The 121,896-nt window shown below is 46.2% G+C and overlaps 3 protein-coding genes across 3 annotated transcripts; 1 reads left to right on the forward strand and 2 right to left on the reverse strand.

Annotated features, from left to right (window-relative positions):
• Window positions 1-1,284: 1,284 nt before the first annotated feature.
• Window positions 1,285-8,776, reverse strand: SOST (sclerostin). The gene is made up of 2 exons (XM_006268589.3): window positions 8,432-8,776; window positions 1,285-3,334 (listed from the first exon to the last, which is right to left on the reverse strand). The coding sequence occupies exons 1-2, from the start codon at window positions 8,652-8,654 to the stop codon at window positions 2,913-2,915; spliced, it is 645 nt and encodes a 214-aa protein (XP_006268651.1). The 5' UTR covers window positions 8,655-8,776; the 3' UTR covers window positions 1,285-2,912.
• Window positions 8,777-44,586: 35,810 nt separating this feature from the next.
• On the reverse strand, window positions 44,587-66,318 carry DUSP3 (dual specificity phosphatase 3). Its single transcript, XM_006268590.4, has 3 exons — window positions 65,993-66,318; window positions 54,726-54,952; window positions 44,587-51,012 (listed from the first exon to the last, which is right to left on the reverse strand). The coding sequence occupies exons 1-3, from the start codon at window positions 66,112-66,114 to the stop codon at window positions 50,807-50,809; spliced, it is 555 nt and encodes a 184-aa protein (XP_006268652.1). The 5' UTR covers window positions 66,115-66,318; the 3' UTR covers window positions 44,587-50,806.
• A 5,371-nt stretch (window positions 66,319-71,689) lies between these two features.
• CFAP97D1 (CFAP97 domain containing 1) lies at window positions 71,690-100,749 on the forward strand. Its single transcript, XM_006268597.3, has 7 exons — window positions 71,690-72,945; window positions 77,742-77,886; window positions 78,607-78,674; window positions 79,407-79,525; window positions 90,992-91,115; window positions 91,715-91,774; window positions 100,431-100,749. Exons 2-6 carry the CDS (start codon window positions 77,781-77,783, stop codon window positions 91,772-91,774), a joined length of 477 nt encoding a protein of 158 aa, XP_006268659.1. The 5' UTR covers window positions 71,690-72,945; window positions 77,742-77,780; the 3' UTR covers window positions 100,431-100,749.
• The last annotated feature ends 21,147 nt before the right edge of the window (window positions 100,750-121,896 follow it).

Below are 121,896 nucleotides of genomic sequence, written 5' to 3' on the forward strand. Positions count from 1 at the left end.
TAGTTGCCACTAAACATTTACCATGTCCCTGTCCTTGTGTGTACTGTCTGCTGTTGGTGAGTACCAAAATTGTCTTGTAAAAGTGATAGAAGTGGATCTAGGGGTCAGTACCTTTGAGGCCTTGGAACATATCCCTATTTGTTACATTGTAAAGTGGGTTCCCTTTATGTGAATTCAAGTTATGTTTCATTTTCCAAGAACACATAAAGCGATGGAAACCTGTATCTGTTATTAGACCAACTAAAATAGTTGAAAAAATTCTTTGCAAGCTTTTGGGCACAAACATCCTTCTTCACCCTTCTTCTACAGTTGTTTTGTGCTCTCCTGGATAGGCTTTCTTTGGTGGCTTTGTCAGCTAGTGAATGGCTAAATCAGGAAGTACCATTCAGTGGGAGGAAGACTGAATTCTGCTGAACCTGTTTAGTTGTTTTTTTTCAGAGAAGAGCAAAAATAGATTGAAACATCAGTGAACTCCTTCACTGGTCAGACCATGCTTCTCCAGAGCGGGTGTGGTACACTAAATATGGTGGCTTAAACACTGGTTTCCTCTAGAGCCCTGTCCCAATTCAGGACCCAATGCCCTAGAGCAGAGAATAGTAGCTCATTAAGTGCATCTACATGTGATATTAAGGTACCTGAATAAACTCTGACACAATTTGTGCTGGAGTTTAGTGCTCCTGGGCGCACTGTCTTCATGTGCACCTGGGACCACAGCATGTTGAGCAGGGGTGGCGCAGCCCTGGCTGGCAGGGGTCTGGGGGTCAGCCTGCCAGTCCAGGGCTGCTCTGCCTGGCTCAGTGCTGGCTGGGACACAAGTGCTACAGTGCAGAGCTAGTTGGCAGGTATCCCCTGCACTATAGCACCTTCATGTTGCAACCTGCTTGGTCCCCATCTACACAAGCATTGTGGTGGAGTTAAGTACTCCGCCACAGGATAGTACTTATATTTGGCAGTACTATCCTACAGTGTCATTAATTAATTTACTCCAGCCTAATAGTTATGCACATGTAAACAATGATTTTTTACTGTGGAGCTAACTAGGCAACTCCACAGTAAACATCTCGCATAGATGCATCCATTGGGTAAAACCAGACCCAGGACTATGCTGTGATTCAGAGGAATGTTCAATAATAGGAACTGTTTTCAAGCCAATGGCATGCACAGTTTTAACTGAAGAATTTATTTCTTAGACTCAGATGTGCTGCAACTGTTTTTTTGTTTTTGCTTTTTTTATAACAAACTTCACACAGGGATTGGAACCAGTAGATGGTCTTGGTGACTTTGCAGCAGGCCAGCCTTGCACTGTCTTTTAAAAAACCAAATAAGTCTTTCTTGTAATTATTCATTGTCACTACTTTATTAACAATATATTTAAAATCTGAAATAACAGATTAATATTTAATAAGTAGTATTACTCATTCTCTACAAGAAAAACACATTTGCATAAATAATTTATGTGAGAAAATAAATATGTAATTTACTCTTCGAAATGATAGCTTTTCTTTTCAGATTCTGGTCCCATTTAGAATAATTGCAAAATCTACCAATGCTGCAAAATGTCACATCTTATATGATTTTAGTATAAATTCTACACAGAAAAGAAGAACGATGAGGACCTGTTTTCCACCCAGATTTTGAATTACGTAATACTATGGTCTGTAATTCTATAGCATATGTACAGCACATGAATATTACCTTTCCAATAATGCTCTGTAATGTAAAAACACAAACATGTATGAATGATGTGAAGCTATTTAAAGGAAAGACACTATCAAACTAAACTGAGTATACTATAGACTTCTCAGAAGGAATTCACTGGCTTTCAAATTAGTGAAAGATCACTCCAATGGGGAACCAGTACTTTATCCTTAGGCCCTGCCATACCCAGTCTCAGCATACAGAGTATATGTCTAGAGGATCAATACTTTTCAGAAAAAAGGGCATACATTGATATCTCAGCTTTGATGTTTCACTCCGGTTGCTGTGAAGGGGAGTAAGGAAAATTGTTTACAGTTTTCTTCCCTTTGGACCTCACTGTAACTTACTCAACTGTGGTAGAAGTAGTTTGAAAAAAAAACTGTACAAAAATATGCATCACTATATGTATCTGTTTAGAGGAGAAATACCATAGAATTATTTGGGTTGGCAGGAGTCTTTGCTGGGTTACCTCCACCACCCTGCTCTTTCCTAGCAGAATTGGTTTGATTGTTCCTAAAACATAGCTGATGATATCAGATCTCAACCTTGAATCAATTGACTCTGCTGTAGTCTAATAATAAAGGTATTAAATGGATTGCAGTCATGTTCCGTGGATTGGAGTTGGGATCACAAGTTTCATGTTCCATCTCTCAGGCTTAAAGAGATGATTGGAGACATAAAGAAATCTATCGGGACTTTCTCAAAGCTTGACTATTTCACTAAATATTTAATTTACTTAGCTTACTACTGCTACTTCCTAAAACTGTGTCAAGGAGTGTTGACTCTGCACCTTTTGCTTCCCTAGTCTTCTTGCCCTGCATGACAGTGCCTGAAATAGTTTAAATGTCTTTTGATGCTTTGTTCACATAAAGTGGAGATAATGACCTCTCACAAAGTGTAACACATGCTACAGACATCATGTTATCTTTGTTTTCCTCTGCCTTTCTCAATGAACAAACCACAACAACCCATGCAAATTCCAAGAGTAACTCTACTCTCAGACTGAATTTAGGTGCTGCTACGACCAGCTCAATTTATCTTAATTCTGTCATCAGACCATGGCTGTTAGAATCTAAGTGAGCCCTTGACCCAACGTTGTAGGAGGAACTGGATTCCACTGCAGTCAGTACCTCATTCTGGCCTGTCTGTCTGTGACATGTGGTGTCATGCAAACTATCCAGAGCTGCTGGGCTGTATATCTCAGAGAGGGCCTTCTAATATGCATTTTCTAGCTCAGGTTGGTTGGATTTGCTACTCCTGGCTCGGGAGAGACGAGGCTTCTTGTTCTTCTGAGGCCTGATGGTTTCCTTCCCAAAGTCCTTGAGCTCAGACTGGTTGTGGTAGCGAGTGTAGCGTTTACATTTGCATGCGGTGACAGCTCGGAATTTGTAAGTCCGAGTCTCCTCCCCGGGACAGGCCAGCTGTATGCGCTGAGTGCGAGTGTGTGCAGGAATGCAGCGGTAATCCAAAGCATTTTGGCGCCACCATTTTCCTCTACCAATGGAGTTAGGGAGGAGGTGGGAGGGGACACACTGGCCTGAGCAGACTAGCTCCTTGATGGGTTTGATGCTGCGGCAGGCCCCATCAGTGACATAATGGGTGGTGCGCAGCTCTCTGCAGCTAAAATCTGAGGCATCTGCAAAGAAGAAATAAACCAGTTATTAGGTTATTTTCTTTTCCATCCCTTCATACTTATCCTGACAAGGCAACTGCTCACTGTACCTGAGCCAGCACTTTTACATCTAGAATAGTAATAAAATACACCAGACAGTTAAAGTTGATAAGGGTCATGTGGAATGCTCCCCTCTACCCTAGTAAGCTACACAAGAAAGAGAACAGCTAGTAGGGAGCATCTACTCCTCTAAAAACTATATCAAAAGTGATGGCATCAGACAGAAACTGATCAAAATAGCTCTAAACCAAACTCTGAGTCCAAGTCCTTAGAATGATTTGAGATTTTGTAGTTCAGTTTCTGTATAAATGAGAGACTAAGACCTGCAGGGCAGCATAGGAAAAAGACACATCCATTACTACATGGAAAATTAGAGAGGCTAGAAAGAAACCATTGGAGGTAGCTTTCATAGACCCCTCTTGGAGTCAGTGGAGTTGCTCTGCTTGTTGCCTCCAGGTATTTTAAGTCAAATTTTCAGCTCTTCAATTTTCTGCAGTTTTTTATGAACTGTCATACGTTTCCACAGCAGTTCACTGCATGGCTGCTGCTTATGTAGATGTGCCTGAGCAGGCTAGAAACCTGCTTAGTAAGAATAGGGCTACAAAATTTCCACAGCATCAGAGAGCTGAGCACAGGCTACCTACTTGAGCACTTATGCTTGCTCAGGTGTGTTTTTCAGCCTGAGGTATGGCAACACTGTCATAAAAACTCAAACTAGTTAATTTAAAGATGCTATCATACAATATAGACATCCTCTGATTCTGAGGTATGCCTCCTGGGTGCATCTACTCAAGACGCTAAACCTGCAGTAGACGAATTCTACTGTGCATTAGCATGTCACAGCAAAAGCCATGCTAATGCACAGTAGAATTAATTTACTGTGCATTAGTGTCACTAAAAGACAGTGTGCTGGCACCACTGCTCAGTAGTGCCAGTTACAGCGTATTGATTTAGTACCTGTTATTACAGGTACTAAACTTAATGCATAGTAACAACGGTGCATTAATGCACATGTAGACATGCCCCCTGGCCACATTTACACAAGACACTGACTGTGCAGTAGTGTTGCATGGCAGAAGGCATGATGCGAAGCTACAGAACTGTAGTAATGAGCTACAGTGCAGTCAGGATCACCTAAAAGCCATTCGGCAACACTACTACACAGTAACTCCGGTTATACAAGACTGCACAGAAACAACTGCACAGTCAGCATCTCATGTAGATGCAGCCCCTGAGTAGTAGAGCTCAGGAGGGATAGCAAAACAGTGGGGTATCTAAAGCCAGCTTTGCACTGTCTGAATTTTAGGTCCTTTCAGAGGCTACTCTTAAGTATGCACTCTCGAATACTCATCTGCGTGCTGCTTCATTAGCCCAGATTAGCAGGAATCCAGAGCACCTGACAAGCTCCCTTCTGCTTCTTGGTATATCCCTGTGTCAGGGGCAGTGCAAAGGGACAGCAGAGGGTTGGTAGATGCCACAAACATCAGGGAAATTCCAGGAGATAGCAGCAGTTACTAAAGAGTTCCTACCTCTCATGGAACCTACTAACTCACCAATCATTTGGTATTTCAGGTTTCTTTTTTTCTGCACACCCACATCATTTTCTTCAGACACACAGCTGCATTTCCTTTCTAATTATAAATCTTACTGGATTTTTGCTTTTGCCTTAATGAAAAGCCAGAGCAAAATGAAATCGTAGATATCTTGAGATTTTAGTTCTAAATATTTAGGAAAGCTTTCCTTTCATGGGCCCATTGGCGATGCATAGGGGGTGCACGCAGGTGCATGTGCACCCCCTGTGAAAAGGTGCCACCAAAACTGCCAGCGGCGCCTGCGGGTGGTCACCGTTCGCCACCCCTCACCCTCGTTGCCGACACTGCCAGTGGCATCTGCAGGCAGTCTGCGATCACCAGTGGCTGCCACCACTGCTGCCAGCAGTGTCTGTAGGTGGTTGCCGACCACCAGTCAGTGCTCTCCATGTCCACCCCCCGCCCCCCACCACCGCTGTGGCCACCTGCGGGAGCTCCCCACTTGCTGCTGCCATGCTCCCGCCTCCGACAGCACTGCCGCCACCTGCAGGAGCTCACCTTGTCCCCCCAGCCTCCAAGTACACACGGCATTCATGAATGGGCCAGAGTACTTTCTAGTAAAATAAATGCATCCAAACATTAATTGTCATCAGAAGCTGGAAGAGCACAGCCTCCCAGAAGGGTTCTTTCTACATTTGCAAAGCAATGTGCTTAGCTAGTAGATATGTCTGAAATATATAGAAATTGATTTGAAAGACTAGTTAGCAAGTAAGACTTTGAGCTTCTTCTATATAAGCATATTTTATTCCTTTCTTTTAACCAAAAGAAATATAGCAAAATTTTTTTTTTTTTCATAAGAATGTAAATATGTTGGAAAGATACAAAACTGGACTTTTAGAGGGAGGTCAGCTTCTGTACTGTCCACATTTTCCATGCTTTGAGAAGGTACTTCCCTGGCAAGAACATCAAAGGAGAGCTTTAACTGACTGCCTGAAGTCTTAACTTGACAGGGTGCTAAATATTATTTAGGCATGTTTCTATCAATGAACTTAGAAGGATTTTCTGTCCAGCCAACATTTTTTTTACCCAAGAAGGATTGGGTTTTTGAATATATACCTATTCATCCAGATATGGGCCCTGGTCCTTTAAACACCCAGAGGAGTATTGCAGTTGGTTTTATATTCATGTAACTATGGACTTTGGCCTTCCTATTTTAGAAATTCTAAAGGCTGCATTAACCAGATTAAATAAGAATTGGTGTAGTCTTGGGGCTATCATGTGATATCAAGACTGTATGGATTTAGTCACACAGGTTAATCAGCCTTTTATACTCATGTACTTTCTGAGCAGTTAAGAAACTACATTTTGACTTTGTAAATGTTAATAGTTCTGACACTGGTCTCTTTTGCCATCACAGTGCCTGGGCACATACTGCTATATTCGAAATTCACAGAATATGCCTCACTGGCTGTGTCTACATTTGCACTAATGCACCTCTTCTAATGCACATTAAATTTAGTACCTCCAAGGTGAGATACTAAGTTAATGCACATTAGGTTGTGCTAATGTGCAGTAGTGTAGTTGCATGCTTTTTAGTGGCACAGTGTGCAGTAAACTTTTATTGCGCATTAGCATAATGTCATGGTTTTTTATGTGGTGCTTTAATGCACAGTAAAATAGTCTACTTCACATTAAAGCACATGTGTAGATGCATCCACTATGTGCTGTTTCTGTACAGATATGTGTTATTACATGCTGCCACAGATGGGTTTACATTCTTCAGGTGAGGGCAACATCTGTTAGACTTTAGTTTTGATTCTTCCAATTAAGGACACTGATACACTGGCATAAGAGCATGGCACACCTTGGCTGGACTCCAGATACTTCTTTGGGATCACTAGTGAGCTGAATAAATAGGGGTTTCCTACCCAAGGGCAGCAGGGCAGAAGATTGTAAAACTCCTGGATGCTTCCCAAAATTAATACCTTCCTCCCACCAGCAGAGTAGATTCCTCTTCCTCCTTTGAAGATGTTTGGCCTGTCAGAGGCTAGAAGACTGAAGGACCTCTTATTAGGAGAGCAACCAGTGCTACGTCTGTGTGCAAAAGTAGTAGGGAGGGGCTGGAGGGAAGGTGTGAAGTTTTGACCTCCTCAGAAATGTTGCTTGCATTTTTAAGAGGGTTGTTTTTTGGTCCCACATATGAAATGATTTGGGGGGAAATCTCAACCCAGTTCACCAACTAGTAAGTATTCCCATTTGCACATCTGGTACTGGCTGGTCTGTTCATTGGTGGCCACAGCAAAGAGACTAAATACCCTACCTGTCAAGTTAGGGTGTCAGGCATATTAGCTAGGGCAGTCTGTGGGTAGTCTGCCTTGGTGCTATTTCTCCTTTGGGATGAAATGCATTCCAGTCTGTAGGGGTCTATCCAATATCTTTTACCAGTATGGCATTTACTTTCAAACTGTTTTTTCCCTTGGTGCTGCTTGTGGTGACTCCCCAAACAACCCCCCAGCAACTCTAGGCATTGGTGTGTTGAGGCCCTGGTATTGTCAGATAACTAGTAGGATGTTACTGTGATTCTTCAGGGGTGTCTCTTGATGCTGTTAGTTGCATCTAAGGTGTAGCAGTGTCTTTAAAGTGACAACCCTACCAAACAACAATCTACCTTCAAAATAACCACTGATATATTTGGATATAGATTCTCTCCATGATACTGTAAAACCTGCTAAAAACCAGCTTCTGCTGGCCACTGAAGTCCAAGGGATATAAAGAGCAGCACATTCCTCCTCAGTGCAGTCTCCATTCATCAAATTAGCTCTGAGCTAACAAGCATCACTGTCATGTTTTTTGCTATGTAGTTAACAGCTCTTATTCACATCTATATTCCCTAACCAGTTCCCCCTTCTAATTTCAAAGGAAGAAGGATTACTCTAGATATATGTTCATGATCTTTGTAGCCTGACAAATATAGTAAATCATATCAATCAGTGACATCACTGGCTGGTGTTATCTAACAAAATATCACTTCTCCAGATCTTTTGTTTATACCAATTCAGTGTAGCATTACAGTAGCTCTAACTATAGAACCCAAATTATTTAGAGATACTTACTTCCGATCATTTTATAATTCTAAATTTCAACTAGAATTTTGAAAAAGCCACTATAACTTCTCTATCAGGGCAGATGTTCAGATGCTACCACGAAGAGGGCCACATAAGATGATAAGTATATATCACATATATACTTATCATATAGATAGTTAAGTAAACACAGATAGTTAAGTACATGTGAGACTGTTAGACAACCTCATTTCACCAATAGATAATTCGTGCTATCCGATTTTGATTGCCCATCCCATTGTCTGCTATGTCATTTCTTAAACACAAGATTGAATTCCCTACAACTACAATGTCAGCTCAATGCCCAGTAATACTTCATCAAAATACACACTCATGCTTGTTAACACAACTCCCCACACAAAGTATGTGTGTGAGGTTTTAATACAATAGTAGAACATCATTATTCTTACCATTAGGGTCCAGAGACTGCTGTGGGTGTCTTCCCCCATGTTTTGCCTGGTTCATTGTGTTGTTATTGTTGCTGTAAGCCTGCTCCATTGGTGTTTCCGTATTTTCAGTGAGTTCTGGGATGATTTCTGTAGCATCGTTCTTAAAAACTTGCCATCCTTCCACTAAGCGAAAGGCAATTTGGATCAGGACACAGACAGAGCAAGCAGCCCGAGAGATCTGCATTGTGGGCAGCCGAGAGATGAGCCTTTCAGCACTCTCACAGTCTCAAATCCCAGGCAAAGGCAAATTATTCTCCTTTTTAAAATCCCTTTTAGAACCAAGCCAGCCAATGAGTACACAAAGTGGGAAGGGCCAGACAACAACTCATTCATCCCAGCTTTGTCACTGAAGTCTAGGAATGAAATACCAGACGGGGGTGGTTGATCCAAAACATTCTGAAACTTTTCTTCACATATTTGGAAAACGTTACAGAGGTCCCAGTCCTGTGCCAGGCACTAGTGCTGAATGACAGGCCTGGGCTAAGTTGCACACACAATTCTCCCTGCAGAAACTTCTATCCAATACTTTCATGATTTAACCTGCTTCTTCTTCCACCTTTGATTCTTTTGTTCCTGGGATTTTTAAATATGTTAAGACTACTTTTCCTGGAAAAATGCAACTTTAAAAAAAATCGCAATATAAGCATAATTAGAAACTATAGCTCAAAATTCATGTTCCCAGTTTCTCAGGGCAAACATTTTTATGGCTTCAACCAGGAGTTTCAAGTTTTGTTTCACAAATGTGCTAAATAGCCAAGGAAGAATTTCTCTTTGGAAGGGGAAGAAGCTCTTTAAACAGTTTTCTTGTACACATTTAATTCGTTTCTGCCCCAAAGTTCATATGGTATGTTAGCAGAAATAGGCAGGCAGGCACTGGGGTGTTACATTTTCTACTGCCCAATAGGATGTTTCTCTCATCTTACCTTTACTCTCAGTTTGCTTACACCCTGTTGGACACACTACCATTACCACTAACATGTGATATATGTATCACTATGGTATACTTGCTTACTTTTCAGCACAAGAGGGTGATCAAGCTACTGTTTAAAACTAGGTCCTCAAAGAAAACAAAAGAAGGGGTAATATTGTGATTAAAATCCCATCGCTGCCACAGCTTTTTTTTTTTTGTGAGGATGTGGCAATTGCATCATCTCAGAACCCTAGGACTATAATACTTCTTTAGCATAAATGAGTGAAGAAAGAATAAACATGTTAATGTTTGTAAGATGCTTGCAAACAGTCGTGAAGAGATCACAGGTGGAAACAGATGTTTTAACCAAAAGTTGAAGTGTATGACAAGCTTCTGTGAGCTTTTGTTTGTTGAAGAAGTTGTTCCTGGACCAGCTCATCCTTGTGAAAATATTTATTTTAGAACAGATGCAAAGCGTGAAACTGAATTCCACTCTTTTAATGATTGTTCGCAGTGTCAACAGCAGCCTTCATTACCTGACTATTATCTTCCGACCTACCTGTCTAAACATCCCAAACAGGTGGGTTGTCTGGTTTTCCCTCCCTTGGCAGGACTCATCACTTAAGTTTTGAATTCCATTCTGACAATTCCCCTAGCCTAGCAAGGAAAACAGGTGTTGCCAAACTTAATACATTAAATATTTGGAGCAAATTCACCCTTGCTGTAACCCCACTAAAAATAATGGTGTTAGGACAATGGCAAGGATACTTAAGAAGTCCTTTTCTGCCACCTGCCTTCCCACCCCTTACAAAGAAGGTCATTTTACGTAATATCCAGTTCTGATTTAGTAGCATCTACCATATTGTGTCTGTCTCACTCTTTCACCCAAAGCTATACAGTTTGACATCTCAGGAGAGTCTTCTTTTCCCAGATATTCCTCTGAGAATTTAAAAACAGCAGTTTCTGATGCTGCATAGCAAACCATCTCCTTCTTTTCCCTTTCCACCCTACCCCCACACCCAGCCAATACCCTTCTGTTTTTACGGATGAATGCAGTTTGTAGTTTTTCTTATTTCCTTCATACATGAAGCTTTTGTGCAGAATTTATCAGAAAATCATTCACTGATAAGTACTGTCGCCAACCAATTCTTTCTAGAAGTTTAAATAAACATTCCAGCACTACTGTTTCCTTTCCCTCTATAAACAGAAGCCTCTGCTCTGATTCTCTTTCATTAATAACTTCCTCTAATACTCAAAGCAATTAATGCTGAACCCTAAGATTTACAGGAAGTCCAACTAGTGATCTGTTGTCACAAAGGGAGGTGCTTTTGCCTTGGAACTATGCCTGTTGTGCACTCACAGGTAGAATACGTATCGTGCATACAGTCACTTTCAACATTCCCATATTGCCTGTGCCCATATTGATTTCTGCAGGATCCCAAGTGCAGACCCACTACAGGACTGACAGGTAGAAGCTGGTGTTCTGGCAAGACATAATCTCCTTAGCACACTATGCACCCATAATGCCATGTCAGCAGAAAAGAATCCAAGGGTTATAGAGGATCACAAATGAAACATGAATCAACAATGTGCTGCAGTTGCAAAAAAGGCAAATATCATTTGGGGATATATTGGCCAGAGCATCTCATGTCAAACAAAGGAGGTAATGGTTCTGCTCTGGTAAGGATCCATGTGGAATACTGCATCCAGCTTTGGCCACTGCATTTCAAGAAAGAAGCAGGTGAATTGAAAAGAATACAGAAGAAAGTAGCAAGAATGATAGGAAACTTAGAAAACATGACATGTGAAAGCAAGGTAACATTTGTTTAGTCTAAAAGGAGAAGACTAAGGGGGATACATATTAAGTCTTCCAGGATACAAAGGGTGTTACAGAGAGGACAGTTGTCAAATGTTCTTCAGGGTCACTTGGTAAGGGACAAGAAGAAATCAGTTAAATTTGAAGCAAAGTACATTTAAGTTTGATGGCAGCAAAAGTTTCACTCCCTGTGCTGTCACAAGTTGGCTGGGGCAGAGAGGCATGCTGGGCAGGCAGTGGTGCCTGTCTGCCTGCCTACAAGACACACTGCACTGCTCCAGGTCCCAGCCAGACTGCACCCCATGCCCCTACATTTCCAGCATGCCCATTTATAATTCTCAACAGCCAGTTGGGACCAGCCTCTGAAATCTGGGACTGTCCCAGCTAAAATGGACATATGGTCACCCTATGCATGGAGTCTTGAGATATTTAAAAATAAGCTAGATATGCACTTGTCTGGGATGATCCTGCCATAAGCAAGTGACTGGAGTAGATAACCTGCTTAGGTCACTTCCAGCTGTACTTTTCCATGATTCTATGGGCATGTACACAAGTGCAGGCAGCTTGTCAGGGAGGTGCTCTAACTCATGGTGCTTTACAGAAAGCATCATGACAGCATCTACACAAGCAAGGACATGTATTTGCAGCAGCACAAATACTAGCAGCACAGATTTGTGCCACAATGCATGCCCTTGCCTGTGCACTTTGCAGTGGGACACATGGTCCTGCTCTTCCATGTGCTACAGGGCGGGGCTGGCTGCGGCATAAGGTTGGCTGGAGCCCCCACACTGAGACACATGGAGACAGGGGTGTAGGCAGCCTTGGGTTGGCTGCTAGCCCTTCTTGAGGCACACTGCACCTCAGCCAGCTGCTCTGTCCATCTCCACTTCTGTCCCGACTGACACCACTTTGGCGTGCTTTGTGCTGCTTTTTTATTCAGGATTTTTTTATTGCTAATGGGATGATTTCCTGCAAATTAGCAGCTCTGTGCATGGTTTAATATGCAACACATGCAGTTTGTGGTGCCACAAAACTGCACATGCCTGCACGTCTGGATCCAGCCCATGAGTCAGAGTGCCATTGATCCAAACAGGTGTTCACCTGTTGGGTGGGGGAGCTCAGAGCTTGCCTGCACTGGCCCTGGTCAGCAGATGTTGGTGCTCCAGCAGCTCCCAGGAAGTTGCCAAACTATCTTTCTCCTCAGCCCTCCCTGCCCCCCCCCAAACTATCAGAAGTGGCTGGAAGGGTAGAGATGGAGCACCCCACCCCCCGCCATATGTGTTTCTCCCCAGCTATCCCTGCTGGAGTCTTGTGGGGAACTGGGCCAGGTCCACAAGGCAGGGTGGGCTGCATTTCCCTCCCCACCACACCAACTCAAGGTATAGCAAGAGCCTCAGTTAGGAGAGGAACGGAGACCCTGTGTGGCATGTGCCCAGCTCAACTACTCCTCCTTGGAGCCTTGAGGGGAGCTGGACCAGGCCCATGAAGTGTGTGTGTGGGGGGACAGGGGAGCTCTGTCTCTTCCTCTGTCCCAGATCTGGGTGTGGCAGCCTCTGCTGCTGTCAGGATGTTCATATAGGGGGACAGGTCATGGGAGAAGGGAGGCCCACCCCTCCGGTGTGGAACCAAGCCAGCTCCCCCCAAGACGCAAGCAGGGGTAGCTAGGGGATGCACACGTGGCAGTGGGCACTCCCTTCCCCCACCCCCTGCTCCCCACCCCTCCCCAAGCATCTTGACAGTGGCAGAGGCTGCCACACTTGGAGCTGGGGGTGGAGGAATGGAGTCCTCCTGCCATGCAGGTCCAGCCTGGCTACCCCTGCTGGGGTCTTGGGGGAAGCCATCCCAGGCCTACAAGGTGTGGGGGGGGCCTCCATTTGCCCCCTCACCCCTGTTCTGGGCACACCAGCCTGTGCTGCTGTCAAGATGCTTGCACAGGAGGTCGGGGAAAGGAGCTGGATGGGCCCAACCTGGGTTCCCCCAAGACCCCAGCAGTAGTAGCTGGGGGACCTCCCTTCCCACACCCCCTGTCCTGCCCCCACTGCACAGGGAGGAGTTTCTCTCTCTTTTCTGAGACAGCCTCAGGGGTGGAGCTGGGGTGGTGCTCACTGCAGCAGCACCAACCCAGCCCAGCCCCATAAAGCTTCATGGAATGCAGACAGAATTACCCAAAATTAATCCCCACCCCACAAAGGTGTTCTGCCTTAGAGTGGCCCTGTCTGATACTTCATCAGACGAGGGTTACATTTCTGTATGACTGGACATTTAAAAAATGCAGCCTTGAATATTGTTACATTACAGCTATAGAACATTTCAGGGCCCTCATTGGCCAAAAAATGTAACTTCTATAAGTGCCCCATGACACTGCATACCTGGAACAGACTTCCTAGGGAAGCTGTGGAATCTCCTTTACTACAGGATTTTAACAAATTAGAAAGCATCTGTCAGGGATGGTCTAGGAATGCTATATCCTGGACTGGATCCATGATTTTCAACTGGCGAGTGCCAGGCAGTACTGTGGTCAGATGCTCTACAGGCCTGTGCGAAGCAGCAAGTATTCGCTTTCGATTTGGATTTGGCTGATTTGGAGGGACAGTGATTCGATTTTGAGATTTGAATTACTGTCCCGATTTGATTCGGCTGAATTGGATCCGAAGATTCGGCACCGCTTTGGAGATTTGGCCTTAGACTAAACAGGCAGCAGTCCTCACCACTCTGGAGACAGCTGGTCTGACATTTTATCTGAAAAAGGTACTTCCAGCAGTAGCGAACCATCTAGTACTAGACTGGGGCCTTAATCATTATTGAGTCACAGGAAAATGTGTGATAACATTTTGATTACTAGAACTATTTCAGTGCTTCCCAGAAGTTTCTTATGGAAATACTAACCCAGTCCAAAATTCTTTAGCTCAGAAGAGCTAATGTAATCACAATTCATTTATTTATTCATCACCTTCAGCAAAAGAAGCTCAGGGCAGCATACAATAAAAGCAAACAAATTATAAAACAGATTAAAAATATGTAAAAGAACAATCTCCCCTGACAGTGCCCTAAAATTTAGCTCCATCTGTTGAGGCCTGTCCATATAAAAAAGTCTTCCAGAACTTTTGGAAGATGCCTAGGCTTGGACTCTGATGGACCACAAGGGAAAGGGAGTTCAAGAGCTGCAGAGAGATTGCCAAAAATGACCTCCCTTCTGTTTTCACTAAAAAACACTTGGCCTACAGCTGCAGGAGGTCACTTTTTTGGCTGACCATAGGGACTGTGATAGAATGCAAGGGAGGAGACGATTCCTTAGATATATGGCCCTGACCAATAGACTAACCAGAAGTTGTGCAGAGAACCAGAGAGAGATCAATACTGCTAATCTCTAAGGAGTTTTTACCTACCCACTATCCTATTTACCAGTCACCAGAACTGCATGTTTCTATTTATGACACTTCCTTCTCATGTCCTTTCATGTAGTATGGCGAAGAGTCTGCACAGAGAACGTCTCCATAATGATGTTTTAACTGTCAATGCCAAGTCCTTATTACAAATATCACATTTTCAGGAGTCTGTTTGAAGAGATGCATAAAGCATACAGTTTTCATTTTTCATGTGAATGCATTTAAAGAAAGCAAGTAATGCTTAACTGTTTAATAGCTGCAGGTTGGCGTCACTCTGCACATACCTGGAAGGAACCATGGAAGAACAGGGTCATCCAAAAATCAAAGTCCACATTTAAAACATTTGGTTTAAATACCTTTCCCAATATCTCAGAGGGAGTCTGTTCCTGAGGAAAGCAAAAAAATCTAAATCCCATTAGATACACTAGTGTCTTAACTACAAGACTTCTTTCCTCTGTCTGCTGTCTGTAGTCCTTTGCCTCTTCCCACTCCTGCCATCTGCTTTCTGAGGTGAGCAAAGTAGGCATGCACTGGGCTGCATCCCCCACATGGCTCATCCTAGACACTAAGGAGAATGTCTTGGCCAAGGAGGGTGGGTGAGAAGGAAGGAGGGGTGCAGGAAAATCAGTGTTTATAATGTCAGGGACTGTATCATGTTGATTGTTCAGTACAGGGCAAAATTAAGTTTGTATGCCATGCAGGCAACAGAACTAAACACTTCTGTTCTGTAAGCTGAAAGGAAAGTCCTGCTAGCTCAGTCAGGAGGGGACCCAACATTGATGCGAGCTGGTTTAGGGAACAGACTCTCTAGCGCCAGCATCCCTGGGTACTGTTTCCTAGAACCACCAACACACTCTCATCCTGAAGTCCTACAGTTCTTGTCTAGGCCCAGCATTGCATTATGCAGGTACACACATGTAAAAGTAGCTTCTGAGAGCAAGCCTGTCATATATAACTTCTGGTGCTCAGTGGAACTTCTGGATAAGGTGCAATACCTGGGGGTAGGGCGGGCATCCGGACCCTGAGCCCTGAGTTGTATGTGCATAGTTTGAGCTCTGCAGTGAATTATGGCTCATAATTTACAAGCTGTCCAGGATTTCAATGCCACAGATGATCGAGGGGGATGATCACGGGGAGGAATTTCCCTGCCTTTCAGGCAGCGCATTCCCCTTCTTGGGATGCTGCTAAAGGAATGTTTAGACTCTTTTGCAGAGCAATGTATTATTTTTTTAATATACTGGGACATACTGAGTAATATAGACTAGATGAGAAGAATCCTTATTTCCTGTCAGGACATCTCTTCCTTCCTCCCTGCCACTTCAACTAGCATCTCAATTCAGTTATTTTCTCATATAACCACAGCACTAGAAAAACTCCAGATTTCAGAGAGTTGGTCCTGGGGATGCTGAGTGAAGGCGATACATTCTGAGTGAGATCAGGGCAGCCTTGAATTCCATGGGAAGTTTAGGGTGGTGAGTTTCCCAATCCATGTCATATTCAGAATGAAAGCAGGCTCAACACGTCAATACTAGTACAACCCTGGAAGCTAGATGAGTTTTAATTACAGGCATTTACGTTTCTTCATTAATAAGATCAGAGACATCAAAGGGAAGTCATTTCAAAGTGGCTTGACTTGCCCAACAGTAAGAAGATACATATACAACAGCAACGTCCAGTGAAAGGAGATGGAATTATGGCTCCATCTGACAAAGAATGATAGGCTTACAGTGCCATCTGGTGGGAGCTGAGGGCTGGCTCCCCCAGAATCATGACATTACAAGCAAACCCTTCATTCAAACGCTTAAAGAACAACCTGTAGTCGTAGAATTTATTTTCAAAGGAAACAAATGGGTGGGAGTAAAGAAAGTAAGGACTAGAGCCAGCTGTTGCACACTCAAAAACAGATAGATTTTAAAACTCTTGATTTATACACAGTAAAGAGATTAATTTAAAAGATGAACTGATCTATTAGTGTATCCACTGTGCTCTTGATGATAATCACTTCATTTTATCTTTGGGTTCTTAAGGGCACTGACAGAAGTGACGTTAGTCATGCAACTGGCCCCCTGAAAGTGCTCTACATCCATGCTGTGACACGTGCACAACTGCAGAGTACTTTAAAGGTGACCAATCACACAACAAATTAACTCTTGTCTAATGAGGGATCAGATAAAGGTTCTCCAAAGGGGAGCACCCTAGGGAACTTCTGGTCCCTAGGGCTAGTTTGTCAGCATGACCAGAGCTGGGATGATGCAGCCCAGCCCAACCCCTGGTGCTGTCTGCAGGAAGGAAAGGGGAAAAGGGGAGGGGGGAGGGAGCTGCCAGCTGGGGTTTACCTGTCCTGAACTGGAGTTGGGGGAGGGAAATGGGTCAGAGAGGAGGCACTCTAACTCATGGCACTTTTTTTGAAGCACCATGAATTAAAACAGGAACCTACATGTCTGTCAGTACCCTGAGACTATGGCTGCTACAGATAAATGTCTCCTTACAAGATAGCTGAATAGATTTCTGTACTGATTCAGGGTTTGGTCTTATACTTGCAAAAGACTTTAACCATGTATCCTGTATGTATTGTATTGTAGAACATAATTATTTCAAGAGGAGACTAGATAGTCACCTTGCTGGGGTCACCTGACCCCCAGTTATCTTTCCTGCTTGGTGCAGGGGGCTGGACTCGATGATCTTCCAAGGTCCGTTCCAGCCTTACAATCTATGAATCTATAAACATGTAAAATACTCAGGATGACAGAGGCTGCGACAAGTTAGGGTTGTTATAATATTTCTGTTTTAAACGTGTTCATATTACAGTAATGTTGCATGCCTCCATTCTCATAACCAGCTTGCACACAATGAAAGAAGGGGTTAAGTGTTTGGAAGAACCAGCAGAAGTGCTGTATTAGTGGAGAATGAGCCATCAAGAGATCATTGGGTTAATCTGCATGTGAAGACCCAGGATAACACCATGTTGAATCCAGCTTTTAGCACCTGAAGAGATTCCGTGCTGTTTTTGAACCAGAGGGACTTGATAACAGAGACCCTTTTGAAAAACAGACACCCAGAGACAAGGGAGAAAAAAGGATATAGGCCAGAGGAGAGAATGGGAACCTAAGGGTGTGGAAGGACATAATACTTGAACTGTTCCAAGAATGTCACGGATTGGGAACCAGTTCACAATTATCCCTGAACAGAAGTATCCACAGGTACACTACTAAGTAGAACTCACACTTTTTAGAGATTGCATTGCTGCCAAAACACCACCAAGCGGTGGCAGAGTACTCAGATCATCATGCCTTTCAGGGGCCAGTGCCCTGAATTTCCCCAGGATTCCTGTAGAGGGGGAGGAAGACCAGGATTGGGGCAGAGGGATTGGAGTGGAGGGGTTGTCAAGTACTGGGAAGCTTTGTGGCCCCATGCTCATGGTTTCCAGGGGTCTGGGTGCTCTGGACACTCCCTCCAAAAACTCCCCAGCTTTTCCAGCCCCACCGTGGAAAGCCACCTTGTCAACTTTACCTACATGCTACAGATCCTGGAGGTGGGGGTCAAGCTCAACTGAGAGGGGAGGAGTTGGTGGGGTTGCCAAGTGTTTCTTGCCCCCTGCTTCTCAGCTGCCACCACTGCTCTTCACCCAAGTTACAGCTCGTGCCTTGGTTTCTGTGTATGACTCATCTACACAGCCCATGTCTGTATTTAACTACACACTACCAAACTCTGTGGCAGTACCCAGACAGGGGGTAACTAAGTGTGTGCATGGAGGACTGTTGATTCTTCATTCCAGGAGCTGGTTACTTTAGGATTTCCTATAATCTCCACTTCACACTATAGCTTTAAAATAACTTTTCCTAGAAAGCCACTCAAGTACCTTGCAGTAGCAGCAATTGCTTAGAGATGTGTGTGCAGGGTGTAACCTGAAGGGCAGGGCAGGCTGAAAGATTGCTCCTTCTTCTTTAGTTATCCTTTGCAGTTGAGGATGATTGTTTCCCATGATTGTTTTATCTGTGTGTCTGAAGATGGCTGGTGAGACGTATCAAGGATCAACTCTACTGCAGCTTGGACATGTGTTTTCATGTGGGGTGGGTGGCACTGGATTCTTGATTTGGTCCACGACACAGTTTCTGCCACTCCTGCTTTTCTATCTCCTGTTGTTGTCATGGGGTTTCAAAGTACTGAGATACCTGACTCTTTTTCCATTTGGGGCAGTCCTGGGCAATAGTCTCCCACTGAGTTGACATAAATGTTGCGTTTTTTTAAGTTGGCCTTAAGGACATCCCTGAAATGCTTTCTTTGTCCTCCTCTTGAGTGTACACCTTGGTTGAGCTGGGAGAACAAAACTTGCTTCAGGAGTCTGGAGTCAGACATCTGGATGACATGGCTGGCCCAAGGAAGTTGATGCCAGATAGTCATCACCTCAATAGTCATGGTGTATGCTTGCAGGAGTACGCTAACGTTGCTGCATCTGTCTTCCCTCTGGATTTGGAGGATCTTCTGCAGGCAGCATTGATGGTGCTTCTCCAACAACTTTAGATGTCTCCTATACATTGTCCACATCTCAGCTCTGTACAGCAAGGTAGGGATCATGACTGCTTGTTAAATCATGAGCTTGGTTTTAGATTTGATATCATGATTTTAAAACCCTTTTTCTTCAGGCATCCAAAGATTGCACTTGTACATTTGAGGTGATGTTGGATTTCTTCTTCAATGTCAGCCTTCTGCGAGAGATGGCTTCTAAGGTATGGGAAATACTCAGCGTTATCCAGAGTCTCACCATGAATCTGGATTCCTGGAGCTGGGGACTGTTCATTAGGAGTTTGTTAATGGAGGATCTTAGTCTTCTACATGTTAAGCATCAGTCCCATTTTCTTGTATGCCTCGGTAAAGACATTGATTTTTGCCCAACGGTCTACTTCTGAGTGAGTGCATACTACAGCATCATCAGGATACTGGAGCTCTATAACTGAGGTCAGGGTGGTCTTGGTTTTGGCTCAGAGTTGGCTGAGGTAACATCACAGCAAGGAATATTGAGCAGAGTGTTGGAACGATGATGCAGCCTTGCTTAACTCTTATTTTAACCTCAAAGGGGTCTGGGATAGACCCATTACTGAGAACCACTGCTCACATACCATCATGGAGCAGGCAGAGAATGGTGACAAATTTCAGTGGGCATCCATACTTCAGAAGGATCCTCCACACCACTTCTCAGCTGACAGAACCGAAAACTTTCATGAGGTCAAAGAAGGCTATGTAGAGAGGCTTATGTTGCTCCCAACATTGCTGTCTGTGCTGAAAGATTGCAACACAGACAGCAAGAAACAATTAACAGTTAATGGACTAATTCACTTCACATTGAACATCAAATTGTTAGCCATTCTGTTCTATTAAGTAGCCAATGTACAATGACTCATTCCCCTCCCCAAACCCAGCATTTGACAAGTGTTTACTGTTACAGGCACAATCATCCACCCACCACAAGCAGAGGGCTGCAAAGCAGACTGTGATCTCTATAGGCAATAGGTCACTGGGCAGTAAAATCTTTGTTGCATCCCAGAGCAGCCACATTGCCCTGCATGGGTTTCGATGTGGAGTGGGGGAGCAGAGGGGAGAAGAAGCGCAGTTTGGGATGCCTGGGCACTTGTCCATGGTATCGGCTTTTTATAGCTAAAGATGTTCCTAGTTTTTTTTCACTGTTGTACTGTACCACGATGAATGACGTAACATGTATATTATGTAGTGTGTTTAAGTCTCACTATGGGTTAATAAGCTATTACTAGTAAAAGACGCTAGGGGGCACCTCATAACAATTTTACCTTCTTGACCTCCCAACTCTAAATTACAGTAGGAGGCAGTTTAGGAATGTATTTAGTGATTGGTTTATTTTTTTGAGTCAGGTCAGGTTGCTGTCATTGGGGTGATTGTCAGTGGCTTGGCTTGAGAGGCACGTGGTTTTTTGGGGGGGTTGGAGTTCAATAAGTAGTCTCCCTTTCAGCCACCTCTTCACTGCCAGGTGCTCTCTCCTGGTTCTCTCCCTGACAAATGTACATGGTATCCCCTTTTCCCCCTCCCATCATGGGGGTGAATCTCAGGGTTTGCAGTGGAGCCCCTAACTCACAGACCAGAAGATATGGTCAGGCACAGGCAGGTGGTTAGGCGCAGGCAGGCTGAGTATGATTGGGGAGGATTTAAACCCGCACCCTGGCCTGCAGGGACCCCAGCTGGGGTGTGCCTGGAAGGGGCAGGGGCAGGTTTCCCACTAGACAAAGCCACTTTGGGCCAGACAGCAACGTTGTGGGGGATGCTTTTTTTTGACAAGCACTCTCCCTGCACGGCTGGGCGGCATAGGCACTACACCCCAATTCCAGCACCCAAAGGGCGAACCTTCATTGTATGCTTTTAAAAAACCAACTTCAAGCATGCTTGCAATTCTGCCTCAGGCAACACATTTGTAAACCATGGAAACACAGCTTACCTCTTCTTGATCAGCCATTCATCATCACCCTACCCATACCCCACATGCCCCCTTCCCTGCTTTCCCTTCCTCCCGTCCCTTCCAATCACTGGTGTCACTCTTGTGGTTTCCAATAGAGCCCCTAATTCTCACATTAAAAGGAATTGTTGCCTGCTGTATGAAGCCTCTTGGATGCTTGCAGCCATCACCCTGGCCTAAGAAAAAAATGGGGTGCATGCTTGGGTGCCCTCAGGGCAGCAAGATGGGGTCCTATGTTTGGCAAACACCTCACATAAGCACAATTTTTTGGCAGGTCTTGGAAGCATTTTTGGCTCAGCCAGAGGCATTATCTTATCAGTTACCCTATTTGAATATCAATTCTGCCTTCCTCCATTGCTGAACACTATAGTCCAGGTGTGCCTAGGGTTAGTTGTCTCCTCTCATATTACAGCATTAACTCCCTTTTCTTTATTGATTTTTTTCTTTTTATTTTACATCTTTTACCTAATAATCTCTGCCTTCACACATTTTTCGTTTTTCAGGGGCTGCAGTCATGCACCTCCCCCTGCCCCCCAGTTTTCTGTAAAGACTACTTTTTTCTGAAGTCGCCTGCCTCACTCAACACCCCAACCCACCCCAGACCCATCCCCTGCACCCACAGCACCCCCTCCTTCCTGCATGGAGGATATCCTCTTCCCATCCCATACCTAGACCTCCCCCAGAGTCCGTTATCAACCAAATATCCAAAACTTTCTCTCGGAAAGACTTTATTAAATTACAAACTAATAGGAAATACAAAACAAAATATTATAACCATCCAGTTACACAATTACAGAGCATGTTCCCTAGCCTCAGCAGCCACAATGTGTACCGCCAGGCAATTTCTGATCCCAGCTCCCCTTCCGCTGTTTGCCTGAATCTGTAACCCCCATCCCCATTGTCCTACTGCTTTCTGTCTGTGTCTTGCAGCTTCTCTTGCTGCCCTTAAGTGTTCGTTCCAAGACTGACTGAATACCTCCCCCTTTGTCTCACAGATATTATGCAGCACACATGCTGCCACTATGAAAGGGGTGATGTTCTTTGGATCAACCTCTAGCCCGTAGCTCAATGGGCTTTCAAGCACCCAAACTCACACTCTGTGCTCATGCAGCACTTGCTTAGGTGGTGGTTGAACAATAATTTTTGTGGGTCAGTCACTCGCCCCCCACAGGGCTTCATGAGCTAGGGCAGGAGTGGGTAAGCCATGTCAGCAATTATTGGAGGGGGGCACCGAAACATCCTGGATGACAACCTCCTCCAGTCCTCGGGCATATGGTCGCTTCTCCATCATCCCAGGCAGTGGTGAGTTTCAAAATGCACATGCATCATGGTTGCTTCCTGCCCATAGTGTGTAAATGTTTGTAAATCTTTCTCAGTGATCCACTACAGCTTGGAGAACAACTGAAGGAAATCCCTTCCTGTTGATGAATGACCGGTTGTCCTGGGATGGCTTTAGGACAGGAATGTGTGTGCTGTCAAGTGCTTCCACGCAGTTTGGGAAGCCCATCACCCAGAATCCTTCCACCACCTCCCTGTGGTTACTCAGGCAGATGAATTTGTTTGCTGCCAGCTCCTGCAGCAGCTGGCATACCTCTCTGATTGCCCTCCCAGCAGTGCAGGGAACTATGCTGAACTGATTCACAACGTGGCACAGGCTTGTTGGAGCAGCCAGTTTCATCACGGCCATGGCAACATGCTTCTCTGGGCTGATGGACTTCCACATGACAGTTGTCTGGCACTCAGTGTGCAGTGACAGCATACTAAGTATGTGGAAGAAGGTTTTCTTACTCATTCTTAATGTTTCCAGCCAATGATCATCATTCCAGGTTGACATAACAATTCTTTCCCACCAATCCGAGCTGCTTTTGTGTACCCATATCTGGCAATCCTTGCCCTTAATGTATGGCCAGCAAGCCGCTATAGTCTTATGAACCCACAGTTTATCTTTTTCAGAACATGAGAGCACTTTGTACAGTTCAATGCAGAACCTTTTCTTGAAGGCAGAAATCTGAAGGTGTCTTTGCAGGAGTTTTACCAGACACTAGCACAGTTCCACAAATTTCATAATTTCCTCTTCTATAACCATACTTCTGCTATGTGAATCTTCTATGGCCATCAAGATTAACCTCTGCTTTTTGCTTAATCCAAGGGTTTTCAACCTTTTTTGGTTGGTGTACCCCCAGTGGCTGGTCAAAAAGCAGGTTGTCCACAAGGGTGGCTGATCGACGAGTGGGGGGGGAGGGGGGAAGGGGGGCGGGAGTGGTCCCCTGTGCGCAGCAGCGAAACCAGTAGCACTGGTGGTAAAACTGGAAGCACCAGCAGCAAAACCGGAAGTGCCTCCCTGCTTCTCCATGCCGCTACTGCATACACCCTGGGGCCTTCCCATGTACCCTGAGGGGTATACGAACCCCTGGCTTAGTCCATTAGGATGCAAGGAAGCCATGGTCTTTAGCAAGCAGGCCACACACCCAATTCTGCCTCCATGCCCTGGTCCCCAAAGCCTGCAACAGTCCTATATTAGCATGAAACCATTCACATCATTTACATGTCAATAGCTATCCAAACCAGGTCCTCCTCCAATTCCTCCCTGCCTCTTTCCTGGTTTGGGTGAAAACATCTGTTAAAATTGCCATCCCTACAAAATCCTCAATCCTTCCTTACCTTCCAGTATTTTACAGATGATGTGTGCCACCCCATCACCCCAAAGGTAGGCTATGCTTGTCTGTCTTTTCTGAAAATTGCCTGTCTGCTTGAACACTTTCAACCAAACCAAGCCTCCTCCCCCTCCTTCGGACACTACATGGGCTTCAGCCCCACAATTAACAACTACCTCACTGGACAATGCACTGGGGTCATCACACTGGTCGTCCAGCTAGGTTCCCCATTTCCAGGACTGTAGCCCCTGACACTGATCACACTAGCAGACCGTGGCACTGTCTCCTCACCTCTCCATTCATAAATGGATCGACTCACCACTGACCCTGCTCAGCCACACAGACACATACCAGACACAGACCAAGCTGCATTGCCCCCCCTGCCTCCACCACCAGGGTGCTAGAGCAAGTGTGCACTATGTTTTGGCAGGTAGTTGCTTTCCTAGCACTTTTTCCCTACCACCTCCCCTCCTTTCTGTACCCTGGATGCCTGCCATTAGACTGAACCCAGCGCTGCACACTCTGAAATGTTCTGTGAATTCAAGCTTCCCTGGTGTCCCCTGGAACCTGAAGGCCAGGGCTGGCCAAGTCAGCCTTTCAGCCTTCCCCAATGCATCACACCTATTTCCCACCGATCCCTGGCATCCCACTATCATCCACCCTGTCTTTCTCTGTACAAGTTCATTGCTGCAAGCATGAAAGGTCTATCTGCCCAGCAGCCAAAAATGTTTAATGGTGTTCAAATTATGGTCTCCCCAGGACATCTTGTCAGTTCCCCAAGTCATGAATGGCTCTTTTAGGCAACAGGAGGGGTGCAGCCTGCCTCATGGCTTGCCAGGAAAACACTGCCAGCAAACCATTCCAAAGCTGTGACTCACTGCCTGCCTGTACCCTGGCAGCCACCGCCCCCAGGGCACAGGCTGGGCTCCGCTTCCACAATTTACACTGAAGGACATGGGATATCCAACTTCTTCTATGCTCTGCACCCAAAACCAGCATTACCCATCCCATCCCCCACTGTAAAAACCCTGATTACCCTGAGGAAATTGCTCATACAGGGCTTGTATTGCTTGCATATCTAATGGAACTGTTTTCCCATCAAGGTCAATAAGAAACATGGTGGTATTTTCTCACCTACAGTGATTAGCCACCATTTTCACTAATCACCAGCACAATACTGTAGGGAGTATGTTTCTGAATGCTAGTGGCTAGACTCTCAAAGCCAAAAACTGCCACAAATGTCTGGAGGTTGCACAAATCACGCTGGTATTAGGCATCTCTTCATAAAAGGTTCACAGGTCTTAGGTCTTTGGACATACACAAGAACAGGTCTTAGCAGCTACTGCAAACATCACCGTCTGATCTCCTCTCACTTAGCACACTTTGTTGGCTATGGAGGGGACCAAGAAAAAGCAAAATTTGCAAGACATGCTGGATATTTCACAAGGCCAAGAACCAAACTGGACTTATGAAGAAGTTAAGGCACTGACTGATATTTGGGGTGAAAGGAAGGTGCTCATGCAGCTTGAAAACCAAAGAAATAAGCTGGTGTACACAACTATTGCAGACCTATTGAAGAAATGTGGCTATGATCAGGACTGGGAACAGTGTTGGAGTAAGATCGAGTCCTTAAAGTGTGCCCTCCATCATGTTAAGGACAATAACTCTTGTTCGGGGGCCTCACAGAGAATGATTCCATTCTATGACAAGCTGTCTACCATCCTTAAAAAAGACCCGCTCTTTCATTGTTACATACAGCCACAGAAAGTAATGCTTCAAGGGCCTTAGCACCCAGCTTCTTGCTCAGGAAACCACCCCACCCTAGCTGCCTCTTGCCCCAAGGCAATGCACGCACGCACGCACACACACACACACACACACACACTTGCAAAAATATAATAGCTTCTTGAGCTACAACAAAAAAGTGCCTCAAGCAAACTGTGCCTTGCAACGTGCTTCCTTGAGTCTGGAGTGCACAGAGAAATGGTCACTTTTTCCTTGTTATAGCCATGCTTCACTACTTGACTACCAATGGCATCCTACATTGCATGGTTTCATAGTTTCATAGTTGGTAGGGTCGAAGGGACCTGAGCAAATCATCAAGTCCAACCCCCTGTCATGGCAGGAAAGAGTACTGGGGTCAAACAACCCCGGCAAGGTATTCACCCAGCCTCCTTTTAAAGACCCCCAGGGTAGGAGCCAGCACCACTTCTCTTGGAAGTTGGTTCCAGATCCTAGCCGACCTGACTGTGAAGTAGCGCCTCCTGATATCTAGCCTGAATCTACCCTCTGCCAGCTTGTGACCGTTATTTCTTGTCACTCCTAGTGCTCGGGGGAACAGGGACTCCCCCAATGCCTGCTGGTCCCCCCTGACCAGTTTGTAAACAGCCACCAGATCCCCCCTCAGCCTTCTCTTGTGGAGGCTGAACAGGTTCAGGTCCTGCAGCCTCTCCTCATAGGGCCTGCCCTGCTGCCCCCTGATCATGCAAGTGGCCCTCCTCTGGACCCTCTCCATGTTGTCCACATCCCTCCTGAAGTGCAGCACCCAGGACTAGATGCAGTACTCCAACTGCGGCCTGACCAGTGCCGCATAGATGGGGAGGATCACCTCCTTGGACCTGCTCAAGATGCATCTGTGGATGCATGACAAGGTGTGGTAGGCCTTCCTGACCACGTCCCCACACTGTTGGCTCATGTTCATTTTGGGATCAATAATGACTCCAAGATCCTTTTCTGCCTCTGCACTGACGAGAAGGGAGTTCCCCAGCCTGTAGGTATGCTGCTGGTTCTATCTCCCCAGGTGCAGCACCTTGCACTTGTCAGTGTTGAAACCCATCCTGTTCTCATCCGCCCACCCCTGTAACCTGTCTAGGTCTGATTGCAGCCTATTCCTCCCTTCTAGCATGCCCACTTCTCCCCACATCTTAGTGTCATCTGCAGATTTGAACAGGGTGCTTTTTACCCCCTCGTCCAAGTTGCTGATGAAGATGTTGAACAAGGCAGATCTGAGGACCGAGCCCTGTAGGACCCCACTGCCCACTTCACTCCAGGTCAAATAAGACCCATCCACCACCACTCTCTGGATGCGGCCCTCCAGCCAGTTAGTGATGCAATTGACTGTGTAGGTGTCGACGCCACAGTCTCCTAGTTTTTTAATGAGAATGGGGTGAGAGACAGTGTCAAAGGCCTTCCTAAAGTCCACCACGACACCAGCATCTAAGGATTTTGTGACCTGGTCATAGAAGGCCACCAGGTTGGTCTGACAGGACCTGCCTTGAATGAACCCATGTTGGTTGCCCCTAACCATAACCTCCCCTGCTGGCTCCTCGTGGACATGTGCCAGGATAATTCTCTCAAAAAGCTTACCCAGGATTGAGGTAAGACTGACTGGCCTATAGTTTCCTGGGTCCTCCTTCCTCCCTTTTTTGAAAATGGGAACCACATTGGCCCTTTTCCAGTCCTCTGGCACCACACCAGAGCACCACAAGTGCTCGTAAAGCCATGCCAGGGGTCCTGCAATGACCTCTGCTAATTCCCTCAGCTCTCTGGGGTGGTGCTCTGGCATTGTGCCAGGGGACTGGTGGGCCTTTGAACCCTCACACACAACCCCCCCCCCCCACACACAATTACCTCCCTGTTGCCCCATGCCTTCCTGTGTGCTCTTCTTAGTATGTGGGTGGTGTTTTACCCTGGTTACTGGCCATGTGACAGCCTTCCAAACTGCTTCCTGGTTAGTAGCAATGTTAGCTAATGAACAAGCTAGCTCCCTGTTAGAAAGGGAGAAAAGTGGATCTGGCAAACTATAGGCCCATCAGCCTGACTTCTATCCCGGGGAAGGTCTCAGAAAAGTTTATTAAAGAGGCCATCCTTAATGGACTGCTGATGCCAACAACCTGAGAGATAGCCAGCATGGGTTTGTTGTGGCCTTGGGTCCACCATGATCCACTGGCTGGGGAATTGGCTCTGTGGTCAGACCCAGAGGGTGGTGGTTGATGGAAGTCAATTGTCATGGTGCCCTGTAACCAGTGGGGTCCCCCAAGGCTCTATCCTTGGACCCATATTTTCAACATCTTCATTAATGATATGGACCTTGGAGTCAGAAGCAGACTGGCCAAGTTCACTGATGACATGAAACTTTGGGGCAAAGCATCCACACTTGAAGACAGGAAGGCGATCCAGGCTGACCTGGACAGGCTCAGCAAATGGGCAGACGAGAACCTGATGGTGTTTAACACTAAAAAATGGAAGGCTCTCCACCTTGGGAAAAAAAACCCGCAGCATCCTTATAGGCTCGGCAGTGCTACGCTAGCTAGCACTATGGAAGAAAGAGACTTGGGGGTCATCATTGACCACAAGATGAACATGAGCATGCAATGTGATGCTGCGGCTAGTAAAGCAAACAAAACGCTGGCCTGCATCCATAGATGCTTCTCAAGCAAATCCCGGGACGTCATTCTCCTGTTGTACTTGGCCTTGGTGAGGCTGCAACTGGAGTACTACGTCCAGTTTTGGGCCCCACAATTCAAAAAGGATGCAGAGAAGCTTGAGAGAGTCCAGAGAAGAGCCATGTGCATGATCAGAGGTCAGGTAAATAGTCCTTATGCTGACAGGCTGAGAGCCATGGGACTCTTCAGCCTGGAAAAGCGCAGGCTCAGGGGCAATCTGATGGCCACCTATAAGTTTATCAGGGGTGACCAGCAGTATCTGGGGGAATGTTTGTTCACCAGAGTGCCCCAAGGGATGATGAGGTCGAACAGTTATAAACTACTGCAAGACCAATTCAGGCTGTACATAAGGAAGAATTTCTTTACTATCCGAGCCCCCAAGGTCTGGAATAGCCTGCCATTGGAGGTGGTTCAAGCACCTACGTTGAAGACCTTCAGGAGTAAATTGGATGCTTATCTTGCTCAGATTCTATGACCCTAGCTGACTTCCTGCCCTTCAGGTGGGGGGCTGGACTCGATGATCTTCCAAGGTCCCTTCCAGCCCTAATGTCTATGAAATCTATGAAATCATAGATTCATAGATTCATAGATGTTAGGGTCAGAAGGGACCTCAATAGATCATCGAGTCCGACCCCCTGCATAGGCAGGAGAGAGTGCTGGGTCTAGATGACCCCAGCTAGATGCATCTCCAACCTCCTCTTGAAGACCCCCAGGGTAGGGGAGAGCACCACCTCCCTTGGGAGCCCATTCCAGACCTTGGCCACTCTAACTGTGAAGAAGTTCTTCCTAATGTCCAATCTAAATCTGCTCTCTGCTAGCTTGTGGCCATTATTTCTTGTAACCCCCAGGGGCGCCTTGGTGAATAAAACCTTACCAATTCCCTTCTGTGCCCCTGTGATGAACTTACAGGCAGCCACAAGGTTGCCTCTCAACCTTCTCTTGCGGAGGCTGAAAAGGTCCAGGTTCTCTAGTCTCTCCTCGTAGGGCTTGGTCTGCAAGCCCTTAACCATACGAGTGGCCCTTCTCTGGACCCTCTCCAGGTTATCCGCATCCCTCTTGAAGTGCGGTGCCCAGAATTGCACTCAGTACTCCAACTGCGGTCTGACCAGCGCCCGGTAGAGGGGAAGTATCACCTCTTTGGATCTGTTCGTCATGCATCTGCTGATGCACGATAAAGTGCCATTGGCTTTTCTGATGGCTTCATCACACTGCCGACTCATGTTCATCTTGGAGTCCACTAGGACTCCAAGATCCCTTTCCACTTCCGTTCCACCAAGCAGGTCATTTCCTAGGCAGTAGGTATGCTGGACGTTTTTCCTCCCTAGGTGCAGCACTTTGCATTTCTCCTTGTTGAACTGCATTCTGTTGTTTTCTGCCCACTTGTCCAACCTATCCAGGTCTGCTTGCAGCTGTTCCCTGCCCTCCGGCGTGTCCACTTCTCCCCATAGCTTTGTGTCATCCACAAACTTAAACAAAGTACATTTCACTCCCTCGTCCAAGTCGCTGATGAAGACATTGAAGAGTATCGGTCCAAGGACCGAGCCCTGCGGGACCCCACCGCCCACACCCTTCCAGGTTGAAACCGACCCATCCACCACGACTCTCTGGGTGCAACCCTCTAGCCAATTCGCCACCCACAGGACTGTGTAGTCATCCAAGTCACAGCCTCTTAACTTGTTCACCAGTATGGGGTGGGATACTATATCGAAGGCCTTCCTGAAGTCTAAGTATACGACATCCATCCCTCCTCCTGTGTCCAGGTGTTTCGTAACCTGGTCATAAAAAGAGACTAGATTGGTCAGGCACGATCTGCCTGCCACAAACCCGTGCTGCTTTCCCCTCAGCATAATTTGTCCTGCCGGGCTCTCGCATATGTGAGCCTTGATAATTTTTTCAAAGACTTTGCCAAGGATGGAGGTGAGACTGACTGGCCTATAGTTACCCGGGTCCTCCTTCCTCCCCTTCTTGAAAATGGGGACCACATTGGCCCTTTTCCAGTCCTCCGGGACTTGGCCTGTGCGCCACGAGCGTTCAAATATTCCCGCCAGTGGCTGTGCAATGATGTCGGCCAGTGCCTTCAGCACCCTCAGATGGAGCTCATCCGGGCCTGCCGACTTAAAGGCATCCAGTTCTTCCAAGTGACTCTGCACCATCTCAGGGTCTATGCATGGTAGTCTGGCACCTTGCTGCTGCCTCTCTACAACCCCAGTGAGAGACTTGTTATGCCCCTCACTTAGGAACACTGAGGCAAAGTACTCGTTGAGGAGTTCAGCCTTGTCCTCCCGTCCATCACCATAGGGCAAATCTGTTGCCCTATGGCGGGGCCTTCCTGTAACTCTGCTGTCACCCTGCTTCTGGCTGGGTAAAAATATTCCTCCATAGGTGCCTCCCTGCTTCATGCTTGGGGAACCATTCCTCCCTAGCTGCCTCTTGCCCCGTGGCAATACACACACATACACACACACACACACACACACACACACACACACACACACTTGCAAAAATAGAATAGCATTTTGAGGTACAAAAGAGAGAGAAAATGGTCACTCCTTCCTTCTTACATCCATAGAAAGTAATGCTTTGATTTGTACTTGCAATTGTACTTGAAAAATTGCATTGATTTGTACTTGATCCCGTACCTAATCCCTCTTTCCCCCTGACTGTGGCCTTATCAGACTGCTTTTGGCTGGGGAAAATTTCCCTCCCTTTTGCACCCTGGGCTGGAGCAAAATTGTTATTGACTACCTATTAACGGCATGCTTAGGTGGGTAGGTTTTCCTACTTCGGCTTGGGTAGGTAGGTTTGTGTGTTTTGTCAGTGAATGCCTAGATTGATACAAATGTAACTGGCTCATGGTTTTGCTATTGAAAAGAAAACCAAAAGGGTCAATAAATAATGAATTGTTGAAAAACAGTGATTCCTATGAATGACTCCTTTCTTTTGTGAAACTACAAGCAAAAATTTGCATCATACTGCACCAAATACTTACTAAATCACTCTCTTGCAAATGTTAAGTAAACAGACTCTATATCCATGCCACTTTTTTGTGAGCAGTCCTCTTCTCTCCCCAGCCATCCTAGAACCACACAATGCATGCCAATCTCCCTATGAAGAAAGAAAACATAAAGAAAGAAAACATGCCACACATATATAGACAAAAAGTTACAAAACTTTATTTAAAAAAAGGCGGTGCATAAGTAAAAAATTATTTAAGAAATAAATAAAATAAAGACAATTTAAAATACATAGTAAAATATAAAAATAATATTAAAAAAGGTCGTTTTTTTCCCCCCCAGCACCTATACATAACTAAAGACATACTACTTAACTAACTTAACTAAATCTACATTTTCTACATAACAGACAACCAAAATGTTCCTTTTTAGTGGTCTTTTGCATTCTTTTTAGTGATCTTCTGCTAAACTTTTCTGCAGGAAGGGGGAAGAAAGAAGAAGAGGGGGTTTTGGGCAACAGTCCAAAAACCAACCTCTTGCTCCCCAAACTCTTGCCCCCCAAACCCACCAAGGTCAGTAAGAAATTACTTATATATCACCCAGGACGATGTGTACCCTGTATCATGGGTGGCGGATCTGGCAGGCAGCATCTGCCTCAACTATTCACCATGGTTCTTGAATGTGAATGTAAATTATATTATAAGAAATGTGAAGGAAGTTATTAGGGGGTAGGCAGGGTAGCACACTCCAAACTTTTATATTTGTAAACTTACCATTCTGGTAATGCAGTGGGCGCATTGGGCGGGGGGCGCAAGTGGAGGGTACAGAGGCAATGGTGCGGGGGTGGAGAATCATATACACAATAAGTGGCAGCGGCAGAGGTTGGGGGAAAAATTAACAGTGGGTAGCATATCACATAGGGAATGGTTGGCTCCTCCATTTCTCTTATTATACATGGAGACCACGCACCGCACCTTACCCTGGATGCCTACGGTCAGCTGTGGGAAAGCAGGGAGGAAGGTGGAGGGAAGAGGGAGCAAGGGTAACCCACCACCCCCCCAACACACACACAGAGAAAATAAAATCACAGTGGCACCTACTGGCTAAAAGCCTGAACTACAGACATAGTACAGCACCACAGCACCACCTGGTGCCAAAGAAAAGTAATTACAAATATTTGTGTTGCTGACTGTTTGCAGGACAAGAACACATAAATTGGAGCGAGGTAAGTGAACTTGATGCAAAATCAAACACGTCCCAGAAGTGTTACTTTAACATGCTGAAAAGAAAGACGTTTAAAGTAGCAGGAAATCCTGATGGTGGAAACACAAGTGCAGTTGCATCGGCATACGCGGGAAATCTTGTGTCACCTACAAACGCCCTATTAGGCTAAAAATAATCTTGTTGGAATAATTTCCCACGCTAAAAATAAAACATGTTGCAATTAAGCTAGTGAAATGGTGATTTTTGCCGCCATTTTGTGAGGTGTATTTAGGTAACGCGTTATGTGGACAAGCTCTCCCTGTCTCCAGAACTGGTTCAAGGAGGACTCAAAATAGTACTTGATTTTCCCACTGTTCTTTTGAAATGTTCCAGGAAGTTTAAACGGGTCTAAAGTGGCATGTGAAACTAGACTTGGGGTTAAAGTGTATTTAGCGTGTTCTGTCTACATCCTAAGAGTTTTAGGCAGAGAGAACGGCCTGGGTTGTTTTACCTTTCAGAGCAGGGGTGGGCAAAATGCAGCCCGGGGGCCGAATGCAGCCCACCAGGCCATTCTATCCGGCCCGCGGGGCCCCTAAAAATTTAGAAAATTAATATTTATCTGCCCTTGGCTGCCTATCATGCAGCCCTCGATGTCTTGCCAAAACTCAGTAAGCAGCCCACCACACGAAATAATTGCCCGCCCCTGTTTCAGAGACTTCTTGGGTTTCTTGGGCAGAAGGATTCTGTCTGCTGTATTGCTGTGGACCAATAATGGTTGTTTTTGCTTACTTAACTGAATATGTTGGTGGGTACATTCTACGTCTTCAGAGAGGTTAAGTCCTTCTCCAGGAGTTATGCCATAGAGTAGCTTTCTCAGAGGCCGCAGATAACCAAGGAGGTCAGGGTCTAAAAATATGGGTCTTGGAGTCTAAGGAGTCGGAGGTTCACCATCTGCAGATGCTATGTTTGAGCTGGCTTCAGGGTGAACTCCAAGAGACTGTGTAAGGTTAGGAGAGTCCACAAGTGCTTCCTGGGAAAACTGTGACAGATACCATAACATTTTGTTTATTAATTATGTTGGTTAAAAGTATCCATTTACCCTTCAGAGCATGCAGTCTTGCTTTCAGATCTGGCTGGTTGTTAATCCATTTCCCAGTTTGACTTATATATGAGTTTACCACATACATTTCCCTTTTTTTTTTTTGTATCTTGAAAATGAATAATTGATGCTAAACTCTTCAGAACAATGCTGTCATGATTCTCTAAAGTGATACTACACAGCTCTTATTCCTTTTGAAAAGATAAAAGTGCTAGATAATTAAAAGAATCTTTTTTCTTAAGCCAAACTAAATTGCAATGGGCAGCTGTATGTGGAATGAATTTAGATATATTTAGGAAGTCAGGTCTAAGAGCCAAAAATCTGCCCTCATTTACACACAAGCAATCCCACTCACTAAAGCAAGTACGTGGCCATAAGTGGTAAAGTAATGTGAGACAGGGCCAAAGATGCAGAGTACCACAGATAGTGAGTGTCAGAGATAGCAGATATTTACCATAAATCAGGAAAAAACTCATTGTGAGGAAATAGATAACCCTCACATTGGCTGCAAAATAATTTAATGCCATCAAATATCACTTTCAGTTATATTTAATTCCTCAATAATGTCAAAAGGATAATCCATAATTACTTAAGTCACTGATTCCACTGTCTGAGTAAACAATATTCTCCATGCCCTTCTGCCAGATAATTGGGATTTGTTGCACCATGGGATTTGGAAGAGTGGAGATCTTTAAAAGGAATCCAGTAAATGTTTCTTTTATAGGAACTGAGGAAAGCACAATTAGATTAGGATTTTCTTTTGTCTGGTTTATTCATGTCCTGTGCTACTATTATAGTGATTTGTTTTTGTTTGGGAATGCTACATACAGTGCTTGCAGATGTAAAAAAACACAACATGGCACTTTACTTTAAACTCAGTGCGTTCCAGCACTGAGCCCCGCACATGCCCAGAAGAGGCAGTGCATTACTTAAACCCAGCTCACCCAACATCTGTAAAGATCAGGCGCGTTAGTGGGGCTTTTTTGGCACTTCTATCTAATATCTGATTGAATCAGCTTGAGCTAAAAGCACCAAAAGGCCCCGCTAAAGTGTCTGATCTTTACAGATGCTGAATAGCTGGGTTGAAGTAATGCACTGTTTCTTTTGGGAAAGCATATTGGGGGAGGGGGGTTGTTGGGGGGTTTTTTTATGTCTGCAAGCAGCCATAATGAAAATCTAAGTCTAGGACTAAGAAATCTCAGTTACACCTGAATGCATCTATCTATCTATCTATCTATCTCCACCAAGACCCCACCAAAACCCCCAGATCTTTCTCTGCATATATAATGGGCAACAGGTGATAAGTGGCACCGCAGAGAAAGATCTGGAGTGGTGGATCAACATGAGTCCGCAGCGTGACGCAGCTGAAGTTTTGAGCTGCATCAACAGGATTAGGTATAAGGTAGAGAAAGCAATAGAGTCATTCTACCCAGTGCTGGTTAAACCTTACCTATTGTGTGAAATTCTGGGTTCTGCTTATTAAAAGGGTGTGCAGACGTTAGAGTAGGTCTAAAGGTGAGTGACAAAAATGATAAAGGTTTGGAAGGCAAGGCATATGAAGAGAGGCTAAGAGAAATCTTTATGTTGAGCTTGCAGAAAAGTGGAACATGATAGCAGTCTTCAAATAGTTAAAGGGTTGCCACAAAGAAAAGGGAGAATACCTCTTCTCCCTTACTACAGAGTAGGATGCATAGCAATGGCTTGAAATTGCAGCAAGTAGGTTTAGATAGGATACCAAGAAAAATTCCCCTCACAACCCCACCTCATCTCCCACATTGCCAGGATCGGGTAACAGGGGAGGGGTTGGGTAATGTGGAGAGAGGGGAAGTGGAGCAATTTGCATTTTTTGCAGCACAAACCAAATCCCAAAGGTAGTATGTGTAGAAATCTCTTGTTTTCCAAATAATTGAAAATGTCCTGGCAACAGTTTCTTGGCTGTAGTTCAAGTCACTATTGATCAGTGGATGTGAGGAGGTAAGAAGCTATCGTTCCTTTTGCCATTCAGCTGTGCAGGGCCTGAGTCAGTGGGATCAGGGAATGATGGTTTCTGGTTCAGCTCCTGTCTGCAAAACATGATGACATAAAAGAGGTTAATATCCCCACAGAAGAAGGCCTCTTGCAAAATTGGGGGGGGGGAGAATCCCCAGCCTGGGTCTTCACCAAGAAGCTGGGTATCATCCTCTCACATGCCCCAGTATCTAGGGAGAGACACTTGTGAGTTGACAAGGGACAATCCTGCTCAGAGTGCTCCTAGTGAAAGCCCTCCAACAATAAACTGCAAAACTACAAGGGCTCAAAAACTGCACCCTGAGTTGGGTTCTGGAGGAAGGTGGGAAGAGAAAACCCTGCATCTTATCCTGTCCCAGAGAAGATGGGCAGAGAATCTTCCCACCTTAGGAGCTGGGAACAAAAATGAAGAGGCTCCTGAAATGGGACATGGAGACATGTTAGTGAGTTCATCACTTTATTTTAACATTGCAGAAGTTTAACAAAGGGCTCTTGTTCTCTTGTTGTCCTCTCAGAGTCAATGCCTGCTCCAATGGAAATCCCATGACAGTAGGTGTGGATACAGAGACTACAGTGCAGTGAGTACCGTAAGAAGAGAAGACACAGCAAGGAGGAGGTACTAGCTGACCTGGTGACTTATCAGAAAAGAGGGCAGCAGTGGCTGCTGCTGTCAAATGAAGGGCCAGGATGGAGTTTTACCAGGATAAGTGCCTTGACTTAGTCAGGCACAGCATCTTGCAGATCAGGAGCACAGCTGAATTCCAAGCTAAGAGGAACCCTTGAAGCTAGGAGGAAGACCTTGACAGACTGGTTTTATGGGTGGAATGGCATCAGGTGAGGTTTAACAGGGAGAAATGTAGGGTTCTTCATCTGGGTAGGAAGAACCTTCACCATAACTACACGATGGGTGGTGGTCCACTGGCTGGCACAGCATCTGAATGAGAAGGATGTGAATAAGCTTGAGAGGGTACAAAGAAGGGCCACCCAGATGATTAGGGGCATGGAGGATAGGCCGTATGAGGAGAGACTCTGGGAACTGGGTCTTCAGTTTGAGTAAGAGAAGGCTGAGAGGTGACTTGATAGCCACCAACAAGCAGCGTTCCCTCTAAGCTGTGTGGTGTGTGCGGCCGTGCAGGCGTGCCCGGAACTGTGGCATGAGTGTGCCTGCACAGCCCCACTTGCCACACAGCTTAGAGGGAATGCTGCTTACAACTATGTCAGGGGTGAGCATCAAGATCTAGGGGAGCAACTCTTCAAGAAGGTACCTCAAGGGAAGATGAGGACCACTGGCCATAAGCTAATAGAGGATAAATTCAGGCTGGACATAAGAAAGAACTTTTTCTCTGTAAGGGTCACCAGAATCTGGAACGCACTCCCAGCTGAGGTGGTGCAGTCACCATCCTTGGAGGTGTTCAAGATGAGCCTGGACAACCACCCTGTTGAGCTCATCTGAGCCCAGTAACTTCCTGCTCATGGCATGTGACCGGACTTGACAATCTGTCAAGTCCCTTCCAGTCCTTTGACTCTATGACTCCAACCCATCAGAAAGGCAATGGATACGGCAAGGGAGACTATGCTCAGCGGGCAAATGAAGAACATTCAGGGAGCTCCGTCTTGCCCCTTCCCCTGCCTTCTGCAGTCTCATATGTACCTCATTGCCTTGCCATACTAGACCAGCAGTACCCTCACTATAGTCTGGGATACCTTCCTCAGCCTGCAGCAGGGCTTCACCAGGGTCAACTCTGCTCTGTGATGTAACAGGAAGGGAGCTACCCTCCCCAGACTATCACTGAACCCTACCTAGGCACTGACCTTCATTCCTTGGGGTTAGGCTCATGCCCCACTCAGTCAGTCTTTCTTTTCCCCAAGTTCCATACTCAGAGCTTCCCCTTGCCTTCATGACAGGCCTGAGATGAGGGCCCAGTCAACAAGTACAGGCAGAGGCACAGTCCCAACCACACCCCAGAAATACTTTTCTGCAGTTGTTCTGTGCCTTGCTTGGCCAGCTGGTAGTTGCATGTATAAAGCATCTTCAGTGGTCAACAATACCCTGCAGCATGATGGAGAAGAAGCCCTTCAGATTCATATACTCTCAGTTACAGTGGGCAGGACCCAAGATGAGTATGTGGGTGCTATCAATGGCCCTGATGCCATGATGCCAATTTGGCAAGACCATGAAGGCAAATCTCACAAGTACCTCCTGTGGTTTGGTGAGACAGGTGAACTATCATGCCAGTACCTTTTGGTTAGCATGGTACAATTTCTACGTAGTCAATTCTTCTGAAGACTAGGGCTGTACAAAATTTTGCCCAGTGTTTCATTTCGAAGCTGTTTCGATTCACTGTTTCAAGTTCAAAATGAAACAAAAGCCTTCGAAACAGCTTCAAAACAAAACAAGGGAACTCAAAACATTTCAAAACTTTTGAAACGTTTCAAGTTTCAAAGCCAGGCTTACTGGCTTCAGTGCAGGTCTCAGCCAGCAGCATCCGGCTCCTCTCTGACAGGCAGATTCAGGGCTTGCCCACACTCCCAGGAGAGCTGTGGGGGCTGTGCCAGTCTTCCTGGGAGTGTGAGTCCCCAATCTGCCTGCCAAATGACAGACCGGTGCTGGGCGCATCCTGCATCCAGCTCCAGGAAGATCACTGTTGCCGCTGGGCCCAGGCAGCAGCACATGGCTCTTGTCATCCTGCATGCAGATTGGGGGAGAGATGACAGGAGCCGGGTGCTGCTGCCTGGAACTGGCAGCAGCAGTGATCTTCCCAGCCCCGTGCCCAGCTGGCAGCACCCAGATCCTCTCATCCGGCAGGGAGATTGGGTTTGGCTCACCTGCACCCCCTGGAGGGCTGCGGGGGGCTGTGCCAGAGTCCTCCTGGGGGTACATGCCCCGTGATCTGCCTGCTGGATGACAGGAACTGGGTGCTGCTGCTTGAGGCCAGCGGCAGCACCCATCTTCCCAGCGCTGGTTCCAGGCAGCAGCACCCAGCTCCTGTCATCCGGCAGGCAGATCAGGGGGCACGCACCCCCGGGAGGACTCTGGCCACAGCCCTCCCAGGGGCACGGGTGAGCCCCCGATCTGCCTGCCTGCCACATTTTATGATTCCCCGTTATACCCTATGGGTGAAACAACAAAACAGTTTTGATGAAACGAAACAGAACAGTGATTTTGAAATGAAACAAAACGCAAAATGAAACATGGTTCTGTCAAAACGTCAAAACGGAAGTCGAAGTGGAACGATGCTATTTCACACAGCCCTACTGAAGACTTGCCCAGGGCCAAGTGGTTGGCCGTGGAATGGAAGGTCTCAGCAGTTGCTAGATTCCAAGTGGTATTGGTGGCTTGCTGCTGGTGTGATGAGGCCAGCTCGTTGCAGATCTCCATGAAAGTGGTATGGTTCATCCTAAACATCTGGCACCATTGCTCTTTATCCTACGTCTCCAGGACCATGCATTCCCACCAGTTGCTGCTTATCTTCATGGGCTAGAAGTACCAATGCATGATTTGCAGGTAGGCTGACAGAGGCCGTTCCCCATGGTGTGCTGTATGATATTGTCCTTGGGCATGTTGGTATCAAAAGCATAGAGCAGGTGACACATTTTGAGGATTTCCGTCCCGATGCCCTATGTCGCCATGTGGTTTGCAAGCCAGCTTGTAGATGAGCTGGTAAAAGACATGAAGCATGTCTGGATAGACCATCACCTGGCATTGCTTGGTGAGGATGATAGGCTTCCATTCCAGGCTCCCCAGGGTTACTGTGCTACTCCTGTAACTGATGGGCCCTCTTGAGGTGAAACTCCCTAGGCCTGTAGTAGCACAGAGCACCCAGCACAAGCTGGAGGTGCAGTCAGTAGGTGCTCTTTGCACTTGACAGTCCCAAGAGGCTCCAGGGTTTCAGACCCAAAAGGCCAGCTGACAGCTCTACTCTCCAATCTCCTAGCTGCAGAGATCCACCACAGCATGCCCCACAGCCATTGCAAAGCACTGGGAGAGGCCTGTACATTGGCAGGATACCAACTCACACCAATTTTGAAAGGCTTCATATTGGAGCAGGATTTGAAGTGCTTCAGAAGAATGTGTGTCCATGCCCTGGATATATATTGTTGGCAGTCACTTGCCAGCACTTGAGATTGAGGAAAAAGACTGGCTCATTGGAGAAATGGACAGTACCTTTCCCAGCTTGCACACATACCTCAGTTGTGCCTACATTCTTACTGTGTTTAATGAAGTAGAATATTGTTCAATATTCTAAAAAGATAATCTACAATTGGTGTAGCTTTAATAACTAATTTTCAAAGATTAATTCCATATGAGAGAGAGCAAAGAGAAATTCCACCCTAGGGATTTTTCAGACAGCAGCCCAAGGAAAGGTACCTTTAATAGGGAACTGCCACATCAGGGCAGCTTTAGCATCCCCCAAACCAAGGGTGCTCAACCCCTGGTCCGCAGGATAAGTCCAGCACATGGAGCCATGGCATCTGGCCCACTGGGCTCCCCAGAGGTTGGGAAATTAATTAATACTGCCACCCTTCCCTTGCTGCCAAATTTCCAAGCCCTATATGGCTGGGCTGGGGCCAGACCCAGGCCATGGCTGTGGCCCCTTTCCACCTGGGTAGCTGTACTGGGACTGGTCCATGTCCCTGCTTTCCCCAACCCCCACCATGTGCAGCTGGATCATGGGAGGACCGTGCCCCACTTCTACTGTGCACAGTTGGATTAGGGTCAGGCTGCCTCAACACACAGCCAGATCAGGCCTACCAGCTGGATCTGACCCATGGAGTGCACAGGCACCACTCATCCAGCCCCTAGAGCAAAAAAGCTGAGCACCCCTCCCCCCACAACAACCTATTTTTGCGTGTTCCTTTTCCATTTTATGTTCATGGCAAACCCTCTCCCTTTGCCCTTCTCTATTTACACATGAAATCCCATGTGTGGCAAGTAACTCATGGGAAGCGAGCCCAGATTGTGTGCTCTTTTTACCCAGGTGACTGTACAAGGTACACAAATATTCTTGGTAACATCCGCAGACACTATACATATCCTCTTGAGAAGTACTCTTCAGGTTTGCTGTGATTATGACCATCTGTGACTTCCCCATGAGAACTCTCTTGAAACTCTATGCAGATTAAACCTGGATGTTCATCATGCCAACTGTACTTCATAGATGTTAGTGCAAGGTGTTTGGGAACATTTGTTCTTCACCGAGAACTAGAGCACATTCAATGGAATGAACATTTATAACCCTGGTAATTTATTTTGTCACATCTGAAAATATGAGCATTACATTAGCTTTTTCTAACTGAAGTGATCCCTGCATAATAGGATAAAACTGTACATAACATCATGATCTCCAGCCGAATACAGGGAAAAAACAACTCTCTAGAAAACCTTTTAAGGCAGAAGGCAGGGTAGATTTGCACCTTGAAAGACAGAGTCTGAAATGTATAGCATAAGCTTTAATAAGCAAAGGGTTTACTTCATAAGATGCTGTGAACGGACTGCAGGCAGCAGACCTGCCATATTAAAAAAAGCTATTAAAATACACTGTTGATGAGGGGGCGCAGCTGGCAACAGACCACATCATCACTGAATCAGATAATGCAGAGTATAACATCCAAGGTTCAAATTCTTGTATCTCTATAAACATTATACATACCCTCGCTTGCTTACAGCAGCCCTCTGCTATCTGCAATGGACAGACAAGATGATCCCTGTGGGTGCAGACAGATGTTAGGGCTGGGGCTGTAACTCATGATGCTTTACATAAAGTGCCATGATTTAGAGCACGCACCCCCCAGCCCAACAGCTGCTCGCTTGCTGGGTTGGGGAGTGGGCTGAAGGTAGCCTGGATTGGCCCAGGCCAGCAAGTTGGTGTGCCCCAGCAGTCTCCCAGGAGGCTGCTGAACCATGCCCCCCCCGCCCCCTTCTGGGGCTGTCAATGAGGGAGCTCCCAGCTGCTAAATGGCCAGAGCTGAGAGCCCACTCACCTTACAGCCCCAGTCCAGTTACCCCGGCTGGAGTATTGGGGGGAGCTGGGTCAGGTCCCTGAGATGAGGGGGCTCCATTCCACCCCTCCAATCCCCCCCAGCTCTGACCATTTGACAGCTGGCAGCCCCATGCTGGCTACTCCTGGCTGCTGAGTGGCCAGAGCTGCGGGAGGGGAATGGAGCCCGGCCCAGATCCCCGCATTACCGCAGCTGGGGTAGCTAGGTGGGTGGCCCCATTTCCCCCCTCCCCTACAGATCTGGCCATTCAGCAGCCAGAAGTGCCCTTTCCTTTCCATTGACAGCCTGGGGGGAACGCAGCCCTGCCTCTGTGTGAAAAAAGAGAGACTCTGCCAGGCCTAAGGTCTGGGAGGACGGAGTTAGAGAATTTCTGGAAGGGCTGGACATGTTCAAATCAGCAGGTCCAGATGCTCTCCACCTCAGGGTGTTGAAGGAATTGGCAGGGGTTATCACAGGGCCCTTGGCATGGCTTTACGAGCACTTGTGGTGCTCTAGCCAGGTGCCGGACGACTGGAAGAGGGCCAATGTCCCCATCTTCAGAGAGGAGGGAGGACCTGGGCAACTATAGGCCCTTTAGTCTTACTTCGATCCTGGGGAAGCTCTTTGAGATTATCAAGGAGCACATCTGTGAAGGGCCAGCAGCGGGGATGATGCTCAGGGGCAACCAGCATGGTTTCATTAGGGGCAGGTCCTGTCAGACCAACCTGACTGCCTTCTACGATCAGGTCACAAAATCATTGGACGCAGGTGTTGCAGTGAATGTAATCTTTCTGGACTTCAGCAAGGCCTTTGACACTGTCTCCCACCCCATTCTCATTAAAAAGCTCAGCGACTGTGGCATTGATGCCTACAGTCAGATGGATAGCAAATTGGCTGAGGGGCTGCACTCAGTGGTGGTGGACGGGTCATATTTGACCTGGAGGGATGTGAGCGGTGGAGTCCCCCAGGGCTCGGTCCTTGGGTCTGCACTGTTCAATTTCTTTATTAGCGACTTGGATGAGGGGGTGAAAAGCACTCTGTTTAAATTCACAGATGACACTAAGATGTGGGAAGAAGTGGGCACACTAGAAGGGAGGGACAGGGTACAGCTGGACCTGGACAGGTTACAGGGGTGGGCAAATGAGAATAGGATGGGATTCAATACTTACAAGTACAGGGTGCTGCACTTAGGCAGTGAGAACCAGCAGCATACCTATAGGCTGGGGAACTCTCTTCTTGACAGCACAGTGGCAGAAAAGGATCTTGGAGTCATTATAGACTCCAAGATGAACACGGGCTGCCAATGTGGGGGGACAGTCAGGAAGGCTAACCACACCTTGTTGTGCATCCACAGATGCATCACAAGCAGGGCCAAGGAGGTGATCCTCCCCCTCTGTGCAACATTGGTCAGGCCGCAGCTGGAGTACTGCAACCAGTTCTGGGCACTGCACTTCAGGAGGGATTTGGACAACACGGAGAGGGTCCAAAGGAGGGCCACTCACATGATCCAGGGACAGGAGGGCAGACCCTGAGGAGAGGCTAAGGGACCTTAACCTGTTCAGCCTTCACAAGAGAAGATTGAGAGGGGATCTGGTAGCCATCAATAAACTTACTAGGGGGAAACCAGAGGGGAATGGGAGAAACCTTGTTCCCCCGAGCGCCTCCTGGAGTAACAAGGAATAATGGCCATAAGTTGTTAGACAGTAGGTTTAGACTAGACATCAGGAGGTGCTACTTCACAGCCAGGGTGGCTAGGATCTGGAACCGACTTCCAAGGGAAGTGGTGATGGCTCCTACCTTGGGGGTCTTTAAGAGGAGGCTTGACGATTACCTAGCTGGGGTCATTTGAGCCCAGTTTTCTCTCGAGCCCAGGGCAGGGGGTTGGACTAGAAGATATGCAAGGTCCCTTCGGACCTTACATCTATGAATCTATGAAAAATTAACCCCGGAGGGAACATATGTCCCCTAAGGTGCTCTACTTTTGAGCACCTTAATGGAATTCCTGATTTAACCAGGGTTAATTTTTGGCACAAACAGCCATTTTTAAAACCCTCTGTAGCCACGCATATGTATTTAGTCACAGCTGTTGAGCACCTTCAGGGGCCATATTGTTCAAAAACTGTCACTTGTTTGCATCCTACGTGTAAGAATGAACGAATGCTGATCTAACATCAGTACCAGAAAGGCACACAAGCCTGTGGCAGAATGCTTTACTCTTCCTAGACAGTTCACCTCTGCCCTCAGAGTGGCTATTCTTGGACAGCAAAACTTTAAAAATGAACTTGAATGAGAAATTGTGGGACAAGAGATCATCCACAGAATGGATTGTTTTAAACATGGTCTAAACTGAGTCTATGGATTCTTATCCTATTACCTAATTTAGTGTTTATAAATCCTATGTCCCTCAGTGTGTTAACTACTTTGTTTTTCTCTCTCCTACCCATCTTGCCTCTCTCAGAAGTGCCCCCTCCTTTTTCCTTCTCCCTTGCCTACATTTGTATTCTAATCACTGCTTTGTGTTTAGCAGCTCCTGCTTCCTGCACTTCCTTCACAGCATCTGACAAAGTAAATCCTCTGCTTATGCTATGCATCTTATGCTATAAGATACAAATGCTATACATCTCCAATGTAATGAGTCTATAAAGGTGCAACTACCCTGCCTTCTGCCTGACTTTAGACTAACATATTTAAATACCTCTCTCTGGGGGCGTATACATTTGCATTAATGCACCTTTTCTAATGTGCATTAAATTTAGTACTTTTGATGTGAGGTACTAAATGAATGTGCATTAGGCTGCGCTAATGTGCTGTAGCAGTTTTTTTAGTGTGCACACTTTTTTTGCACACATTTGACTATTTTACTGCGCATTAGTGTAATGTCACGGTTTTTACATGATGCTTTAATGTGCAGTAAAATAGTTTATTTGTCATTAAAGCACATGTGTAGATGAGCTCTCTGATAACCTTTTAACTAATCCAATTTTTTTCTGTAGTATCCAGTGTGGCGTACTTTACATTTAATGTCATTTTCAAACTCAAGTCATACCGAAGGGTGGAAGCATGCATGAAAAGTTAAAAATAAATAAATAAGAAAACTTCATGACTGCTGGTCTCAGTGAATGGAAATAGAAAGCTAGGATTTTAATCGGAGGCTATTGTAGTTGTGTTTATATACACTAGCTCCAGCAGGTTTAATTTTTTATTTGTTTGCTTTAAATTTGTAGAATGTATTGACAACTTCAGTTACATCTTAGACTTTTAAACAAAGATTACCATAACAAAAGGATAAAAGTTCCCCGTGTGTATCAGTCATTAACACATCAAAGAGTATGAAGTATGGGAACATGTAAGGTTAGCAATTTCCAATAATAAACCTATGGAAGTTACTTCCCAACCCTATACTATTTTCAGATTTACTCACTGGCAAAAACCACAAAATGAATGCACTGTAAAAGGGTTAATTTAGAATAGATCCTTTCCGCTATGCTACATGGAATTCCATTATCCTGACTGTCTGATAATAAAGCTTTTTCCCCTAGTAAAATAATTTTTCATAAAATTGAAGGGGAAAAAATTCTGCTGTTGGGTGCTGACTCCTGGCCAAGACCAATTAAATCCCTGATCTCAAAAGACAGCTCACTGCACAAATTTAAATGACTGAAATGCACGGTCACTATCACATCTACTGCAATAATTTCTTTTGGCTGGAGGGAAATAAATGTGACAGAAGATTTTCAAGTAAAAAATTACATAATACTGAGAATTTATACAGGGATTTTTTTCTTCAAAGCTCCTTACAGAGATTAACTAATCCTCAAGACAGCCCTGTTAGGGAAATATCAACATTTTACAGAAGAAAAAGTGACTTGTTCAGTGCCAACACACTGAATCAACATTCAAAAAGGGATTAGAGCTAGTGGCTACTGGTCCTGCATTCAGACCACACCTTTCCAATGCTGAAAGAGTTTTGCAAGTTGTCTTTTAATTTCAGGAAGCCATCTGATCACCCCAGTCAGTTGCAGTGACATGCTGTGAGGTACTGCAACGCCTCTGGTTTCAGAAGCAACATCTTTTCTCTCTCATGTCAGACACTGGTCAAAGCAAAAACTCACAAAATTAAGGACAGTGAGTAATTAAACAACAGCCTTTAGAAGAATCTCTTCTCTAAGCTATACATTCTGTCTGTGCTGTATGAAGTAGCTTGAGCATTTTTATTTCTATATGAAGCACAAGAATATTATTGTGAAACAGATCATTTCAGAGTGGCTATTAGCTAATGTTGCTCCTTTTGTCAAAGAAAAATAAAACCTCACACAGCCATGCAAAATAAAGTGCTTATTCACTGTACTGAATCTGCCACAGCAGATTTTTTTGTTCTGTGACAGATGTGTCTTCTGAAGGAACATCAGCCCTTCTGCAAAGTACTATCTCTATATCCTGACAAAAAAGCAGTCCTGTTAATTTGCGATAAACATATTAACACAAATCCAGATTAAACTGTCTTCACTGCAAGTAAAAATGCCTAATCATTAATACTGGAGTGTTATTTGCCTACTCTTCTGTTTTTTAAAGTCTCTTACCATTTATATTTATGACAGTAGGCAGCTCTACATGTTTCAGAAAAAAAGACACCCCCCCACTTTTTGGTAGTTTGTAAGTTTCCTATTATGATGAAGGAAATCTATTTTGATCCTTTCTATAAGATTTGGCACCAACAGTTATCTTTATGCTAAAAAGCATACAACATCAGATGACTGAACAGCACACTGGGTTAAAAACTATGGGCGCAGGCAAAAGTGACATTTTTCATGTGATCTGGCCCCTAAAAGCACTCTACAACCAGGTCATAACACACATTCACAGCTGCAGAGCACTTTAAAATGGCTGATTTTGCAAAAAAGTAACCCTCATTAAATCAGGTAGTAAATTTAGGCACACTAAATTAGAGTGCCTTAAGGAACTTGTATAGAGTTCCCTGAGAGGGTGACATGTCATGCCCCAGGTCTGCTGGAGGGAGGAGGCAGAGAGACTCTTCCCTGTGCAGGGAGGGGAAGAGTACATGTGCCCCCCACCCCATTGAAATGGCTGCCTTGGGAGTGCAGCAGGCAAGCTTGGGGTGGGGTGGGGTGGGGGGGGCATATGAGCCCCAAGACTGCACAGGCCCAGCCCAGCTACCCCTGCTAGGGTCTGGGAAGAATGCAACCCTGGGGCTCAAATCCCACTCTGCAGCCCACCTGCTGCTTTTTGACATTGAGCCAGCTGGGCTGGTGTGGACCACTGCCAAGCAGCAGCAGGCTGGCTGGGGTGCCATCTCCAAGGCTAGATGGGCCTGGCCCAACTACCCTTACTGGAGTCCAGAGGTTGCTGGACTGCGCCTGTGCAACCTTGGGGCTCAGATCCCATCCTGCAGCCCGCCTGCCACTTTTTGACAGCACACCAGCTACGATCTGCAGAAGAGCATGTAATATTAAAGGGCATAAACCAAAAAAACAGGGTGTGCCTGACACAGGATGATCATATTTCTTGAATCTCAAAATGGGACAGAATCCCAAAACAGTTCTAAAAATGGGATCACCTCTAGTGAGGAAATTTCTGAAAGCAGGACAGCAGCACTAATTTGAAGAAAATGAGCCTGGGACAAGTGTTTAAAATAGGACTGTCCCAGCAAATATAGGACAAATGGTCACTCTAGTCTGACAAGCTGGAGAGCTTACTGTTTGGTTAATTCACTTGCCACAGGTATCAGATGTACACCTTCAAGACTTGATTCTGCTATCATTTACACTGGGGTAAAGAAGCCACAGCGCTAAGGAGGATAGTGAGGTTGCACCATGGCAAGGAAAAGCAGGGTCCTATTATTAGAAAAGTATCTCCTGTTTGTTTGATCTTTCTTGATATCAGTGATATCATTTTAGTGATATGCTGACAGTTTCTGCAGCAATATTTCTTCCTGGTTGTAGGTGGTTCATCATGAAAGTACAGAATTGTACAAAGACAGACATAGATCCCAGGCATATGAACTTCATTTACACAAAACCTTCCAGATCCTTCCTGGATTTTTTGGGTCAGACTCCTATTAGTCATTCCTCAAAGAACAAAAGAAATCAATCAAGGCTATCTGTGAAATCAAAATATCTAAGGGATAATAATGATAAATAATAATAGTAGCAGCTTTTTCTTAGCTCATGTATTGGGTCAAAGCCCTGGCTTCATAAGTAATACATCAAACTGTGTATATATATTTTTTCTCTATAACATAGGATATCCATTTGCAATACACTGCTGTTGGTAGAGACAAAAGCTCTTTTTTTTCCAAAAGAAATAAGCAGCAGTGAATTCTCTGTAAAAAAGACTGCAGGATGCCAAACAGAAATTGAATAATACAGGAAAGATGAGTCTGGTACTCATCTCAGGATATTAGAAAAAGGGGCAATCAAGGAAAATAAAATCAATAATTAAAGAAATAGGTTCATAAATGCACCTGTGGAACTCAATGCTACAAGATATGACTGAATCCAGGAGTCATACCCCTAGACATTTATATACTGGTAGTGAAAAATATCTGCACGTCGTATATAGAATGAATCTATAAATGACATAACTCCTTCTGCCTCATGGCAAATAAAACCTAATAAAATGGCATTCTGTTCCCTTCCTGGTCTTTTAAGTGTCAAGATTTGATTGTTTATATGCCATTTTGGTTTGGTTTAAGGCATTTTCAGTTACCTAAGTTCCAAAAATGCCACTCAGGCACTGGTAGGAATTCTATTCCTGGTCACATGACCTATGCATATGTCATTGCCTGTGTACATAGATTGAGTGAGCATACACACTGGCAGCAAAATGGGGATTGCAGGGGAAGGGACAGGAGGGAGGAAGAGAAGTCCGATGGTTTTGTCCACCAAGCCACAGTCCCTTCTTCCAAACTCTTTCTGAAGCTGCCTCTCTGGGCAGCCGTGAGAGGGAAGTATGTGGGGAGAACTGAGGCCAGAAGGAAGACAGGGAACTAAAAAGCAGATATAAGTAAGTAAGGTAAGGTGGCTGCTGACCTAGGAGAGGGTCCTGGGTTCTAACCTGGGCCTTGCATCCAGTGAAGCAGAAGCTTTCCTTCTGAACTACTCTCCAGCAGTTTGTTTTCCAATGACTATATAAAATGCAACAGGCAGTGACTCAGATTCAAAAGAAATGTCAGAGGAGGGGCTGGATAATGCCTCATCAGTGGTGTGTTAAGAATGCTATTCTGGAATGTCAGAGAAACCAAGGTTTAAATCCTCTCTGGACAAGGGGAGGCCTAGAACTCAGGTCCTCCAGCTTCTCAGGCAAGCACCCCAGCCACTCAGTTACTGGGGGGAAAAAAAGACTAGAAATCTTGTGTACTTTCCTTTCTTTTAACATGGGAAGGTGCTCCCCACCCCTCAGGCTGAGTCCTGCTAATCATGGATTTTGGCTGACTATATTTTCAGGCTTTAGATTATACTTATGTCTACAAGGGGTATGTGTACATACCCCAGTTCTGTCCATGGCTAACATGTTGCTTACTGCACATGTCCAGTCTAAGCACAGGTTACGTGACCAGGAACAGAACTTCTATCTGTGTTTAAATGGCATTTTTGGCACTCAGATAACCAAGACTACAACGCAGGCAACCAAATCCAGACACTCAGGTGATCAAGAAAGAAACAATGCTACCACTAACTGCACAGAGTTCAGAAGAAACTTAACTAATGGGCAGATTGTTCTATTAATATTCATTCAAAGGTTATCCTTCTGCCAAGTCATCTGGAACTACCCATTGTTGGATGCAACCTATGGAATTACGATGGACTGTGGGTTTGATCTGGCAAAGGCTACCCTGGCTAGGAACACATCAGGAGTAAGATTCTTTCCAATCCTAAAAATGACCCAGTCTACATTTCCTTGAAATCCAACATGGTACTAAGAAAAAAGGATCATTTTATGACTCAACCATCTGAGTAAAGAAAAACAAATGATAAAGCCAGTGCTGGGTATGGTGTGCATAAATAATACAAGGGTTGTTATAGTGTTAGCCATTAAATTTACAAAAGCACAAAGCTGAACACGGTTGTACAAACATCTTAAGGTTCTATTAGGATTAACAACAGCTCTGGATTTGCTCTGGTGGGTCATCAGTACACATGGCACCACATTAGCTTTAAAACGATGTGCTCACACTTAGCTATGCACTTACCATAAATAAATTAAAAAAAAAAAAAGCTTCTCCAGATAGTGCAGTGACTCCTCAGCACAGCAGAACCTCAGACAGGCCTAACATATCACCTACTTTAAAGAAGAAATTAAAGTAAACATTTGCCAGGTTCACACGACGCATAACAATGCTTGTTTCCATTTAATAAAATCATGCAAGCAGACCTAGGAGAAGCATGTTTATGCTGTGCCTTGTAACGGACACCTCAGAATTCGGCCTGCTAGTACTTGTGAGTGCCCCTTCAATGTGTGTGCTTATTCAGGCTCAAACTTTCCAGGTTTAATATAGAGGTTAAAGAAGAGAGACTGGAATTCACTGAAGCCCTCCTGAGCAGTGAGCTTGTGTTCTTAATTTCTTCTGTTCAAAATCTTATCTCATACCAGCGTTCACATTCTTGCCTTCTCTTTTTCAAGACTTTCCTTAAGAGACCTGCTCTTTACATTTTGTTATGCCTATCTGAATTTTAAAGTTACAAGAGCACTTTGTTTCTACTTACTATCAAACATAAAACAGCAGATATACAAATTATATGTACAAAGGAACTCGTATTAACACCAGATTCCAGGTGGCTTTGCTGCCACACTTGAGGTCTGTGTATAGTGTATTATATATGGCCACACCAAACACAAAGCTATAAACATTTCATTATAGGAGAGAGTGCGTTTGTGCATTTGCATATATACTTTATCTCTGAAAAGTCCTACACTCAAGACTTCTAGGCACCTGTGTGCATGAGATACACATTTTAGAAAATACAGTATTTCAACCAACTGTAAGTGAAAGGAGGCATTACTGCTCTTGGACACTAGTAGAGCTGAGCAACATTGGTGAGACATGAAAAAATGACATTCAAAATGAATGCAAAGGACATATATCATGGGATACCATCTACTGGGGGTGGGGGGTCTGATGCAAAGATACATGATACATCATTGGAGTCATTCCTCTAACATTTCTTTATTGCAGCAGCTCCTAGGAGTGAGGAAATCTTGTGCCATCTTAAAAGACAGACTTAAAAGACTTTGTGGGGAGGTACTCTCACCAAAGGGAGAAAGGGGACTCTGTCTCCCTCACACAGAATGACCCAACGTGGCAGTTTGGATTTGTGTATCTAAAGCATCCAACATGCATTCCTTAGCAGTCCTGAGTGTCCTCTACAGAGACTGTGACTCTACATTCTAGGGCTTCAGCTTGCCTTCCTTTACCAGTCGTTCATTGAGCTGGCATAACTGTTTCAGAAAGCCATCATTAGGACCAATCTCCCGCTTCTGCCGGACAGTACTCAATGCACTCTTGACATCCATGTTTTGGCGAAGCATGAGGTAAGCAATGACCAGAGTTGGGGAGCGGCTGTATCCCTCACGGCAGTGTACAAAGACTCGACCTGCACAGGGAGAAGGCAGAAAAAATTTGGAATGTATTTAAGACTATGGTGGGAGGCACTACAGAAACCCTGGATGGATGGATGGATGGATGGATGGATGGATGGATGGATGGATGGATGGATGGATGGATGGATGGATGGACGGACACTGGTTCTTCAGCCATCTAAGGGCTTCAAATTTTGAATGGCCACATCTGAAAGAGGTACCAAGGAAACTGAAACTGTCACCAAGTAATTATATATAGCAGATGTCTCCACAAATTAGAGCAATAAATATAATTTGCTTCTACAGGAAGAGAAATTCAAATGTTTCTATTTGCTACTTTCAGATCTAGAGTAATGCTTACAGCCTGCAGGACTTCATAGTTACCTTTCTGCCCCTTCCCCCACAGGAGGACCAGAGTCATGGAGGAACACACAGAATTAATGAGTGGTAGGGCTTTTTTGTATTATCTTTTATTGGATGAATTGTACAATTAGGAGAGATGCTGGACAAGCTTTTGGACCCAAAGTGAAAAACTTGTCCAACATCTCTCAACTATACAATTGGTCTAATGAAAGATATTTCCAATCCTCCCCCACAAAAAAAACCGCCACAAAAACCCAAAACAATGTTTGCCTCTTGTACATTTTCTGGACCATCATGGCTATAACAATACTCCAAGCCTCCTACATGCAGTGTTAAGTGTACTGAACCACAGATGTATAGCATAAACAGAGGAGGCTGTTGGTGTGGAAATATTACACCTTTCACCAAATTAGACACACATCCTTATATTTCTTTCTTGTGTCTTTGTGACAAGGTATTTAACAGAATTCACAGATTCATGTTGTGACCTTAAACTTGTAACCTCTAGGCTGTCAGCCATGCACCTTAGCATCCATGTCACCCCAACCCACATCCTTTATGTTGAAATCCTGGCACTTCTTATTCCTACTTCATTGCTACACCTTAACCAGGCAGTGCTGTCCTGCATTTATGAGGTCACATTAGAACTTCAGCTCTTTTATTCTTAAGAGACTTCCCACAAGACATACATCCAGTGTACCAGATGCATATCAAAGCATTGAGTATGTATCTGTGAAGGCAAGCAACAACTAGCTCTGTTAGCCAAGGGCTAATAAAATGTGGTTAGATGACTGATGCATCTGACCACACTACTGTCCTCCTGCTCCTCGCCACTCACTCGTGCTCCTTATGAAGAATGTGCCAAAATAAATAACCAATAATAAAATGAAATGCCATCCACATCATCTCTCTCAGGAATTCTGCCCGAGTTGGGTCACTTCCAGCTGGCTTTTCACTGACCTACTTTGCAGAGACAAAATCTTTTTCTAGATGGGAGCAGGGGGGAATGCTAGCCCCAGCCAACTCTCCACAGCAAATCCCTTACTGAGAAAAAGGACAGATGAGTCCCTTGCACACATTTCATAAAATAATCCGGTTTGCTGCAAGTTCCAAAACGGAAAAATTATTCCTTTTGGGCCACTAAAATACTGAAAGGAAACTCCTAAGCCAGGTGAGGAGCCCCTTTCCCCTCCAGAACAAACAAATTCTTGCCTAATATTTTCCTAAGAACATACAGTTATACATTTAACAAGATCTAAAATGTTCCTGAATTTGCCCCTCATGTGTGTTCATCTCCATTTTCCAAGTGTTCCTTAGTCATAGACTTCACAGTTTTTTTCAAGAGTTCATCTATACTCTCCTGCAATTAAGAGTATGGGCTTCCTTCTGTAAGCCAACCCTGCCTATATTGAGCTCCTCACCAGAACACCTTGCAACCCTGGAGGAGAAAATAAAGTTGCAGAAAAAGATAATTTTGCACTTGCCACTTCACTGGTATGAGTAATTATTTTCTAGGACAAATTAGGAATAACAACTATGGCTCACCAAGGCCTTCCAGCAAAGCTGGGAAGAGTGTCAGGCTGTATAATTGATCTCCCTGGTTCATTCTAAAACATTTATTACTGGAATACAGTGCCACTATGGGTGCCATCCTAACTTTCCCCGAAATGCCAAAATGATGAGCAGTCACTATACGGAAAGAAGCAAAAAAAAGAGCAAAACAATTAAACTCCCTATCAAACCATGCAAATTGAGTTTTGAAATGTAGATTAAAAAGTGGGTCTGATCTTTAACCTAGCTGGAAGTCTACTATCTGTTTGCCATAATGATGAGAGGCATGGGTCAGGAATAGGGAAAAAAAGTCCAAGACTGGATTCCATTCCTGGTACTGGCAAGTAACTGCAAATTCTGAGTGATTCTGTGATTTATATGCATCTTTGGGTGCCTATACATGAGCATGGAGGCTGGAATTCCAGCACATTGGAGCAGACTCAATTAATCAAGTCTGCTGGAGTGTGGCAATTACTGTGCTCCAGCAGCCTCCTGCATCTCATGTATCAGCATCCCTGTGCTTAAAAATGGCAGTGGGGATGCTTGAACTGAAGCTCAAAGAAGTTATAGTTCAAGCGCCCCAGCTGCCATTTTAAAGTGCGGGGACACTAATACATGAGATGCTGTGGCACTTTAATTACAGTGGCTCTTGGAGCTGCTGTAATTAAAGAGCTGCTACACCTCACCCCCCAGAGCACATGTAAAAGTGCTCTTTGTGAGCAAAACTGTGCAGAAGAGGCAGGATTTCCGTGCTTCTGCTGTGGTTAATTCCATCAGCCTGGATCTAGTAGCCTACCCTCCCTGCCAGTGCAGAACTGGTTTTATGGCTCACAAAGCTATGATGAGTTAAGTTTTACTTTTGGAATGCACCAGATACAACAGGTTGTAGGCCCAATCCTTCCCTTTCTCCATTTTCAAAAAACCATGAGAGAAAAATATTCCCTAAGCAGATCTGCCTGAACTCTTGAGGCGCGTCCCCATGAGCACACATGTTCAGGGGCCCGCATTTCCCATGGGACAAATAGTGGTGGCATACATTTGTGCCACTATTTATCCCCAGACATGCCCCTGCATGCCTGTTGCGGCATGTGGCAAATAGACCCAAGTCGGGGAGGGCAGGTTGAGGCTGGCACCTGTGCTGGCCCCAGGCAGCCTTCACTGAGGTTATGGGGGAATCCCAGGACTACAGTGGCACTGAACCAGCTGCTTGGAGCCTGGCCAGTAGCCAGAACATGGCTTTGGCCAGCCAGGCTCCAGTTTCCTGCAGCACACAGTTTCCTGCTGCATGCACCATGCCACTTTTTCAGTGGCGCATTTTGACACCAGAATTTCCTGGTGTCAAAAAATCCTGCCATGCTGCTAATTTGCAGCACAGCAAACCAGTGCACATGTATCGCGTGCAGTTTGCAGTGCCTCAAACCGCTTTGAGGTGCCACAAACCACATGTACACACTTGTAAGGATGTACCCTTGGAGCTTTTCCTCTTCAAATGTCTAGATATGGGATGAGAAAGCAATTTTGAATCTGTGAAAAAATATGAAGTAAAAGAAATAATCAGGTAACAAGAAGCAAACAGGGCCCTATACACTCTGACCTTGTAGGATTGTCACCCTGAAGAGGTTCAGAGAGTAGTTTAAGATTATTCATTGCCTGCTCAAGGGCCCTCAACCTCTCACTAACATGTCTAAGCCCTGAATGCCTGGCTTTCTTTTTCCACTGAAATTCTGACCAAAATAAAAAATAAAAATTATTGTTCCAAACATTCATGTGCTGGCTAGAAAACAAGGCAGAGAAATCCTTAGAGATGTCTTACCATCCTTGTGGGACAGAGCTTTTTCAATAAAGTCAGCTGCCTCTTCAAAATACCGACTGAGGTTAAACTCTTGGGTGTCGTTAGCTTTAATACCATGGTAGGTAATGCCTGTGCCCTCGTAGAACTCTGCGTTAGTGTTCACATGCATAAAGGACTTTCCCTCTGCTGCATTCAGCACATGGGTTATGCCCAGGCGCTGCAACCTCATGATATTCTTGGCTATGAACCTGGAAGGTAAAAAGCACGAAGAGAACAATAAGGCTTTAAAAATCAGGCAATTGTAGGCCAAAATGTGCTACATTTACAGTGCTGTGGGGAAGTGACTGGTTAGCCCTCTGCTGCCCCTGAACCATATTACCTGGGGGAAACTAGTCAACATACTGCACTTGAGTGAATTTACTGTAGATCTTATCTCAGAAATCAATTATATTCTCAGCCTATTCAAATGGGCTATAATCAGAAAGGCTTTAAGAGCAGCTATGATCACCACTTCTGAGAGAACCCCATTGTCCTGTACCTCAAATGAGCAGAGAACACTTGGGACTTCAGAAACTATCAACACCTTCTGGAACAGGGGAATCCAACCACCACTAAGAATCAACTATGGATACTAAGAGAGCTTGCAAGCTGTTGTTTCATGTTTAACCTTCTTTTATACAAGCTAATATAGGAACCAGTCAAAAGTCTCCATTACCAGTTGTCAGAATCATGACTTCAGGCCAAGGTATAGTACAGCCACAACACTTGGGGTTGTAGTAGTGGCTGGCCAAAAAAACAAAGAAATTGTATCTATACTTATCCTACCAGCATTTTTGTAGGACTTTATGTGGATAGATATCCTTAGACTACTTGCAGAAGTGTACAGAAACATCTTGAAATAGTTTAAGTCAGTGGTACCCAACCTTTTCACTCTGCAGGCTGAATGGGCAGTGCCAGGTCCATCTGCAAGCCAGATCTGGCTCACATGGAGCTGGCACAGCAGGAGCATGCTCTGATTGTAAGGGGTAGGGATGGGGAGTGAGCAACTCAACCCCAATCTGGCCATCCAAGGGGACGGGGAGTGGCCTGACCCTACATTGATTTGGATGTGCAAGGGCAGCATAGGCCCAATCTGGGTGCAGGGAAATGGCGGAGTGGGAAGCAGCCTGGCCCTGATTGGGGGGCAGGGATGGCAGCACAGCTCAGTCCAATCCCGATGTGGTGAGAGGAGAGGAAGGGGGAGGGAAAGCGGTGCAGTCCCCATCCAGATGCACAGGGGAGGAGGTAGGGAATGACCCAGCTCCAATTCCCAAGCATGAGGTAGAGGTGGGGTTGGGGAGAATGGACAGGGATCAGGCCAGGCTGATCCAGATGGGTATGGTGTGGGCGTGGCTTTGATTCTGCTTTTTGGAAATGGCCCAGGCAGGACTTGATCTCACCATTTGGAGCTTCTACTGCTCTCTTGCTGCCAAAATTTCCTGACTTGTGGGAATCCTTGTGGGCTAGATGCTATGGCTCTGCAGGCCACATTTGGCCTGCGGGCTGGAGTTTGAGCACCCCTTTAGGTCATTTCTCTCAGACCAAATGAGGCTAAAAAGTTGTAGTGGATATTTTTCCTTGAGGTCTTGCCTGTAGAATCTACCAGGTTCAGCCCTCCTCATTGACCACAGGGTGGCAGAAGGGGAGCTGGGGAGCTATCTTCCTCTGAAGGACTGGGATGCTGGCCATGGCTAAGGTTGGGACTTGGACTGAGATGTACCCAATGATCCTGTGGATACTTAGAAAACGTAGAGGTTACTGGCTCGAGAGTCTTGCTCTTCTGCTTAGGATCATGTCAAATTTAGGGTCAGGAGGGAATTTTGACCCTAGGTCAAAGCTTAGCAAGGTTTTATGGTGGGTTTTGACTCCCTTTGTTCTATGGAACACTGTCCTGTTACTAGGCTTCCCTAAGTATATATTACCAATTACGTCTCTGTTATTTCAATTCCAGGGCATTTCAATAACAGGGCATTACCAATGCCCATCTCCCCCTTGCTTTTACTTGCTGCATGGTATACTGTGTTCTTATTGCTTTCAGTATTGTGCCTTGCAATTGTAAGGATCTAAAGAAGTAAATATAGAGATTCCCTTGGGTAAATGATTCCCTACAAATACAGAACTGAACTAGATGGCCCAGGAGTCTCCTTCCAGTCCTATGTTCTTCTAATTTCTGTTATTCAACACGTATGAAGTTGCCTGAAGCTCTTTTGAGACAGTATGCACTGAAATGCCAGCAGTACCTGGACATTGCTCAACTCTGCGTCTCCTTTATATCAAAAGTAAATAGTACCTTCACCCACCTAAACCAGCATCTGGGCTAAGATGAGCCCAAACAGAACAGAGGACGAGCTTTTAGGAAGACAAAGCATTTTAAAGAACTTACCTCACTGCCTTTATATTACTGAAGTCCTTTTAGACTCCTCAGCTCTACTGGATATTTAAATAGTCATAGCAGCAAAACAAAAACCTCCATGTATTTCCATCTCCAAGTGGCCAGAAGACCCCTGCCAAATACACACCATACTATACCTGTCAGGTACAGGCCTAGGCGTGATGATGTGTGCATCCCAGGCTTGATTACTGAAATGTATTATATCTAGGGTTGATGCCACATACTTCGAAAAATTTCCAAATGGTGCAAACAGCTTTGGAACCAAAGTGACCATGGGTATCACCTCAGTGCTTGGTTCTGTACACCAAAATAAAATCTTTACTAGGGACAGATAAATTAAGTCAGAGGAAAGTGGAGAGTACCACCACTACCCTCCAGATTAGACCTGTCCTTAGAACTAAACTTTTGAGATTCTGAAACTTCTCAGTAATTCCCCTACACATTTACCCCATTTGTATCCATTTGCTCTTCCAAAGTTTCAGCCAAAAGAGCAACTATAAAGACTGAACCAAGGGGGGGCAGGGGGAATCAAGGTCTAGACAGTTCCATCTGAGGTCTGCAAACAGAAACCTTTTGGGTAAACTGCTTATTTTAAGACCACCGGTCCTATTTAAAAAAAAAAAATGTATGATAGGCTTCCAAGTGATAACAAAGGGCCAAGAGTCCTTGGATGAATATTTTCTTGATATTTTAGAAATCAAATAAATAAAATATAAGTTTGTGATGTGTATCCAAACTGAATTGGCACAATGAATGCTGAAGTTCTTGCACACCAGCAGAGTTATCAGCTAATCAAAAGTTAAATGCACATCTATGCCATCTGTTTCCCCTGCAACCATTCACCTTTCAAACCTGAGCACATACAGCAGATGAATCCTCATGGATTAGTAAAGTTTTTAATATTTTCTGCAATGTGCTCCCAATAATCATGGCAACAAACCAAATAATTTTTAAAGGCTGTGCTCTTCCAGCCAAACAAAAGCTGGCAAATTCTCTGTCTGGCAGAATAACAGCTATGCTAGGGAACAAATGTTGACACCAGGGGAATTCTACTTGGAACAGAACAGCAAATGCTTTAAAACAATGCCTGAAAAAAATTAATTCTGTGAATGCCTTTTCTTTTATTATATTTTACACCTAACATTTGTTTTGACTGAAAACATTTGGTCATTGAAGGAATAAGAAAAAATTCTTGGCCAACATGATTTCCCATATTTAAGAATCGGCAGGCTTTCTGGAAACAGCCTAGCTCAACTAAAACTGTATGGAACTTGCTCACTGCTGAGTATCTTCAGCTAAAACACAGAGCAAAACTTAGCTTCTGCTCATTGCAGACCAGAATCTTCCATCATTTTCAACAGTCCCAGCAAACCTCTCACTGTCTCAGTGCCAGTTTGGTTACATCATGTTCAAACACTCTCTTCAGAGAAATTGAACAGGGGAGATGGTTGCTGGGAAAAAGAGCAGTATCAGCTTCTTCTTTTTCCCTTTGGAAATTCATGCAATCTTGTCTAGTCTGAATATGGAACTGCCCCTTTCCTGGCCCTGTAACATAAGTACAGATGTAACCAGAGACCATATACCTTCCAACCACAGATCAGTTTTACAACCCACAAAATTCTAGTCTTGAAGGTCAATGGTTAACAGCAGGTGAGTCTAAGCAAGATTGTCACGTGATATTACTCTTGCAGCTGGCCAGTCCAACAGATAACTGGGTTACAGACCTCACTAAGGAATGGAATTTATTAACAACCAATGAGGCTTTTCTGACTGCTGAGTATCTTCAGTAATACATCACATCTCAGTTCCTTTTGGGATTTTCATGTGTCCATTTTCTTCTCACCACTTCTACCCTACAGCTACTGAGTTTAATAATCATTTGAGCAGAAAACAAGCAAATGAACTCTGCCTTCTAATCAGTGGGTTAATAATTAGGGTGGGTAGGCTACCATCATGTACCCTTTGAGTGGGTCCTGGTCCTGAAGGCTGCTGCAGGTAGGCCAAGTGTCAACCCTGTCCCATTCCCTAACCCACAGTGGTACAGCACTCCCAGTTTTTAGCTCCCACTGCAATTCATTAAGCATTTTTCCTGAGTTCAGTTAAGTTTAAAAGTGCACAAGGACTTTATGAAGATCCTGTATGTGGGATTAAAAAATATATCAAATTACACATTATTACTAGATAATCAGAAATAATTATTTTCTGTAAAACACTTTCTTAGGATGCAATTCCAAATAGCTTTAAGAGAAAAATGTTGGCATTACCACAGTAGATTGATTACACACACACACACACACACACACACACACACACACACACACACACACATACATATATACACAAACACACTGTGGTAATGCCGACATATATAGATTTTGATATTGCACACAAACTATATATAAAGATTCATAGATGTTTGGGTCGGAAGGGACCTTAGTAGATCAAGTCCGACCCCCTGCCCTGGGCAGGAAAGAGCACTGGGGTCAAATGACCCCAGCCAGGTGTATGTCTAGCCTCCTCTTAAAGACCCCCAAGGCAGTGGAGAGCACCACCTCCCTTGGAAGTCATGCCACATTTTGGCAACCCTTACTGTAAAAGAAGTTCTTCCTGATATCTGACCTAAATCTGTTCTCCATCAGTTTGTGGCCGTTGTTCCTAGTTATTCCAAGGGGTGCCCTGGTAAACAGAGCATCTCCTATTCCTTGCTGTCACCCCCAATGAATTTGTAGGCGGCCACAAGATCACCTCTCAACCTTCTCTTGCGGAGGCTGAAGAGATCCAGGGCCCTCAATCTCTCCTCGTAGGGCTTTGCCTGCAGGCCCCTAACCGTACGAGTGGCCCTCCTCTGAACCATCTTGAGGTTGTCCATATCCCTCCTGAAGTGCAGCACCCAAAACTGGACGCAGTACTCCAACTGCAGCCTGACCAGTGCCACATAAAGGTGAAGTATCATCTCCTTGGACCTGTTTGTTATACACCTGCTAATGCATAATAAACTACGGTTAGCTTTACTGATCACTTTGTGACATAGACAACTCACGTTCATCTTGGAGTCAACTATGACTCCAAGATCCCTTTCTACTGCTGTACTGCTGAGAAGGTTCTCCCCCAGCCTGTAAGTGTGCTGGTGATTCCTTCTCCCTAGGTGCAACACCTTGCATTTCTCCTTATTGAACTGCATCCTATTCTGTTCTGCCCACTTCTCCAACCTGTCCAGATGCACCTGGATTTGTTCCCTACTGCCTGGTGTGTTAATTTTACCCCATAATTTGGTATCACCTGAGAATTTGGACAGAATGCTTTCTATGCCCTCATCCAAGTCACTGATGAAGACATTGAACAGCACCGGTCCAAGGACCGCGCCTTGTGGGACTCCATTGCCCACATCTTTCGAGGTTGATACTAACCCATCCACCACCACTCTCTGGGTGAGACCCCAAAGCCAATTTGCCAACCACCTGACCATGTAATCATCTATGTCACAGTCACGTAGGGTGTATACATATATAAGTGTGTGTGCACACATGCATGTGTGTGCACATGCAATATCATAATCTACTCAATGTTTAAGATTAATATATGTAGATGTTACCATCTGGGGAGACCAAATCCTAGCTATTTTTCCTCAATTAGTTGTCAAACTGCTCAGTCTAAAGCAACAGAGGCAGGTATGAAATAGTTCAAAGTATAAAATAGAATAAATAATCCCAAGGGGGAAAAGAGTCCTTAACTAACTGCCTCTGCACCCAAGTACTTATCAAAAGTAAAATTTGTCTGTCAGGAAAACCTGGCATCACCAATGGTTGATTGCTGCTACATTTGTGAATGGATTTTTCCTTGTTCCCCATTTCCTGTCCTAACATGGCAACTTCTATCTCCCCAGGCTCAACTTTTATCTTCCCTATCTTCAAAAAAACCCCCATGCCAGCAGATGAATTCCTGCTGACATGTTTGTTTTTTTTAAAAAACGGTTTTCAGCTTCCAACTCAACTGTTCTTTTTCAAATTCTTGATTTTCTTTTGCTCCCTTTCCTCTTGCCAGCTCAAGGCCTTTAGGAACTAGTAACAACTTGCTTTCCTTCTTTGACACTAAGAATTCTAATGTACCACAGTGTTTAGACCAACTTTAAAACAGGATGTCTCTGTTTGGTCTTTCATGCCTTTGATCTGCTTCTCCCTGTTCTGTAATTTGAAATTTTCCTGTTTATCAGTCTGCAAGTGAAAGGTTTTTGGTTCAGTTGGATTCTTCACCTTCTCTTCTGGTAGGCTGAACTAAGGCAGGGTTTGAATGTTGGTATCTGCTCCTCTTTCTGCAGCTCTTCTATTTTTTTCTCCCTTTGCATCAATTTTTCTGTCCAAAGGTCAAGAGAGAAAAAGATCCAGGTTGGAAGGACACTGACAGTCAGAAGGGTGCTTTCAAACCCTCTTGTGAAGCTCCACTACTTCCTGCTCCTCCACTTGCCAGAAAGATTCTCCCATTAGCATCAGTGGTACAGCAGGCACAGTTAGCTTGCTTTCGCATTTTGTAAAACATTCTATCTGCTGGGACCAGTCTCTGTTTACAGATACTTTAGTCAACTTTTCTCTGCTCTCATACATCACTAAATAGTGTTGCCCAGGTGATCTGGTTTTTCTGTTTTTTGTCAGTATAACCTTTTACATTTTGATAGAGATGACAATGCTTCCCTGGTTTGGGGCCAGATGTTTGCATTACTATGCCACAATCCTTATGGACGCCCTTTGGAAAGTCTCTGAAGAAGCAAAAGCTTTGTCTGATGTGCCATCAAAGAGTCAACAACATCCTGTGGTGCTGAGTTTACCTACATCGGGTCCATTTTTCTCTACCATCTGCATTATGTTTTTCATTGAATTTCAGCATTCATAAAACACGAGCTAGCTGAAAATTATCCTCTGAAAAAGCAGGCTGATGCTGCAAGATAGTTTCTACATTATCAGCACAAGCAACATAGGTTGAAAACCCATTTAGACAAACCAAGACCCTGCATTATGCAAGTCATCTCACAGAATCCCAAAGTTGTCAGGGGCATCATAAGAACAGGGAGATTCTAGATGAAGCATTTTTACTTCAGGTTCATAGGATAGTCTTATACAACCACAAATCATTCTCAGTGCTACAGCAACTTTGCATAGTCCCCACTCTGCTTTGGCTCATCTTAGATTCTGTAGTCACAGAAAATAATTTAAATTTCATTCTCTATTCTAATTTATTTTGTTGCACTAATAATCAAAAGATTATTATTGTAGAAGTCTGTAACCTCTGTAATAGTCCTTTCCTCACTATTATATTTGAGCCTTGTCTTGTGGAAGGTGTTACTATTCAAATGGCTTGCTATCATATACATGGATATTTTTTCCCCAAAAAATATTGTCCTCTCTTTTATCTTTGTAATCTCATTAGCTTTTTCCCCCCTCACATCTTACATAGAGGTATCATATACTTTGGCTTTGTCTGTATCATGAAGTCACACAGTGGCAGGATTTTTCATACTACACTGTCTGCATTGCAATTTAATATCACCCTCCTGAATCTGAGCGAAATGAGATCCTTAAATAACATCATCCTCATCTTTAGTTGAGCATGAATCACTCACAAGGAAAAAAAAAGGCCGTGCCAGAACGTAAAATATTTCTGCGCATTTCAAACAGAAATGTCTTTCAAATGGAGTTCAGATAGTCTCATTCTCATTTATTCATGTTCTTATTCATTTATTTTGTCTGACTCCAATTCCTCACATGCCAGGTAAATGAGATGTGAGTTTCCTTGCATCTGAAAGAACAGATGCATCTATTCTAGGAAATGTTACTTTTTTTTTTTAAGTTCTGCTATGGGCAATGGTCAGTCAGGCCTTCTTGTCCAAAAAAAGGAGTGATCCAACCAGGTCAGAATTGAAGCTTCGTGTCAAAGCAAATAATCATGTCACATTATTCTTCTTAGCAGGACACTTGCCATATATACTGTTCAGTATTCTTCTACTACCAAGTGCTTTTCAGAACAGTTCTGAGGGAATCACAGACAAGGATTATATGAGGACCAAAACCAAGATATGAACCCCTCAAACGTCTCAACTCTAACAGAATATGAACATAGTATTGCTTAAATTTCGGTTTTTTTCTTGTTCAGCAAGAAAGAAGACTTATATGATTCTATTAAGATGTAATAGCCATAATGAAATGCCATTAGCTTTCAGTCACTCCTAGAATTGGACTCCTCCCACACCTCTATTGGGAAGACATGTTTGAACAAAGGTTTGCCTGGCTATGCCTTCTGTTTGAACCTGCAGTGAAGTCATAATCCTGCAACATCAAAGGACATTTGTGACATCACAACATTGCTGTGGAAATTATGGAATCTTAAATGCCTCATTATTACTACACTACGGACTGTGAAGGAGGAACTGAAGAAGACTGAGGGGAAATTTGGATGGCTTTTCTCTCAGCTACAGCACCACACGTCCTGCTCAAAGTGCCTGCTGGGAAGGAGGAATAACACAAGCCTGTTAGATCCATCCAAAGGCTCCAAAGAAGGAGGATTCCATCTGTGCTAACCACAGTCAGAATATGAGGACTATCGGGAACAATGAAGCTGTTTAGCAATGTATTCATATGAATATATTGTGACTTTTAATGTTTTTCTTTGCAAGGTTTTCATTTGTTGTTCATTTGTTATTGTCATTCTTACAGTAAGAAGATAAATTTGGACTTCTTTTTTACTGCCATCTGCAAATTTTATCAGCAATAATTTTAGATCTTTCCCTGGATTGTTGGAAAATGCGAGAGAGACACAGGCAGCATGAGAGAGCGAGCAGGCCTGAAGAAGAATGCCTGGAAGCATCCTTGACCATTGAGATAAAACTCTTAGTGTTAATCTTGAAGCAGTATTACTTTCACTGGGTGCTTTACTTTCACTACAAGTGCACTTTAATGCACATTAGCCTATTTTAATCCACATTTAAGCGTCATGGAAAAAACTGCTCTGTAGCTAATGCACATTTTTCTAGTACCTCACAATAGAGGTACTAGATTTAATGCGCACTACCTAAAACACATTAATGAACCCGTAGATGTGCCCATTTTGAGTTGCAAAGCTTGGCAGTAGACACAAAGGCAGAGCTTGGTTTTTGTTTAAAAGAAAGGTGGAAACCCTAGGAGAAAGGTGGTTTAGGGTTTAGAAACCCTTGGTTTAGGTAAAAGGTAGAAAATGGGTGCATCTACATGATTTTTTATTATTTTTTGTTATATTTGAATGCCCCCAAATTAGATCAGTGCTATACACATACCATAAGACAGTCTTCCTGTTCTAAAGGATGTACAGTCTAAATAGCTTTAATAGTTGGGAAAGGAGACAGGTGCTGAGAGATTAAGTGACTGCCTAAGGTTATAGCAGGTGAGTGACAAAACAGGGAACTGAATCTACGAGCCGAGTGGCCTGAATAAATATGCTGCATCTGAGAAATAGCAAAGTGCACAAATAACATATTTTCTTAATTATTTGTTGACACTGATATCCTGGATTTGTGGCTGCTGCCTCCACTTTACCTAAACGTTCAAGCAGTCGAGCTTTACTGACCAGAACAGTCACAGAGAACCTGTCAGTCACTGGTCTGCCTGCCTGCATAGGGTGTCTTTTTGCTCTCAGCCAATAGCAGAACAGAATCAAAACCATGACACTTACTTGACCAATCACAAACAGGAAAAAAAAAAATAAGTTAAGGAAAGCAAAAGGTAGGCCCTATGAAAGCCTCCCTTACTATATTAAGAAGTTGTGCATGTTGTTAGATTAGGCAGCCTCACATGTTTGTCAGGACTGTCCCTGTCTCCGCTCCTTCTGCTTTAACGTTACATGAACTTGTTGTACCTGGTCAGTTTAGCCTCCATGCTGCAATCCGGTTTAAGTAGGGCTTTGCATGTCCACACTGGCACACTTAATTGTAGGCTAAAGACCACAAGCTGTAAACTCTTTGGGGCCAGGGCCATGCATCTGAGCAGCACTCAGCTCAAAGGGGCAGCCTGTCTCCACTAACTCTCCTTGGGTGCATCTACACATGCACTTTGCTGCAGAACAGACTAATTAGCTCTGCAGTAAAGAGTCAATGTCTACATGGGTGCTGGTATTAGGGTGCAGTGAACTTATTAACCCTGCGGGAAGATAGTGCTGTTACCAACAGTACTATTTTACTGCAGAGTATTTTACTGTGCCGAAATGCCCGTGTAGAGAGCGTGCAGGCGCCCAGCAGCCAGCTAGGGGCCTGCTCTGCCCTGGTTCAAACCGCTGCTCCCCTGGCTGCGTAGAGATGCTGCACCTGGGAGCAGCGGACAACCTGCTCTGCGGTTTATTCCTTTGCATTTATTTCTCGTGTAGACACACCCGCCGTCAAGTCCCCTCTTCCTGCTTGGCATGTCCTTTTTGACGGCAGGCCGTGCTAGGGGGCCCACACAGTCGCGCAAGCCGGCGACTTTGGCGGGAAAGCAACGTTTCCTCCCATTCGTAGCTCAGGCCTCGAGCGGTCTCCATCAGCTCCTGTTGCTGATGCTTCCCAGGTCCCTGCCTTACCGCCGTCCAGAAACGCGCCCCCTCACCCTGAATCCGGCAAGAAACTCCTCCCGCCCGCCCGCGCCCCAGAGCAAGGCAGTGCCGCTCCTCTACTCTACCTCTGCTCTCCTCCCGAGGCCCGGGGGCCCGCGCCCTACAGGCCTGCCCCCCGGCACCTCACGGCCCCACCGCCCCGACAGCAGCCCCCACCCCCAGGCCCCACGCCCCCCGGCCGGGCCGGGCCGGGCCGGGCCGGCCGCGCTCGGGGGCGGGGGCAGGGCCCGGGGCCCGGGCTCGGCGCACTCACGCGTTGCCCACGTGGACGCGGGGTGCCACCTCGTTGCTGTGAGCGCTGGGCAGGCTGTAGCAGCCGCTGCCGTTGGCCAGCAGGTCGTTCAGCTCCTCTACCGAGATGCGGTACTCGGACATGGCCCGCACCCGCACCGCACCGCACCGCAGCGCTGGGCAGGCCCCGCTCCCTCCGCCCCGAGCCTGATAGGAGGGGCCGGGATCAGCTGGTAGCGGCAGCCGGCGCGGGAGGCGGCAGCTGCTGCCCGGGCGCCCCCTCGCTCCCTGCCCGTCTCCCCCCGCCGGCCCGCGGGGGCGGCTCGGGCCCTGCTCGCGGGAAGGCGGCGGCGTAGGGCACGGCCAGACACCCGCTCTGCGGCCTCCCCGCCCCGTGCCACCAAACGTGAGCTCTTCAAGCGGGGAACGGCCGTGCTTCGCCAGTTAACACCCCCCCCCGGCGCTTCCCTGCTGAGGGGATCGCCTTTCTCAGCCGAGGGAGGCTGCTCTGCGAGGCGCTCTCGGCCGGGCGCGGCGGTGCCCCAGGCTCCTTTCAGAGGTGCCGCGCAAGAGTCGTACTGCCAGGGGGGCGTCCAGGCTGCAGCCGCCTTGCTCTAGAGGGACAGGCAGTCAGGACTTGTAGTAGAGATGATCTCTTTTTATTAGACCAACAAGATTTTGCAAAAAAAAAAAATAAATTTTTTTTTTTTTTGCAAAAGTCTTGTTGGTCTAATAAAAGAGATCGCCTCTACTACTAGTCCGTACTGCCAGGAGTGCATGAAACTGAAGTTGGTTCCTTATTCCCGGTTGCCTGTGCCTTATTCCCGGTTCCTTATTCCCAGGAACCAACTTCAGCCTCATCGGGAGCGCATGTGTCATTCCCAGGACGAAGCTGACAAAGGATTTTGCACGGGAAGCTGTAGTGTTACAAACATGCGGCGCCATTGTGGTCTTCCAAAGTTCCTCACCACAGAAGAATTGTATTATTTTTTTGTTGGCAAAACACAAAAGGGGGAAAAAAAACAACTAAGCTGGCACTTTCTAAAGGGTGCCTCAAGTCTAAAAAAAGTTCACAAATCACTGGCTTAAGCTGTAGCAGCTTCTTTGCCAGGCCTGAAGGAACACACTTTGCACCCCAAAGCTCGAGCACCTCTCCAAATGGGTAAGTTGGTCCAATGAGAGACTGCCTCATCTCAGAAATCCCTGCTTCTTGAGAAATCTCTCAGCGGTCAAGACGGTCTGCCGGCAATCTAGCCTGCACCATCGTGAGTCCTCCCACCCTTTTAGGGGTTCAGAGCAGTAAAGGCTAAAATGGAGACTGGACCGTCTCTGTTGCACCTGCAAAAAGAGTCTGAACACCAACCTCTTGGGACAAGAGAAGGCAGCAGAGCACTAACGAGGTATTGCTGCCAGAGGTGCTTCGACAACCCTAAATTCCACCACAGTCCCTCAAACCATAAGCAGGCAGACTGACTCATCTTGTAAGTATTGATATTGATTTGGGAACTATTTGTGCAGGTCCTAATGTTCAGCCCACTGGGCTACTGAGACCAGGCATTCTGAACTGCTGAACTTCAGAAGTTGGTCTATGAATTTTGAATTTCAAGAGATGCCTAAGGAATAGCTTGAATCAGGTGTCTGAGCTCTTGAGAAGAGTGGAAGATCACTACACGCCCTGAGGTTTTGTGGTGTTCATTGGGTACCTCTAAGCATCTCTGGCTGCTTTTTTTTTGGATTGCCCTTTGGAAGTGGTTAATATTTTTCATTCACTATGTACAGTATCAAGGCACATAAACCTGCATCACTTTTCAGCATCTATGAAACTCCCCACTGACGTTAAAAAAAAAAAAAAAAAAAAGGAAAAGAAAAAAGGTCAGTTTTAATTACCTTCTTGGGGCAGATGGTGAAAGGTATGTGGGAAATACCTGAATCAAGGAACCTGAAACTATTTGGATTCTGGTCTAAGGTTGCATCAATTGCTAGCAGATTTTCATTTTTATTAAAACTGGGGATGATGTCCAGAGCCATGTCTTTGTGCTAGTTGTACCAAAGTGAAGCAGGAGGGTTCTGTTGTATTCTAATGTGTGTGGAAACTCAACAATATCATTATGATCTGCTTAATAAGAACTGTATAGTCTTTTAAAGCAAATATGTTGTTGAACTTATGCTTAAATATTTTTGAAAAGTAGCAAAATTGTGCAATAGTGTGCTTGTTCAGCACGTCTACATATTGGATGCGTTTACACGTTCATTAGTGCGCTTTTGCTACTGGGCATTAAATGTACTATCACTACTAAATGTGCATTAGGCTGCCCTGATGCGCAGTAGTGAAAGCACATGCTTGCTTAGTGACACTTAATGCGTAGTAGCCTAATTTTACTGCGCATTAGCGTATTAGCACAGTTTTTGCTGTGACACTAATGCACGGTAAAATAGGCTACTCTGCATTACAGTGCACATGTAGACACGTCCATTGTGACCCAAACATATATTTTAATAAAAGGACTGTTTCAGAAGTGACAGTGAAAGAAGCCCCCTCCCAATGTGCCTGGGGCCAGGGGCCAGCTGCTGGTACAGCCAGCAGAGCTCTCCTGGCTTCATGCACATTGGGACCTACCCTATCCCCCTTGCCAACCCCAGGGCTAGCACACACACACTGTAGCTCCCCCTGGCTGCTGCAGGGGAACAGAGCTGGACAGAAGCAGCTTTTTACTGGGCTGCTCCCCTTGGGAGCAAATCTGCTCCCAACAGGGTACATGTGTAGACGTGCTTCTGGGGAAGGCTTACTGCACAATATTTTATTTAATGCAAATTAATAGCACATGTAGACTTATGTTGTATTCTCTGAATACTGGATAAGCCAATGGGAGGAAAATCAGACCCATTGTCTGCTTTCCTGCCTTGCCGTTTCTTGCTCCCAAATCTATTTCTTCACCCTTTGACTTTCAGCTCTACTTTTTGTCTAAAACCTGTTGTTTGGCTTGAAATATTAATCCCTTATTTATTTCTAAATTGCCTTCCTGACCTGAATACCATGTACTTGTTTTAACCTTTTACAGTTGATCAGACACTTGCAGTATCTTTTGCTTTATTTACCCTTCCATTACAGTCCTCCTCCCATCTACTCTGTTTTCCTCCTATTGCCTGCCTTAATACCTGGTGAGTGCATCTACATGTGTGGTTTACCATGGAGTAGACTAAGTAGCTGCACAGTAAAGTGTCACTGTCTACATGTGGAGCGGTATTAGGCCACAGTAAACTAATTAACTCTGCTGTAAGATAGTCTTATGGTGGTGTAATTTACTATGATTAAATGCATGTGTAGATGTTGATCACTGGCTTAAATTGCACCCAGCCAGCCAGGGGCCAGACTTCTGCCTGCTGCCAAGCCACACGACTCTGCACTTCAGGACTCTCGTGCCCTAGCCAGCCCCTCCACTGCCCAATGCTACCACCCAGAACCTGGGGCTGATGCTCTAAGCCCCTTGCCAGCCCAGGCCTGCTCTGCTCTGGCTAAAAGTTGCTGCTGTCCTAGGTGCATGTGTAGATGCTGCGCCTGGGAGTAGTTTACTTTGGATCAAATTGCTCCAGAGCATATTGCATCACATTAATTTCATTTGTAGACACACCGGCTGTTAACTACTCTGACTTTTCTCTTTCGTGCTTTGCATATCCTTTTTTAAGACTTCTGTATTTAAGGAACTGTTTTCTCCTTATGCCACATTGTCTAAATTGTTCTTTGACATTTGACATTTCTTCAGCTTTTCTTCTGTGGGTTACAGCAGGACAAGAATGGTTTACATCACTGACTCCTGGTTATTACTGAGGAGCTCAAGGTTTCATTTTAGGTACAAAGTATAAGTAGGAGGAATATGATGAGCAAAGCTGCCAAATCATTATAATTAAGTAGATATAAATGCCCCTTTCCAAAAAAACTGAGTGTCATTCATTAAAAATAGCGCCGAAAAACAATTACTATAACTCTAACAGTATTCCTGTATTGGACCTAATGTTGGCTCTTGGTCTTTATCGGCAGGAAGCAGTGGTTTCTTTAAAATGTTTTAAATTAAAAAGTTGCAGACTTCATATTTCAGGCAGTCTATCCCTTGAGCAGATGAATTCTTGGCTTTGTAGTGAATATTCTGTTTGGTGATTTTTGTTTAATCACCATACAAATTGGTTTCAGATCTGCTCCAAGACATTTTAATGTCTTTATGAAACTATCTCAGCCTGCTTCCTGAAAAGTTTGGTGTTTGGAGCACAAATAATTTATGGTAGATCTCATTTTGTGCAAAAGCATCAGTTGAAAAATTGATCCCTATTGTTAAGGGATTATGAGGATTGAATAATGTGCTGTACAGAATGTACCTTCCTTCTGCAACAGCGCCTGCAGCTTCAATTAGCAACAAGTAAGCACAGCTGTGGAATTACCAGTAATGAAAAGTCTCTTCTTAAAGGAGTTAGGAAGAAGCCATTTTTTTCTCTCTAATACACATATATGCATGCTTCACTGCCCCCTTCAAAGCATACCTTTCTATTTTAAAATGCCCTGGAACTGTTCTGTCAGCTCTTTAATTCAAGGGTAGTAACAGTCATGAGGTCCCAGCTGTCTGGTTGGGCTTAAATATTACAACCCCAGGGGTTCAGTTCCTTTTAGCATTAAGCTCACTTTGAGTCAATGGGTGTTAGAACAATAATATGTCAGTTTTCAGAGTGATCACATCAGGGGACGAGTCTTTCTATAAATTCTTCAGATTATTTTACTCTAAACTCAAAATAAAGCAATACGTCAGAAAACAGCGTAGTCCTAGTGCAGTCAAAATAACCCAAATATCTGAAGTTGGCAAGATCCCTTTCTTTTGTCACTAGTAATTACTAATGATGTCACTTATGGATTTGCAGTAATATTTTGATGTGTCTGGAAAGTTTTATAAATTATGCTCTCAGTTACAGTTTCCCTGGAGATTCCAATCTATGGCAGGTGTAGCAAGTGCATTTTAGGTTTGTTCTTTCCTTGAAGCCTGGTTGAAGGTAGACAGAAGAGAGAGACTTGTTTTACTAGGAAACACTCAATGCTCTTCACAGGGATGTGGTTCTTTGCCAATAAAGGTAGAAAAATAAGATAGTTATGTTGTTGCAACTGAACATGAATGAACAGAAAACAGCTTTCCCCCAAGCCTGGATTGCTACAGCTATGGAGGTTGAAGACAGTAGTGCACTATATATCCATTTATAGCTAATGCAGGCTTGTTTACACCCTTGGGTCTATAGGCATTTTCATACAGTTTGGTTCTCAGAAACATTGTGCACCTATTGTCATTGGAGCTGAGGGTGTTTAGTGTTCATGAAAGTCAAACCCACAATATGCATCCCCAAATTGGCATCAGTGCCTTCCAGGAGTAACTTGTGTTCTGCTGAAGTTATTGGTGCTGTTGGTTATAGATGACATTTCTCTATATATGGTTTTGAACTAAGATGCTTTTTAGCCTAGCCCCAAAGCCCAGATTCTCACTGCCCTCACAATGGAATTATTTTTGTCTAATTCCAAGGATCCTTATAAGTTTCCATTTGTCAGCTTTCAGTTTTGGTGAACACATACCTATGTGTAGAATACACTCTATAACAGGGAGCTGAAATCATGGTACAGATGAGGGAAGTTGCAGTCTAATGAGAGCCTAGAAGCATGAACCCCCTTGAAAAGTCTTATAGAATGGAGTGATGTTGTAGATATCATCCAAAATGGACTGATGATATAGATATCACATACAAAAATCCTTGCCTCTTAGCAAATGGAACAACACAGATGAGTCTAAGGGCGCTTCTGTTATATCTACGGAAGTCTATAGTGATACACATGTGGAGGTGTAACTACATAGCTGGGCACCTGGAACACATGGGGGCAGCCATGAATTCTGGCTGCTGCTGTGCTACCACCAGGACAGTTGTGCAACTGCAGCAGCAATAATTTTATCCCACTCCCTCCCTCCGCCAGGTCAGCACCAGGGTGATTGTCCCAATCACCCTGCCTTAGTTCTTTTTTAGCCTAGCCTACTCATGCAGCAAAACCACTTCAACTTGAACCCTTTTCCATTCAGGGCTGAAGTTAGGGCAAGTGATCTAATTTGTATCTCTACAGTATTATGCAAACACAATTGTACTGTAGCAGCTGATTGCTTTCCTTAACAGCATCTCCCCCTCCCCTTTTTAAAGCAGCTAAAATGTATGCTTCTCCGTACATTCTCCCACCTATATAGTTGTGCCCATAAAAGATATTGCCTCCCCTCAAAAATCCTGCTTCTTACATATTCCTAGGACCAGTTTAGCTATATCACCACCACTGCCTTAAGCTGTATATCAGAGAGCAAGCTGCCAGAGGATTTTTTTTAAATTGCAAAACGCAATCTTTCCCCATTTCTTATAACCATTTAGTGGGTTTCAATTGATTGACTGCTGCTTACTTTATTATTTCCCATTACACTGATTTTCTTGTCTTGCAGTTAGCATTTAGGTTATGAACACTGTTGTGTGCATAACTCTTGGGCATACTGGACCAAACTGACCCCAATTATAGTGCCTTTGGAATTACTAACTATTTGCATGGGCAAAGGAAAGAACTTGGCTGCTTGCTCTGAACACGGCAAAACATAAAGAGGAGCAGAAGTCCCAGTGGCAGCAATAAATACTATAACTCAGCAGTCTGTGCAGGAAGCCCCATATGGCTGGTTTTCATTGGACTGGTGGACTTTAGGAAATGTCATCTTAATGGATCTTTTTAGCTCAGCTTCAGATGAAAACCCATGGACTCCATGCTGTCTGTGGTGCTTAAATCCATCTGTCAAACATCTCTGTTCCAGCTCACACCAGGAAGCAAATAGAAGAGAGTGACCACTTTCATCTCCTGAGAAGCATAAAGGACCACAGCTGCTGTTAAATGGAAAGATGTGAAGACAAGGACATTGAAGGGAATGGAGAGAGGTAATATTTGTAGTACCCCAACTTTAAAGTACTCTAAAAAGTGAGGGACAAATCATAGTAAAAGGGCTGGAAGGGACCTTATGACGTCATCTAATTCCGTCCCCTGCTCAAGACAGGATCATCCTTGATTAAGCCATCCCAGACAAGTGTCTGTCTTAACCTGCTTTTGAAAATTTCCAGGGATAGAGATTCTACCCCGCTGATGATTACCAGGGCACCTGCATTATAACAGCATCACTAACTTCTTTATTGACCAAAAGGCTTAGAGCAGGGATCAGTAACTTATGGCCTGTGGTCTGGATCTGACCCCCAGAGCCATAGCTTCACAACATACAGCAGTGGGGTGTTCTCTTTGCACCATACCCATCAGGCTCCTGGCAGAGGAGGATGTCTTTCTGTGTCATGATGCAGTTGGGTGCCCAGGCTTCGGCAAAGGGGGAGCTCTCCTTGTGTAGGACCACAGCTTGATCCTTGCTCCTACATACCTCAGTCTTGATCTGAGTCATTCTGGTCCCCTGCTGGAACACATTGCCAACCAACCCGTGGCTTAGAGACACCTAGAGGCTAGGTTTGAGCAAGGCCTGGGTCATAGCTAGACCCAGAAGTGTTTATGCCAGGTTACTGGTATCTGGTAGGGCAATGCCTTGGAAATGGGTCCTTTGTACTGGTTCCAAAATAGGATAGGAGTGGGGCCTAAAAGGACCTGAAGGTGGAGTCATTAGAACACCTCAGTGCTAGCAAACCTACTATACTCCCTTGGGGAGAAGGGGTTCTGATTGTGGGTTGCAGGTTAACTGTGCAATTAGCATCCCTCCCAATTAGTACACTCACATGTGATTGCAGCTGAAAGTGAAGGCCATGGATCTTCTCTCCATTTAGGGGGAGGAGAGCACCCAGTGGAGGAAGAGCCATTGGAACCAAGCCGAGTGTCAGAGGATGGTGGCACAGGTAGGGCTGTGTGAAGCTTTGGCCCCTCATTCGATTCGGCGGTTTGGTGGCAAAATCTCCAAATCGAATCAGAGGACCCTTTAATCTCTCCAAATCAAATCGGAACCCTCCAAATCAATTTGGAGAGATTCGGAAAGATTCAGCAATTCAGACATAGACACAGCTTTAAATGTTTTTTCTACATACCTCTAGGTAGCAGTGGCTCATGAATGCTGCGATGCTGGGGCAGATGGAGCGTCCCACAGAAGCGCAGGGGGCTCCCCAGTGTGCTTGGCAGCAGACCCAAGCACTTCCGGTCCACTTCCAAGTCTGCTGGGGAGCATGTGGTAGGGCCTCCCTGTGTCTCCCCAGTTTAGCAACTGGTGCCTTCTGGGTCTGCGGGGGGCACCCAGGGTCCCCCTGTGGCCGATCGCCGAGCTGGCGGGCGAGAGTGCAGGGGCCCCCTTGGTGCACTCCCCAGTGGACCCGGAAGTGGACCCTGGAAGTACTTTTGGTCCATTTCCGGGTGCGCTGCCGAGCACATGGAGAGCCCCACCCCACACTCCTGTGGGACACTCCATGCAACCCAGCATCGCAGCAATCATGAGCAGTGCCTGCTGCATAAAAGTATGTTGAAAAACTTTTAAAGCTGTGTCTGTGTCTGAATTGCTGATTCTCCGAATCAGTCTCAAATCTTCAGATTCAGATTTGGCTGAATCGAATCGGGGACAGTGTTCTGAATCAACGAATTGAATCACTGTTCCTGATTCGGGCTGAATCCAAATCCAAATCGAATAGGGCCCATTTCTCACACCCCTAGTTAAAGGTACAAATGGGAGGCCCATAACTTCTGTGGCATGTCCTTTTAGGAGGAACATCAAGGAACGTTCTGGAAGCACCTTCTAAGCCATTAAGAAACTATTTTGTCTTTCCATGTAAGGAGCTAACATTGATGATTCCCCTCTTTCATTCCAGGCATTGAGACAGTTGAGTCTTGGTATTTCCTGCCCATACCCAGCCCACAGCTGGGATTAACTATCACATGCAATGGGTTCTGACCCCCACGGAGGAACAGTCAAACCCTCCCAGCCTCTCTAGCAGTGCTGCTTATCTTCAGAGGTATAGCATTTCAGCCATGGACAGACATCCAGCCCTGCTGCACCCCCTAGCTGAAGTACCTCAAAATCTCTAGCCAGAGAGTATGGCAGGGGGAACAGAACAGGCCATCAGTGAAGCTTTGCAGCCCCTGGTCTCCTGGGACTTTTGACTCTGCTCTACCCCAATTTGGGCAGCGTGGGGCCTTGAGCCTCTTGTTTCTGGAAGGGGGCACTTCAGGAAAGTGGAGATAGAGTTCATAAGAGAGCACTCACTGCTATGGTGCTCTGCTTACTCCTCCCCATGTGAGGTGGGGTGGAAAGCAGAACACTGGGGGATGCTAGAGGACCCAGGGGTCCTCTGTTACAGGCTATAGACTGTGTATGTGTAAGAAGTAGCACTTAGGATCATAGGACTATAGGAAAGTAGAGCTGAAAGGTGTAGCCATTACAACCATTAAAGACACAAGCTGAGAATACTGCTCAAAGAATAGCAAGACTGAGGAGAAGGAGAAAGAAGAGCAAGGAGAAAATGCTTTCATGCCTGGTAGCATTCTCACAGAAGACAGCTATAGTGGGCATGCATGGAACATTACCATGGATAGAAGAATTGACTGCTGACCTGGCCAAGAGTGGTATTTTCCAGGCCAGGAATGCTGTGATGTTTCAGGAATGACAGAATACTGAGCCTACCAGTGAGGCAGTTGGCATGGTGGGGCAGATTACACTGATACTAATGCAGAATCTCCATGCAGAGAGAAACACATGGCAATTCTCTTACAGATGCCCTCAGTCAGCAGATGGAGAGCATCTGAGCTCTGCCCTGTTTTGCTGTAGGCCACAAGTCTTCCTTCCACTGGCCCAGAGGCATCATATCCATCACAGACCCAGACCTCCCCATAACCAGTCCCATTGCACATTCCTGCAGAACAAACTTTGAACCCTGGACAGCTTCCCCTACCCATGCCTTCCAGTTACAGACCTTTCTCCTATGCTCAAACCTTCCCCTGCCATCTTCTTGCATATAATCAAAACAGGGAGTGCAGATACCAGCAAACTGAGATCAGTGGTAAGTCTACGAACTGGGGAAGTTTGGGAGCAGGTGAAACGTGGTTGTCCTTGTCATACTGGTGGAAGAAACAAGATTCAGGAAGAGAGTGTGCATGTAATAAATGTGCAGGTACATAGAACTATAGTACTGTTCTGCCACTGGCAGGGAGTATTTTCTTTGAAACAGCAAAGAGGGGCTGGGAGTAGAACATATAAATGCCCCTTTACAAAAAACTGAGTCTCATTCATTAAAAGTAGCGCCAAAGAGCAATTACCATAATTCTAACAATATTCCTGTATCAGACCTAATTTTGGTCTTTATCAGCAAGAAGCAATAGCTTCTTTATAATGTTTTAAAATCAAAAGTTGTAGACTTCGTATTTGAGACAGTCCATCCCTTGAGCAGATTAATTCTTGGCTTTGTAGTAAATATTCTGTTTGGTGATTTTTGTTTAATCACCAAGCAAATTGGTTTCAGGTCTGCTCCAAGACATTTTTATTTCCTTCTTATGAAACCATCTCAGTCTGCCAGCAGAGAGGCATGGAAAGGAGAGAGGAGGTACAGACAGTGTAATATCATAACCAAAGTGCACAGTGTAGTATAATTCCTGTGTCTGTTTTCCCAAATGAGGCTGACAGCAACCCTGGCTCAGTTCCAAGATGTACTCTTTGTTGTATGTGTTCAGTTCTGATGACAGGCATAAACCCTGTGCAATGACCTGTTTCCATTATTTGTACCCAAGAAAAGGAGGATAGAATTGAGGAGAGTTTTGTGCTTTGCTGCCATCCTACCACATGTCTGTCACTTACCTGGTTTCCCACAGATTGGTATCTGTAAAATCAGGATGCTATTTACTTTGCTCACATGGGTGCTCTGAAGTCTTACTGGTTATGCTCTGAAGTCTTACTGGTTATGCTTGACTTCAGACTAATATGGCTAACTATGTCTCTCTGTTTATAGATTGCACCATACCCAGCAGAATGAAATGGACTGACAAAGTGCTTTGTGCTTCTAGATCACTTTTAAGTCACAGACTTCAAAGTGGTGGTTTTAGATTTCTTGTTGCATATTTTCTTCCTACGAACACTCAGTTGTTTTAGCATCAGTAATAGAAATACAGAACAAAATTTTTTAAAAGTCAGAGTCAGGGTAAGCCTTCAAAGTCCATGGTTAGACACCTAAAAGATTAACTTTTTTTTTCAAGATTATTGAACAGCTAACAAATTCTTTGAAGAGAACTGTTTTTTATATATGCATTACATTTCCCTTTGATTCATTTCCTTTGATTCTCTTTCAATTAATGTACATATGTTTGAGAAACAACTTGGTTACTTATAGAAGCATTATGTTTTGCCTGAGTCCCTGCTTGAAAGATGTATTGAGGCGAAGTCAAGTCAAATAAACAAGGTTTACACGTATTTCCAAATATGTGGAGGCCTGGACTAAAAGAACAATGCAAGTATTTTGTTTGTATATTAGAAATTATAAGTAGTATTTTTAAATATACAGATTTAAAAGGCTTTTTGCACAATTGGGCATGAGTTACATATTAATATTAAGAAATATTTATGTACAATTAAAAGTTGCTTGCTGATTGGATAATTTCACTAAAATGGTTTCTGAAGCCTACAGTCTTCTACCTATGGCATGTGCTGGCATCTGATGTCATAACTGAAAGTATCTATGGCAACTTTCCATGGTACAAATAAATTATTTTACATTAGGATGCAACCTCCTTACTCGGCACCTGAGAAGAGGCACAGATGGGCAGTGTAGCTTATCCTGTGATTGTTGCCAATTACAGGCAAAGTCCTACCAGGAAGAAAAAGGTAGATACTGATCACAACTCAAGGAACAAACAATCACCTGGTAAGTGTTCCTAAAATTAAATGTTTTACCTATCAAGTTCAAATGTAATTATTAATGGGCTTTATAACCTTGTCTCTCTCAAGAAGCATCTCAGAAACTATCCATTAAATAAAAAAGAGAAATATGCATCAGAGAATCTTAGAAAAATAGGCTGGAAGGCCCAGGGGATCACCTAGTCCAATGTTTTGTTCAAGGCAAGAGCATCGCTGTCCAACCATTTCAACTAAATGTTTGTCTGACTTGCACTTCAAAACTTTCAGTGATGTACATTCCTCTAGGTAATCTTTTCCAGTGCTGAATCACCCTTATTGCTAACCTATATTTCCCTTGTGCAGAGTCATCATTAGCTAAGTTAGTCTGAAGTCAGGCTAGAGGTACACTTTATAGTCTGGCTGAATAACTGAATAACAGAATAGAGGTGCACCTTATAGACTAACTGAATCAGAAATACATAAGACTTTCACTTCTTGTCCCATCCCATATGGATGCTGAGAACACCCGATTACAGCCCTTTTTTTGTATTTTCATTTTTAACATAAGACTATATAAGTATCTCTTAAAACCTTAGGTCTATAAGTTGCAGGCCAGCAGACTTGTGAAATGATAAGGGTTTTGTATTAATCTGAGCAATAAATGGGTGTGGGAAAGCAATGGAGGATCTACAGCTGTTTGAGGCTCAGCGTAGCATAACTTTCATTTCCATTTTGCCTTTTACTACAGCACCTCATGTTGATAGCAAACCCCCTAAAGTACAGACACACCATCACTTTAAAGTGAGCAGGATTCAGGTACGTAGCCATTTCTGAATTGGTTCAGTTCTCTCCTGTATTAATCTAAGTCTATTCAGCATGGTTTACACAGTGCCAGGCAGGGCCAGCAGGGGGTGAATCAGGCCCCTAGCGGGGGGCGAATCAGGCGACCACCCCAGGCCCTGCGTTTTGGGGGGCCCCCCGGAGCCAGGTGGAGCGACACAGTAACTCTGCGCTGCTGTTGGCTTCATGTCTGGCCACTTGGCATCTGCCCTGCCACCCCCACCGCCAAATACACCACCAACTTCTTTGCGTCCAGGGGCAGGGCCCCGCACCCTGCTCAGGTTATCTCTGGTGCCAGGTATACCAAGTAATACTTTAGACGAGGGAGTTTTGGTTTCCTATAGGCTTGGTGCTTCAAAGATTCAATTAGAAAGGGATTGAAAGGAGTGAGAAGATGAAGATGATGACAGTAGAAGGATTCAGCATGCCCCTTAGTGTCTTTAGAATACATGTATAATTTGGATGAAGGATGGTTAGAAGGAGTGAAGGGAAGGGGGCAGTTGTGCTAAAATGTAGGACAGGACAGTGGCTTTGGATGTGATGGAAGGCACAGCGGAGTTTGGAAGGTGAGAATAACTGGTAATGAAAGAGATATGCATGGGGATGATGGACAGTGGCAAGGGAATATGACAGGAAACTAAGCCAGTAAAATGCCTCTTGAGGAAAGCTCTGAAGCAGGAAATTACAAAATTGGCATCTCTTGCACAGGAAGACCAGAAAAGAATTGCTAGCATTGAAAGAGAAAACAAGAAACTTTTGGAGAAGTTAGCTGAGATATACCGTGGAAAAGGGATAGTGGATTGCTGGAATGAATACCGCCAAAAGAGGTAGGTGGCAGTATTGCTTGTATTACAAACACACCCAGAAGGTTTCCTATTGTGCTGGACACTGAGCAGAGTTATGAGACACACTCCCATTGTGAAGAACCTGACAACAGAACAGTGTTAATTAGTGATCTGTAATTTCCATTCATGGTATTCCCTGAAGTTACACCTTTGTGACACGATACATTTTGAGGCTAAGGTATTTCTGTAGAAAAGACCCTCAGAAAGTTGGGAAAACATCCACATTTCAGCTTAAAAGGGGCCATTTTTGCCAGAGGAAGCTGGAGTCACTACCTAAGTGGAAGCAGCACCTACCAGTGCCAGTCTCCATGGAAATCACTTCTACTGTATCTTGAAAGATTGGCTGGCAAGAAAGAGAATAGGAAAATGAAGTTACTTGCCAGGAACTGATGTTCTTCAAGAGGTATTGTCTATATATACATTCTTGCTGGCAGTTAGGTCTCATGCCCATGCTCTTTAACCAGAGACTTTTTGCCTTAACTGTATTTATAGTGTGTGCTTCAGCCCTGGCTCTCACATTACACCCACACTGAAATTATAAAAGGCAGTGTGCACATTCTGCTCCTCAGTTCCTTCTCAACTGCAGGAGGGAACTTTGTATACTGTATATACTCCTATACTATAAGGAAGTCAGGATGCAAGTGTGATTGGACAATATATCTCAAAGAACTCAGTTACTGGAAAGCAACCTTGTTTTTTCCTTTGAGTAAGTGTCTATGTACACATTTTCACATTTGGGCAGCGGCAGATCCAGAGGGGGTGCAGTTGCATAGTCACACTCCTCCCCTGTTGGACCTTGCTGTGGGAGCAGCATCCAGTATCTGCTGCTGTTAGCCTTACTGTCTACAGCTGCCCCTCTCCAGCTTGGCTGTGTGGAAAGCTAGGTGCAGCTGGGTCCCACTAGATGTTCCTTGCCAGCCCAGAAGTGGGAGAAGGGACAGAGGAACCCCCCCTGCTGCCACGGCCACTGGCCAAGCCTGGCTCTATAGGTTCTCCACAGCCCTGGATGGAGTGGGGCAGAAGATGCCAAGACGATGGTGATGGCGGATGGGTCTCCTTGCATCCAGAAGCATAAGTAGAGAGGGCGAGGGAAGGAATGGGAGGGCAAGGGAAATGTTTCATGTGATCCTGTATGGGTAATCAAGGAACAGCTCCCTACTTAATATAAACGGAGTTTTTATTATAGCAGTTTCTTACAGAGCTGTTACAGGGCCTGCTGTTTTCCACCAGCCTGTCTAACTCTGTTGTTTTTCCTGTTTCCTCCCCCCTCATTTCCTGTTCCTCCTTCAGACTCCTCCTTTCTGCTGCTGCTGGTTTTGCCTCTCAGATCCATACATGTTGTTACATCTTTCCTTTCAACAGTTGAAAACAGATGCCTAACTTATTCCCCTGGTTGGGCCAGAGGTTGCTAGCATATAGCCCACCGTGGAGACCAAGCCTTTACCGCTGGTCTGCTGTGCTCTTTAGGGATCATAGTCATCCAGGTATGCTGGCCGTTGTACGAGCCTCCTGCTTCTTGTTTGTTTGATTTTTCTGGGTGTTACGCCTGCTTCTGTTCTGTCCATGTCTTTGTTTTGTGGGCTGGCCTCTGCTTGTGTATCTCTTTCCTTTGTGGAGTCCATGGTGTCTTTCTCCCCTATTTGGGGCTCACCAATGACTGACCAGTTGTCAAAGTTGTCTTGGTCCTGATCCTGGGATCTTTGCTCAGTTGTATTTCTGCTCTGCCAGCACTCCTCAGCTGCTTCCGGTTACGTCTCAGTCAATGTCCACTATCTGTGACAGCTTCATAGGATCCATCTCCCACTGCACCCTCAATGGTGGCCTTTTGCCGTTCTTTCACATGTGGACTTACTGGTTGTACCCAGACCTTTTCCCCTCTGCACAGTGGTCTCAGGTACCTGGCTCCTTTGTTATACTGTGATAGTTACTGAGACTTGCTTTTTTAGCTGCTTCCATGTACTGTCAGAGCTACTGGGATCACTACCCTGTCTCCACCTGGAATCTTATAGGTCTTTGCTGTAGCATGATTGTTGCAAATAGTCTGAGTTGTTGCCCGCTTTCTTCTGTAATTTGTGTATCCTGTGAGTCTGTGAATCCATCAAATTTGCGCTGAAAGCTTCCTCCTCATCTGTAGTGTCCTGATCCTTCATCACTGTGTGGACTGTGTTCTTTCTATTTGGGTGGCTACGACACTGACCCCTGAAATGATTCTGTCATCCACATTTTTTGCACTCTTTTCCATAGGCTGGGCATTTGTCCTTCTGCCTTTCATGTAGCTTCCCACAGTACATGCACTGAATCATATTGTTGGCATTTGCAGTTGGCCTGTCAGGTTCCTGCTTTCCAGAGTCCTTTAGGTTGAGCCTGTGAACCTGCTCTGTACATGTGGCTGTTGATATCATTTTGATCCTTTGTTTAGACAATTCTACTGCCCTTGCAATTTGGTGACATTTTTCCAGGGTTAGATCTACCTCTCTTAGTAGTCTCCCCTTCAGGGCAGAGTCCCATGTGCCACACACAATCCTATCCCTGATTAGGGAGTCTTTTATGTCTCCAAAGTTACATGAGGATGCCAGAGTTTTCAGTGCTGTGATATAAGCCTCTATTCCTTCCTCTTGGTTTCGGGTGAAAAACTGATCTTTCTCTACAGTCTCATTTTTCCTGGGCTCACAGTATGCATTAAATGCTTCTATTAACTGTTTGAGAGTGTCAGGATTCCTTGGCATCAGTGTTGCACTTACTTCACGGCCTTTCCCCCCTCCACTAGATAGTAAAACAGATTTACCTTCATTTTCTCTTCTTTATCAGCCCTGGTTAACTCTGTTTCATCTCTCTTCCCCTCCTCGTTCTAGATTTAAAGGACCTATAACATTTCTATATGATGTGAGACTTGCCAAAATAGTATAAACAGCAGCACAAGTGAATCTGCTTCAGGGTTTGCCCCATTGAAGGAGAGGCACTTGTGAAACCCAGGGATTTTGGTGATGACATCATGATAGAGAGAGAGAGGAACTCTTGCTCCTGAAAAATGGTGATAATATACCTCAAAGAAAGAAATGAAGGGCAGTTGTTAAAGAAAGAAGATAAGGTATGGACCCTAAGACAAAGAACAGTGGAAGTGGAGGCAGGGGACAGCAAGGGTACCAATCCCAACCTAGGGGTTGAAGCTTTTTCCTTTTACTCCCAACAGAAAATTAGAGAAATAAGAGGTAGTAGTAAAATAAAATAAAGTATGAAATCTTAAAACAATCAAATCAGCAATTAAAATAGAAGCCAAGTGAGGGCTTTGTGTAGAGTGCAGAGCCCAAAACAGACTATTACCTCAGCTCTACCAGGGAATGGAGAGGAATGGAGATCCAGGAAAGGTATGCTACCCTTTATAGCCTTAGTGTGGGGGAAAATTAGTGGCACAGGTGATGCTTCCACTACAAGTACCACTAAGCAAAAAGTCTCTCAGGATCATAAGATACACCCACAATCAATATTAGAACAGGCCTCCAAAGTCATCTAATATCCCCTGCACAAATGCAGGATTCACTTTTCCTAAAAAATCCCAGACAAATGCCTATTCACCTCTTCTTAAAAACTTTCAATGACAAAGATTCAACAATGTCCTCTGAGCAGCCTGTTTCACTGTTTTATTCTTCTGACAGTGAGGTGTCTTCTGATTCTTCTTTGCTGAAGTTTAAATCTATTGCTTCATATTCTGCCCTCTGTGATGAGGGAAGATAGATGTTCTCCCTTTTCCTTATGGCAACCTTTAAAATATTTGAAAACTATTATCTTGCCCTCACATATTTTGCTTTTGCCTAAATTAAACATTCCTAGCTCTCTAAACATTTGCTTATGTGGCTTGCATTTCAACTCCTGTGTCGTCTTTGCTGCTGGCCTCTGAGTCTCCTCTAGTTTCTCTATATCCTTCCTAAAGTGCAGAGCCAAGAACTATCCATAATACTCCAGCTGAAGCCTAACTTAGCAGTGAGAGACTATAAAAACATAAGAAGTGCCATATTAAGCCAGACCGATGATCCATGTAGCCCAGTATCGTATCTCCCACAGCAGAATGAAGCAGATGTTTTATAGGGAGAATATGCCCTCTATGTAATGCAGGGACAGGCAAAGTCCAGTCCGTAGGCCAGATCTGGTTGGCAGCGGACTCCATTTCCCAGCCACCCCTGCACATGACTGGGGCTGGTCTCCATGGAGACCCCAGCTGCAGCTGAGCTGTGAAAGCGCAAGGCTGGAGTTGCTGTGGAGACCAGCCCCAGCTGCACTGGCAGGGCACACGGCAGAGCAGGGCAGGGGCTGCTCCAGAGCCACTGGGATCTTGCGATGGGGGCAGCTTGCTCCAGAGCTAGGGCACAGCTGCGATCTGAAGGAAGAACTTTTTTATGGTAAGGGTGACCAGAATCTGGAATAGACTTCCCAAGAAGGTGGTTCAGTCCCCAACCTTGGAAGTCTTCAAGAGGAGATTGGACAGACACCTTGCTGGGATCACATGATATTAGCAGTATTCCTGCCCAGAGCAGGGGGGTTGGACTCAATGATCTTTCTAGGTCTCTCCCAACCCTTATTTTCTATGATTCTATGATATATGTGCATGGGTATTAGGGCACAGTAAATTAATTAACTCCTCCATAAGATAGTACTATCTTACAGCGGAATAATTTACTATGCTGCAACTCACATGTGAATGGTGACTAGAACAACAACACTTTGAGCTGGGGCATAGCAGCTCTGGGCAGGCAGCAGGCTCAGGGGGTCAGCCACATGGCTCTGCAGTTTTGGCACTCCTGTGCTCCAGCCAGCCCCTCTTCCACCTGACCCCACCATCTGGAGCCTGGGGCTAACCCCACAAGCCTGTTGCCAGCCCAGGGCTACTCCGGCTAGGGTCAAAGTGCTGATATCTCAGGTGCATGTATGGATGCTGTGCCTAGCAGCAGTGTACTCCGGAGCAAACTCTGTTTATCACATTGCATTAATTGCACATGTAGGTGTACCCCCTCTATCTTATATACAATATTCCTATTAATGCAGTTGTGAATTACATTTGCTTTTTGTAATCTCACCACGTTGCTGACTCATGTTGAATAGTCTTGGATCTACAATGACCCTCTGAATGTTTTCAGCAACACGTCTACCTAGCCAGTTATCTTCCATTTGGTTTCTGTGCATTTGTTTTTTCTTTTCTAGGCCTAGCACCATACTAAATTTTGGTCTTTGATGAATTTCATTTTGTTATGTATAACTCAGCTTTTCCAATATATCCACAATTCCTTTGAATTCTACTACTATCTTCCAGTGTTTGCAAGCACTCCTGGTTTTGTATCCTTTACAGACTTAACCAGGAAGCTCTCTATTCTTGCACTCAACTCATCAATAAAAATGTTAAACAGCACTGGACCTCTTTTTTTAAATTCATACATTGATAGTTTCTTTGCTTATAGTTAGCAATGATGTATTCACTTGATAGTAATTCTGTCTAGCCCATATTTCTGCAGGGAATGTCAGGCAGGGTTGAATCAAAAGCTTTACTAAAGTCAAAGTATATCATGCCCACTACATTCCCTTCATTTATTAAACTGGTTATTCTTGAAAGCAGGATATCACTTTGATTTGGCCCGATTTGTTCTTAACAAACCTATGTTCATAGATTCATAGATGTAGGGTTGGAAGGGACCTTGTAGATCATCAAGTCCAACCCCCTGCCCTGGGCAGGAGAGAAAACTGGGCTCAGATGACCTCAGCCAGGTAGACAGCAAGCCTCCTCTTAAGGACCCCCGGGGTAGGAGCCATCACCACTTCCCTTGGAAGTTAGTTCCAGATCCTAGCCGCCCTGACTGTGAAGTGGTGCCTTCGGATGTCTAGTCTAAACCTACTCTCTAACAATTTGTGGCCGTTACCCTGGGGGGCACTAGGGGGAACAGGGTCTCTCCCAAACCTTGTTGGTCCCCCCCAGTGAGTTTATAGATGGCCACCAGGTCCCACCTCAGCCTCTCTTTGTAGGGCCTGCCGTGCTGTCCCCGAATCATGCTGGTGGCCCTCCTCTGGACCCTCTCAATGCTGTCCACATCCCTCCTGAAGTGTGGCACCCAGAACTGAACACAGTACTCCAGCTGCAGCCTGATCAGTGTCGCATAGAGGGGGAGGATCACCTCCTTGGCCCTGCTTGAGATGTATGTGTGGATGTACGACAAGGTACGGTTAACCCTACTGACTGTGACCTTGCATTGTCGGCCCATGTTCATTTTGGAGTCGGTAATGATCTCTTTCTGCCACCGTGCTCTCAAGAAGGGAGTTTCCCAGCTTAAAAGTGTGCTGCTGGTTCCCACTGCCTAAGTGCAGCACCCTGCACTTTTCAGTATTGAAACCCATCCTATTTTTGTTAGCCCACCCCTGTAACCTGTCCAGGTTCTGCTGTAATCTGTCCTTCCCTACTAGCGTGCCCACCTCACCCCAAATCTTGGTATCATCAGCAAATTTAAACAGGCTGCTTTTTACCCCGTCGTCCAAGTCACTAATAACCCAAGGGAGGTGGTGCTGTCCCCTACCCTGGGGGTCTTCAAGAGGAGGTTGGATATGCATCTAGCTGGGGTCATCTAGACCCAGCACTCTTTCCTGCCTACACAGGGGGTCGGACTCGATGATCTATTGAGGTCCCTTCCGACCCTACCATCTATGAATCTATGAATAAAGAAACTGAACAGTGTGGGGGACCGAGCCCTGGGGGACTCCACTGCCCACTTCCTTCCAGGTCGAAAAAGACCCGTCCACCACCACCCTCTGAGTATGACCCTTCAGCCAATTAGCAATCCATCTGACTGCGTAGGCATCAATGCCACAGTCACCTAGATTTTTGATGAGAATGGGGTGGGAGACAGTGTCAAAGGCCTTCCTGAAGTCCAGAAAGACTACATCCTTGATGCTAACCCTAGCTCTGTATCTGCCTTAGCTTTTCTAACAGCCCACCTACAGACCCGAGCGATGTAGGTATACTCCTCTTTGGTGATAGCCCCTCCCTTCCACCAGGTGTATGCCTCCTTTTTGGCAATCAAGCATTCACAAATGTCCTTGGTGAGCCAGGGGGGCTTTTGGGCACTTTCCCCCCCCTTGCTTCTTGTTGGGATTGTCACCCCTTGGGCTCTGAGTATCATCTCCTTAAGGAATGACCACTCATCTTGGGCACTGAGTTCCCCTACTCTCAAGGACTCCAGCGCCTCTCCCACTAATCTCAACTCATTGAAGTTGGCCCTCTTAAAGTCTAGGGCTGCTGCCTTGCTGCAGGCCCTTGGGACCCTGCGCTGGATGGTGAATTCCAGCAAGCAATGATCGCTATCTCCCAGGTGGTCGAGGACCTGGAGCCCTCTTACCAGGTTGTTGTGCGGGCTGGGCCCCGATCCCGCCCTCGTCGCCATGTGCAGCGGTGATTCCGATCCCATTCTGGCCGCCATGGGCGAGCCGGGGGCGAACCGGGGTTGTACCGGACCCGTCTTCATTGCACACGGGCTGTGGCCAGCAGCCCGGGCACGCAGGGCTGGAGAGCACCGCGGGGCGGTTTAGCACACGCGAGTTAGAATTAGTTACAGAGGCGTAATGGTTGATTGAAAAGATTGTTTACTTACACCCAAAGATGATATTGGTGTAGGCTGGACAGGTTTCCAGGCACAGCTCCCGCTTGAATCCTCGTTGGAGGACTCTGACAAATCGATTGCTCCCACGGAGTTTGCTAGGCTCCGCGGGTCCGGTTAAGTTGGGTTTGAAAAGTTTCCCCGGAGTTACTTAGGCTCCGCGGGTCCGAAGTTACAGGAAAGGGATACGTCTAGGATTGCGCTCGGCGACGGGGAGAGGCGAGAAGCGAAAGCTCTGTAGACTCGGTTCTATTGCCTCTTTTGCCTGCTTAGGGGAGGCGCGTCGGGTCCACGAGGGTCCGCAACGCTTGGAGATCTTCACACAGAATCTCTCTCATCCTCCCTCCTCCGACTTGGGCGGAAACTACCCAAGCCTTTTGTACGGCTAGTAAGCCAATCGCTAGCCGCCACGTGTGCCTATATTAGGAATGGGCCAATAATATGGCGCGAATCCTAATACAAATGGCGGGAACTTCTTTACAGCGTGCATCACTACGATGCAAAAGAGATGCACACTGCAAAGAAGCTGTAATCTGGCAGGAAATCTCCCGTTGCACCAGAGTTCTGTCCCGCAGCAGAGAACTCTACTGTGCAAAGAAAGCGACAAATTGGCGGGAAATAATTTAGCGGTGCCGAAGCACACACACAAACAAAAAATCACAACTTTGGGTTGTGACAGTTGTCGCCTGTGGCCAGGACCAAGTCCAGCCTACCATTCCCCCTGGTAGGACTGTGCACCTCCTGGGTTAAGTGGAGGTCCTGTATCTCGGCCAGAAACCTCCGTGAGCGGTCCAACCTGACTGACTGCTCCTCCCAGCAGATGTCCGGGTAATTTAGATCACCCATGACAACTACATCCCTTGCCTTAAGTGCCTCCAGAAGCTGACCCAAGAATTCGCAGTCCAGCTCTTCCCCTTGGTTGGGAGGTCTGTAGTAGACCCCCACCATTAAGTCCCTTTCCCCACGACCCCCTGTATCCTGACATTGACTAGTAGTGATCCTCCAGGTGTTTATAAATTGCTTGTTTTATTATTTTCTCTAATAACTTTATAGGCACTGAGGTCAGGCTCACAGGTCTATAATTACCCATGTACTCCTCTTTCCCCTTCTTAAAGATGGGTACTGTGTTAACCCTTCTCCAGTTCTGTGGGACTGTGCCTATCATCCTTGACTTCACAAATATTATTGCTAATGGCTTCCAAATTTCTTTAGCCAGTTCCCTCAACACTAAGATGAATTTCATCAATTCCTGCTAACTTAATTTGAATTTGTCAAAAGATTTGTTGTGCTCTTTTTAATGATCCATATCCCTTACTTTGTCTATATTAGTTTTGTTAGCTGTGTTTAGAAGCTCATTTTTATGAAGACTGAGGCAAAGTAGTAATTGAGCAGCTCTGCCTCCTTTGCATATTCTGTTAATAGATCACCTGAAGATGAAAAGGTAATCTATTAACAGAAGATAGTTCCAGGACTCACCCTCCATGATCTCTCCATGGACTTATATACCATTTGCTTTGTTTGCATGCTGTCCAGCTCCCAACCTATGTAGCATTATCCCCCTTCCTTGATGGATATAGGGGATATCCTCCTTATTTCACTCTCTCTCTAGAAGGATTCTACAGGGCTCTGTTTTTTGCCCTCTCTTCTCTGGTCCTCAGGGCAATCTCCAGCTCCTGCCCCTGTGCAGACAACTCAAAAACCTATCTCACTCTGATATTCATTCACCAAAAACTGTCCTCTAGGCTTTGATTATATCCTTGCTGCCAACATTTCCCACTCTGTTCTCTTCAGAGTATATGCACTAAGATAATTTTTCTGGGCCATTGCTCAGGCTGTGTAAGGCACCCTTCTTTGTTGGCATCTACCAACAACTCTTATTTCACCTGCTCTCCTTCACCTCCCAGGCCCCTGTAACTCTGTCCTTTCCTATTTATATGATTATACCTTACATTAGCTTTCACCCACTCTCTTCCGCCATCCCTAAAGTACTGTTCAGCCATATCTCCCATAAATACCTTGGAGCTTTTTTTCTCAGCTGACCTTCCCAGCCTGGCTTTTCATCATACAACTGCTGTCCCCACATCCACACTGCTCTGTACAGTGCAGTCTGATGCAAGGTCAACTCAGACCTCTGTGTTAGATAAAATTGAAGCTTAAACGTACTGGAAATATTCTACCCATGTGGTGCCCCTGGCTTTGCTGAGTAACTCCTTAACTTAATTATCATCTTCCCTCCGCAGCTTCTGAATGCCTTCTTGCAGCATGTATGATATGGTAGTATAGATGGGCACCTATACACATGTAGTGAGGCTGCTCTGACACGCTGTAATTATAGTGCATCCGAGCAGACTCAGTTAATCAAGTTTGCTGGAGCGTGGTAATTTCCACACTACAGCAGACTCCAGCATCTCATGTATTAGCGTCCCCACACTGAAAAATGGCAGGGGCCATTAAAGTACCTCCACTGCCATTTTCCAGTGTGGGGATGCTCTGGGCACTTAAATTAGAGCAGCTCTTGGACCCGCTCTAATTAAAGTGCCCCCACCCCACTCCTGGAGCATGTGTATAAATGCCTGATGATAGTCCACTGTCAGCTACTTTAGGCAGGGATCTATATTTTTGCTGGGAGGCTTTTTGCTGCAGAAATCAGCATGGATTTTACCAAAATATACCAGTTTATAACTAATGTTTCAGACAGGTTCTGGCATTAATCCAAGGGTGGGCAAAATATAGCCCATGGGCCAGATCTGGTTAGCCAACTGATTGGATTCAGCCTGTAGGTGGGCATCCATCATTTGATTGGAATCAGCCCACGGCTACCCCCATGGCACTCTGCATGGAGCTGAGCTAAGCTGAGCCTCACCTGCTACTGTCCGCGCCCACTGGCCCTGGATTTAGTCAGTGTGCACAGCTTCCCAGCAGGGCTGTTATTGGTTCAGCTGTAGCCCACTGGGCACTGCTCAGCTCCCTGCACCTCCAGCAACTTCTCTTCCTTCTGCCCCTGCTGCACTTCTCCAGGAAAGGGGGCAGAGCTACAGCTGGGTGGCTCCTGTCCCAGTGCATCGGGCTCTAGTTCCAGCTCCCAGCCACCTTCCACCCACTCTGCTCACCTGGAGCAGTGGGCAGAGCTCAGCCCCATGCGAAGAACTGTGAGGGCAGCTGCAGATTAGGAAGGTGGGGGCTGTGGATCACACCTGCACTGCCTGGGTGAGCTTGGCTGCACATGCCCCTGCACTGCATGCCCGGCTGGTTCCCGGGACCTAGCACGTAAGCAGCACCCCCAAACACACATATGCACCCCTTCCTTACACACATACCCAACTACCCACACACCCCACCTCCCCACACTCCCTCCCACACCCGCCCCCCACATGCTTCCCAAAATATACGAGTAAGACTTTATTTTGAGCTACTATGCAATCGCCTTCATATTCGCCACTCAAAAAAACATAAATCAGGATTAAAATTATTTTTGAAATAAAATTAAAATATGTTATAGTAGATGTTTGATTTTTAGTATCTGACTTGTGTTTTATATAATTTGTTAAAATGATATCTTCTGAAAGACTTTAAATGGGCACCCTTGACAGCTCACCAAAACTCATTAAGTGGCCCTCCAGTCAAAATAATTGCCCACCCCTGCATTAATCCTGTATTAGTTGTAGACTAGAGCCTGTCATCTGTTAATAAATTCAGGAAAATGCAATGGTTGTGCATCTTATCAGATGATAATTAAAATTATTTTGACTGAACATACACTACCTATTACCATTGTTTCATGCCTCATTAGTGTCAACCAAGTTTTTATTTGTGTTTGCAGCTCAAATAGAGAGAAACAGAACAGGGAAATAGTGAAGATCACTTTGGAAAACCAGAGAATTCTGAAGAAACTTGGTAACCTCGAAGCTACTTATGATCATAGGAAGTATGAGATTGATTGGCAGGTATGTGCAATGGTTTTACTCTTGAAAAAGCTTTTTTTCTTTTTGTGCTTAAACCAAACGAAATGTGGGAGAAGAGTCAGCTGATCTTAGTTTCCCAAACCAAAAGAAATAGGATCAACTGCTAGTTGCACAGTGAAGTACAAAGGAAGCTTGGCTAATGGGAAATTTGGGATAGTTCTCTAGATTAATTTCTTGACAGAGTTATTAAATGAAAAGATCTCCCTGACCATCATGTTGATGGGCTACTACATAAAATGGTGGAATCTAAGTAAATGCCTATCTGAATGAGTGAAGAAGTTTTATATATTTTATTCCAACCATCTCAATGAAAAAGACACATCTTACTAAAAAGAAAAGACTAATGGCTGATAATTCAGATAATTCTGACTAGAGTGAGTGAGTCAAGGGACGAGACTAAGCCCATTAATAACTCACCAGTGCACTGATTGAATATAAGTACTGAAAGAAGAGGATGTATACGTGCAAGAAAAAAAGATCAAAACTAGATGTGTACTTGTCTTGATTCCATTAATAACAGTCACTTTAATGGTTAATCCTTTATACTGACAAACCCATGTGCTTTATTCTTTTTGTGGCAGAACTCAAGGTGCTATATACGGAACACTTCTCGGTATCTTATCTCCTCTCGGAATGGCTAGGTAGGCAGTTTCGTTGCTGATTTTTTTCACAATATAAAATGGGATGCAGCTATCATATTCCTTAACTGTGGATAATATTCATACACCATACCTCAGAGAATGATCAACATGAATAACTTAAAAAACTCAGGATTTCAGAGTGGTGTGGTAGTTTGCATTTAAATGTGGCATCTGCTGAAACAACAGCAGGCTCTGGGCTGTTGCAGGCAGGGGCGGGTGCTGACCAGCTCAGGGGGACATGTGCGGGGGGCTCTCATGCACAACCCACCATACCCTTAAACCCTCCCTCACAAATCCCACAACCACATCCTCCCCCACACACAATCAGAGACCCCATAAACACTGCACCCACCCACAGCCTCCCTCATATCCCCCCGCAATCCCCCCACACACACACGTGTTCTTCTGGGGGTAGTCCCACTCACTGCTACATGCACACACCCACTACACACAAACACCTCCAGCCACCCTCCCCCTCCACACACCCCATGGCCCCCACAAACCCCATACCCACACACCCACACATCCCCACACATCCCCACAAACCCCCCATACCCACCCACATCCACACATACAACTATACCCTCCCCCATACCCTCATACACAGATATCCACACATACACACCCACAGTACACCACAAACCCCATACCCATTTACCCATACCCTCCCCCACAAACCCTATATCCATCCACCCATACCCCCCCTGCAATATGACAAAGATTCCAAGATGGCAACCCCCCCTCCCCTCCCAAAAGGAGTACTTCCAGGGGCAAAGGGAGGGACTTCCAGTGGTAAAAGTCAGGGGTTGGGGGGAGGGACTTTTGATCTCAAGATGATGACTAGGAGGCAGGGTACTTGTCAAGGGGCAGGGCCACAAGACTCTCAACACCTCACCAAAACTCATTAAGTGGCCCTCCAGCAGCAATAATTGCCCGCCCCTGATCTGGATCCTTTCTCCTCTCGACTTGATGCTCCAACAGGACCAACTAATCACTGGCCTGATAATGCATTCTCTCTAGTTGGAATTGGTTTGAAATGCCATCCAAATCCAAGGAATTGCCACCAACACTAGAGTTAACTTTAGAGTTGACTCTAGGGATTGCCCTAGAGCCATCCTCTACCCACTAGCTGCCAACACCAGACAATTGAGTTTCTCTGCAGAGCTAGCCCCTTACTTGATAATTGACAGGAATGGTAAGAAACAATATGCAAGGTGTAAGAAGTATGCCATTATCTTTTTTTATTCTGTTTTTATTAGTTTTAATTACAACACAAAAATCAATTATACATATATATTAATTACATATATATGAATCTGAAATACATGCGTCTGTTACAAATAATAAACAATTAATGGAAAAGAAAAATAAAAGAAAGGAGGGATAACGCACTGATAGAAGATAAATGAATAAGTGTGCAAGGAATAATTAATTAATTAATTAATTAATTGATTTGATTTATATGTCCCCCCCTTCCCAAGCAAGCCTCAGGATAGCTTGCAATAAGCAAACGGAATAACGTATAAAACAGGAGAATACAAGAGAACAAAACAACTTAAAAAGGAACTAAACTATCATTATAAAACAGAGACCCCCTAAATCAGGGGCAGGCAATTATTTTGGGTGTAGGACCGCTTACTGAGTTTTGGCAAGCCATCAAGGGCCACATGACAGGCAGCCAGGGGCAGATTAATATTAATTTTCTAAATTCTTTAGGGGCCCTGCAGGCCAGATAGAATGGCCTGGTGAGCTGCATTTAGCCCGCAGGCTGCATTTTGCCTGCCCCTGCCCTAAATAATAGCTTAGCTTTGTTTGCTAAGTGTCTGCCCAAATAGGAAAATTTTATAGCCCTTCTAGCAGGCCTCAAAGGGAGGGAGTTTGAGGAGTGTCAGCTGAGAGCAACTTTTCATGCATTTTCACTGAGTAGGCTTGGCGTACTGACTTAACTGACTTCAGGGATTGTGATGGGGCATACAAGAGAAGACAGTCACTTATGTATGTTAGGCCCTGGCCATTTAGAGCCATATAGGTTGAAACCAGGACCTAGAATTGCACTCAGAAAGTCAGTGTAGCCTTTGGAGCATTGGACTCGTGTACTCTTGCTGACTCACCTTCAAAAGAAGGGGCTAGCTGCAGATTCCAGACCATCTTCATGGACAGCCCTACATAGCATGCATTATCTAGTCTTGAGAATATGAAGGCATGGATGATGGTAATAATCCATTAAAAGTAGTTTAGAACTTAGTTGCTGAATAGTCTAAAAAATTTTTCCAAAATGCATTACACTTTTCAAAGCAGTTATCCCTCTAAAACATGACTCTTTCCATGTATGCTAGCTGTGCCATTTCATTATGACCAGGTTTTAGCCTTTGGAGATCTCCTACTTCTACAATGGAACAATACAATTCTGCATGTCAATAATAAGGTCCACCAGAGGAATGCAATGATCTCCTTAGTCATATACCCCCAAATACACTTATTTGCCAAAGATATGTGTATTCAAAACCATATTAATGCTAGTTATAATTTATTTTAAAAATATTGATTATAGGGCATGACCAAGTGTTGTCTGCTTGCTTTGCATCTCCAGCATGTATCTATTGGTAGTATATTGAATTTTTTAAATTTAGAGAGAGCCCGGTGAAAGTGAGAAATAATCTTTTGCTGTAAAAGATGCAATCTAATATCAATTTTAGATGTTCAGATATTCTTTACTGCTCATTTTCTTGTTTTAACTTTATTTATTAACAAATCCAACTGATCAAATAATACATTTAACATTTTAAAGAAACACCCAATCTCCTAAACTATGCATAAAGACAGATATTTATCTTCTATCATCAGTGCTCTCTTAACCCAAGTCAGCATCCACAAGAGTGTTGTGTTCTTTTTCCTTCTTTTCAGTATGACAGTTTATTTGTTTCAATTGATGTTAAGCTTTTTTATTTCTTCATAGCTATATTCACCTTGTCTTTTTCCTCAGAACTTTGCCCAAAGCAAATCTCACTTTCTCCTATTCATCTCTGCTTTTAAATTTTGAATTGAATCCAATTTTTTTCTTAAGTGATAGCTCATAGAACATACACTGCCCTTCAGTATTCAAAAAAGTTTCTCAAACTTTCTGATTTGGAGGCAGGAGAAGATCCAAAATTATTTTTTTTATTTTTTAACAAATTCCAAAAATCTCCACCAGATTTCTTAAGTAAGCATATTTTCCCTTTTACCCTGTAGAACACTGACTGGATAGAACAACTTTTCCCTTATTAAAACTTTCCAGACTTTTTTAAACCACTCGTTGATTTTAGGGGGTGATACTTTTTTTCCAAGCTTTTGCTATTCTAATTCTTGCAGGCACTAGAAAGTGAGTAATCAGTTCTTATATACTGCAGCATTCTTGAGAAGATTCATTTTCACTGAGTTTCTGTCATCTGAATATGCAAATCAGGGGTGGAAAACATATGGCCCACAGGTCAGATCTGGCCTGTGGAGTCCTGCTATCTGGCTCCCTGTGCTGACCTGGGTCTGATAAGATCCACACACAGCATGATACACAGTGCCAGAATCACACCCTAGGAGTCTTTGCCACAACAGGAGCTGAGCAGGACAGAGCCACACTGAACAGTGTATCTGAGGGGCAGAAGGCAAATGGAGCAAACAGAATGCTGCTCCCCACACTGGGGAGCCTTTGCCAGACAAGGTGCATCTCTGCACCCAATAGGCATGTCTACACATGCTATTAATTCACAGTAGTCTTACTGTACAGTAAAATACTGCACAGTAAGCCTTCCCCAGGAGCACATCTACACAGGTGTCCTGTTGGGAGCAAATTTTTTCCCAATGGGAGCAGCCTGGTACAGGGCAGCTCCTGCCCTGCTTTGCCTTCCTGGGGGAAGCTCCAGGCTTCCGCTGGGATGCCACCCTGGGGCTGGCAAGGGGCACAGGACTCAGTGACAGCTGTCCCTGCAGTGGGCAGAGCTCTATTGGCCCTGTGCCCATCGGGACACAGAGCTGCCAGCAAGCCCCTACTAGCAGGGCTTCCCTGCCCACCAGAGGGTTTGCTGGGAGCTTTCCTGAGTGTGGGACAGCTGCTGGCGAGACTCCTGCCAGGTTGGGGGAGGGCCAAGGGGGCCAGGGATCACTGGCAGCTGCTCTGCTTGGTGCAGTGCTGGCTGCTCTGGGGTGTGGGTGGGGGCTGGGAACCTTGCCTCCTAGAGCAGCTTTGCGTGGTATGGAGCTGGCTTCTCCAGGGCGCAGGTGGGAGCAGAACTGCTCTGGGGGGCAGGTGGCAGCTGGGTTTCCAGCTCCTGCCCACTCCCCAGAGCAGGCAGCTCTGTGCTAGGAGCTGGGATCAAGGACAAGGGGCAAAGAGCTCCTCAGTCCTGGAGCTGATTGGCTCCCGGCTCCTGCAGGGAGAAGTGGGAGTAGCAATGGCAACCTGGGAAGGTAAGCCTTCCCTTCCCGCACCCATGTTCTCCCTCCCTGTCTCCACTCCCCCCGGTGTCTATAGTGGTCAGCATATGCCTACACCCCACCCCCTGCCCCAGCTGCTCAGTGAGCTTTCTGTGCCTCTGATTTGGGATTACAATTGGTAGGTTATGTAATAGATCAATTAGATGAGGTGTAAGGTATTCATTTTTTTAAATATTCACATTTGCTCCCAAGAATTTTGTCGAACTGCCCTGTTTGTTCAGGTCCTGTAATATAATTTTGAGAATCTCCTGATAGTTTTGGTAGATAGTAACATTAATATTCTTGGATATTTTAATACCCAAATAACTTATATGTTCTGATTGCTATTGAAACTGCCATTTACTAAGGATATTCCCTGTGGGATCATTATGTAGTACAAGTAATTCAGATTTAGTCCAATTAATTTTATAACCAGATAGATAGCTAAAATTGTTGATTAATGAGGAGAGGGCAGGAACTGATCTCCCAGACTGGCAGAAATATTAGTGCATTGTTTGCTTGCAACAGGATCTTGTGTTCATTGGGCGTGTCTACATGTACATTTTTAATGTGCATTACCCAATTTAAGACACATTAAAAGCATGTGTCTACACATGCATGCCTTTATGCACCTTAAAAGTGGTGATTTTAAGCTATTTGAGCCTAAATTTGATACCTGCCTAAAGCAGGCATCAAATTTATTCATGACTAGCTAAGTTGCATTAGCGAACGTGTAGTTGCGCTAATGCGCATTAACACAGTGCGTGCCCACAGGCAAGGCCTTCTTTGAATCAGGCACTAAAAGAATTTTTGGAATTTAAGAATTTTGTTCTGTTACCACTATATCAATAACCTGATGTTCAAGATCTGAATAATGCATTGCTTTAATAAATCCTACTTGATTTGTGTGAAGTAATTGAAGGAGAACCTGTTCTAATCTGTATGATAAAGGTTTGGCTGGAATGTTGCTGTCTATATTCATTACAAAAATTGGTCTATAATTACAACAGTTCACAGAATCCTTGCCTGGTTTACAACTTACAAAAATAATAACTTTATACAAAGTGGCTGGTAGTGTACATTGTTTTTTGGGGGCGGGGTTTAACTACCATTATAGAGTTTAATAATTAAGATAAAATATCATTAATTTTAAAAAATAAAATTCCACAAGAAATCTATCATTGCCCAGAAATTTATTATTAGCTTGCATCAGAGCAGGTGTTCGGCACTTGTTTAGGTGCCCCCAGTGTTTAGAGCACTAACACAGATTCAAAGCCCTCTTCTGTCTGAAGAGATTTCAACCCTATTCCCTTTTTCCTCAGGAAAGTAATCTAATCCATAAAGTTATAGGGCAGTGGTTCCCAATCTGTGGTACATATACCACCAGTGGTACACAGACAAACTGTTATTGGTACGCATTAATAGATTTATTATACTTACTTCATATGACAAAAATTTTGCTGGTGGTACTTAAGGTTGAACTGAAAAAATTGCTGGTGGTACTTAAAGTTGTATCATTTTAAATTGGTGGTGCGCAATCTGTCATAGTTTGGGAACCGCTGTTATAGGGTGTTTTGAGTCTCTTAGGACCTTGTTACACAGTAATTTTGTGCAGCTCCTGGAGCTCTTAACCCCTGGATTGTCCACACATTAACATCTTACTAAAATGACTTTAAGCACTTGCTATGCAGCTCAAAGTTATACCCCTCAAGGGCAGGATTATCTCTGATCTGCACTACCCACCTCCTGGTCCATTAAGGGGTAGCTGCTCCCCACAGATGTGCCACCCAAGCTGAGGTCCTCCCGTATCTCAAGATCTTTCACACCCCCACCCGTAGACCCTGTCCTCGCTCCCCAGCCCTCTAGTGGCAACTCACAGCTACAGCTCCTAGTCCTGCCCCAGCTCACCAATGGCAAGTCACAGCAATGCAGGTGAGGGACTGTCAGTAAAGGTTTCTTGACTAAGGGTGAAGGGTGCGATTGCTCCAAACTCCAAGCTAGCACTAACACCAATCAACATTTATGTGGTTTACAACATAAGGTATAACAAGGCCCTAAGTTCTTTTAAATTTCATGTGAAATAAAACAGTTACTGGGTTAGAGAGTGAGTCTTTATAGCTACTGGTATTCAGTGAAGCTGGAAGGGGTGGGTGGAGGCAGAGAGATATACTAGGGTTCTAATTCCTGTTCCTGTAAATGCTTAACTACTTTATATATTTAGTATGGATCTGGGTACCAAAATGATAAAAAAAATTACTATGGAGTATCATGGAAGGTCTGATCTTTAGTCCTCCCTTGGGTCCCTAGTCATAAAATTCATAACCATGGGTTTAGATCTTTGCGAACACAATGGGTGATGTTCTATTAGCCAATTTAGCCATATAAGTTACATGTGTATTCATTTAGCTGGCTAAATCAAAGTTTTAAATTTTATTCCTTCTCATCTCCCTCCATCTGTGAGGATTTAGGTGTGGCAGTCCCAGATGCAACTAAATATAGCCATGTGAACCAGCTGCATATCTCTGCGATCAGCTGTTCCTAGCCATGAAGAGGCTGTACCCAGCTAGAGGCATTCTGTTAAATGTTTCTAGCCACATAGAGCCCTGCACAGCTAGAAAAATGTATTCATACTCAGAGCATGATTACAGGGACTTTGCCTATAGTGTAGGTGGGAGCCAATACAATGAGGGAATAGGTGGCAATGGCTGCCTATAGGAAAGGGGCTGGGCCCATGACCACCTGTAGGGGAGTGGCAGGTAGGCATGCCAGGCACAACAGAGAGGCAACTGAAGGGGCCCCAGGGAGATTAGGTACAGGGGAAAGCAGGGAAAGGGTAGGGACAGACTGGGGAGGCAGGCAAGGAGTGGAAACAGGTTGCACCTAGTCTGGCAGGATTGGGAAGCTGAGAAGGAACCTGAGGGTACCTCTGGGTGGAAGGCGCTAGATTGGGGAGGGAGGTGTTTCTTCTTGAGGAAATGCAACCTTACCCACTGTCCTAAGTCCCTCCACTTCATTTGGATGAACTCCATTGATTGTCCACATCCCCCACAGAGTTGACTCATTGCTGCAATTTGTCCCACAGGCAGTCACGCTAAATTGAGGGGGAGTCTCAAAAACTGTCACTCCCCAAGTGCAGGGCCATGAACTGCATTTATGGTCTGCAGCTCCGTGGGGTAAAAGAGGTATTCCATTACTCACTGATCCTCCCCTGAGCTACCTTTGCTCCTGTCATAGTTGTGCTGGCCTTGCGTGTGCATCCTGCATGCTAACCCCTTTAAGGGGAGCCTGAGAATGGGGGCTGAGATCCTGCTGTGTGGGGCTCAACTCTGGTTATCCAGAATGTAAGTATCTGAAAAAGGCAGGGATGAGAGTGGAGGGAGCAGTTTGGTATTCTGGAGATGTAAATGTCCATATAGTACCAGAATGCCAGTTAAGTCTAGCTGTTTACATAGCCGTTTTTGGTCCTAGTTAACTTCAACTCCTGTACAGGCAGTGTCTTGCCTTCGTTTGTGCATTTGAGTGGCTCTGTACAGCCTCCTATGTGCAAATAGGAATAGGAGGCAGGGGAGCCCACAGGAAACAGTGCCCTCCCATCACCCCTGTGGGTGAACAGATACACAGATTGGTGGACCTTTGGACACTCACCTGCAAACATGTAAGGCATTCTGCCTTGTGGGCACCTAGATGGGGACCTATACTTAAAACAGGAGCACATAGGTTCCCACAGGGTGTGTCTACACAAGACACTAACTGTGCAGTAGCTGAATAATACTGTGCAGTAGCACATCACAGCACAAACAGTGCTGAAATGCTGCTGCGCAGTATTATTAGGCTACTTTGCAGTAGCATCACTAAAAAGGTGTTCACCGGTGCTACTGTGCAGTAACTCCAGTTACTGCACATTTATTTAGTACTTGATTATACAAATACTAAATAAAAGCACAGTAACCAGTGCGTAGCAGCATCTTTTGTAGACGTGCCCTAAGAGACCAAAGGAATGCCACTGATTTTAGATACTCACATAGTCTTTTCAGGCTCCCCTATTTTTAGACACCTACAGGGATTATGGAATGCCACACAATGTTTTCAATTACTTTGCTGTATTGAGTTCTTAGACAATATGCCCTACTAAGGCAAGGCTTTTAATTGCAATTCAGCAACACTCAGGTTTTCTTTCTATGTCCCCACTCCTTCTCCCCCACTGCAGGAGAATATGCCATGCATGGAGATTCAGTGGAGACTCAGCACATCTTGTCCTGTAAAGGATATATGTAACAACTGGCTGAACTTTTCTTGGAATTTTAGAATAAATTGGAGCATTGAGTGAATTCAGTATTTTCTGTAGAGGTGAACTCCCCCAACTCAAACTTACATTTCATACACTGCATGCAGTTAGCATTGCCGTAATTTATTATGAATTTACAAGCAACACTAGACCTGAAAAACCCTCACATGACAGTTGTTCTAAGCTAAAAAAAGTGATAATGTCTAAGTACAGGTTTGCTGCCTGACTATCATAAATTTGACATGAGGATGATTTGCTATATGAAGCAAACTGTTAATGAAATTTCTGTTCAATGTTTAATACAAAGTTTGACCACAATACAGTCTCAGTTATTGTGACTTGAGCTATTTCACAAAATCTTCACATTTTCACTTGTGTTGTCTCTTTTTAACTACTATTTCCTCTATTCAGATATATTTTAAAGTAAAACAAATTGAGACTGCAAGTTGTAAGAAATTCTGTGAGTGGCTTGACAGTAATCTGATATTAAGTGATATTTTTACAATAACAATTTGGAAGAGAGCGCTTCCTGAGTAAGTTTGCATATGACATGAAATTAGGAAGGATTGCTTCCCTGCGCCCCCCTCCCTCCACAAGTCACCCATGATTAGAGACAGGGGTGGTACCAGCCTCTTCCTCGTGGGGCTGTGCTGCAGGCAGGAGTGGGGTGGACTCAGCCACACAGGGCAGGCAGTGGGGGCCCAGAGGGAGGGGTGGTGCTGGGAGGGGCGGCTAGGGTGAATTTTGAGGTGACTAGCCCCCCCAAGCCTCCCCTAGCACTGCCCCTGATTACAGACCTAACAAATTAACGGAGGGAGTGGGCTGTGCAGTGGCTCCTTTAATCTTGAAGGTTCCCCTGTGCACGTCCTCACCATTGATTGGCTGAGGGGTCCCACTGCTTGCCTCTCGCTCCTGATCCACAGGGAGGCAAAAACCACAGTATTAAGTATGGCACCATTTTTGATGCTTGCCGCTGATTAGCTGAGGGGCAGCCCTGCTGTTTTGTTGCTGACTGATAGAGCTGTGCAACACTTCGGTTCATGATTCGATTCAGAGGGGATCCAGCCTGATTTGGAGGCCAAATCTCCGAATCTGAATTGAATCGCTAGAAGCATAAAACTTTTTGAATCTATTCAGAGCCTCCAAATAGATTCAGAAGAGATTCAGTGATTCAGAAGGTGGTCTTTATGGGGAAACAGAAACTTAGAAGAGGGAGGGGGAGTGGGGGGGGGAGCAGTGGGGGAAGGACTGACATCTTTAGCTGGCCAGTGACTGTGACTTCTCCCTGACTGCCCTTCTAATCACAGTGTCTGGAGGGAGGGACATAGAAACAGCATAAAAGCCTCTATCTGCAAGCTTTTCTGTCCCTTTTCTGAGCTGTTTCTGCTTGAGCAACAGTGTCTCAAAGGTACTGTGGCTACTGGCCTGGCTTCCTAGTCAGTGGCCTGCTACTTTCTGCTGTTAGAAAGGATTGGATAGGATATAGCTTAGCTTAGCTTAGTTTAGCATCTGTCTACTTCCAATTCATTTCTTTCAATTTATATTTCTTTTGGAGTTTTTTCCAATACTTCTGAAAGAGAAAGAGAAAGTGTTTTCCCTAGCAGTGTGATCTATTTCTGTGCAGAGAAGCACACATTACACACACTCACACAGATCATAGAAGAAGTCAGATAGTCATAGAAGAAGAGATTGTATATAGTTATTACATTAGTTATTAATATTAGTTATAGTTAGTTTTAGTAGTTTACATGCAGACTACAGACAACACAGAAGAAGAAAAGAACAAGTCAGCCAGCCAGCCACACACTCAGATTCAGACCAGATCAAAGAAGAACACAACACACCTACAACTTTTGCAGCACAGGAAACATTAATATGAAGAGTGCTGGAAAGGCAGGTGCCAGGCTTTCTGGCAGAGGAGGGAGAGTGGCTAGAGGGGGTAGGGGGAGAACTAGAGCTGCAAGTTCTCCTGCCCCCAGACATAAACACATCCTTTTCCTGAGCAGCCATGAGGTTTCTGCTGCCAGTGGGGGCAAGGAGGTGGGAGCAGTGCCTGGTGTCCCTGCACCTGCACCACCTCCCCTAACTCCAGAAATAGGCACCAGCAGCAGAATCACTGTCTCCTCTACCCCAATGTCATCTCCCAGCGTGAGCCTCCCACTCCCAGAGGAGGAGCTGGAGCTGGAAACAGGGGACCTGAGCACTGTGGCTCAAGCAATTCTGGGGACCGAGGAGGAATCAGAGTTCGTGCTCCACACCCCTCAAAGTTCCCCTAGACCCAGGTCTCCTTCTCCAGAAAGCAGCATGCGGAGGCTTAGGCAAGTGGCTCAGCTCAGGCAGCTCCTTCTGCTGTTGTGCCTCAGCCTGCCGAGGAGGCGGATAAGGCAGGATCCCCACCCTCAAACCAGAAGCAGGTGAATAGCATAGTGTGGGATCATTTTGAGCTGACAGATGATCCCAGGTTTGCTATCTGCCAGCACTGCCAAAGGCAGATTAGCTAAAGCAAGGAGGTGAAACACTACACCACCACAGAGATGCTGCTGCATCTCAGAAGGCAGCACCCCTTTGCCCTTCTTTCTGCTCAGCCTGGCACCAGTGTGTGTGCGCCCAAAGGAAAGTCTCCCACTCACTCCAAAGCCCCCATCCCCCCCAAGCACAGGCAGGTCACCCTGGAGCAGTGGGGGAAAGCTGCAGATAGAGGGGGTGCATTCCCAAGGCAAGTGAGATCACCCAGACCATTGGCAAGATCATTGAGACCATGACGCTCATGGCCCCATCTTACCAAGTGCCCACATGCACCACCTTTAGCAGGATGGTGGTGCTCTCCCTGTATGAGGCATGCAGGGAGTACTTGAGGGAACAGCTGCGCAAGGCAGGGCTGCAGGTAGCCTTGTACTTCACCTCTGACATCTGAAGCACTTGTGGCGATCGTGCCTACCTCTCCCTCACAGGGCACTGGTGCAATCAGTCAGTCAGTGGGCTCTCCTCCAAGCCGAGGTGCTGGATGAGTCCCATATGGCAAGGGAGATCATGGTGGCCATGAACTGCATGGTACAGGGGTGGCTTGTTGGGCAGGCTGAGCACATCTGTGGGTTCATGGTCACCAACAACAGGGCCAATATGGTCAAGGTTGTCCATGATGCCAACTTGTTTGGTATCTGCTACATGGCACACAGGCTGCACCTCATAGTCAGAGATGCCTTGGAGGGGAACAGGTCTGCCACTTGAGCCTGGGTCATTTCAAAATGCAGGAAGGTGGCAGACTACTTCCACCTCAGCATCAATGGGAGCAAGATGCTGTGGGAGAAACAGGCAGAGATGAGCATCTTTCAGCACAAAATCATGCAGGATGTGGTGACTCAGTGGAACTTCACATACCTAATGCTTGAAAGGCTGGTGGAGCAGCAGAAGGCCATCCATGAGATGGCCTTGCTCAGGAAGATTGGGATCAGCGGCCCCCTGAACAGAACTGAGTAGAGTACCATCTCCTAGATTTTGGTGGTCCTCAAGCCCTTCATCGAGGCCACTGAGACCCTCAGTGCTGGCAATGCCCTCCTTAGACAGGTGATCCCCATAGTGAGGAAACTGGAGAACTAAATGGAGAAGTTCCAGGGGATTGATGTTCCTGGCTGGGGCATTCCGCTGTCACCAGACGTGCAGGCACTGGTGAGGCAACTGAAAGAGCGCATCAGGAGATGACTGGATCCCTTGCGGTCCAGTGTGGTCCACATGCTGACAGGCCTGTGCAACCCGAGGGTGAAGGGGAACATGTGCACTGGCAGCATCAAAACCCTCGATCACTGGACGCAGGTGCTGGTCAACAAAGTCAGGGAGGCAGCAGTGCAGAGGTGAGGGGATGTAGAAGAGGGGCATCCACTTCCCTGTGCCAGCACTCCCAGCACTGCCACTGGTACCAGCACCAGCCCATCTCCTCCTCACCAGCCAATGGCAATGTAGGCCATGGGCATGGCTTCAATGCTGGGGTCCAAACACACCCAATCCCAGCCTCGGGCAGGTAGCGCCGAGGCTTTGGTGGCTACCTATCTCACCAAGGATGTGGAGCCACTGGACTGCAACCCCTTGGCCTACTGGGCAAGCTGCAGCCAGATGTGGCAGGATCTGGTCACAGTTGCCCGGCAACACCTGTCTTGACCACCAACCAGTGTTCCAAGCAAGAGTGTGTTCAGCATTGCTGAGGATGTTGTGACACTCCACCGCACTTGCTTGGATCCTGGTTTGGTGGAGAAGCTGGTGTTCTTGAAAGTGAACCTCCTGCTGCTGGGGTTCACCAAGCTCCACCTGCAGATGGACTGAGTGCCACCTTCCTCACTCCATCTGCACCTATTTCCTTTTTCCTTTTTTAAAAACCTGTTAATGCTCCACTCTTAGCTGGAGGGAGCACCACTCACTGCATCACCAGCCAGCAGGGGAAGAACATGTCCCATTACTGAGCTCAATCCCCTGCCAGGACAAACTTGGAGTTATGGGCTGGGGCTATGGGGAAGCAGGAGGCCCCAGGTCCTGGGCATGACCACTAACACTGCACCCTGCCAGGGTAGGGAGGCCTGGTGGGACTGCTGGTGGTGCAGCAGCTCTGTAAATGGCAGGACCAACAATCCCTTGGTGAAAAGTGTGTAGGAGGCACCATAGGCTCCAGCTAACGCATGCACACACACAGTCCTGGCTGGGGAAAGCCCAGACCTGTCATGTCTTTGACAGGCCTGAGGCTTGCTGGTTGCAGTGGAGTTGTGAGGCTCCAGGTGAACTCAGTTTAGCTGCCTGGGATGCCAGCCTTAGGGTTGAAAAACTCTCTATCAGGCTGAGGAAGCACCTGCAGTCTGTGTGTCGCTGGTCCTGGATGGAAGGAATAGTAAAGAAGCTGAAGGCTGGCCTGGTATGTAATGCAGGCAAAAAAAGCCAGTCAGTAAAAATGGAAATGGAGGCATCAGGGGGTGAGGGACAGGTTGGGGTGGCAGGGAAGAGGGGGATGTAGCAGCGCAGGTAAAAGTGTAGAGGTACCTGGGGAGTCAGATGTCCGGCAGGGTACAGTGTGTCAGAATTGCACTGTCTAATCTATATTGAGTCCATGAGTTTCTGTACCTAAGAGGCTGATGAAGTTAAGTTCATAGGCACGGCTGTGAAAAGTGGTTTGTAAACTGTTCCCCCTCAAGATCAGGCCTGAGAGACTGGAGGCAGAGTGTTTTTTTGGTGAGGAATGTGCCCCCACAGGTAGTTGGGTATTGTTGCTTTGATAGATTCTGGTGTGCAGTTTGTGGGGGTACTGGAGATAGTTGGCAGGTTTTGTGTTTTGAGCTGTAGGAAGTTGGCTTCAGTTTTGGTGATGAGGTTAGGTGCTTGTTTGAATGTACAAACTACTTTTCAGAGCTGGGCCTATGAACTGCACGTCATCAGCCTCCTCATAGTAGGTACAGAAACTCAGGGACTCAATATAGACAGTGGAATTCTGACACACGACAACCTGCCGGACATCCTGACTCCCCAGGTATCTCTGCACTTTTACCTGTGCTGCTACATCCCCCTTCCCCCTCACCACCCCAGCCTGTCCTTCATCCCCTGATGCCTCCATTTCCATTTTCACTGACTGGCTTTCTTGCCTGTATTGCATGCCAGGCTAGCCTCTAACTTCTTTACTATTCCTTTCATCCAGGACCAGCAGACGCACCAACTGCAGGTGTTTCCTCAGCCTGATAAAGGGATTTCAACCCAAAAGCTCGCTAAAATACATTCTCTACCTATACAGTTGCCCTACCAAACAAACACTAGATTGTCTTACCTGTTGTCATGTAAAGTGGTGGACCGAGATGAGGCTGTAGGGGAGGAGGAGACCTCATTGGGGCACACTGCCGTGTTGTGAAGAGTCCCCTGTGCCAGTAAGGGCACACCCAAACACAAATACACACACACACAGGTGCTCCTACTTGAGAGGAAAGAAGGGCCTGACAGTTCAGTTTGGCTACCTACGATGCTGCTGGTGCTACTGGTGCTGACTGCTGAGTCACTAAGTTATTTTACCTGCTGCCATTTAAAGTGGTGGACCGGAATGAGGCTGTAGGGGAGGAGGAGACCTCAATGGGGCACACTGTCATCTTGTGCAGAGGCCTCAGTGCCAGGAAGTGTGCACCTGAACCCACACAGTGTCACCCACCCATGTCATGAGTTTTGCCTGTCAGCAGCCGGAGGTGCAAGGCCCCAGAACCCCCCTGCACCTATCTCCTTGACTGCTGGTAGGCTTCATGGTCACAGCAGGGCCTAGCAGCCAGGCCTGCAGTAGTTTTCACCCTCCTCTGCCCTAAGACAGACACAGTCACACAAGCACCCATGTCACGAGTTTTGCCTGCCTGTGGCCAGAGGTACAGGGCCCCCAAACCCAGACTACCCCTGAGTCTATCTCCTTGACAGCTGGCAGGCTTCATGGCCGCGTCGGGGCCTGGCAGGACTGCAGTTTTTACCCCCCTGTGCCTTAACACACACAACGTCACCCATATCACAGGTTTTGCTTGTCAGCAGTTTGAGGTGCAGTTTCCCAGAAACCCCTGCACCTATCTCCTTGAAACTTGGCTGGCTTCATGCCCTCAGCAGGGGCTACCATCCCTGTAAGTTTCATCCAAATCAGCTGAAAAATGACAAAGTTATGGATATTTCATTGATTCCCCATTATACTTTATAGCTGAATCTCTCCAAATCGGCGCCAAATCTTACGAAGCCAATGGGGCCAAATCGAATCAGAAAAGCGAGCTGAATCTCTGAATCAAATCGCTGGCATCTGAATCGGCCAAATCCGAATCTGAATTGAATAGTTCTCTATTCACACAGGTCTAGTGACTGGCTGGGAGGCAAAAAACGCACCATATTTAAAACCTCCATTTTTGCCTCTATGCTGATCAGGAGTGAGCAGTGAGCATTTGGGGGGGTGGGGGGGGATGCGCAGTGGACCCTGTAAAATTGGCAGGAGTGGGGTACCCAGTGGATCCTTTGATTTTGTAGGTTCCCCTGTGCACCACCACAGACAAAGGAGTGGAATCAGCAGATTGCAGGCAGTGTCAATGCATCCCTGCCTGTGTTCTCCTGACCCCACCCCTGGTGCCTGCTGTGGTGCTGGGAGCTGTCGCTGCTCTGGAGAGGCTGGAGCAGCAACTTAAAAACATTTTTTTTTTAAGATTTTCCTTTTTTAAAGATTTTCCTTTTTTAAAAAGATTTTTAAAACAATTTTCCAAGGAAAATGTCTCCGCATGCTGCTAATTGGCATGTGTGCCGGGGGTTGCCTATCCCTGCACTAAGAGCTGTTAGGTAATATTAAAGTTAGCATGTGCTATGGGAAGTTGCACATTAAGGTTTAACACCCTCTCTAATGTGCATATCTCTGACCTGCGCTAGAGGGCTAGCAAGCAGGGACATGGCTAGGTGCTGCCAAGTCTTTTCCATGCCTGCCCTGCTTGATGGCTGTCTAGCAGCAGTATAAACTGGAGGAGACAGGGTTAAAGGGACCAGAGGACACTTGGATTTCTCCCTCTGCTCCTGCTGCCCAGATTGGTCCACCCCCCCCTCCCCTCACCATTGGATTTCTTCCCTCGTGCCCTCCTGCTGGACCACATGGATTGGATCACTCTCCCCTGCTGCCCAGATCAGCCATGCTGCCCTGCATTGCTTTACACCACTCAGATTGCTCCCTCACTACCGGGGAGGGAGTGGCAGGAGGTGATATGAGCACTGGAGGGGTGGCTCTTGCAGGAGAGTTTGGACTGATCTGGGCAGTAGGGAAGGTGATCCAAGCTGTGGGGGGCAACAGGGAGACTTCTGCCCAATTCTTGCCTACTCCTCTTCCCTCCCATTCTCCCTCCATTGCAGCCCCTTCCTCTCCCTCTCTCCATAGACCCATGGTTGTCCCCAGCTGTCAAGCCAGGGCATAAGCTTATGGGAAGTTAACTAGTCCAGATGGCAAGGGCTTGGAGCAGTGCCTCCTGGGATACTGGAGGACTACAAATTGCTGGTATTAGCCTTGTGGAGCAGACTGACATTGCATCAACACAAGCACCTAACACAGGGTTAGGCAACCCCTCTCATAGGTGCCAGAGCATGGCACAAAAAAGGCATTTTGCTTGGCACACATGCCTTGGGGTGAATTGTGGGGCAGAGGCTGGGGCTGTACTTCCACAACAAGGATTGGGCCCACATGGCTGCCCACATCACCTGGCTGTGGCATACCCACATCTTACAAGTCCAAATTGCAGGTGTTTTTGGCACCCTGCTCAAAAATGTTGCTGACCCCTGGCCTAACATAAGCGGAAGATGATTAACTTTGATATTCTCAGAGGGTATTTAGCTCATCTTCTCCTGCCTTAATGCGCAGACACTCCTGTCTTTAACATATTTGAAAGGGAATGTGTAATGTTTCAGGGAACTCTTCAGTGAGCTAAAATACAAAAAGAAAGCTTAAAAGAAGTAGACGCTTGGACAAGCAGCTAGGGAGGAGTAAAGGAGTATTGCTTGGGCATGCAGGGATGAAATCAGGAAAGCCAAAGCTCAACTGGAGTTGCAGCTAGCAAAGGACATGAAAGAGTCCTATTAAAGAGTTTAGAAACTCAGAAGAGTTTCTGAGAGTGTTGGCTACAAAGGACCAACTCACAGGATCATAATAAATTCTAGTTTATTGGACAGGATGTGAAGTTACCAATAAAATAATAAATGCAAACTTTGAGTTATGGGTCGTACTAGTCACCTTAGCACATACACACACACACATGCACTCACTCATTCAAACTCATGTAGTATAGTGTGTAGTGGCTGCTGTAGAGATTGTGAGTACTGGTGTCAGTACGTCTACCTATCTGAGGCCCTGGAGTCTGCTGTTGATGGTCAGTTTCTTTCAAGGTAATGTCTTCTCTAGAAGGGGGTCGCCTGCTTGTCCTTCTGTCTCAGTAGGTCAGGTGCTGGATGAGAGGGCGCCACTGAGGGTGATGCTTCACTGCCTTTGATCCCCCAGCATCATCTTGGCTACCCAGTTCGGAGGTTGCTGTCCCATGTAGATCTTCAGTAATACCTGACAGCTGTTAATCACAGGGGTCTCTGCCTGCTGGTACCTGAAGTTTTGAGAGTCCACCCTTGACTTATTGACTTAATGGCTGTATTGTCATGGGTTACAGGAATAGTCCACATGGTGCGTGCTCAGTTCCAGGAATCAGTTCTTTAGCTTGATTAGCTTAAAATGGAGTTCCTTTGGCTAGGCTATTGTCTACTAATGATCATAATTCACTCACATTCACTCAACAGATTTTATCACTTTACAATTACAATTTCAATGCAGTTTTAACAATGGTCCAGGGTGTAACTTCATTCTACAGGAAGCACATTCTTTAAGAGTTTAAAAGTATAACATAAAATACAAAATGCCATGGTCAAGACGAGACAGATGAAATACGAAAATGCAACTTGAGAAATATGTAAAAATGCAATGTGAGGTAGTGAGGATCAAAGGCTATTGGGGACAGTGAGTGAGTTAGGTTAGCACAGGATATATTTACAGATTTTGCAGTGGATATTTTTGTTCTTTTGTTTTCTTTAGCGACACTGAGATTAATTGATATGTAGATGTAGTTTCTAGGTTTCTCCTACAGAAAGCCACTTCAGCTTTCTGGCTTGCTCTGAGCCTTGCCACACCCTGCAATGAGTGTGCCAGGTCTCTGTCAACACTGAGAAGGAAAAGACATGCCCAAAATGGGGAGGGGAGGGGTTGCAGGCAAGAAGGGGCTTCTGTTGTATCCATGTCCAGAAGGGAAATGTACAAAGGGGGCTTTCTGCTACAAAAATGTTAGCAACAAGAGAAAGAACAGGGAAAGTGTGGGTCCCTTACAAAATGGGGGAGGCAAATGATGATGAACCAAGTGACAGATGACGTGGAAAAGGCTGAAATACTCAACGCCTTGAGTGGTGAGAGAACAGGTTAGGGACAATTTAGAAAAGCTGGATGTGTACCAGTCCATGGGGTTGGATGTGATGCACCGGAAGATGCTGAGGGAGTTGGCTGATGTGATTGCAGAACTTCTGACTATTATCTTTGAAAACTTGTGATGATTGAGAGAGGTCCCAGATGATTGGAAAAGGGTAAATATAGTGCCCTTCTGTAAGAAAGGGAAGGAAGAGAATCCAGGGAACTACAGCCTTACCTCAGTCCCTGGAAAGATCATGGAGCAGATCCTCAAGAAATCCATTCTAATTACTTGGAGAAGAAAGTGATTAGGAACAGGCAGCATAGATTCACCAAGGGTAAGTCATGCCTGACCAACCTGATTACCTTCTATGATGGGATGACTGGCTTTGTAGATGCAGGGAGACCAGTGCAGAAATACGATCTCCCACAACATTCTCACAAGCAAGCTAAGGAAGTACAGGTTGGATGAATGGACTGAATGGATGTGGGACAGAGCAGTGGTGGCAGAACTTTAGGATAGAGACCTGAGCAGCTTGAGAGCATCCCTCATTGTGGAAAACCATGTGTGGCAAATTGCCATCTGGAAACTGGTCACCCCTGGCAGCCTTTGGTCTGTAGCCAATCACTTTGGTACAGGGAAGCTCACACTAGAATGACTATGCAGGAGGAACTGGCTGACTTTCTAGGTACCTTCTACCTCTACTTTTCTATGATTCTCTGTGTGCTTTACCATTCAGAGACTGCTGGCATTGAGGTTCCTCCACCACACCAAGCCCCAGAAGGTCATTGCTAGACTTGCCTGCACAGGTTTGCCAAACTGCATCAGGGCCATTGAGGGTATCCACATCACCTCCTGTGTTCTGCTTTCTTGCCATATCAGCTACAAGGGATTCTTCTCTCTTGTGCTGCATGATATTGTGGAACACCAGGAACAGTTTCTAATTATGACAACCAGCTGTCTAGGCAAGGTGCATGACAAAAGGGTCTTCAGGAAATCCAGTCTGTTGCCCCTCCTGGTGTAGGGGGTATTTGCCCATGGTGCTATCAGATTCAAGGTGGAGAAGTGAATATTCCCCTTCTCCCATTACTCAAGGACGTGGTATACCTACTTCTCCTGTGACTCATGAGGCTTTGTACAGGATACTTGGGTATCAGGAAGTTGCTGTTCAACTACTGACTAAGCAGCTGCTGGATAACAGTGGAATACACCTTATAGGTGCGTCAGGGTATGGTGGAGGCCACTAAGGTTGCACCTGGGTGGCATTGAGCACAGCATGATCCCAGTGGGTATCTTGGCCTGTCTCCTACACAGCATCTATAAGGCCAAGGGGGAAGCCTTTTTGGGACACTGGGCTGAGGAAGTTTGGTGGTTTGGGAGCTGGTATGCGGCATCATGGGCTGAGCTGCTAGGAGATGATTCTCAGGACATTCTTGTTAGGGATGTCTTGGTAAACCACTTTCAGTGGTGCCAAGCTGTGGAGCAGAAAGAGTATGATCAAATGAAGACCAAACAAGGCATGGAATACATGCAATGATTCCTTTGTGAACCAAAAGAAAATGTTTTTGTTAAACACCTGGAAGTCAAAAAATGTGTATGCTTCCTTCAGAACACTACAAAAAGGTGTTGACTAAACTGGGGATGCTTTGCCAGCTGGAGGTAGAGAAAGAGAGGGGAAGGCAAGCAGCCCAACTGTGGCCCATCAGAACAGTCCCATTTAATGGGTACGTGAGGGGATGGGCCCTTTGGTGTGGACTACTGGGGCAGCAACCCCCCACAGTGACGGAGCAGGTTAAAGAAACTTTGGTCCCATCTGTAGCCCTCTCCCCTCTTCCTCCCCAGCTCTGCGAGGTGGAAGGGAATTGTTCCAGACCCCAAGTCCTTGATTCCTCAGTGAAAGATAGGGCCTTTGAACCTGAGCTCTATCTAGGGATTAAGGACTGCACGTCCTTGTACCAGAGGAGGAGTTGGAGGGAACATAAAAGCCAGTGGAAAACCATGTCTGGGGTATGGTTACAACTGGCTCCATGCTTGCTGACTGGGTCCTAGTTTTGTTGCTGCTGCAAGGCAGGGAATAGCTCTGGGTGGGAGAGGTTGGGGAACAGATAGCATGGGGGAGGGAGGGAATGAGCTGAACCCTGGGAGTGAAAGTCTGGCCCAGGGTAGGAGTTTGGTGATACTGCTGAGGTTAACCCTGGGACGGAGGGCAGTTCTTATGTGGTGGGTGAGTAGGACTGTCTGGGGAATGGTGCTCCGAGGTGCTGTTGAGGGTAACCTTTACACTGGGTGTTGTTCTCTGGCTGTTCCTGGAAGCCCTGACTGTGCGAAGGGTTTAAGGCATCCATGGCCTGGAGGTTGTGCCATTGTGTAAGAATTATGAAATATATTATAATCAAGCAATAGGTGAAGGATGTTTTATCTTATGAGATACAAGTCTAACTATCTTTCAGGAAACCAAAGTTTAAGAAGAGACACTGCACAGAACAACAGTCAAAATGCTAATGCACAATATTAGCACCATTAGGGCCACGACCAGCTAGTGAACTTAGTTTCCCTCTATTGCTTACCTTTCACCACATTTCCACTGCATCAAGTGAGATTGCTAGTATGGGGAAATAGAAGCACTGTCTTGGCTAATTATGGTTTTTTTTTTCCCTCATGGGCAATCTCTTTCTCTTCCCCACAGCTGAGGAAGCTTGGTGTTGAGAAGAAGCATATGACTACTGGGATGAGAGGGTTGTGAATTTCTGGGTAACCACTGGGGGCGGGGTGGGGAAGGAACCAGTAGTGGCTGGGTTCTCATGGCCAGCTGCAACTCGTGAGTAGTAGTCTTAAAAAAAATAGCAGGTGATGGGATCTGGGGAGCTGGGGTTGTCTATAGTTTCATTATATTGTGTTGTTATTCCTTGCTTAAGTGACTGGCTGGCTGGTGACCCCAGGGATGTGTGTTTGGCAGAACCCAAAGTGAAGGGTGGGCAGTAGGCCTGTGCGAAATGGCTAGTATTCACTTCAGATTCGGCCGATTTGAGGGATAGTGATTCAATTCGGTGATTCAAATCACTGTCCTGAATTGATTCAGCCGAACATGATTCGGAGATTCGGCTGCTGCCAAATCAGCTGAATCTCCAAATCACACAGGCCCCATCCCCCGCCCACTCTCCCTGCTCTGGCTCTTTGAAAAAAAATTGGAAAAAAAAAGCCCTGACTCACCAGCTCCTACCAGGCAGGGGAGCGATCTGCTCTGCCCTATGCCATGTGGGGGGCTCTGCCACAAGCCCCCTGACCCCTGCCCACTCCCCCAGTCCCCCCCATGGCTGCCCTGCCTGCCCCAGCTGCTGGCCCTTAAAAAAAAAAGCCCCAAGTCACTGGCTGCTGGGGGGGGGATGGGGCAATCCCCACTGCCCCCATTGCTCCGTGCTGTGTGGGGGGCTCTGCCACGAGCCCCCAGAAGCCTTGAGATCACTGCAGCAGCCGGTGAGTGTGGGGCCTTTTTGTTTTTTCTTTTAAAGAGATGGGAGCTGGGGCCAGTGGGGCAGCCATGGTGGGGGGGCTGGCAGAGCAATCAGGGGGCTCATGGCAGAGCCCCCCATGTGGTAGGGGACAGTGGGGATTGCTCCCCTGCCTGGCAGCAGCTGGTGAGTGGGGGCTTTTTTTTTAAACAACCAGGAGTTGGGACCAGATGGGGCAGCCACTGGGTGGGGGGGCGGGCTGGGAGAGCAGGTGGGGGTTGTGGGGTGCTTGGGGGGACTGGGGGAGCAGGCAGGGGAAAGGGCCTGGCAGGTGTTCCCCTATGGTCCCCTCCCCCTCCCCCAGCCCCCTCTCTCCTACCCCCTACTTATTAGTCCGGGTCTAGCTCCCTGGTGCAGTCAGCAGGGACTGCCCAAATTGCCGAAGCTCTTCAAATCTTTTTTGCACAGCCCTGGTGGGCAGCCAGGCTGCAGTAACCACACCCAAACAATTGACTTGACCAGTCAGCAATGTGGAGGATGGATAAAGAGGAGGAGCCCAAACTGTTATTTCCACCTACCACAGCCCTCTCAGAGCAACTGAGGGAGGGTTGTGAAAGGGAGAGGTGCAGTGGCCTTCTGGCTGCCTAAGAGTTGGGGGCTGTCAATTAGTGATTTCCCTGACAGTTGTCACTTAAGTCAACAAACACCCATCTGGAATGGACTACAGCACTTTCCAGAGAAAGCCCAATTGTCCATACTGAAACCTGACTTAATTGCCCCCGAAACCACCTCTTTCAGCACAATTTTGTACTTTGATGGTCTTGGATTGAGGTGTTAATTCACTGTGATGACCAGGGATCCAGGGTTTTTGTTTCCTATGGAAAAAAATGTGAATTTCCCCCTTTAACCAAGAAGAGGCAGATTTTTAATTTTAATGGAGAAACCCACAAATTTTCCACTTTTGAAAAGAGCTCTCTGCAGGCTGGCAGAGTTCCAGCCTGCAAGAGCTTCTTGTAAAAAGGGTGGGAAAACTTAAGCCCTGTCTTGAAGTGGAGGGAAAGGGGGAAGGGGCAGGGCCTGAGACTCTCCAGTCAGCCAGGGCTTGGCTCAGGCTCGCTTTCCCTCCTGATGTAGGCTGGGACCGAGGCAACACTTAGCTCTTCCCAGTGGAGGGCTGGGCTGAGCTGTGCTCAGGACAGGCAGTGGTGGTGCTGGGGGGGGGGGGGGGGGGGGGGGGGGGCTTCAGCCACTCCAAAATTCACCATAAACCCCCTCCCAGTGCTGCTGCTGCCCACCCCAAGTGCAGTCCCTGCCCAGCCCCCTACTAGGAAGAGCTTGGTGCTACTGTGGTCCCAGCCCACAGTGGCAGCCTGCCCTCACCCCATGTGCAGATCTAGGGGTACATGCCCCCCATGCCCTCCCAGGGCATGTGCAGAAGTGGGAGCTGCCACCCCCTCCCTGTGCCCCCTGATGAGCCACTTGTGGCTCTGTCCCTTGCCCCACCCTGGCTATGCAGCACCTGCTGCTGCGCCAACCCTGGCCCCACTCCCTCCCTTGCCACTGGGGCCTCAATCTGCCCCCCCTCCCACCCCTTCCTTCACAACAGACTCACCAGCTGGACCCGGCTGCACTGCCAACCTGCACTCCTGGCCACCTGTGTGCTGCTCTGTGGCTGTGCGTATGCTTGGGGCATTTATCGGTGACATTATTGGTACATCAGCCAAAAAAAGCTGATTGTCGATGCTGTCAATTTTCCTTATATCAGTGCCGATCTGATATGGGACCTATGTATTGGTGCACCTCTAATCATTAATTGAACTGTTCAACCCATTCACAATATCAATCTCCCAGATTGCTTTCAGTAGTCACTGGGAGATTGATGCTGATTCAGGCAGACATCTGGCCGATCCAGGAGGGTTGGCAACCCTACCAGTAGGGAAGGTGTGGGGCAGGGCAGAGGTGTGTGGGTGAGGGCTGAAGGAGCAGGGAAGTGTCCACAGGCCCTCTCAGGTCAGCATGGGGGTAGGGATGGGTAGGCAGGCAAGGTCTTTTACCTGCATGTCTAGCAATCTTGCACAGCTGGGGCACCTGCCCTACCACCCACTCCCATGAGGAAGCAGCAGTGGCTACAGTGCAGTGCTGCAGCTCAAGGGATGCTGCAGTGTGCTGGAGGCCGGGACAGGTGCCAAGCTGCTTTTGCCATCCATGCGCCATCGGGCTAGGCTAGCTGGCTCCATGCCTCCATGTGGGGCTCCCAACACTCCAGCAGGAACATGTATGCAGAGATAAGCAGGAGCTCACTTGGCTTGATGGCATGTGGCTACTGCCTGCAGTGCCACGATCCGCACATGCTGGTATGAAGCCAGCCCAGTCTGGTGTGAAGGTGTGCACCAGCAGGCCGGGCCAGCTCTGTGCCAGCACATGCAGGTCCTGAGGCTCATCTAGAGGTGTGTGCTGCTGAGGGTTTTGCCTGCCATGGCCATGAGTGCTGTGAGGGCCCACTGCCTGCTGCTGCTGAGCCGCTGGTGGTGGGAGCTATGCACCACAATCCCCCACTCCACACACACCCCTGCACAACCCCCCACCCACCCACAAACCCCACATACTCCCATATCCACACCCCACACACCTATCCACAAACCCTACACACACACACACACCCCTACCTTCGCAACCCCCCCACAACAACCCACAAACTACACATACCCCACTCCCTATACCTTCACAAATCCCCCCCCACACACACCCCACCCCCAACCATACATGTTACCTGCATATGTTTCTAAAGAGGGTTCAAATAGTGTTATATTTAGTTTAATTTATAAAAAAAAAAAGTAATTAATTTTGCATGTTTGAATTTTTCTGCACATCAGTTTGAATTTTTCTGTGCATAAATTTGAATTTTGAATTTTTCTGCGCAGGTATGAACCTCTTGAAGCCCCAGCAGAGCCTGCAGAGCTGCCAGCTCCTGCAGGCAATGGAGACTCACTCACAGCTACCATCCCTGCTCTCCCTAAGGCCACACGTAGAGTGGTTATTGTAGGAGACTCCCTCCTGAGGGGGACCGAGGGCGTAATCTGCTGCCCCAACCCCTTAGCCCAGGAGGTCTGCTGCTTCCCAGGAGCCCATATCCAGGACGTAGCCAAGAGGATCCCAAAATTCATCTGGCCCACCGACCACTACCCTATACTCCTTATCCATGTGGGCACGAATGACACGGCTCAAAGCAATCCAGGGTCATGAGACGCTACAGGGCTTTGGGAGCAGGGCTTACGGAGCTGGGGGCTTAGGTGGTGTTTTCCTTGATCTTCCTGGTTTTGGGCTATGGGCTGAGGAGGGAGAGAAGAATCATAGATGTCAGACATTAGGGCTGGAAGGGACCTTGAAGATTATCAAGTCCAGCCCCCTGCCCCAGGGGCAGGAAGTCAGCTAGGGTCAAAGGATCCCAGCAAGTTAAGCATCCAAACATTTCTTGAATGAGTCCAGAGTAGATGCCTGCACCACTTCTGGAGGGAGTCTATTCTAGGTCTTGGGGGCTCGGACAGTAAAGACATTTTTCCTTATGTCCAGTCTAAAATGGTCTTGGAGGAGTTTATGACCATTAGACCTTGTTATCCCTTGGGGCACTCTGGTGAACAGACGTTCTCCCAGATCCTGATGCACATCCGTCATGCACTTATAGGCAGCCACCAGGTCCGCCCTGAGCCTGTGCTTCTCCAGGCTGAAGAGTCCAGTGGCTCTCAGCCTCTCTTAGAGGTAGTTAACCAAAGACTGTGGTGCTGATGTCATCGCGAAGGCTTCGGCTTCCACAATCACAGTCCGCTCTTTGGTGGGAGAGGCAGTGGTCTGCTCAGAAGAGATGGCCTCCCCCTCACTGCACTGGGGAGGAGGCTCTTCTCAGCCAGACTGGCTGACTTGGTCGATTGGGCTTTAAATTAAGCCCACCGGAGGATGGGGGGACTACTGCCACAGCAAGCCCACCGGGCAACTTTTGCAAATCCAGCAGGACCAGGCACTCAAGGGAACCTACCCCTACCCCAGCCCCGGAACGATGTGTAGGGAAGACTAGGGCCTCCAAAGGGACACTTACATGCCTGTACACCAATGCCAGGAGCCTGGGGAACAAACAGGAGGAACTAGTCCTCCTGCTAAACAAACATGACTACGATCTCATAGGGATAACAGAGACCTGGTGGGAGTCATGTATGACTGGGCCACAGGTATAGACGGATATACCTTGTACAGGAGAGATTGTGTAGACAAATGGTGGGGGTGTAGCTCTCTATGTCAAGGAAAGCTACACGTCCCTGCAAGCCGATATTAGCATCCAGGGTGGATGACTGGAGATCCTCTGGGTTAAAATCCATGGTGAATATGGCACAGGGGACACAATGGTAGGAGTCTATGCAGTTTAAAAGGGCCCGCCGACCGGGAAAAAGCCCAGTTAGACGCGGGAGCGGCGAGAGACGCGCGGGTGAAAGCTCGCTGCGCCCCCGCTCCCCCGAAGCCCCCCAGAAACCCTCCAGCAGCCGCGGAGCCCCCCGCTGACCCCCAGCGCAGCCGGGGTAAGCGGGGCCAGTGGAGAGAAGGGGCTAACCCCCTTAGTGTGTGTGTGGGAGGCGGCAGCTGAGTGGAGCCGGGCCGGGTCAAGCCCCGCCCAGGCCCCTACTTCGCCCAGCCCCCCAGGGAGCCACGCGACCGGAGCCGCACGAACAGGCTGCACAAACAGGCGCGCTTCTCTGCCGGCGCGTGAGTTAGCACGGAGTTCGCGCAGGAGGGCGTGCGGGAGGGCGCCAGACCCTGCCTGCGCACCCCCCAGGGTAGACAGTCCCAGCCGTAGCCAGCCTACCTGAGGCATGACACGGATGGGCACGCGCCGCACCCCGAGGGTCCCCTCGGGCTCCGCGGCCCCCCCCTCTGGCACCTCAGAGACGGCCACCCAGACGGAGCCCCTGGTTCCGGGCTCCACGCAGACGGAGCCCCTGGCTCTCGGCTGCGGGGGCTGCCTGTCCCTTTTTCAGACTCTGGGGCCTGGGAGCATGGCGACCTCCCCTTGCGGGGTCTGCTCCCTTTTGGGGTCTCTGGCACGCCAGCTGGAGGAGCTCCAGGCCACAGTCCACAGACTGCGTGCCATCAGGGACTGCGAGCAGGAGATAGACTCCTACTGCCAGGCCCTTCTCCCCCGGGAGGCAGAGGGTAGATCACAGTCTCCCTCCAGGCCAGAGGAGGACTCTGGGACCTCCTGCTGTGTCCAGCCAGGGGCATGGACCAAGGTGGTCAAGGGCCCTAAGGCCCGCCGCACCAAGGCCCCTCTCCCGCCAGAACTGAGCAACAGGTATGCACCTCTTGCTGCCCCAGCAGAGCCTGCTGAGTTGCTGGCCCCCACAGGCAACATGGGCCTAACTGCAACTCCCGCCCCTGCTCTCCCCAAAACAAAACGTAAGGTGTTTGTTGTGGGAGACTCCCTCCTGAGGGGGACGGAGGGGCCAATCTGCCACCCCGACCCCTTAGCCCGGCAAGTCTGCTGCTTCCCAGGGGCCCGCATCTGGGACATTGCAGAGAGGATCCCCAAGCTCTTCAAACCCACAGACCACTATCCCATGCTCCTTATTCATGTGGGTACCAATGACACGGCTCGGAGCACTCCCAGCCAGGTCATGAGGCGCTACAGGGATTTGGGAGCGGGGCTTAAGGGTCTGGGGGCACAGGTGGTGTTCTCGTCAATCCTCCCAGTCTCAGGCTATGGGCTGAGAAGGGACAGGAGGATCTATGTGGTCAACCAAAGACTGCCGCGCTGGTGTCGTCAGGAAGGCTTTGGCTTTCATGACCACAGCCCGCTCTTTGGCGAGAGAGGCAGCGAGCTGCTGGGAAGAGATGGTCTCCACCTCTCTCCCCTAGGGAGGAGGCTCTTCTCAGCCAGACTGGCTGACCTGCTCCACCAGGCTTTAAACTAAGCCCGCTGGGGGACGGGGGGACTACCGCCACTGCTGGCCCACTGAACAATCCTTGCAAAGCCAGCGGATCACGGCACTCAAGGGAGCCCACCCCAGCCCCAGCCCTGGTAAAATCTGTGGGCAAGGAAGGAGCCCCCCAGGGGGCACTTGCCTGCCTGTACACAAATGCCAGGAGCTTGGGGAATAAGCAGGAGGAGCTCATCCTCCTGCTCAGTGCAAACAATTACGATGTCATAGGGATCACGGAGACCTGGTGGGACTCCACCCATGACTGGACCACGGGGATAGATGGCTATACTCTGTACAGGAGGGATCGTGTAGAGAAAAGGGGCGGGGGTGTAGCTCTCTATGTTAAGGAAAGCTACGCGTCCCTGCAAGCCAATATTGGCGACCAGGGTGGACGGCTGGAGACCCTCTGGGTTAAAATCCGTGGGGAACACGGCACAGGGGACACAATGGTGGGAGTCTATTACAGACCTCCCACCCAAAGTCCTGAGCTAGACCAGGAGTTTGCCCAGGAACTGGCTGAGGCAGCTTGCTCCAGGACCATGGTTGTCATGGGTGACTTCAATTACCCAGACATCTCATGGGAGGATCGCTCAGCAAAATCTGAGCGGTCGCAGAGCTTCCTCCTGTGCGTGGATGACCTCTACCTGACTCAAGAAGTCTATGGGCCAACGAGAGGCAAAGCGCTGCTCGACCTGGTGCTGGCTACTGGGGAGGACCTAGTCGGCAACCTAGTGATTGATGGGAAGCTGGGTGACAGCGACCACGAGCTGATCACCTTCACCATCCGCCGAAAAGCTGGCAAGTCAGTCAGCAACACGCAAGTCCTTGACTTCAGGAAAGCCAACTTTAACAAGCTCAGGAGGCTTGTCAGTGAGGCCCTAAGGGATTGTGACCACAGGGAGAGGGGAGTTCAAGAAGAGTGGTTGCTCCTCAAGGGAGCGATCCTCAATGCACAAACTAAGTCTATTCCATCTCGGAGGAAAGACAGCAAGAGGGCACAGCAGCCCCCCTGGCTCTCCAGGGACCTAGCAGACCTCCTGAGGCTAAAAAGAAAGGCCTACAAAGGATGGAGGATGGGAGTCACCTCCAAGGAGGATTATTCTGCACTGGTCCGGTCCTGTAGGGAGCAGACCAGGAAAGCCAAGGCTGCAACTGAACTCCAGCTAGCTTTGAGCATCAAGGACAATAAAAAGTCCTTTTTCAGATATGTGGGGAGCCGGAGGAAAAGCAGGGGCAACGTTGGACCCCTGCTGAACCAGATGGGGCAACTGACAACTGACGCCCAGGAAAAAGCCAACCTATTAAATAGGTACTTTGCGTTGGTCTTTCATCAGCCCCATGGGACGCCCGTGCCCGCTACAGGGCCGGGAAGTCCGGGTGAGGGTGATCCCCTGCCCTCCATTAATGCTGACTTTGTGAAGGAACATCTTGAGAAGCTGGATACCTTCAAGTCAGCCGGCCCTGACAATCTTCACCCCAGGGTACTCAAGGAGCTGGCGAGCATCATAGCCCAGCCTCTAGCGCGGATCTTTGAAAACTCTTGGCGCTCTGGTGTAGTGCCCGAAGACTGGAAGAAGGCCAACGTGGTGCCTATCTTCAAGAAAGGGAGGAAAGTGGATCCGGCTAACTATAGGCCCATCAGCCTGACTTCTATCCCGGGGAAGATCTTCGAAAAGTTTATTAAGGAGGCCATCCCTAATGGACTGGCCGACGCCAACATCTTAAGGGATAGCCAGCACGGGTTTGTTGCGGGTAGGTCTTGCTTGACCAATCTCATTTCCTTCTACGACCAGGTGACCTATCACCTGGACAAGGGAGCTGAGATTGATGTCATATATCTTGACTTCAAAAAAGCCTTCGATCTGGTGTCCCATGATCGTCTCTTGGAGAAACTGGCCAATTGTCGCCTTGGGTCCCCCACGATCCACTGGCTGGAAAATTGGCTCCGGGGTCGGACCCAGAGGGTAGTAATTAATGGAAGTCACTCATCGTGGTGTCCTGTGACCAGTGGGGTCCCCCAGGGCTCTGTCCT

The sequence above is a fragment of the Alligator mississippiensis genome, chromosome 4, assembly GCF_030867095.1.
Source record: "Alligator mississippiensis isolate rAllMis1 chromosome 4, rAllMis1, whole genome shotgun sequence".
Lineage (NCBI taxonomy): Eukaryota > Metazoa > Chordata > Crocodylia > Alligatoridae > Alligator > Alligator mississippiensis.

Excerpts from the sequence above, each read along its gene's own strand:
- SOST (XM_006268589.3), bottom strand. The coding sequence starts at position 8,654 with ATGCAGATCTCTCGGGCTGCTTGCTCTGTCTGTGTCCTGATCCAAATT. Across the intron at positions 3,335-8,431 it reads GCAGTCTCTGGACCCTAATG|ATGCCTCAGATTTTAGCTGC; the intron begins GTAAGAATAATG and ends TCTTCTTTGCAG.
- DUSP3 (XM_006268590.4), bottom strand. The coding sequence starts at position 66,114 with ATGTCCGAGTACCGCATCTCGGTAGAGGAGCTGAACGACCTGCTGGCC. Across the intron at positions 54,953-65,992 it reads CGCGTCCACGTGGGCAACGC|GTTCATAGCCAAGAATATCA; the intron begins GTGAGTGCGCCG and ends TTTACCTTCCAG. Across the intron at positions 51,013-54,725 it reads AGCTCTGTCCCACAAGGATG|GTCGAGTCTTTGTACACTGC; the intron begins GTAAGACATCTC and ends CTCCCTGTGCAG.
- CFAP97D1 (XM_006268597.3), top strand. The coding sequence starts at position 77,781 with ATGGGCAGTGTAGCTTATCCTGTGATTGTTGCCAATTACAGGCAAAGT. Across the intron at positions 78,675-79,406 it reads TTAAAGTGAGCAGGATTCAG|GAAGACCAGAAAAGAATTGC; the intron begins GTACGTAGCCAT and ends TCTCTTGCACAG. Across the intron at positions 91,116-91,714 it reads AGTATGAGATTGATTGGCAG|AACTCAAGGTGCTATATACG; the intron begins GTATGTGCAATG and ends TTTTTGTGGCAG.